Source organism: Chinchilla lanigera, unplaced genomic scaffold, assembly GCF_000276665.1.
Source record: "Chinchilla lanigera isolate Chin_1 unplaced genomic scaffold, ChiLan1.0 scaffold00002, whole genome shotgun sequence".
NCBI classification, from domain to species: domain Eukaryota; kingdom Metazoa; phylum Chordata; class Mammalia; order Rodentia; family Chinchillidae; genus Chinchilla; species Chinchilla lanigera.
Window position 1 is genome coordinate 14,037,737 of NW_004955403.1, and position 144,179 is coordinate 14,181,915.

A 144,179-nucleotide genomic window follows, 5' to 3' on the forward strand; every position below is an offset into this window, starting at 1 on the left:
AAATTAATTATATTACACTAAAATAATGTCTTTTATTGCTCAATAGTTTCACATTTATGAAAGCACTTAAAACATTTAAAATTAAAATCATTCTGCCCGAAGAAACACTGGCCCAAGATGGTCAAATGTTACTTTTGCAAAATCTTTGAATAGTGTACTGTATGTCTGCTCCTTCGATGATTATCTAATTATTCATGGATTAACAATAAGAAAACACTAACAGTATGACAGCGATTTCAAATCACTTCAGAGAAGTTTAAAGTCTATCCACCAACCTGAATATCCTTAATGTCTATTAATTCTGCCTAACGTGTTTATCGTGTTTGTTTGAATATTAGACTAAATGTTTTTCATCTTTGGCACATAAACCACCTCATTCCAAGGGGCAAGTTTCCTTGCCATGGAAATTAACATTGGTTGGGGCTGGGGATTTAGCTCAGTGACACAGCGCCTGCCTGGCAAGTGCAAGGTCTTGAGTTCAATTCCTGGTACCAGAAGAAGAACAAAAACAAACAAAAACAAACAAAGAAATTAACATTTGTACTTTAAAATGTACATGGAAAACAAAAAAAAAAGACACACTGTCAAGGCTATTTTGACATGAAAAATGATCAAGGAGAGATTTTCTCTACCATATATCAAGATGTATAATATTGTTTTATTAACTAAGATATAATAATTAATCGAGGGTCCTATTGGAAAAGAGTCCAGAAGTAGTCCTACAGATATTTGGCAATGAGTATGTGACAGAATTGTAAATCTTCATAGTCACTCCATTCTTAATTCCCAGACATAAAAGTATTTTCTTTCTCCAAACAGCTCTTTGCATAATAAGGGATACAATAATAGTAGCAGTAAATAATTACTAAGCCAAAATTAACAGTTGCATGCTAAGTGCTTTAAATGCATTATTTCATTGAATCATAACATTGTGAAGTAGGCACTATTATTAGCTATATTTTAGAAATGCCGAAAAATGAGACATCAAAAAAATTCTGAATATTTCAACATCACAGAAATGTAAAGTTTTTGTTCATATGGTTCAATGAAAAGTGACATAAAGGGGCTGGGGATTTAGCTCAGCGGCACGGCGCCTGCCTGGCAAGCGGAAGGTCGTGAGTTCAGTTCCCGGTACTGGAGAAAAGCCAAAAAAAAAAAAAAGTGACGTAAGTCCAGTCTTCACTTAGAGTGAAATAAGCCATGCTCAAAAGTCAAATATCACATTTTCTCTCATATGTGGAATCTAAAAAGCTAAAGAAATTAATTTTAAAAGATAACATGAAAATACAAAATAGATTTTTTTTTAATCTTTTTTGTTTTTTTTTTCCCGTACCGGGAATTGAACTCACAACCTTGCGTTTGCCAGGCAGGCACTGTGCCGCTGAGCTAAATCCCCAGCCCCAAAATAGATTATTAAAATGGGGGATCAGAGAAGAAAGGACGGAGGGGAATTAATGAGAGGGTGAAAATGATCAATTTATGTTATATTGCCAAGGGCCATTCTATATAATTTTGGGGGAAATCATTCCATAATTAAATTGTGATTAGGCCTTGTCTGACACCTATATCTTGCTGTGCAAGTCAGCTATGGTATGCAGAAACGTAACTCCGTGTGTGTGGTCACAGCTGAGGTCTTAAGCGTCCCTGATGCTGTGTTGCCCCAGGGCAAGATTGCACCTGCTGAGGACATCATGGATCCTTGAGAACTGAGTAGTAATAATAAAAGATTTCACCCTGGAGGAAAAGACAAACTTCTTATTAACCTGCCATCTCTCCCTACTATCCCCATCCACATAAAGATCCTCATTAGCTTAAGATCGCTGCTCTCTGAGTCATCCGATAACCCCTCACCATTTTCCTCAGTGTAAATGTGATCAATAAATACCGAGGTCCTGGCTGCCTCATGGCCTTTTGTTCCCCATGAACAACTGGCCATCCCAGATCCCTGCTGCATTACAATTTGTCTCTTGCTCTTTCTTTTCATCGTGTGCTGTAACATCTTGTACGAAACTGGGGACTCACTACAGGGGCCCCTAACACTATGTTCGAGTAAGAATATGGCAAAGTGAAACCTCTATCCTGCATAATCAATATATACTCCTAAAAAGAGAAGTGTGTAGCTATGACTCAGACTCTAAGGAAGCAATACTTGCAATGCATGTATTCATCAAGGGATTAATATCTAGAATACATAAATACCTCCTACAAGGCAATTTTTAAAAAGACATTTAAATAGACATGTGAGCAAAATATATTAGTATTTAGTACATGGTAATGAAGACCAAAATATGAAAAGAACTCTCAACTTCACTAGTAATAACAAAAATGGAAATGAAAAATATTAGATTCCATTGCATACCTATTAACTTAGGGAAAACATAAAAGTCTGACAAAATTTAAAAGTGTCATTTGCTGATGTGAGAAGGCAAGTTTATAATACAACTTTGAAAGTGAACTGGCACTACCGTCTGTGGGTTCCACCAACTATAGATCAAAATATTTGAAAATTGAGTCTCTACTGAACACGTACATTTTTCCTATTATTATTCCCTAAATAATACAGTAGAACCACTATTTATGTAGAATTTACACTTCATTAGATATTACCAGTAATCTAAAAATGATTTTATATATATATGAGGATGTCTATAGTTAGATGAAAATACTGTACCATTCCATATAAGGGACTACAACACCCATGAATTTTCCTATCCAAATGGGGTCCTAGAACCAACAGCAACTGAGGAAGGTGTGTATATAGTTGGACTGAACTTGTCTGTGCCAGATGACACCACAATTATCCTAGAAATAGTTCTCTGAAGAAATTTCATTTATGCACAAAATAAGACATGTTACATGAATATTCATAAAACATTTTTGACATAGTAAATAGTCATCAATAGATAAACATAAATAAGTTGAGAAACACTTCTGATACATTTTAAAACAATGAAAATAAACTTGCATCACTTTAAAGCACTGAAAATAAACCTGTCATCCTGGATGAATCTCATACCGTTGACTAAAACAGCATTTTACAAAACACTTATGCTATACAATATTTTGATACAAATTTGTCACATTTGATTACTCTCTCCCTAGTTCAATACATATTACATTGGGTTTTCTAATCACAATCTCCTAGGTGTTCTTCTACATCACTGGCAAGTTCTTAGTTTCTTTTCTCATTCCATTTTATTTCAAGATTTGTTAATGCTGGAAGGTCAAAAGAATATTCCATAAGACATTTTTGTCTTATCATTCCCACTATTTCTTTTTTATATTTATTTTAAAAATAAAAGGAGAAAAACATATTAACAAACAGACATCCCTTTACAAAATAGCATAAGAACAATACAGGCAATACAGAGTTACAGACAAAGTTGTAAGAAATTAACAATGGTAGTTGTATTATGTATTGAAATCTTCAAAGTGGTTTCTCAGGAAAACAAATAGAGACATGCAATATTCATTAAACAAGTAATCATTAACTGTTCTTTTCAGTAAGGCAGTAGAAGACAGTAGTACAACTATGTTAGCTATCCTGTATATACATACTTACATAATTTCCCCTTCTTTCCCTTCTCTTTTCCCACACCCCAGTTGCCCTTTTCTTTTGAGCATTTTCCTTTCATTTCACAATGTCTATCATACCTCTTAGTGTTTATTCACTCTTTCAGGTGTTACACTAGCGAGACAATATGTTGCTTACACATGCAGGTCTGATTTATTTCACTTATGAGTATGGTCTCTAGTTGTGACCATTTACCTATAAAAGCTTCGAGCTTATCTTTCTTTATAGCTGAGTAATATTCCATTATATAAAAGTACCACAACTTTTTTTATCCAATCCTCAGTGGATGGACATTTGCATTACTTCCACAATTTAGCAATTACAAATTGTGCTGCTATGAACATGGGTGCACATATATAGCTGTGATATGATGCTTTCAGATCTTCTGGGAAAATACCTAGAAGGGGAATAGCTGGCTTGAATGGGACCTCTAGACCTAGTTTGCTGAGAAATCTCCAAACTGATTTCCACAGTGGTTTCACCAGTCTGCATTCCCACCAGCAGTGGAGAAGGGTTCCTATTTCTCCACAGCCTCGCCAGCATTTTTTATTCATTGATTTCTTAATGCTAGCCATTCTTACTAGGGTGAGATGAAATCTCAACGTTGTTTTAATTTGCATTTCTCAAATGACTAATGATGTTGAACATTTTCTCATGCATTTATTTGCCATTTGTATTTCTTTACCTGAGAAATGTGTATTTCTTTTTTATCTTGCCTCTTTTCATGGGCTCACATACCACCCACACACTAATGACTACTAGATGATCTTCAGCCTGTTCTCTAAATTCCAAATCAAACTTCTAATAGGACTTCTCCACTTGGACTTCTAATAGGTTCCCAAACAACACCTCCAGACACTCCCCGCCAGCTGCCCTTGCAAACTAGATCTGTCCTCAGTATTCCTCAGTGCAATTAATGGCGCCTGAATTTTCTTGATGTCATACTTGAACAGATAGAACTACTTGTCCTAACATTTCCTGAATTTTTCAGTGTTATTTAGTTTGTTTCTCTAGTCCCTGGATTTCCAGTGAATTCTATGAACCTGGTCAGATTCAAATCATGGTAAAACTGAATGATGGTGAGTTAAATTAATGACAACCTGATCTTTGCACTGTCTACCTGTACAAAGTGGGCTGTCTGGTGTACCTATAGGATTGTATCGGTCTTCCATTGTAGTTAATAAATTATCATATACTCAGTGGCTTAAAATAACACAAATTTATTATCTTGTGAAAGTAGCGCTCAGAAGTCTCAAATGGATGGGGAGGGTTAGGGTTCCGGGGGAGAATCCATGTCATGCTTTTTCCTGCTTTCAGGGGCTGTTCGTATTGCTTAGCTCAGTAACCTGCAGCACTTTGACCTTTGCTTTTATCAGGTCTTTCATCCTGTGACCTGCCTGCCTTTCTCTTCTTTTTTTTTGCTTTAAAGAGAATTTAAAGACACAATAAAAATGATACAGAATTTCAAAACAAGGTGATAGGAAATTAAAAATGGTTAGTATATTGCATATTGTTATCTTAAAGTAGTTGCTCAGATCGCCAGATATATGCATGCAAAATTGATCAAACAATATAAGCACTAACTGTTCCTTTCAATGAACTAATAGAAATTAGTAGTACAATTATCTTGGCTATCTTGTGTATACGTACATATCTTTTTTCCCCTTCTTTCTTTTCTCTTTTCCCTATCCCAGTTTTTCTTTCCTTTTGAGCAGTTTCTTCCCCTTTCACAATTTCTATTTTACCTTTTGGACCTTATTTACTCTTTCAGTTCCTTTTGCCTTCCTTTTATAATCTCTTTTGGCTCAATCACATCTGCAAACTTCCTCCTGTTATAGAAGATGTCATAGTCACAGATGTCAGAGCCAGAGTGTGACAATCCTCAGGGTGAGAGAGGACATTTTTCTGCCTGCCATAAGCATCATTGAAGCATTTGTCTCCCAACAGTCACTTACCCAATGGTCTTAACACCAGTACTAATCTTTGGAAGGACAGCAAAATGATAATTTGCTAAAGTACAGCAAGACCTTTTGTTAAATCTGAGGTTCAGGTACCACAACAAAAGTGTGAAAGCACACTTAGATCCTCCCTTTTTATTTCCATTTTTCAAAGTGAAAAGCTGGTTTAATAACAGTTTCAAATTATGACAAATGAATTTCAATGCTTCTTTCTCTTTTGGTCTCAATGATCTGTGCTGAATAAATGCAATTTCATCAATTGTAATAATCATTCTTTTTTATGAATATTGTCACAATTTTGGCCATTGGGAGTTTCTCTGAGTTGGCTCCTGGGTTCTTTGACATGACTCCATTAATCTTTGAAGCCTCCTTGATTTTAGGCATAATTAGATGTCTCAGGACCACCTTGTACTGTCCTTGACCCACATTTCCAGTCAGTCATTTCTCCACGAAAAATAGTATTAGAGGACACAACCCTAGTTCTATGGATAATTATGGTTACTAGGGTGAAATTGTTTCTAAGTAATTTCAGTGAACAGAGCTATATACTTAAAATTCATGACTTTATCCTGATATTTGCCAGGCAATTTCCACCTTATATTTTCCCCTATTTTATTCTATTCTTTTATACATTCTAACTTATACTAAAATATAGCTGTACTGTGTTATAATAACATAGTCATTATTTTATTCAATAATGAAAAGAGAACATAACATTAACAATACAGTATTACTTTTTAAATGTTAAACTACTGCCAGCAAAGTTTTTTTTTAGATATAGCCACAACTATTCAAAAATTTATTGTAGAAATGAACAGGACCTAGACTGACTGCAATAATTTTGAGAAAGAAGAATGAAGTGGGAAGAATCACTCTGCTCAAAGTCAAGTCTTACCATGCAGCCACAGTAATTAAGACAGCATGGTATACGCAAAGGAATAGACACACAGATCAATGAAACAGAATAGAAAGCCAGAAATAGAACCACACAAATATACCCAACTGAGTTCTGATAAAAGTAATTCAATGGAGGAAGGACGGACTTCTAACAATGGTATAGGTACAAATGGACGTTCTGAGGTTAAAAAAAAGAAAGAAACTCAACATAAACTTCACACATTATACAAAAATTAAGTTGAAATGGATCTCAGATTTGTGAGTGAAATATAAAATTACAAAACATTTTAAAAATAAGAAATCATTAGTCTCTAGAGCTAGAACAAAAGGCCTTACATTTAACATGGAAAGTATCATCCATGATATAAAAAATGACAGATTAGATTACATCAAAATTAAGCTATGTACTGACAAAGGACTGATATCTAAGACATGTAAAGAAATTTCAAAACTCAACAATAAATAACAAAAATAAAAACAAGAAAAATCCAGCTAGAAAGTGTACCAAAGACATGAAAAGCTATTTATTGGAGGATGGATATACGGTAAATAAACACACAAAAAGATGCTCAGCATCGGCCATGAGGAAAATGCAAATCAAACCACAATGAGATACTACTATACATCTATACAAATGGCTAAAATAAAAACAGTGATTAATATGGAATAAGGAAAACTATGAGGAACTAGATGACCCAAACACTATGAGTGGGTTTATAAAAATGGTATATTCAGCTCTGAAAAGAGTATAACAGTTTCTTGCAAACATACAAACTCTTCCTTTTTTTTCTTTTTTCTTCTTCTTTTTTTTTTTTTTTTTTTTTTGTCGTTTTGAGACAGAGTCTTGCTATACAGTTCAGGCTGGCCTTGAGCCCACTTTGTAGCCAGGTTGGTCTCAAACTCACAACAATCCTCCTGCCTCAGCCTCTCAACTGCTGGGATTACAGGCATGTGCCACCATGCCTGGTACAAACTTCTTTCTTAAATATGTATTTACCAAATTACTCAGAAATTATATTTCTGACACTTATCCCAGAGAAATAAAAGTGTATTTCACAAAAACTTATACATTATGTTTTATTATCTGTATTTATGATAGTCAAAAACTGAAAATAACCCAGTTGTCTTTAAACAGACAAATGATTTGACAAACTGTCATACAACCAAAGTTTCTAATATTACTCAGTAAAGAAAGGTATGAACTACTGATAATATGAGACTACTTGGATGAATCCTAAGGGAGGTATGTTGAGTTAAAAAATCAATTTCAAGCCAGGCATGGTGGTACCCGCCTGTAATCCCAGGACTCAGGATGCTGAAGTAAGAGGATAACCAAAAGCTTCATGCCAGCCTGGGCTACTATATAGTGATTTCACAGCCAGCTGGAAGTACATAGTGAGACCCTGCCTCAAAAATATCAGTCTCCGAAAATTACATTTTACAATTCTATTTATATAACATTTTTGAAAGGACAAAATATTAGAGACAGAGAACAGTTCAGTGGTTTCGTGAAAAAGAGAATACTAACTGTGATCATAAAATATAATTAATCGTTTGATGGAACTCTACTGTATTTTGACTGTGTTGGTGCTTACAGGAATGTACACATGTGATAAAATCACTATAACCAAACCCACTCAGCGGGGCATGGTGGCACACACCTGAAATCCCAGCACTTGGGAGGCTAAGGCAGGAAGACTGTCACGAGTTTGAGGCCAGCCTGGGCTACATATTGAGTTCAAAGTCAGCCTGAATGACATAGTGAGACTTTGTCTCAAAATACCAAACCAAACAAAAACAAAACAAATCCACCCATATGTGCAAAATTGGAGAAACCTGAGTAGATTCTGTCAATATCAATGCCCTGCTTGTGACACTGTACTACAGTTACACGAAAAATTACTATGAAGAAAACTGGGCAAAGAAGCAATTTTTTACAACTGCAAAAGGATCTATAATTATCCTAAAATAAATTTTAAAAGATTAAAATACTGTCTAGTTACTTTCTCATTGCTGGGACAGAATATTTGATACCTATAAGTTAAAGGCGTTTGTTTTGGCTCACAGCTTATAGAAGATTCAGTCTTTAAGCAGCTGGCTCCAAGGCAGGGCAGCATGGCAGAGGAGAAACAGTTCATGGCAGAGCAGGCAGGAAGCAGCGGCCGTCAGGGAAGAGAAGGGATACATATATCCATATCCCTCCAGATCAGCCCCACAGCAACCCACCTCCTCCTACTGGGCTTTGTCACACCCAACTCTAAACTCATCAGTGGGCTAATCCAGCATCACATACCCATGCTCCTGTCACCTCCCAAGTGCCCCAGGTATGAGACCATGAGGCTTTGGGGGATACCTAGATATAAGCCATAACAAATACCAAGTAGAGTTTAAAGTGTCTTTGCAACTCTTGTCTTTGGAATCCACACAGTTAGCAAGACACAGTTAAAATTATGTATCTTCTAAAATAACTTGCAATACATTTTCTATTTCTATTACCAAAATAAGAACCAGTAACATTTGCTTATTTTTTTTCTATGTGCTTTCAATATCAGGAATTTGTAATGAAACTGAAGTGTATGTGTGTGTGTATGTGTGCATGCGTGTGTGCATGTGTGTGTGTGTTACAGGCAACAGTAAATTTACTTGATTCAAGAGTTACAACAAAGTGAAAGGACACCTAGAGAAGTCTTCCCTCCCTTACTGCCTCCCCTATTCTTCTCTGTCATGCCCCTTGTAAGTCAATGTTTTCAGATGCTTTACCCTTCAAGAGTTTGTATGAACAAATAATTTCCTCATTTATCTTACTCAAAAGTCAATAAACAATACAAGTTGTTCTGCATGTACTACATTTTCCCCATTATATTTTGGATAAAGAGTATATCTTCTTATCATAACAGTAATGCAAAGAAAAATATCCCTTTTCTCTTTAAAACCTGTATTATATTCCATTGTATGGATGTGCATACTGAGTTTCCTCCTCAGTTCTCTTTTGCCAAATGCTCAGCTGCCAAATAACACCATAATCAATAACCTGGCCTATATGACATTGTTTATGTATTTTCTTATATCTTTAGTATAGATTTCTAGAAGTATCAACATCAGGTTTAAGGATTAAAGCACTTGTAGTGTTGCTAGATACTATCAAATTCTCTTCCACAAGTGTAATCCCACTCCACTTGTTTCAAATTTCTGTATTTTATGAAAAATTTTATCCTTGCTTCTAAGATTTAAATGACACCTTTATCAGATACTAAATTTCCATGTGTATTTTTCCACGGATATGTTTATATTTATCCATTAATTTTATTTTAATTACTGAAATTTTATATGCTTTTATACATAACAGATCTCATCCATACCCTGTTTAGTTATATTCTTCATGACAGTTCTTTCTAATTTACATGCATTAGAATCAACCTACAAGGACCAGGGTGGAGGAGGGAAGTTGTCATTTTTCTTTTGAATCTCATTAAATTTATAAATAAACTTAGGGAGAATTGACATATTGATGATAAATTTTCATATCCAAAAACATGACACATTTTCCCATAGTAGAGTTTATTTTTGTGTCACATAAAAAGTTTAAAAAACCACACATATAAAATCAAGCTGTTCTTATAACTGTTCTTATTGTTAATACAAAAGATTTTTCTTTTGGTTGTGCTGTCCAGAGCATAGAATATTATATAATACGAGTTTGATAAGTATTTGTTCTATAAATAAATAAAAATGTTCTGTATATTCAATGGACATGTATAAATAAGGTAAAAATATAAAGGAATATCAAAACACCAAATTCTATAACAGTAGTGCCTTCAGATGAGGTTGGATTGGAGAAGATGATTAAGAAATATATGAGAAAAACTTTAGTTATACTTTAAGCCTTTATTTCTTGAGCCAGATTATATGGCCTCTATGTTTCAGATATTTAAATGAATAAAACATCCCATGATGAAGAAAGAAAAAATTAAGGCCCCATGTGCTCCATAAAGTTGTACTTAAGATGAGGATAAACACATTCTTAGGAATGGGATATGTGCATTAGAAATGAACTAAACTTGAATAGAGTATTTATGCATAGCTCTGATGTGACTCCTAATCAGCCATTTCATGACCATGCAGAAGGGCTCCATGCTTGGATTCATGTTTTGCTATTGTTATTTTGGAAGTCTTAATTTTTGAACAAAGAGTTTCACAAATTGTGTAGCCAATCCTAAGGTTCTGAAATACAAACAGTTAGATACTGAAGATTTCAATCTTTTAGAGTCAGTTTCAATAGGAGGCAACCAAAACAAGGCCACTCTTAGATATCACCAAAAGATGACCACCTACTGAGACATTGATAAGAAGATGCGTAAACCAAATCCCGGCTTGCAGGGCTCATCTTTCTTGAATGCTCTTCCCTATCTTGTCCTGTCCTACTGTTCTTACCTTTTAACATCCAGCTAATAGACCACCAATTCTATGAAACCAAGCCCTATCAAGCTTCTACTATACATTCTTCAAAGTTCAAATATTCACAACTTAATTTGCACAAGTACCTTTCTACACAAGTCTCTAGGAAAATTCTAGCGTCAGAATGAGAGTCTTGGCTGGAAGCCCAACCCAATACTTTTCTGAACCTTGATTTTCTTATCTGTAGAATCCAGTTAGTGATACCCACTTCTGAGAGTTGTTTAGAGAATTAAATAATACACACAAATTTCTGAAATCATGTTTTATTCACAGTGTTGATTCCCAGCAGATGTTAATTTTTCTTTCTCTAGGACAAAATTTATGTTGTATTGGCCTTTGTATTTTCAGGGTAGGGAAGAATATCTGTGGGAGTTCAACAAATGCTTATGGAATGCCTGAATGCATGAATGACCCAATCTAATGCACTGTGGATGCACAATGATTTTAGATCCCCAGCTCGATGCTTTCCCAAAAGAAGCTTTACTTTCCCACAAACTTCTTGCTCCCAGATGCAATAAACCATGTTTTACTTGGTTGGCCTCTTAACAACCTCTCACAAAGTGTCCTTAGATCTAATATGGATGTGATGTAATTGTTATTCAGCAATTTCCTTCAGAAGCTTTCCCAGAAGACCAAGAATGGAACACTCTAGATGCCTCTCCTCTCCATCCATCCACCTGCTGAAGCTGGTAGGAGTTCAAGAGCCAAAGTACCATTTGAGGAGAAAAAACCACCAGCTCTGAAGTAAACCACAACTCTGTGTGCAGATGGGAAATGTTATCTTCCTAAACTTTAATCACTTAGCCTCTGATAGCATTTATAAGTTCTTTCAATTACAGTCACAAATTAAACTGCACTTTCAAAGTAACCCAAGGAATATTGAATAAGTAAGTCGAACTTCTGAACTCACTGCTTCCCTCAGGGTAATTGCAGATCTGGGTCACAGCAAGAAAGGACTGGAAGCCAAGGCAAAGTGCTGCATCAGATTACTGTGGGGTAAGAAAACTATCTGACTACAGAAGAACATTTCCATTTATTACAAGATTCTGAAAGCTTCAAAGGGTAACTTATTAGCAAAGTGCATCTCTAGGTTGAACTTGTATGCATGAGTAAGGAGTCCATGGTTAGAAAAAAAAATGAGAAGGAAGCAGAAGATGTGGAGAATTAAAAGGAGGTAGGAAGTAAAGCTTGCCCTGCAAACAATAGCACCAGCATGGCAGCATCATTATTGCATGGAAAATTGAGAACCGGAGTGTGGCACAGGCAGGGTTAGTCCCTGGCTCAGACCTGCTTCGTGCAGTTGTAGCTTAGAAATATCTTTACACCAAAAGGGAAGTGCGGGGGAGGTAAAGGGGGCAGTGACTCAGGTTTTCCCACAGAACAGAGTGTACTTGGGTTCTTCCAGATGTTAGTGAGGTCCATCACCAGAATGGCCACCCATCTGATCAAAGCCAGATGGGTGAAACCCATCCCCAGGAGCCATGCTCCAGCCCCGAGACATACAGAAAAGAGTCAGAAGGGTAGGATGGTAATGCTGCCGATTTCCAGTCTCACTACATTCCTAAATCAGTGATTTAGCAAAGTATTGAAGTCCACATTTTACCAACTGTCTCAATTTTCAGCATGAGCAGAAACTTTTCTACCTGGTAGCAAGTGGATCTGAGTTCACATTATAATTCTTCCACTTGCTGGTTGTGTCACCAAGAGCAAATGGGTCTTAAGGATCTATTACCTATTCTACAAAAAGATAACAATAATGTGATCTGCCATAGCAATGGGAGAGTTAATCCTTGGAAAGGAACAGCTGGTAAATAATAAGCATTTACTCCATGTTTCTTGCCTTAAACATTTTAAAAATTCTTATCTGATAGAAAATCAGCTTTGTCCTCAATGTGAAAATAAATAGAGTCTGAATAGAAAGAAGTTAATATAATGAAGACTAGACTAGCAAGGTAGTTAAACAAAACAAAACAAAACCTGAAGTCCAACAACAGAGAGAGAATACTACAAACAAGAAGTAAATATTTCTTCCGCATCTGTCAGTTCTAGAGTTGGGATTGGGTAAGAATGACAAAACAAAACCTGAAGTCCAACAACAGAGAGAGAATACTACAAACAAGAAGTAAATATTTCTTCCGCATCTGTCAGTTCTAGAGTTGGGATTGGGTAAGAATGACTAAGAATGATATTTTAGATCATTGTAAGACACAACAAAATTTGATGATTCTGAGTAGCCTGAACAGTATTTCAGCATTCTTCTGCACTTAGTTCTCCTTCACATTCATTCAAGAAGGCAGAAAAGGGTGAACAAGGTCTTGAATCCAGGTCAATGAACTTTGATTTAAATGGTAGGAAGCAGAAAGGCAACATACATTTTTCTTTATAGATACACTGTGGGATAAAACAGGAAACATTCATTCACTGAATGCCACTGGGCATGGGCTGTATGAAGTAAAACATAAAATGAATTGAAGGATAGAGGCATAAGGGCTGGGGATTTAGCTCAGCGGCACAGCGCCTGCCCGGCAAACACAAGGTTGTGAGTTCAATCCCAGGTACTGGAAAAAACTTTTAAAAAAATGAAGGATAGAGGCAACTTGGAAGTCATCAAAAGAAAGCAATCTCTTCAGAGTAAAGAGGTTAAAGGTGAAGCAAAGTTCTTAAAGACAGTAAAGATGTTGCACAATCTGGGAAGTTGTGTTACAAAGACCTTATAAGATAGCAATACAGAAATGACAATTGGTGATGAAGAACCCAGTCTGTAGGGCGCCCAACCTGCACAGAGAAGACTTTTACAAGCAACAGTCAACTGATATGCAGCAGATAAATACCATAAGGGTGTTTGTGAAGAGGTAAATATTCACAAGATAGATATATAAACAAAAGTAAGAAATTTTGTAGTAGTTGCAAGGAAAATGTTAAAACTACCTTAATGCCATCTTATAATTATTAATGTTCATGAAAAAAAGAAAAAAATCCTTCCTCTTAAAGTAATATTTTGTATTTATATTTTGTATTGCTATAGGAAGAATATAAAACTGATATGTAATTTTAAGTGAAGTCTTTTATTTAACTAATAACTTTAAGGCATGACGTATATTAGTATACAAAGATTATCTGGATAAAACACAATTAGCAAAGAAGCTAAAGAATCATCACCAAAGAGCTTCCAAGGCTTCTTATGTTTTCCTAAGGCTCACAGAGGATGTAGCAACTATCCTGTGAGGGACTTTGCTTTGGTAGAGTTGGTGAAACACATGTGCCACATGCAGATGTGATGTTCATGGAAGTACTGTGATATGCTACCTTAGAAGGTAAGGTTTAGAGTGCAGGTCACCAGAAGAAGATGAAGGTAATGTTTATTGAAAATCTGCTATGTCCCCGACTCTTCATATATCACCCCTTCTCAGTAGGTATTATTGATCCCATTTTAGAAATGAGGAAACTAAGGTTCAGGGAGGTAAATACAGTACATTGACTGACATCGCTCAGCTCGTAAATAACAAAAGAACTAGAATTATAACACAGGTGTGTCTGTATGAACCCAAATTCCATGTTCTTTCTGTCACACTAGGATACTCAACCAAATAGGAGTATAGTCTTACAACAAAGAGAAATGACGAAAAGAAAACTCTCATTTCTACGGCCATGTAAATGGTCCTGTTGTCCTTTTGACCACTGTTCTTTTCAACACAACGTTGTATTTACAACAAATCCTCAATGTGTTTTCTCCCCTGCCTAGGAGAGAGACAGAGTTGTAACAGATATGGGACTAAAAATAGCATCTTCTCTTTTCATATCTGTGTCTCTTTCATCCTTCTATACATTGTGCCCTAAAGGTGGACCAAGCTGGGCAACAAGCAGGTTTTCTGAGATGTGTTGTCCACTGACTTGTTACCTGCACGATGTTTCTTTTTAAAATAAAAGAAAAGAAGCTTAAATATCAAGGAAATTAGTTGTGAGGTTTTAAAAATAAATTTGTTTTTATGTTGCTAAAATATAAAGGCAATTCAAACACATATGCTTACCTCTATGTAGAATATAAAATTGAGCAAATCAATAAAACTTGCATTTCAGAAATGCAATGTCAAGACAGTTATTTTTGTACAATTACAGCATTTATGCAGAGAACATTAATATGAGCAACCAGTTTACCCAGTGGAATTAAAACTCTCAATAGAGAGAAGTGACTGAACTATTTATGAACAACTACTCTTCCACAAATTTAAAAAGTCTTTTAAAAACTAATTTACATTGTTTACCTTTTTACAGTTCATTTTTTCACTAAATAGGAAAGTTTCAACCGAACATGTTATTTGCAAAGGAAAATAATTAGGCTTGTACAGCAAGCTGAAGTTTTTTAGGATTTTTCATCCTTTTACAGAAAATAACATTTTAATGTTCTTTCAAATTTAGTGCAGAAAAAAAACTATGCTGAAATTTTAAGTACTAAGTCAACCTTAAAGAAGCAAATAATCCTATGAGTTAATAACAGTGATTGTCAATTTATTTGGTCTCTAGTGTTTTTGAAATCTTGGCTTTTTCTTACCTCCATTTTAGTGTCATAGCTACTTATTTTAATAAATCACATTAACTTTGGAAAATACCTAAAAGAGAGACAATATTAAATCTTAATCCTCTGCTTTCAGATATTTGGGTGAAAGTTAGTAACACAGAATGACAAATCTATTCAGGGATCTCTAATAAATGAAATTCTTCTGAATGTTGTCTATACATAATAACAAATACATGCAAGCTGTTGGACATTTGATCCTCTGATATTCTGCTGATGTGATTGTAATATGAAACAACTTTCTAATTCTACTAGCTAGCAATAGCTCTCAAATTTTAAATATGTCTTCCAAGTTGACCTGCAAAGTCTACTCCAAGAAACTTAGCCTATAGAAACACACTTGTAAAAAGAAATGCTTAATGGAACATGCTGTAAGATCACAGTCGGAAATCAATGAACTGAACATCACTTGTGGATTGAATACATTTAGTTAAACAACTAAATGTGGTGAAGTCTTTAGTAGACAGAACTATATACATTGATGTGAATCAAAAGTCTCATCTATTCTTGAGTGCAAGCAGGTTACAAAGAAGCACGTGTATTACAGCCTTACATGTTGTATTATGCAATCTGGAAAATATAAACTTTTTAAAAGTATCCCTGTTTGCCACCTTTGAGTTTAATGTGCAATTTAGTTCAATTTGTATATTTTTAGATTATATGGGTTACAACAGCATATATCACTTTAAATGTTAAAAAAATCATCCCTATCAATTTCAATTACTTTGAAATGAGGCCATCTTATCTTATGTTATATAATCTACAGATGTTGTTAAAGCCCTCAGCTACTTTTTTTAAAAAAATCTCATCATGTGTATGATTCTGTGTTTCCAGTCCCAAAGCCTCCAATATATATCCTTTAGCCAGCCACAACAGATGTTGTTCAGGAGCTAAACAGTTTCCATGGCAATAGCTGTCCTACAAGTCCCCACTGGTTCCTGTTGCTTTCAAATCTTCTCCAACCTCCTCAGAAGTTACCTGTTCCCCCGAAGGTGCTCTGCCACATTCATGTTCTAGTCAGTTTCTGTTTGCTTGCATCTAGAAACCTAATTGTTATGCTTTGTCTTCAGAAGTTCCATGACAGTTTGTAAAAAGATCTATAATTATGCTCATGACTCTATAGAGCCCAAAAAGAAAGGGCCCAACCAGCAAAAATGTTATAATTTATTTTAAAGAGTTTCTTGTGAGATCTTCAATGCTACTGCTGTTCTTCCTACACATCACAATACAGCTAAAAATACTTAGCTGTGGTATCCCACTCTGCTAAAGAATTTTGCCACCACGCCCACCTGCACTTCCACACCAAAACTTTACTGTTGAAGCAACACCTTACGCTCTCTGAAGTCAAGAAAGTAGCAGATTAGAGCAAGAATCCAAGGGCTTAGAGATTATTTTAGACTCTCATTCACTTTGTATGTAGAAAGACAGCAAGCTTCTCCACTAAATTTATCTGTACTTAACCTGTTTCTATTCTTTGATTATATCACAAATTGCTACATCACCATAAAAGCTCCAAATGGCAACCACCATTCAACATTTTTGTTACATTTCTGTCCAAAACACTTTCTTCTTTATGGTTTCTCTTCTAGACTCTGTTATCATTCTTTTTAGATATGGGAGGAAGTGCAACAGATAATAGAAATATAAGAGATAAGTAAATATGTAGCCTTCATTCAGATATTTTTTGAACATCAACCATATCTACATGCCAAACACCCTTCAAGATAGTTAGCAGATATTAGTGAGGAAAAGTAGTTTGTCCCACAGCTTATAAAACAGTTTCAAAACTATTCTGTTTTTCTCTCATTTTGATTCTACCCGAGATCTCAATTTCTAAGATGATACTAAATTAGCTGCTGATATTCAAGACTTACCATTTTTCAGGTGCTTGGTTAACATTTCACAACAAACTAATAATTAAGAAAACTTCATGAAATAAACATATAACTTACTATTCCTATTATAGAGTTGAAGGAAAGAAGAATTAGATTAATTTTCTCAAAGCAATTCCACTACTGATGGAAGAAACTTCTAGTTTAATAGATTATCTTCCAAATAAGTATACCTCTGGAAGCCATGTTTATGAAGATCTTTTTCATGGCCTTAGTACAAATGTTAGAAATTTGTCATAACTGGAATTAATGTACATGTGTTGCAGTGTGATATATGAAACCATGTCTTGGTCTGATTTTTGCTATAACAAAATGCCACAGACTAATTCATAGAGAACCTATATTTATTTCCTAGAGTTATGGAGGCTGGGAAACCCAAAGTTAGGAAGCTTACAACTGGCAAGGGCTTTCTTGCTATGTCATAAGACACTGGAAGGCATCACACGGCAGGACAGAAAGACGCGTCAGGTAGGTCTCTCTTTCTGTCCTGATAAAGCCACCAACCCCAACATGGAGCTCTATCCTAATGATTTCATCTAACCCTAATCACTTCCCAAAGGTCTCACCTCCCAACACCACAACGACTTGAAGATTGAGTTCCTAACACATGAGTTTTTACATGCATATATTTTCAACACTTGAAGCTTCCCATTCAGCACGGCCTCAAAGAAGAAAAGTTATTCATGTTTAAATGATTTTAAAATACTATGAGAATTTCAATGTTGTAAAGAAGAGATCTAATTTCACAATTGATATTTGGGAGTTAGATTTGCCAAATCCTACTGAATGCATGTTTGTTCCCTCCGTGAAATTCATGCATTGAAATTTTAATATGCAAGGTGAAATTTTTAGGAGATTGGCCTTTAGGAGGTAGAACTCTCAGGATTAGGATTTTTGCCTTTATAAAAGAAATCCCAGAGAGCCATCTGGCCCCTTCTACAATGTGAGTATATAGCAAGACATTACCCCATCAACAAGCAAGTGAGCCCTCACCACACCTAATCTTTCTGCCCCCTGACCTTGTTCTCCAGCACTGTGAGACATGAGTTTCTGTTGTATTGAAGCCACCTCATCTGTGGTATTCTGTTACAACAGCAGTCTAAGGTAAGCCGTCCTTTCCCACTTATTGCCTTAAGGTTCCCTCCACCAAAAATAGATGAGAACAACTCAAAAAAGTAGAAGGGAGCAACCTGAAAAATAAGAGTAGACATTGCTCCAAAATATTCCTGTACGTAGACCTGAACTCTGGATGAGGTTGGATGAAGATGGGGTCTACCCTTCCTTAGAAAACCAAGAGAAGAAAGCTGTGTGACTGGGGCTGTATAAGGAAACCTGTCCATACTCCTTTGTTCACACTGCATAAAGAAGAATAGAGAAAAAAGGAACTAACATCAGAAGTACCGAAGTCCTAGGGTCGTGTGCCTACAGCCCAAGAGGAAGTGCTGGGAGTCAGCTTAATCTGATTCATTCGTTTAAAACCAGGTGAGAATACCAACAGAGAAAGCTGACAGACAGAAGCAGCAGTATGGATTGTGACTTCAGTGATACTGATCATTCATACAGGTACCATAATAAAACCATGAACACGTCAGCCAAGGCAGAAATAGTGAACATGAGTGAAGGTCATGGCTAGTCCATTGTACATCTCAGAAAGAAGCAGAGGAGGAGGGAAATCAATCTTCCCTGCTTACATGGCGGCAACATATAATTCCTGGCCCCTAGAAATCAACCCTGAAGTTATCACGCTCACAACAAAAATTTAGAATCATGACAATGATATGTCAGATGTTGCCCTGAGACACCCATTTCCATGATGTTCCCCATGGCTGGTGGCTTCTATTGTCTTCATCATCTCCTTTTCTCTCTGCTACATTCCCTCCAACACAGGAATCTAGACTTCTTGGGCTATATTCTGCATTCCCTGTGTTTTATGCAATATGTAGTTGATAAAATATAGCTTTAAAAGATGGCAAAGGGAGAAACCAAAGTGTGCTTTCTTTGAAAAAGTCAATTTTTTCTCTTCCTATTATATGTTAGTTGTTTGAAAGAACCACTCATAATCCTTCCCAAACCTCACTTACCAGTAAATGCACTGGGCAACCTTCCAGTTCCTACTTCCATGAACATTTGTGTGTTTGCTGGAGGCTGCAACAACCTGGGATTTCAGGGTCACATAGCTTTCTCAGCACATGGCCCAGTCAAGGGGCTCAAGCTACCAAGTCACAATGAAAACCTTCAAAATATTCCTTACACTGTTATTCCAAATAGTGTCGTCATCCACATTATGGGAATGTGTATATAAATCCATAAAGCCACAAATGGTGTTCCGCTTCTTTCCTGTTATTTTTCTTTGATTTACTAATTACCCCGGCACTATCTTTATTCTTCCCAAGTCAGCTTGTTTTCCTCCATAGGGTGCAATTTAACAGCTTGTTTGGTCCTTTTACTCCACCCCACTCATACATCAATGCCTTCTTGTTCCAGTCAGCAAATCTTCTGCCAAGCATGTTCTTTCCACTCGTCATTAGATGCACTGTTTCTTTCTCCAGGAGCATGGGTTTAGTATCATGCGTTGTGGTCCAGGTAACTAAATTCTGTTCTCTGACACTGTCTACAGAGCCAGCTGCTTGCTTCTCAGTTACCTCTTTGTCTTCCAAAGTCATGATCTTCAATTAGAAGAAACTGAGCCACCACCTGGGTCCCTGAGACCTTCAGTTTCTCACCAAGGTTACTAAATATGCCGTATATATTTTCCAGGCTTTTGCTTTTCCTTGATTCATATTTTAATAGTCCTGAGCTACTAAAATGCCTAATTAAAAATTATAGCTTTGTGAAGATTAGAACTGTTACCTAACTCCCTATCAATCCGTATTTTCTTGTCCTATAGTCTTCAGTGGCACTAGTGCATACTGACATCTTCATCCTTGTTTTTTATCTATAATCATTTCTCTTCTAAAGAAAATCATCTCAGCCTTAGCACCAAACATGTGTGGCACTCACTACTGGAATTAAATAATTTCTGTAAAAAATTATTTTGTAATTTTATTCTGGTGTAAGTTCAAAAGAACTAATTCTTCAATGTTTCACAATTTTCTTACATCCAAGACTAAAGCTTTAAAATATTAATCTCCTCTACTCAAAGACTATCTGTTATGTTCACTAATTGTATTCCTTTATTCAAACTATGAAATTCTACACAATTGAGATGAAAGATCCTATTTAAAAAAATTAAGAGGCAACAAGCTTAACTATTATTGAAGTAAGCTAAGAGTGAGGACTGTAAGTTTGCTTTACCTCTTAAGCAATACTAAAGACTTTGTATGACTGAAAGACATATGTATTCAGGGCACAAGATATCATAGGTTTGGAAAAATGCAATTTAAAAGGTCTTTACCTCAATCTGATCAAAGCCATCTACGACAAACCAACAGCCAACAACATACTAAATGGTCAAAAACAAAAAGCTTTCACTTTAAAGCCAGGAACAAGACAAGGATGTCCACTGTCACCACTCCTATTCAACATAGTTCTGGAACCATTAGCCAGCACAATTAGACAAGAGAGAGAAATAAAAGGAATAAAGTTAGGAAAGGAAGAAGTGAAATTATCACTATTTGTAGATGACATGATACTTTGCATGGAAGACCACAAAAACTCCACAACAAGACTCCTTCAATTAATCAACAAATTCAGTAGTGTAGCTAGATACAAAGTCAACACTTAAAAATCAATAGCATTCCTATACACAAACAAACAGACTGAGAGAGAAATTAAGGAAACCATACCTTTCACAATAGCATCCAAGAAAATGAAATATTTAGGAATCAATCTAACAAAAGAAGTAAGAGACCTATTCAGTGAAAACTACAGTACTCTTAAAAAGGAGATTGAAGAAGATTTCAGTAAGCGGAAAAATATTCCTTGCTCATTGATAGGAAGAATCAACATTGTGAAAATGGCCATACTACCAAAACTGTTCTACAGATTCAATGCAATTCCCATTAAAATACCATTAGTATACCTCACAGATCTAGAGAAAACATTCCTAAAATTCATCTGAAATCAGAAGAGACCCAGAATAGCAAAAGCAATCCTGGGCAACAAAGACAAGTCGGGTGGAATCACAATCCCTGACCTGAAATTATACTACAAAGCTACTGTAATAAAATCAACATGGTACTGGTTAAAAAACAGACCAGAGGATCAATGAAACAGACTGGAGGACACAGACACAACCACAAACACACTCAGTCACCTAATCTTTGAAAAAGGGGCCAAACAAGCTCACTGGAAGAAAGATAACCTCTTTAATAAATGGTGCTGGAAAAATTGGCTTGCCACTTGCCAAAGACTGAAAATAGACACATCTATCACCATGCACCAAACTCAAGTCAAAATGGATCACAGATCTCAACATTAAAACAGAAACACTAGGTGTATTGGAAGAGAAAGTAAGCAAAAATCTTGAAGACATAGGGGTAGGCAGAGAGTTCATGAACAAAAACCAATCAGCACGGGAAATACTATAAAGAATCAACAACTGGGATCTCATCCTCATGAAAAGTTTTTGCACATCTAAAGAAATCACCAGCAGAGTTAAAAAAAAAAAACCCCCACTAATTGGGAAAAAATTTTAGCTGGCTGTCCCTCAGACAAGGGTCTTTTATCTAGAACATATAAAGAATTAAAAAACATCAATCCCTCCAAATTCAAAGACCCAATCCTAAAATGGGCATCTCCTGAACTGAGATTAATACACACTTTTCAGATAAAGAAATATAAATGGCAAATAAATGCAAGAGAAAATGTTCAACATCATTAGTCATTCAAGAAATGCAAATTAAAACAACACTGAGATTTCATCTCACCCCAGTAAGAATAGCTAGCATTAAGAAATCAACCAATAACAAATGCTGGTGAGGCTGTGGAGAAATAGGAACTCCTCTCCACTGCTGGTGGGAATGCAGACTTTTGAAACCACTGGAAATCAGTTTGGAGATTCCTCAGAAACTAGGTCTAGTGGTCCCATTCAACCCAGCTATTCCCCTTCTGGGTATTTTCCCAGAAGATCTGAAAGCATCATGTCACAGTGATATATGTGCATGTTTATAGCAGCACAATTTTTAGTAGCTAAATCATAGAAGCAATCCAAATGTCCATCCACTGAGGATTGGATAAAAAAAAAGTGGCATTTTTATATAATGTAATATTACTCAGCTGTAAAGAAAGATAAACTAGATAAACTCGAGGCTTTTATAGGTAAATGATCATAAGTGCAATAAATCAGACCTGCTTGTGTAAGAAACATAAATAAAATAAACTGAGACCTTCCTGTCCTAAATCATACTCATAAGTGCAATAAATCAGACCTGCTTGTGTAAGAAACATATTGTCTCACTAGTGTAAGAACTTGAAAGAGTGAATAAAAATTAGGAGGTATGATAGACATTGTGAAATGAAACTATACTGCTCAAAAGTAAAGAGCAACTGGAATGAGGGAAAAGAGAAAAGAAAGAAGGAGAAAACTATGTATATCTATATACAGGATAGTTAATATAGTTGTACTGCTGACATATCACTTTATTGAAAGGAACAGTTAATGATTAATTATTTGATCAATCTTTCGTGTCTATATTTGTTTTCTTGAGTAACCACTTTGAAGTTATCAATATGTAATACAGCAACCAATGTTAATTTCCTGTCACCTTGTCTGTAATTCAGTATTGCTTGTATTGCTCTTGTGCTATTTTGTAAATGGATGTCTGTTAATATATATTCATTCTTTTATTTTAAAAATAAAAAATAAAAGTAAAAGGAGCCCAACATTATTTTCAACATGTTTTTTTGTATTTTTAGCTCTCGCTTCTTTCTACATAACATGGAACAATGTAATTTACAAATAGGATTTTGAGCTAAACTGTAGCTCAAGACATTTGGAAGGTTTAATGCTTTAAACCAATATTCTCGGTTATTGTTAAATTAGTACTCTCTTATGTACTACTTAGATTAACATACTTCAGAGACAGCACCAACATCCTCCTATCTCTTAATATCTAAATAAACTCAAGCTCTCTACTATCCCTGCCACTTCCCATTAAAATACAGGGAATCAATTAAATTTGAATTATAAGCAAACAATAAATTATATAATATACATATGCCTCAATTGCATGAGATAAAACAATAAAAAGTGTTTGTTCTTTATCTGAAATTTGATCATAACTGGGCACCTTATATTTTATTTGTCAGACCTGGCAACCCCATCTTCTGGTGAACTATGGCAATTATTTCCCTAAATGGAAATGAATGCAATTTTCAACTCTAACCGTAACCCTGCAGTCTTTCCTTCAGGGCCAGGCTCACAGCACTCAAGAATCTAGATAAGGCATTAGCAGTGTGCTTCTTCCACGCTGGTGCTTTGCAAGCATTATAAAGTCTATGGATTTGTAAGGTCAAGGTTGAATCTCAAACCGGAGAGAAGAAGTACTTTTCCCAGAAGGTATGTATCTAACTCCCATCACCCTCAGTGACCTTTTCCCTTTGCAGCACTCAGACAAAGACCTGCTAAAGTTCTGAGGACTCCATCGGACCCCATTTCTATATGAGAATCACCTTAGTATTGAAACATGTGATGCTTAACTTCCTTCTTAGAGCAACTAAATTGTAACTTCTAGGGTCAGTGTACCAACACTGATATTTAATAACCCCTGGTGATTCTAAAGTACATTCAGTGTGGGGAAATGCAATAAATGTCAGGAACAGCAATACTAAAATGTGTCTGTGAGTTAGAGTCACGTGGAGAGCTCTACAGTTCCCATAGTGCAGACTAATTACACCAGAATACTTGAGAGTAAGGAGAAATCATCATCGCTATTATTTATTAAGTCTTCCAGGTAAATCCAGGCAGAGCTTAGAATTGCTGCTTCCAAAGACAGGCAATGATTCCAGTGAATCTTTAGTGTCATTCTCATATCTTCACTCACAGAAAAATCTTTGTTTCTACCCCTTACTAACTTAGATCTCATCACATTTTCTATATCTCCATTTCCTCCATTTTTCCCCCAAACAAGGTCACTAAATTGTGCTATTTCTGTGATTTGTAGAGCATGCTGAAGATTTGAGGCATACAAAGAATTTGTATTTAGAATACAAAGAATTTTCCCCAAATGGGAAAAAACCCTGCACTTTCATATTAGACATCTTTACACCTCCTAGTTTTTGGCCAAGATACCATTTCTCTTACTTAATTTGTTTTCTAACTATAGCTATCCTGACCTGTCAAATCCACTCACAGTTTTACATAGAGAAAACTAGCTCTCTGCCATACTGATGAACATTAGATTCCCAAAATTCTCTGAAGCTGTTTTTTTTCCTTTGTCTCTCTGCAAGTCTGTAAGTATAAAAGAACATTACAAAAAGTCATACAGGTTGCCATCAATATCCTTATCGTCAGCACTACATACACACCTAGCCTGAGGAGGAAGAGATGTTAAAATCAACTTGAACTTTAAGTGACATTTTTTCCCAAACAAGTACATAAATAACTGCTGCATGAATGAATGTAATTACACAATGTGGTAATGAGACAATCCTCAATTGAATTCTCAAAGTAAATTTCAAGACAAACCTTAAATAAAGTTTTACAAACACTTCTTAGAGAGAGTCAAAGGATATACAAACTCAGATTCCCCAAGCAGTAAGGCTTTTATGAAGCAAAAGTTAAAAAACAATCAGTGAAGAAATCTAAATACTAATTGTCATGACCTGTATCTAGATGTCCCTCCAAAGCCTCATGTGGTCATAGGTGGCATTTCTAAGAGGTGGCTGGACCTGGAATGTGTGGTGCTAGAATTAAGTGTGTGATACTAAAATGTATGTGATTACTAAATTAGTCCACTGATGGGTGGGCCATAGTTCTCGGTGTGGATCACGGCCCAACATGAGGGTGAGTGCCATCTGCCCTAAGGTGAATAGCCTGGATAGAATGTAAGAGACAGAAAGAGGGCTGCTGCACATGCTTGCTGCTTGCTGCTTTTGCTGCCTCCTGCCTTCCACACCATGAATTATTTCTCCTCTGCAATGCCCCTCTGCCATGCCACCCTGCTTTGCAGCCAGCCAACTAGGAGTTGAAACCTCTACAAACTGTGAGCTACAGTAAATCTTTCTCCTTTACCTTTTGGCATCTGGTATTTTATCTTAGAAATAAGAAAAGTATCTAAGACATCAGTTGAAAAGATGTTCTCTTCCACAATTTCATTAGTTTATTTTTAAACCATTCAATCTGAGGCTATTAATTATCTTTGGAAGTGCCGTCTGTCCTCTTTAGTTATTATTTGAGGTTTTAATAATGTTTATCCACCTGCTATGTCTTTTCCCATCTAGTAGATTCCCCATTTCTTTCTCATTTGTCCTATTTCCCACTTACTCTGAAATTATTTCCCAATTACTCACTTCTAAATAAACAAACTGTTTTTAAACCTAATGAAGGCTCTATTCATGCAATTTTTGGACAATGAAGCAAAGCTATTATGAATTTTCACATTAATTTTTAAGGAAGTACATTGTTACTAAATGAGATTATGGTAACAGACATGAAGAATACTCAACTATCATTTAGTACTGCCTAGAAACCACACCAAACTTCAATGTTATTACAATAGGGAGAATTACCTTCGTACCTATGTATCAGCTGTGGTTAGGGTGGGTTCACTGAGCTTGGCTCTAGGTTGCAAAATTATCGAGGTATGTCCCATGAGTGCCTGCCCAAGGAACATTCCTCCTGTGATGGACTTCAGGAAGGTCATGCAGTGAACCCAAGGGCACAATCACATCTCAAGCGTTTGCTCATGTCATACCCACTAGCATCCCATTGGCCAGAGTAAGTCACATGATCAAGTCCAAAGTCAAGAAACTGAGCCAAGACTGCTGAGAAGGAGGTTGTGATAGATATTTCATAGTACTGGGGAGACTAATATTGAGATTTACCACAATATCCTAGAAATACCCATTTCTGGGACTTAGGGGGATAGGTTGTTAGTATTTGAATTTTTGAATTTTTAAAATTTTTCTCTCGGGGCTGGGGATTTAGCTCAGGGGCAAAAGCGCCTGCCTGGCAGGCGCAAGGTCGTGAGTTCGGTTCCTGGTACCGGAGAAAAACAAAAAACAAAAAACAAAACAAAACAACAAAAAAATTTTTTTTCTCTCTACTTATTTTCTATCCTCCCTCTTATTTTTCTACCAAGGTAAAGAAAGATCTCAAATATCAGAGGTAATAGAGAATGCTGAGTAGTTCAGGCTCTGAGGTCAGACTCACTGAGTTTTAACCCTTGTTCTACTATTTCCTAGATTTATAACCTCAAGCAACTTTTTCTATGTCTTGGTCTCATCTCTAAAGTAAGGTTTATAATGCTAACTACCTCACATAAGTTATAAAGATTAGATGAAATTTAAAGCTCTTACAGCATGGCTAGTGGGGCTGGGGATATAGCTCAGCAGCACAAGCACCTGCCTGGCAGGTGCAAGGTCCCGAGTTAGACTGTCAGTACTAAAAACAGCACTGCTAGCAAAAGCAAGCAGTCAATAGTTAGCTACTTCATGGAGGGATTATAAACAGACTTAGATCAGAGTTAAATGTTTTTATCTTGTTTCACTGTATCCTTGAACCTCTTGTTTTTCCTAGTGAATATTCACTTTCTTTCTTCCTACATATATACCTTGATGAGACTAGCCAGAAAAAAACAAAGAAAACCCACTGAGAAAGGAACCTGGGTTCTTATGTAGCTGTAGCTCTTTTCCTGAGATGTACACAGGAGTTCTTTGCTGACATGGTCTTTCTCTTAATAGTTGGGATCCTGTGAAAAATATTTTCTGTGTACAATAACAACCGTAGTAATTTGAATGCTTACATTGAGCCAAGAACTGTAAGCAGTTTACATGTTTTATCTTACTGAACCCTCCTAAAGACCCTAGGAGGTGAATAACATTAGTGGCCCTTTTAGGAATGAAGACAATTAAAGGTTAATTAATCAGTCCCAGGACTCAAAGTGAGCAAGCCAAGTTTGCATTGAAATACATCTGAGAGTCTCTTTGAAATAGTAACTTTCACTCTTCAAAATGGAATATAGCTTCTAATTACGTTTTCTGAACATAAGCACAAAATAGGTAGAATGTTGTAGTGTTTCATGTAATCCAAGTATAAGAAGGAAAAAAAAAATCACTTTGACAGTCCAAGAATTTAATTTTATCCTTATTTACCAGGGAAAATCAGGATTAAAGTTTTCTTTCAGGTACTAGAACTTCCCCAAAGGGAACCAAATCAAGGGGTCCAATTGTTTCGCAGCTGAGTTCCTCTGAGCACGGTGGTTTCCCCAGGTCAGAATAAGTGGTTTGCAAACCCCTAATGGAGTCCAAATCCCACATTTTGTACAGAACAGAGAGACCCAGGAATGTGAAAGAACCTGTCTGGTATCACATTGCTAGGAGAAGATCTGGTGTTAATATTTAGATATCATAATTAAAGACCAGGACTCTTTCAATCACAGTGCAATTCATGAGTTTTAAAAGATTACAAGGGAAGAAAACCATATTCATTTATTAAATAATTAGTGCTGGGCACTTTCTAAATTGTCTCAGCTGAGGGTTTCTTCCAATCCTCACTCATGTCCCAACGTATTGCTAAGATTATGTCACTACACCCAGGGCCATCGTGAGTACAAAACAGGTACCCACAACACTTCTGGGGCATGACAGGGAGGACACAAAACACATACAAATTTATTTATTTATTTATTTATTTATTTTTATTATTATTTTTTTTTGTTTTGTTTTTCTCCGGTACCCGGAACCGAAGTCATGACCTTGCGCTTGCCAGGCAGGCGCTTTTGCCGCTGAGCTAAATCCCCAGCCCAACACGTACAAATTTAGCGGCTCCCTCTGTTTTGCAGCACGGTGGTCTGAATCACATTCCGCCCAAATACAAAAACTCGAATCACAGAAAATGAATGTTCTCATACCCTCTCCATTGATTTTATGATGCTTTTACTGTATTTTTAAAAAGGGAGCCTTTTTCCCTGGAGCATTTTTTCAGATTGATTTGCAAACTGTAATAAGCCTCCATAAAGAAATCTGAAAATATCTTGCTACAAAAATTCAGGATATTAGCTTCGCTTCGGTTTTCTTCTTTAGTTGGAGAGCAGGTGCGAGATCTGAGAGTCTGTTACAGGTAATGGCAACTTCGTATTAGTTTTCCTTAGGTATGTATAACATTCATCTCAGTTTCAAAAGACCTCAAAATCTTGTTACTTGCAGGTTTATTCTTTGCATTTTATCTATTTGTAGGGCCTGCCAGCTATATTAAGTGATATTGTAGTCTGTACATGAAATAGAAAGCTATCAGCTTAAAATAGACTATAGTATTGCACTTTTATTAAAAGATGCAAGTGTATTTTCTTCTAGAGGCCGTGACTTACAATAACGACTGTTATCAATATGCAATTACTTCTGTTACCTTGGAATGTGTTGACATTCATTTATTTAAAGATACTGTAACACATTTGTATTCATTGAGATAATCTATGGATGTGATTAAATATGGATGCCCATCTTATACTAAGCAACAAAATGAAAAAAAATTGCATTCAGAGCTTTTGCAGTGCTAAAAATAGATCATATCAAATTGAGAAAATTGCATTATGGCTTATTTCAAACACAATTGCAAGTTATTATAAGGAAACAAAATCACAACTTGGATAACTGCTATGCCAGAGCTTTCGTTCTACCCAATAATGAGACATTAGAACTAGCCTAACAGGGCAAGTGCTTCCATCAGAGAGCATCACTGACTATTCACTAGTGATTACTCATTTATCTCCATTACAGTAGATGGGTACAAAGAGCGGGTCAGGCAACAGCTAAGACATATCACTGAAGTGATCATAATTGGACACGATGCCATGGAACAAACCATATTAATATTAACTAAAGAATATATTTGGTGGAATATTAGAAACACAGCCTAAAGATTAACTTTATGTCAGAATTTTCTTCTTTTAAATGTTCTAATTCATAGAGCTGCTCACTGTTAGGTAATCAATCATTAATTAATTTTCAGAGATTCCTATCTATGAGCAAAAAAGAAGTGGGTATTAAAAGTGTATGGAAATGCAAAAAAAGTCATTTTAATGCAGTTACAACCTTTTTATGCTTTACCAAAAATTATTTTGAGAATATCACCAGAAATCTATTATCATCCATCAAAAATAAGAATTTTCTTATAAGTGGCTCTAATTAATGTCCCTCTTGGAACTTGAGAACAAACCTACTTTTATTCCATGCCACCCCAAATGTTTTCTCTCACCATTATTGGTCTTTACCTTGAGTGCATTAGGGCTCTTTTGTTCCAAAGTTAATGCCAGCTCTTCTAGGTAGGATTTTCTGTAGTAGAAATGATTAAGTAGCATCAGTAGGTCAAAAAAGTCATTTTCAGATAAACGACAAAGTTGCTGGAGAGATGAAAAATTACATTTCATCTGCATTAAATAGTTAAAAAGTATTCCATATGTGACAGACTTTCTTCCATGTTGCTGTTACTCTAGGATAATAATGAAAAGGAAAAATTTACATATTAACATGTAAGTTCATTTTACTTTCATCATCAGAAAACTTACAGGCTCTAAAATGTGCAAAACATTGTCTAATCTAAAACCCATTCATTCAATAAAAGTATGCCCTGATAAGTTTAACTAATATCTAATTCTTATGATTCTTCTTTCCATAGCATTTTGATTAGAAAACCACTATTACTTGGTGAGAGGTACAGAAGTAAAAGTCAGGGCTTATATATGATAACTCATTTCATTCTTCCGCGTTTTTAGTTATGGAGCTTTGATTCAAAGGATCCACCTGAAGCCCCCAGCCTTCAGCCTGCACTTAGGTCAGGGTAGGGGGGAGAGAGTAGAGGTCCAGGCAGCCTCCTGTGCTGAGCCGCTAAGTCATGGGAGCAGGAATTGGCAGCTTACGCCTCCATTCCATCTTCCTTCTAGCTGCAGATGTGAAATCTGCACTTCCCACATCCTCCAACCATGCTCACAGTATAAAGTAGGATGTGTGAGTGGGAAGATGACAGTGACACAGGAGTCCTCTGCCTTCCTCTTCTCTTTCTGGCCAGGAAACAAAGTTCCGGTCTTAAGAATCCCTTCTGCATCCTAGGGGTTTGGAGGTAGCAGAGACACCTACTACTGATTCTGCCTTTCTCTTCTCAGGTCACAGCTACAGGGTGTGTCTTGGCATCATAGAACTGGTGGAGGTCAAGGAGGTAGTAGCTTCATTTTCCTGGGGAGGGAGTCATTTCGGAAATCTACTGTCCACTTTTAGTTGGCATCTGCTCTCCTGTATGAACTCCCATTTTCCTTAAAACACCATTTCATTTCTTCACTGAGTCCTCATCGATATACACAGCCTGTCCTTCCAAGCAAGGAGAGAAGTCATTTCAGAGAAGACTTCACTAGCGGCAAATTCGTTCTTTTCAAATACAAAAATACTTCACAGTTATATCTACCTTCCTATTATTTATAAAACATAGGTATATTTCATTTACTTCACTACATATTTATAAACCATATATAGATGTAGAAATCTATTTAAAATATACTATACACATTATAAATTTTATATATATATATCTTCTACATTAGTAGGAGATTATGCAGAGAAAGCTTTTCTTGATCTTTTCAACAAACAAAGGAAATAGCAAAGAATTTGCACAGTAAAAAGCAAGACATTGTAAGTATCTAGTAAAAAAAAAAACCTCTAAGTTATTACTACAGTACTATTTCAGCCTGTTTTAATCTTTGCGTCTTTCTGAGATTTCTTTGGAATCATTCCTAATTCTGAAGGACGCTTTTTGAAAAGCACAACTTTTATCCAGAATATGAAAATTATGTTTAGTGCAAGCAGCAAAATTTCTTGACTCTTTTCTTTTGTGTATTTTGGCAGTGTGTATTTTAAAAGAGAAAATGCTAGACTATTAAAGTGTAAATTTACAAATAAATGTCAATGTAAATAAAATTCAATATGCTATAAGGGTAATTGGCACACTTACATAAGTATAAAATATAAAAAATTTAGGGCTACATTTGTGTTATTTCAATGGATGCTTTTCCTCATGTAAGAAAAGATGTGCTCATGAATAATTTGTATCCACATTATATTACCATGGCTTTGTTTGCAACCCAGCCAGTTTAATAAAAACTAGACAATAGAAAACAAAACCAAAAATGTTTTGTAGGAAGAACAGTGGCTGTTCTAAAAAGTCTTATCTCTTCTCGGACCCATCTATGGCTTCAGCTGTCCTTTTATTGCTCTATAATTACTTTGATCCACTGAGTTTTATGAAATTACACATTTTTAAACAGGCATGTCATATTCCTTTCAGTTTCATTTCAGCTTACACTGCTAGAATGAAGTCTCCTCTTTTGTCGGGTAGCATTTGCTATGGAACATGCTCAGATTCAACCCAGGAAAGTTAATTGCCAGCCAGCACGGCTGCACTTGAACTTTATCAGTGAAAGAGTCCCGACTAGGTGTCTGGATACCCTGGTCAAGTTTCTATTCTGAATGACCTTGTACGAGCAGTCAGTTCTCAAGTTCTGTATTTCCTCACCTAAAAAACAAAGACCTTGGCTTCAAGTATATAGGACTGCTTCCAGCAACAGAGTCTATTATTCCAGGGCATATTTTGCAAATGTCAGATATAATCTATGAAGTGTAGTCACGCATGCCACGAAGGGGAAAGTAGCTTTTGCAACAAGTACAAGTATCACCCAAATGGGTCAACATTTACAGAAGAAAAGAACCACTGTAACTGATGCCACAAGAGATAATAAATCCCCAGCCTTAGGGAGGGCAAATCAAGTGAATATTTCAAAGTATTAAGTGCATAAAGCAAGGATCCAAAAGACAGATTCTTAAGCACAGGTTACAAGAGGTGAAATGGCATCAAAACTATGAAAGTCAGAGGGAGCTAGTGACAAAGGTTTCCTAGAGGCGACTGTGCTCCAAGGAATCATCAGGAGTAAAGCTTGTGTTCTGAAAGGGAGGTGAGGGCTGAGAGCCGAGGTAGAAGGTGTGAAGGCACAGAAGCATACACAGATATTTAAAATGCAGGAGCAACTGTCAGAGTCAAATGTACCTAGTTTCCACCCTACTGAAAAGATACCTTTCCTCCGTGTGAGGAAACTAGAACTTCAGCTCCTCAGGTTCATTTGCACCAGGACCATCTTGGCCAGAGGGATGATCTCTCTGCAGTATTCTAGCTCTTCTCCGATTCCTGGGATCCCTTCAGTCCTGTGTTTCTACCCTGTGATCTGCCTGTCTGGGTAGTCAGATCCAAGGGTAGTTCTGATCCAAGGGTTCCCAAATGCTTCTACAGAGCTCATCAGAGAGTGGCAAATAGACTGTATATTGCTCTGCCTCAAGTACTGTTTACTTAGTTCATATGTGACTTCCCATAATGTCATTAGCATGAAGTTGAGATGACCAAATGCCTGCTCATGTCAAAAAGTCACTCTTAATGAACCCTCTGCGTTTACAGGAATTCCCATAGCTGCTCTTGACATACCCCCCTTTTGTGGTAGCAAGAATGTAAACCTTCTAACGTTCTAGCAAGATTCTTTATCTGTCTTAACCCCTTTGAGTCATGGAATTAATCCATTCTAATTCGATTCACCACACCTGATATTTTACTCCTCTAATAAAACATACTTTTTACAGTACTGGGGATCAGACCTAAGGCTTTGTGCATGGTAAGCAAGTGCTCTACCACTGAGCTACATCCCTATCCCCACTACTCTTTTGATAGGACTATCCAATAAGGAGATTTGTTCACCATGGAAGACTGAAGAGGAGCAGCAGACATTGTTGTGCATGAATTTGTTTTCGTTACAGATTGATAACAAATCTATGACAAAATCTACATTTCAAGAAACATTTAGTAGCTATCAGTGTTATGGGTGGGTGTTGATAAATCAAGTGTGAAGCCAGTTGGTGGCTATTCTTGGCTTCTACACATAAAATAAAGAGATCCACTGAGGCTGGACTGATGAGATAAAAATAACAAGAAAATGTAAATCCATAGTATATATGTCAATAAATGTTAAAACTACTAATAATGCATTCGACTGCTGAGGAATACTAAGAAGATGTAGAGTTATAATACCAGAGGACTAAAGATGCTCACTCTTACAAGCCAAATGGAGAAACAGCTAAGGATATCAGTGGAAGGAAGGAAGGAAGGAATGCAACATCTGCCCATTCTTTCTAAAATTTTCTGCAAACTGACTAAGTGCAAGGTCTTTCACTAGACCCTAAGAATAGCATAGTTGCTAAGGCAACCCTTCATATAGCTTGCAAACTACCAGCATATGATTTCTTTTTCCGTACGATTGTTAAGTAATCAGTTCTTGTTTAAAAGTACTACATTAGGAAAGTTCAGCTCTTACAGGACAGGGATCTAATCTAGTCTGATATCAAAGACCTAGAAAGTATATATGAAAAAAATTTACTAGGAAGAGCAATGCATTCAAATGAAAGTTATTTTCAGTGAAATGTGAGGTGTTTGTGAGAAACAGAATTATTGTTGAGTGATTTTGCACCAGACTCTTCATGTATACCATCCATTCAGCTAGTATAAGAGCGTTCCCAGTCCATAAATCCAGAAACTGCACTTCGAACACATGATATAGAACATGGCAGCAGGGCAGGTAAGTCCCAAAGTTGCAATTTTCCCTGAGCCTGACAGCCACAAATGCCCTGCTCCTAGCACATTAGGCAAAGGGTTTCCTTTTATTCTGAAAGAATCTACCTCCATCGACACTCCCTTTAACACAAGCTCCACTCTGAGTAAATCCAATTCTTCCTCTTTTTGACAGCTTTTAAAATATTTAAAGGCGCAATTACATTTGCCAACCTAACCTTCAGTCTTACACCACATCGTAAGAATATATATGTTTGCATGTGCAAACATAATCACAAGCACGGCGAGCTCACGCATCTCCTTTGCCTTATTTGTTCCTGTTGGTGAGGCACTAAGTCATATCACGTTGAGATAGGACCTGACTCCAAGTAGGAAACTATGTATTTGTCTCAGAGCTCTGCCCCATCCCCTTGTACAGTCCCCAGTCTCTTTCAATCTCCTCCAACCTACATTTTATCTCCTTCACTTCCCTTACTGTTATGCGCTAGAGCCTTCTGTCATTGGTTATTGATGAGCATTTGTCACAACCTTCACTGCCAGTTCCTTATATCCTTTCGCCCCCATCTTTCACCTCTGTTACCTGACATGTGTAATTCTCTCCCTTGCCTCAACAAGCTTCTCAACTGCCATTGCTTACTCATTAGCTCCCTCAAGGTTCTGCCCCTTTCTTGAGTTAAACTCCTATAAGCTAGGCTGAACTTTCTGTGCCAGAACTATTACATTTATTTCAGTCTATTTACATCCAGGTTCTAATTATAATCTACGAGTAAAATGTGGAGTGAACTTTGAGATAGAAAACATCGGGTGAGTCTGTACTGGAGAAAACCTCTGTTTTAAAGCTTGGCACTCATACATGAACAATCAGACCACTTTCTCCATTTTATTTAAAAAAATATAGATCATACACATTATTGTCCTATGCTTATGAGAAGTAATGATCATTGGTTTGAAACAATAAACCACATAAAATGACAATCTTTGGGGAATATTTAAAATCCTGTCAAATGCCTGTAGAACAAATGGGTGTATGATTTCTAAACATTGATTTTAGAGTCACTTTCATCTTGTAAAGTCAGGGACTTATTCGGTCCCGTTGCATATTGAATCCCATTAACGTTAATATAAAACATAATGAACCTCATGATCTGGAAGGAAGGAATGAAAAGTTAAAATGGGGGAAGCCTAAATTTCTGTTGCCTCTAAATGAACAAATTCTACTAGATGATTCATTACACCAGAAGCAGCCCATTTACGTTACACTGAATATCACCAGTAGCATTTTTTCATATCAAAGTCACTATTAACCAGTGTTAAACATACACCTTGACCATTGTGGGGAGCCAAGGCTGATTTTATGAGTGTTTTCTCACATTTGACACACATGCTTGTTCCACTTCCGAGAAGACAAAGTGCTGGCTTTAGGAAATTCACAAGATACAAGTGGTTCTACTGCTGTGAAATAATTTCCTTATTCTTCTTATTTTTTTATTTTTATTTTTGGTCTTTTTTTAGACAGTTTCTCACTCTGCAGTGCAGGCTGGCCTTGAATTCACTTTGTAGCCCAGGGTGGCCTCGAACTCATAGTGATCCTTTGCCTCAGCTTCTCAAGTGCTGGGATTACATGCGTGCACCACCTCTCCCGGCTGTGACTATAGTTTTCAATAAAAGACCAGACACACAAAGCACATGGGCACTTCACAGACAACTGAATCCATTTCCTCTAAATTGACACTTGGCTTTCTTTTTCTACTTTGTATTTTCTCTCTTTTGAGTGGTAAAACAAGTAAGCCTGAGACTCCCATCCTTGGCAGAACACGATGAGTACAGGAGAACCACTCGTCCCTATATTAGAGTTCCTGACTTGTCACATGAAGAGTTGCTTTGCTTTCAGAAGTATCAAAGAGAGAGCACTTCAGACGTTCCTACTCCACTCACTCCCCCCTCAAAATAGAACTAATAAAAGCAGCACTGGCTCCCTGTAACTGTTAGGGTGCACACTCAGCACTGATTAATCATGACTTTGATATGAAAAATGATGTTTGTTTTAAAATCTCTGACTTTTGCATCACTACTCCTGCTCTATGATCAAATGTATACCAATAAATTAGATATAATGGACAAATTCATAGAAAGACACAAACCACCAAATTTGACTCAAGAAAAAGTAAGGATTTTAATAGGCTAATAAGAATAAATAGATTGTATTCAAGATTTTAAAACTATCCACAAAGAGAAGCCCAGTCCCAAATAGCTTCCTTGATAAACGCTACTAAACATTTAAAAGAAAATTAATACTAGTTTTTCATAAAATTTTCCAAAACATTGAAGAAGAGGAAACACTTTGAAACTCATCTTATGAGGTCAATATTACTTGTTACTAAGACCAGACAAAACATTACAAGAAAATCACAGACCAATATCTCTTATGAGCATACCTTTGAAAATCTTTACCAAAATTCTAGCAAACCAAATTCAACATAAAAAATTTATACGTAAAGATTAAGATTTATTCTAGGAATTTGGGTAGATTTAATATCCAAAAAATAATTAATGTAATACATTATACTTATAGAACAGAGAACATAATTCACGTGACAGCTTTTATTGACTAAGAAAAAAACATTTGGAAACAATTCAACACTTTTATGATAAAACTTTGATAATAAGAAAAGAACTTAACCTGGTAAAAGGTATCTATTCAATCCCTACCAAAGTCACAAAAGTTTTTTTTGCAGAAATTGGCAAGCTGACCCTAGAAACAATACTGAGATGTATGGGACCCAAAAGAAACAAATAATCTTGAAGAACAGAGTTGGAAGATGTATATGTTCCAATTTTAAAACTTACTACACAGCACAGGAAGCTGGCCAGTGTGCTACTGGTTTAAAAATACATGGAGACCAACAGAACAGAATTCAAAGTCCAGAAATAAATCCTTATATTTACAGTCAATTGATTTTTCCCTGTATGTGTCCAAACAATTCAATGAGAAGGAGTACTGTTTTCAACAAATGATGCTGAAAAAATAGCCACATTAATAATAATAACAATGATAACGATAATAATAATAATAATAATAATAAAGTTGGACTCTTTATATCTTAATCCCTTCAAGCTGCTACAACAAAATACAAAAATGTGGGTAGTTTATAAACAAGAGCAATTAATTTCTTACAGTTCTGGAAGCAGGAAGCTGAAGAGTAGGGTTGTCTTGGTTACTTTTCTCTCATTGCTGAGACAAAATACCCAACACCCAAAATGAAGGAAGGAAAGGTTTATTTAGCTTACAGTATGTGGAGGTTTCAGTCCATACTTGGCTGGCTCTGAGGCACAAGGCAGCAAAGCAACAAGAGCACAGGGGAGAATGGCAGCCAAACAGCAAAGCAGCCAGAGCAAAAGGGCAGAATGGCAGCAAGCAGCTTCTTTCCCTGCCTTACTTTGTAAACAGGCTACCCCCACCTAAGGGGTGTGTAGCTTCCACATAATTTCCATGCCCTCCTCTTCCACAGGCTCAGGATGTATACAAAGTAAGCACCCTGGCTTCCTGCTGAGTCACTTAGCCAAACCTCTAGACTCCCCAAGTTGACACAATGTATCAACCATAGCAAGGGTTCTAGCCAAGTTTGGTTCTGCTGAGAGCCTTTGGGGCTTTGCAGATTGTCAACGTTTTGCTATGCCCTCACACAGTGGAAGTGCCAGGTATTCCCCTGGTGCTCCTTCATGAAAGTACTCATCTCATTCATGAGGGATCTGCCTTCAAGACCTAGTCTCATCCCAAAGGCTCTACCTCCTCCACATACCATGACCTTGGAGAATAGGATTTTAACACAGTATTAATTTTAGTAGATTATAAACATCTTTGTATGGAGCAAAGACCTAATTATAGGGGCTAAAACTATGAAATTCCTAAAGAAAATGCAGATAGAAATCTTTATAGCCTTGGGATAATTAATAGATTTTTTAAAATGTGATATTCATACCTAAAATGACTAAAGAAAAAAATTGATATATTGGACTTCATCAAAATTAAATATATTCATGCTTCAAAACACCTTTCAAGATAGTAAAAAGACAACCCACAGAATGGGACAAAATGCTTACAAATCACATCTCTAATACGAAACTCCTGTTCTGGTGTGTCTGAATGATTGATATGTAAGGTATAAATGGAGGAAAACCCACCATTGGTTGGATGGTATCAACCAATAGGATTGTAGCCTGTATGGAATAAAAAAGGAAAGAAGGAAGTCTTCCATTTTTCTTCAGAGGAGCTCTGGTCTTTGCTATTACCTTTTGACATTTGTCTCCAGTTCCTTCAGGTTTGTAGCACAAACACTTCAGTCTTCCAGTGCAGACCTTTCTGCTTTTGAAAACCATCTTTCACCAGACTCTGAAATGAGCTTCAGGCACTTTCACAGCATTACATACTTTCAGGGGCATACTGCCTGGTCTTTCAGGCCTTCTTCTAAAGTCTGGGTAGAACTTCCCTCACCCCACAACTCTTCCATTCTACATGCCTATAAAACCACCACCATGTGAATGATTCCAAGATCTTCCACAAGTTCACACAGTAGCCAGAACCCCTTGAATCATGGTTGCAGAAGCCTCTGAATGATTGCGCACTATAACCCAAATCTGGGGAACCAATTATCTAGGCATTACCTCTTGACCCAGGGGCCCCAGGGCTCTCTTCTGGAAGCAATGTCTTACAGTCTTGCAAACTTGAGTCTTCAAAGGGTGGATCTTGTTAATTCAAATCTTTTTCCTATTTTACTAATCCAAAGTACTTGACTTTATTTTAATTCTAATCTTTTCCTCAACCAAGCTCTTCCCTGGTCCATCTTTGTAGGAACTTTCTTTCTGATAAAACTGAAAAACTTTTAAAATTAGCTTTTTCCTCTTGACTTGCCTTATAAACCTGCCAAAAGCCCTGAACATTATCCATACCACAACCTCAGTGTTGAACCACCCTGAAATTTCCACTACCAGATTAATTATTCAACTACTCTTAATCAAAGGCTCTCACACAGTCTCAGGACATAACCAAAATGTCATAAAATCTTCTGTCAGAGAATTGTACACATGGCCTAGAGTCCAGTTGCCAGTGGAGTCCTTCTTCCCAACTGAAACCTCCTGAGCTTGTTCTTTACTGGCTGTGTTACTATCAGCATTGTGGTCATCTGACCCCTGACTAGAATCTCCCACAAAACTCAGCTTACAACATTTTTAGGGCTGCTTCTCTAGGTAGAATCTCCAAACCTTTCCAAGCTCCTCCAGTGAATCACTTCCAAAAGCTTCTGATCCACATAGGTGGTCACAACAATGACTCCACTTTTCTGATACCAAAATCTTAATCACTTTCTCTTTGCTGAAGCACAATACCTCACACCCACAACTTAAAGGAGTAGAGGTTTATTTGGGTGCACACCTTGTGGAGGTTTCAGCTTTTAATTGGTTGGCTCCAAGGCAGAATGGCATGGCTGACAAGAATGCTCATGGCATGGGGGGAGAGGAAGGAGAGAATGACAGAAGCAGGTTGAGAGGGAGATAAAACCCACCAGGTCATTCCCTCATTGGCCCTCCTCTTCTGATCAGACCCTACCTTCTAGCAACAAGAGAGGTATAAGCCCCATAATCTAGTCAATCACCTTCCAAATGCCCTGCCTATAATTACATGAGGCTCTTGAGGGACACAGAGATATAATCCATAACAGTTATTCTAAGCAAAAGAAACCAATCACAGAAGACCATGTCATATATTTTGATTCTGTTTATATGGAATGTCTAGTATAGGCAAATCTCTAGAGACAGAAATTCAGTTAGTTGCTGCTTGGGATGAAATAGAGGAAAAAATGGGTGTAAGCCTGCTAAGACTATAGAATTTGGGGGGGGTAATAGAAACATGATAAAATTGATGGTGGTGAGATCTGCATAACTGGTGACAATTTTTGCATATAAAAGTTGTCAAATTACACTTTACATAGGTAAATTTTATGCACTGTGTATTATATCTCAACAAAATGGTTTTCCAAAAATATAGAGAAACATCACCACAATCTCTGCTCTTAGGAAATATTCTGCCCTCATTTTCCCTCAAGATTGAGTAAGATGCCATAGGAAGACACAAGAAGTGCACATAACCTTCACTTGGGGATAGGATCTTAGAATTTTCTCGAGAAAATAACAAGTTAGCTAATATGAGTAGAATAAGCAGAAGTTATTGACTAAAGAGAATAAGTAAAGAAAGGAGAATATTTCAAATGAAGGAATTTATATTGCTCAGGGATAAAGCAAAAGCAAGTGTGAAAATTTGAGAGATTAAAATAAATTCTCATAAAAGAGCTTAATATTAGGTAGGGTATGTCTGTCGTGTGTGCCAGGTAAGGCTGGAAAAACTATCATGAACAATCATGCAGATCATAGTAAAAATAAAAATGTGTATTATATCCCAGGAAAAATAGAGAGCTACTGAAGAGTTTTAAAAAGAAGGGAGACAGACATTGATAAGATATGGTTTTATATATGTACCACATTTGGATTTTTTTTACTTACCTAGTAGTTCTTGCATTCCTGTGCATATCCCTAAAAAAAAAAATAAAAGTAGCTCTACAAACATGTAAAAGTTAGAACATGTAACTTTTCCAATTGACAAATTGGAGAAATAATTTTTTTCTTCTTGCAATTATCTCTAAAAGTAAAGCCAAAAGACAATTGCTAAATAGCAACAAGAGCAAAATTAGAACACCTTTGCCAGACTGCAAGAATATTTGCAATTCTCTGTCAGATAAAAATTAATTTTCCTAAACTATAAACACCATATAAATCAATGAAAAAGAACGACTTTCTGTAAGAAAACAAACTCTAATAACAGAAAGCTCAAAGGAGTACAAACCACACAACAACTTGCTCAATTTCACCCTTTGTAGATAGTAGATAAAAGTAACTTATATATGTGTGTGTGTATGTGTGTGTGCATATATATATATTTATATATATATAAAATTTGACTAGCAAAACCCAGACATTAAAAACACTCTACACTGGCAAAGATATGAGTAAAAGGTATTCTTGGGCATTGCTGGTGAAAGTGAAAACTGGTACAAGTTCCACAGAAGGCAATTTAGCAAAAGTTATCAAATCAAATGCATTTTGATGTGGCAATTCAATTTCAGAATATTTATCCTATGAGCAACTCGCAGACATGCCAAAGACCTACTTATGAGACAGATTTTTAATTTAAAGTTATTTTTAATATGTAGAAACATAAAAATTGTACATATTTATGGGGCTCCATATGATATTTTGATACCTGTGTACACTGTCTAATGCTTAAATCAAGATAAGCATATCTATTTCCTCAAATACTCATCATTTCCTTATGGGGAAATATTCAAACTCCCTTCTTCTAGATTTTTAAAATTGTAGTACATTATCATCTATAGTCATCGTACTATTCAATAGCACAGCAGAATCTGTTGCTCATAAAATTGTAACAACATGCATGTATCACACGCTCACATCCCTACCTCTTCCCCTTCCCCTCACCCTCTGGTGACCTCTGCTCTACTCTTAACTCTATGATACCAGCTTTTTTGTAACCTATGTATGAGTCAGTTCATGTGGTACTTATCTCTCCATGTTTGGATTGTCACTTAACATAACAGTCTCCAGTTTCATCCAGGTTGTCACAAATGACAAAATTTCAATCTTTTGTAGCCGAACACTGTTCCATGGTGTGCATATATATTTTTGTTATCAGTTCACCAGCTGATGGACACTTGAGTTGTTTCTACTTCATGGTGAGTGTGCATAGTGCTGCCATGATCCTGGAAAGAAATATATATATATATGAGCAGAATTTCTGGGTTATGTGGTGGATCCCTTTTTACTATTTTGAGAAACCCTCGTACTGTTTTCCGTAATGGCTATACTAATTTACATTCCCATTAACAGTATGCAAAGATTCCTTTTCTCCACATCCTTGCCAGTATTTATTATGATTTTCCTTTTTAATAATAGTCACTCTTACTGGGATAAAGTGGGGTTTTTTTTAACTACAGTGTGCATTGTTGTTTTATTTGTACTTCCTTGATAATTGCCTATTTTGAAGTGAGTTATTTGGGGGGGTTTTCTATTGTTTTTGAAGACCTTATATATTCTGGCTATCACTCCTTTATGAGATGCATAGTTTGCAAATATTTTTCTTCCATTTTGTAGATTGCCTCTTAACTCTGTTAATTATTTCCTTTACTATGCAGAAGATTTTTATGTAATCACACCTATCTATTTTGATTTTTGTTTCCTATACTTTCTTGTCCAAAAAAAATCTTTGTCTATTCCAGGGTCTGAAAGGATTCTCCTATGTTGTGCTAGTATTGTTGTTTCAGTTTTAAATTCAACTCTTTAATTCATTTTCAGTTGATTTTTATAACTAGTAAGACTAGTCTCATTCTCCTACACATGCCTATATTGTTTTTAAAAACATTCTGCTTAAATAATCAAAGGGAGTTCTGTAGCATCTGACCACACTGATGAATACAGGAGGCATAGTATTTAATACAAAGAAGATATGTGGGCCACATTTTCCAGTAAACAATCTCCAAAGCAATTAAATTGCTACATTTTTTGTGTAATACACAATCTGGGATTAGGAAAGAGTCTTGGGAAGGTTTTTTTTGTTTTTTCTTTTGTTTTTTTTTTTTAAATCCAAGTGAAAAGGAAAGAAGACATCTGCAAAACAAACTATAATAGGAAGTTGTTTCCCCACTCCAAAAATGTCATGATAGATAGCTGTACCCTTTACTAGATTGAAGAAAGAGGAATAAAAATAGTAGTAATAATAAATCCTACATGCTTTACATATGATATAATATTTAAACCATAAAACATCCCACATAAAGTCTTAATTTTATATATGATGAAACAAAAATAAGAAAGCTTTACTTTACAGTAACTACTAGCTTTGAACCTGGCCAGTCAAGTTCTTTTCTTTTTTTTATTTTAAAAGAAAAAATAAATAAACATTAAAAACAATGGTAAAAAATTTCAAAACATGGTTGTAGGAGAGTAACATGGTTAGTACATTATGTATTGTTATCTTCAAAGTAGTTGCTCAAATTACATGACAGAGGCATGAAAAACTGCTCAAACAAAACAGGCATAAATATTTCTCTGTTACCGTAGCTATACTGCTAATTGCTATTAGTTCATTGAATTCTTTTCTTAATCAGTACATTGCATAACGTCTCTTAGTTTAAAAAGAAACCCTTAAACACAAAGTCAATCATTTAAAGTCATTTAACTGTCTACCAATTGTAGCTATGTTCATGAATGGAAATTGTATCCTTCTGACCTAAAGGACCACCTAGGGACTAGCAATGATACACAGCTTCTATTAAAGACAAAATGTGTGCCTTGGATGCCCTTTTAGCTTCTTACCATCACCATTAATGTCCTTGCAACACATCCAGAGAGTACGGGAGGCACATTACTACTAATTACCCCACTGTACCAAAGGACTCCCCGTGTACTCTCTACCTTTGCATCCATTAAGTTCAGGTGATTATTTTTGCCTGCATCAGTTAGTGCTGTTTCTTTCATTTGTAAATTCCTTTCTTAAAAACTATGTAAGGTTTAGATGTAGAAGGACTTAAGCTAAGGATGATAAAAGCAAAAAGCAGCCAGTCTATAAGAAGAAAATAATTCATCAAGAGTCTGCCACTCACACTTGTGTGTTTTCCAGTCCACTGGAAAACATCTTTAAAACAGTACCATCTTTAAAATGTATGTCCTAGGAGCCTGTAATAGATACTTTCCAAGGTGGTATGAAAAATGCAGGAATAGCTGGCTAATACATTGCTTATGCTGTCACAAAACCGGCAACCTAGTAGAAAAGATAGAACATGTTCAAAACTAAATATAATTCAAGTAGAAAATACATACCATGAAAAGGTATAAATGTATCATTTTTGACTAAGAATGGAAGCAGATAAAATGTTCCAGAGAAGTGCAAATCAGACGCGCAGAGCTGTACAGTGAGGGCATTCCAGATGGAAGGAGCACGGCACCGATAAACAAAGAGGAATAAAAACCTTTGAGAATGTGCCTAGGACAGGAAAGGCTGGTTTCACCATAAAAGATAGGAAGGATTCAGCGCAAATACAGTTTGATTTGTGAAAACATCCAGTGCCTGACTCTGGAGTCGGAATTTAATCATAGGAGCCACACTGATCTCAACCAGATGCGGATACACTGCATTCTGACTGTGTTCTGGCCCTAGCTGGTGCTCACTCAGCATTGCCAACTGCATCATTACTTATTATGACATATCTTTATACATTAGTAGAATTAGCGAAGTGGGCAAAGGAAATGGTCCATCAGTAAACAGATACGTTTAAATTTCAGTCCTTATATCTTATATTTATTCACCCTGACATGTGGAGTTTTAAGAATTATGTGACATGCATAATGCCTCTCAAAATATTCTCTTGATAGGTAACAAAGTTAAATGAGTCCAAGTGCTCAAAATAAAGAGCTAGATGTCCTCAATGCACACTTACATAAACATAAATCTGGGCTTTTTTTCATTTCTGTGCCCAGCATGAGGCTATTAGAACAGAGTTGTTTTATACATCATTAAATAATAATATTTATCCTGCAGAGTTAAACCATATTAATTGCATTTCTCATTTTTTGTATTGAAAGCAAAATGAAACAATGCAAAAAATGATAATCATTTTAAAGTTGTTGACTGTTCTATCCAAAATTCAATTTTTCTTCCTGAGTTATATTAACAATCTACATCCACTAAACAATAAAGTTTTAGACACTTGTTAGTTTAATCCAATACCTCTTGTAGAATGCATTAGAGGATCCTTAGTTCCCTAAGATTTGGAAGAAGATGTTTTTAATTACTATTTAAATTGTATGAGAAATTAATTTTGAAATTTAGTTTTTCTTTTCTAACGTGTCTTCTACCTGATGACTTTTCTTGAAAGAATTATTTTCCAGATGAAAAGTTACACCCAAAAAAAATGCTAATCATTTCTCACTTAGGAAAATGGAGGACATACATTGTTTGTGCTTTTTGTAATAAAAAATGGTTCTTGGATAAACACTAAGCTCAAAAATTTGTCACGTGATACACAATTTATATGCAGATTTTTCTTATTAAATTATTCAGTATAATTGAAAGATTATGACAGACAATTGTAAATTTTCCTTCTATACCTCTTGCTCTGAATAAATTAAGGTCCAAAAGTAGGATTCAAGTCAAAGTTCAAATGTACCTGTGCAAGAAACTAACTATGCCTTTATAACTAGTTGGGTGGAGCTGGGACACATTTAAAATAGTCATGGTAGCCTCCATCCTTCTGCTCCAAAAGTGAGTGAAACAATTCATGAACCCCAAGGCTGAAGGGCAGACAGAGCTTTCTTCCTATTTAGCCATCTAAACATCTTCCCAAGTCTGGTTCTCCTCTGTGAAATGATAGTGACACTAAAGGTAATTAGTTCTAGCTACAATGCTGTATCATTGGATAAAGCATTTATATGGTAAGCTTGTACATATGCTAGAACAAATAGTACCCATCATGAACCTATGGGTGTAGGTATAATATAATGTGAAATGCAAGAGGCTTGCAGCAAATGCATTCATTTCAGCAAAAATAGCTCCAAGGAAGCCTAACAATGTTTGCCAAGCAGCCTGGCATGGCCTAATTAAAATTACCATGGTCCAGGGTCTGGACCCCAGATTTAGGAGTTTCACAACTCTCATTTACTGACAGCAATAATCAGTGCATCATTACTTCTAAAAAAAAAAGCACCCTTGGTTGAAGATGTCACAGTTTAGTAATTTACTCCACGATCTAAATGGAAATAGGTAAAGAAAACAAAGAAGCTGCTATTGATCATAATGAGCAGAGCGATGCAAATTTGGCAGGACAAATCAAATTTGGTTGTAAAATGAAAACACTTTACAAGCCTGGTAGAGAGGTTGCCGTTGTTTGTGTGCGCAATGTCACTCTCATTAGCAAAGGTTATCTTGCAGCTCCAGTCTGTAGTATCTTATTAACAAAATGGAAAGTGAATATACATACTAAATTAAACATTTCACCTCTTCAGGGCCGTATCTGACAACTGTGTTTATCCATGCATTCACTCAGTTCAACAGTCATTTATTAAGCCTCTGCTGTATGGAAGGCAGCTTCATTTTGGGGAACACACAAAAAGTCAATACTTTCAGAAGCAGTTTAAATTTTTTATTGAATCATAAAAATGTAGATTACCAAGAAGATATACAATAGTGCTGCTATCTCTGGCTGAACTAGAATGCTCTTCATTCAGAACTGGTCTGTGTGCTGTGTTGTACACTCTGTCTCCATGCCCCAGCACCTCCACAGCCAGGGTGGGGGGCTCACCTTCCCAAGCCTCTACAGCTGCATTGTCTCTGTCCCAGAAAGAGACCCCTTCCCCTTTCACCAAAAACTGGTGTTTGCAGCTATTGCAGGAAGGAGGTTTGTTCTGAGGACTATATTAAGGTTCTGAATCAAAGTAAAGCAGCCAAGCCACCATTATCATAAAATAATATGATGAAATGAGTAATTTTATAGAATTTATAAAAATTGCCAGATAGCTGTGTCTTTCTCTTTACCTCTACTTATTTGTTTGCTGCCAATTGTTCAAGAGCAATTTAGAGCCCACTTCTTGCACAAAGAGCCTTCGTGTTCCTCAGCCAAAATCAAGTCATTTTGTAATATTCCTCATCCTGAGAAGGGTTGTGTTAAAGCTTTCTTCTCATAAAAGATACAGTGAAATGGTGTAGGCTTAATGTTAACAATCTCAGATATATTCTATCCAAGCTTAAAGGTAGTCTCTGGAAGAATTAAAAATAAAGTATAATAGAGATTATGAAAGTAAAAGTGATACTACCAGAATTCATAAACTAAGTATACAACAAAATCATAAAGTGAAGCATATCTGTTATAACAGTAAATATAAGTGGCTTAAATTCTCTCTGTATATTTTTCTGTATTTTTAAAATTAATTCTCAGATTAATTTATAAAATGAATGCCAACTGTTATGTTTTGAGTCTAGATGCCCTCTGGAAGCCTTATGCAGTAATGCTGGAATTAAGGGTGTGTGACTACTAAATCAGTACTGATTGGTTTGGTACCACCCTAACCCCAGTGGCTTGCATACAATATAAGGGAAAAAAAGAGGCTTGTCTGCTCTCTTGCTTGCTTACTTGCTTTTGCTGCCTTTTCTCTGTCATGAACTGTTTCTCCTCTGCCACCTGCCTTGGAGGCAGCCAACTATGGACTTAAACACTTTACAAACTGAGCTAAAATAAACCTTTCTCCCTTTAACTGTGGGCATCGGGTATTTTGTCTCAGCAAGAGAAAAGCAACTAAGACACAAACTATGTAACTTACAAAATACACACTGAAAACAAAGCAATACTAAAAGATACTAAGAAGGAAAGATTAATCACAAATTCAATCCTCCTTCCCAGGGACACCAAGGTGGTTTTTTACTTCAGCCAGAACTCTCCATTGTACTGATAGAATTTACTAGCCCCCCCCCAAAAAAATTTTAAGGCTCTTCTTATGTTTCTTATGTACTTATTTCTTAAGAATCTCTCTGGCAGATACATCTGGTCTGAAGGAATTGTTGAATTTTTAATCTATATAGTTTCTAAGACCCCCAGCTTGAAGCAGTCCAAATGCTCATCAACCGGTAAGTGGATAAACAAAATGTAGCAGTCACACAATGGACTATTATTCAGCACCATAAAGGAACAAACTCCTGATGCCTGCTACTATGCGGGGAAACCTTAAAAACATTTTGCTGAGTGCAAGAAGCCAGACACAAAAGACTGCATATGTTGCATGACCCTATTTACATGATATTTCTGCAAAAGGCAAACCTGTAGTGATAGAAATCAGATTATTAGCCACCTCCAGCTGCAAATGAGAACAAGACTGATGGCAAACTGGAAGAGAATCTTTTAGGTTGATGTGACAGCTGTGAAATATCATGATGATGCTTGCATAATAGCACAAACCCACTAAAACTAATGAATTGTACAAAATTGTACTGTATGTAAATTATATCCCCCAAACTGCTAGATTTAATAAGAATAACGCTTACCTGTTTTGAAGTTGCTCTTTGGTTTTACTTTGTCTTTTTGTTTGTATCTATTTGCAATGTGTAATACTGACAGTCATCTTGGGGAATTGCTGAGTATACCCACTGCACCTTAATCATCTTACCTCCTGTCCCCCTCACTGTTCTCTCTTCTTCCATCCCCGGATCTCCTTCTGCTCTCCACAAAGTCCATCCCCCTGTTTCTATCATCTCGCCTCTATTTCACTCTTTAAATTATTCAGATTTTGGGTTTCGTGTGCAACAGAAACTATGCACTATTTAACCTTCTGTGTCTGGTTTATTTCACTTAGCATCTTAAGACCCTTCACTAAGTGAAGCTGTTCGGAATGGTAAATGCAAAACCAAATCAGGATTTTCAGCCACTTAACCGCTACACTCATAAGCCTGGTCTCATACAAGATGGAATATAAGAACAGTCTTAGCTGTAAGTAAATTTGAGAAAGTTGAAGAAAACTTCTGTTCTTTACATGGGGAAAAATGCTTCAGTAATTTTTTAGAAGTACTAAAAATAATTTTTTCAACTCTTTGTGTGTCCCATGGTCACTATTGTTAGAAAATCCTTCATAATTTTACTCCTAATGCTGTACAACATTTAAGGAAATAAATATTCTATGACTCTATTATTAATCATTGATGTCAAATACTGAAACAGTATAATCATGACTCTACATAGCCATTTAAAAACAAATAAAACCTTACCTCTGTCCGATACCATCCTAAAGAGATAAAACCCCTAGCAGTTCATCAAAAAACAGTCTGTCAACATAAGTTAAGAAATCATCACCTTTTCTTCTTTTATGTAAGATATACAAGAACATATTTTATATTTAAAGTTACATACAATGTTAAAATAATTGTTCCGAAGAGTAGCTTTGCTCCTGCAGTTATAGTAATGCTTAGCATAGATACAACACATTCCAGTTTCAAGGTATTTTCATATGTAATCTTGGCTGGTATTGAAGAAAGGCAAAGCACTTTATCTCCAATTTCATGAAGAAATTGAAACTTGAAGATTCTTACGTATCTTTCCCAACTCACAGAGTTGGAGCCAAAGCATACACCTAAGGCTTCTCATTCTCAAATCCTTGCTTCTCCCAACTACGGCATCATGTTTGCCAGTGAAGTGTCATTGTCTTCCATGCTGTGATGTGTAGCCTGACTCGTCAGAAAGATTGGATTTTGAACTTTTACCATTATTTGTTCATTTTAATTAATGGACATTTATTGCCTACAATTAAGATTAATTCTACAAGCTAGAAGCCAATATGTCAAAAAATTAAAACATATCTCTACTCTTTGAGATTTGAAAGTAAGTAGATGAAGAGTCTGATAGGGCTACATCTCCTCTGAGAAAAATTAAGCAAAGACAAATTCCATGCCATCTCTGTTTTCCTTAGCCCATAGCAAAAGACTTCCAAAACTGAAAGAAAACTGCCAGGCCTTTAGACTTTAATATTTGTAATGTAAAATGATTAATCCTCCTAATAACATAAACCCATGGTAAACTTCTGAGATTTTCATATATTGGATGAATGTATGCATAATGAATTAATTATAATCAGAGATGGACAGCCTCACTTTAGCATACCGTTAGCATATTTATCTAAATGGAGAGAAGATAGAATAACTTGAACAGTGACATTATTTTCAAATCATTCCAACCAAATAATTCTAACTCCAAAACCTCTGATCATGTAGAACCCTGCTAAAAGGCTGAATTGTAATCAGCCTAAGATTCATTGTGTTGCAAAGCTGTGGTACCAGTGCATAACAGAATCTGAGTTTCCATTAATTCATTGCTTTCTCAAAGTGCAAACACTCCATATGCTTAATAGCCTCCAAAAAGAATGTTCTCACTTTTTAAGATTGCCCATTTGTGAGTATTTTATTTAAAAACACGCACACATACAAAAGTGACTCTCAAAGCTGTTTTCTGAAAGCTGAACCTATATGCTAAAACAAGAATAGTAACCTGTTAGAAAGTATCAGTTCAATTGTATATTTTAGCAAAAACTCAGCAACATATGCTGTGTTTACAGTGACTTCTGAACTCATTTAATGTGTTATTTCCTTCACAAGTCTGGGTTTGGAGGCAAGATACAAGAAAAATGAGCTTTAGAGAAGCAGAATTAGATGTGTGAGGGAATCTCTACCTACTACAATAAGAATCCCAAAGCAAGAAAATCCTACTGGAAATGAACACCTTTCTGTACACATTAATCCAGGAATAAGAATAGGAGTCCTGGGACAGAAATACTGCCTCACATCCTCAGAGCTGTGCTGTCCAAACCACAGTAACTAGCCACATTTAGCTCTTTAAATTTTTTAATTAAAATGAAATAATATTAAAAATACAATTCCTCAATTAACCCTGTTTCAAGTGCTGAAAATCCACACGTGCTTTGTGCCTACAGTACTGAAAAGCGCAGAGAAATTCCATAGCACTGCTAGTCTACATAAAATAGGACCAAACCACCACAGCCTTGAAGATCCACTACTTCATCTAAAGGTGCAATTTCTGCGACAGAATGGTTGACCTGGAAGGTGGCTCCCAAGAGCAGTAAGGAAATGCTCCTTAACAGGTCCCGGTTAAACACTGTCGGTAATTGATGTGCCTTGTCTCTTTTGTTTACTATAGATATTCGAGTCTTCACTGCTCAAGTTGGGTGCTGCGCTGTGATTCCAACTATTAATCACTAGAATACACAAAGTAATCTTTTTACCTCATGTCTTCGTTACTTTTCTCATTGCTGAGACAAAATACCCAACACCCAAATCTAAAAGAGGAAAGGTTTATTGTAGCTCAACTTGTAGAGATTCAGTTCAGAGTGGGCTAGCTCCAAGACAGGGTGGCGAGGCTGAGGGACATTGCAGAGGAGAAAGAGTTCATGGTAGGCAGAAGGGAGAAAAGCTGCAAAGTAGCAAAGCAGCAGCAAGTGACCAGTGACACTCTTTCTGCCCCTTATCTCCTATCCAAGCTCCCCCCACCCACTTAGGGTGGGTAACTCTCACCTTCAGGTTGGGACAGCCTTAATCCTAGCATCACACCATGAATCAATCCCAGCATCACATACCCTGCATCCACCTCGGAAAGCCCCACCTACGACTGCGTGAGGCTATGGGGAAACATCTAGATATGAGCCATAACACTTCAAGTGTTTGTTTTTTTAAAAAAAAAGTTGGAAGTGACTGAACTTTCACAATAAAGGAGCCTATAATCAGGTATTTACATTATGCAATTATGCATTAATAATAGGATGCAGAGTGCATTGGTAGCAGATTCTAATTCTCCTCTGGAGGAAATTCTGAAACTCTTAAGCAAATGTGATTAAGATAACTGTCCGTGTTTGGGTTTGCTCTGGATTTCTCCACTGGATGTTTCTATGTTCTTCTGTGTAACTTGACAGAAACAGAGATGTCTATGTTTTTGCATAATTCTACTATTTGCATAATTCTTCAGATTTAGCGAACAATTGCACTGTTACCTTTAAATACCTAACATAGTAAAACTCTTGGATGGCAAGTAACTTATTCTACAAGTGCTCTACAAGATGAGCAGATATTTCTAATAAATTTTAGCTGGATAAACAAGCAATGTCTCATAACACAATTAGTACATGATGCCGAATGTCACATGATCACAACTAAGCCAGTGGCTCCTCCCTCACTCTCTCTCTCTCTCTCTCTCTGTGGGTTTGTGGGTGATCATATCCCAAGAGCAAGAGGGTATGAGGAAATCTCACCTGTTAAGGAAGAGAACAAAAGGCAAAGCAATCTCTTACTTTAAATGAGATGTGTAAAATGTAGAAAACAGTACAAAATTTTGTAGAAAAGCAACACCCAAATAAGCCTGTAGAAGTGCAAGCAAGGAATCTATTCAACAGCAGTGCAATGCCACATTTCCTCACAATCCTCAAAACGAGGCAAAACCAAGTGTCACTGAATAGGCCCCTTGTTAAAGTTGTACAAATAGACTCCATTGAGCCAATAGACAACAATGACTCCACTGGTGACAGTGAAAGTCATCCTACACAATAACCCTCATCTCTTTTGAATCCCTACACCAGCAATGAAGCTTTTCAAAGGTAAGTATAGATAAATTTGTTTATTGTTCTCTATATTTTGTATATTCTTTATTATTTTATATTATATTACAGTACTGTAATTTTTATGAATATTTTTGGGTTCTGGAACAAATGATCTGAGCTTCCATTTTATGGGAAATTTGCTTTGATATAAAAATGCTCTAGATAATCAGCATGTTTCTGGAACAAATTATACTCAGAAACCAAGGTTTTACTGTATGTTTCAACAGTTACTCGTGGAAATATTCCCTGAAAACTCTCTCATTCCTTTCATATGTTTTGATCAGAGTTCTCTTCCTTTTAAATTAAATGCTCTATAATATCTAAATTTTGTTTCTTTTGATCTATAAAAGCAGTATATGACACTGATGAATAAGATTCATTCAATAGAAACATGGCGGGGCTGGGGATTTAGCTCAGGGGCAAAGCACCTGCCTGGCAAGCGCAAGGTCATGAGTTCGATTCCCGGTACCGGGGGAAAAAAAAAAAAAGCATCAATAGAAACATGGGAGACAGCCCACTATTTCCTTTGTAACCCTGTCCCCAGGATTGTAACCCACAGCACTCCACGTCTCTCACACCGCCTGTCAAGAGCAGGAAGAAGCTGGCTAGGGGAGATAAGTGTCAGTCAGTGGTCAGGAAAGACTAACAAAATAGGCTGAACTACTACCCATCAGCAACTGTCGCCATTTTGAGAGATTTTCATCAGTAGTTTCTGAAATAACTGATTCTATGTGCTTTTCTGCACGTGGGTGCAGGTGAGCACCTACACATGCGCACAAACACATACGCACACCCAGCTATTGATTGTGAGTTTGGGAAATATAAAAAGGACACCAACCTCACCTCCTATTCTTTACTTACATATTTAATAAACTATATATAGAAGAGACTAAATATTTCCTCATAAGGAGTTCTTACATCTAATTCCATTGTCACAATTCTGACTTCTCAAGCACTGAATATAACTATTTTCCATATAGCTATTTTAATATAATAAATACACATATTAACACACATACTTTTTTTTCAGACTCTGCTGTATTATTAAAACTGTTAACATAAAATTCCAGGCAAAAGATTCCTTAAAAGTAAGTATATGGACCAAAAATAAGAAGTCAAAATCTAGGAAGAAAAAGACTATCCAGTAAAAAAAAAAAAAAAAAAAAATCCTCCTGTTTTACATCTAGCAAGTATCTAAATAAAGTAAAAAATATTTAAAGGCCAGGATTTGCTGGGTTACTATTCCCTTTTCTGTCCAGAATCAGCAGCTAGGACAGACTAGAATAGTGGCTAGATGTGGTTATCAGGAAAGGTGAAGGGTTATCACTCTTCATGGTGGGAAGTTCCAGCTTATCTTCATAGTTCGCTTGGAGCAAAAATCATTAAAACAACTTAATCTCCCTCGGGGATCTTCACCCTCTGCCTCAGCCAGAACACACCAGTTTTTACAGCATCATTTGTTTCTCCGGCGTCTCAATTTTCCTCTCCATGGACTCATGAGATTTAATCACACGTGTAGCAAAAGCCTTATGTTCCATTTCCTCCTTTCAAGGGCTACAATTTCACATCTGTGCGGACTGCCCACACCACTACAGATTTAATTTACTTGTCTAACTCATCAAGATGTCAGACATGTTTCCCTGCTTCTTTCTCGATGATCTTCTCCCTTCCTTCTCTCCTTCCAGACAACCAGAGCTGACCACAGATCTGGGCCTCAGGCTCACAGAGTCAACTGTCCACCTCACCCTGGGCACTCTCTCTTCATTTCTTCTTGTTTGGAGAATATTGTTTCTCTACATAGTAGCATTTACAGCCTGAATTGTTAATAGTTATTTTCAAAATCATAAAGTTATCACCCTGCATTAATGTCAACTCCCTAATTGAACAGTGGTCTGTCCATGATCTAACTTTAATTCATGTCAGATTTCAAAATATGATGCACTTCTTACTATAAGAAAGGGGGGCCTGGGCTGGGGATATAACTCAGTGGCACAGTGCCTGCCTGGCAAGTGCAAGGTCCTGAGTTTGATTTCTGGTACCAAAAAGGGGGGCATATTGCCATTGAGTCCAAAGTATCCTTGCACTTGGGTTTACACATGTTCAGATCATGCTAGAAAATCAAGCTTGGGATTACCACAGATGAAAGTACTATTCTCTTTTTTCATCATAATCTTCCTAGGAAAATTCCATCAAAGGAATATTTATATAACCAATAGAAAAGCATCTAAGTGAAGCAAAAATTCCAGTTTGCCAGAACTGAAAAAAATGGATTCATACATTCAGTGTTTCAAAGACACATCATTGTACCGTGGAATGTCCCTCTCGTATGGCTGTAATTCTATCGCCTCTACAGTACGTTCCCTCCAGTATCAAGGAAGCATACTGGGATTACTGTCTGAAGTCCTGCCCAGCCTACCACAGGGCCAAGAAGAAGTTTTCAAAGATAAAAGAGTCAGAGGGGCTGTAAGAAATGGCACCTTTACTCAGCAATGCCAATTCCATCATGTTTCCTTTTTTTGGCAAGACTACTTTATCACTTTAAGAAAAATAGCTAAAAACAAGTGCATATGTAGATCAGGTCTCAGTTGCTGAGCCTCTTGACATGTTAGAATATGTATGATAGGGACTCAGGCTTCGAGACAGTTGTAATGAGTGCTTCCATGTGCATCAGAAAGATATTATAACTACATAATCCAAGAAGAAATCAGAGAAAGTCATTTTCCCCTATGTAGCTAGTAACTCACCTGAATTTGTAATGGTTCTGCTGTTTTCAAAAGCCAGTGATATCGTGGAGTACGTTAAGAATTCTCCAGAGGTTGTTACTTTACACTGACACTCTTCTCCTTTGTGTAAGATACTATAAATTCCCTCAGAGATTTGAGAGAGAAAGCCTTTTTTGACTCCTTCGCAAAATCCCCATTGATCCATTGTCTTTCACTCCAGCCAACCCTTTCCCAAAAACTGAGACAAAGCAAGCTGTGAGAGCCCTTGAAAAAACAGATTGAAAAATACAACCTGCTTAGTATTTGCGAATTGTACATGTTCTTGATTGGGAGTTTCAGTAAAAGACAAGAATCATTTTTTGAAAGGTAGTTTCACAGTTCTTTAAAAATACCTAAATTATCTGAAAGACTTGTTAAATTTCTGCAGTAAATGTGTTTCAGCCAAAGCTGAATATAAATAGGGACTTCCTTCAACTCAAGCATTTTTCAGTGACCAAAGTCAAGACAGTAGAAGGCAAAAACAAGCCAGCCTTCTGGTCCAGACTACCTCCAGAAACAAATTCTTCACAAAATTAAAGGCCAGGATCTCAGCAGAGACATGTGCATGCATATTTTAAGTTTTCTCATGAATTAGAATTGATAATTTTCAGTAAATCAGTATGCAAACTGATGTGATGATCTTATGCTATGAGTATACTAAAACTGCATTTAGGTTCTTGGATAATAAGGTTTTGCACAGGGTAATAATATTACAGACAGTTAAGTTAGGTAGAAATATTATAAGCAGTAAGACAGGGATAGGCCCTCAAGGGAGTCAGGGCAGAAGATGGGAACACTTTATAGCTGTGGGTGGAGGCACATTTGTTAGAAGGCTAGTCCTCAAAATAAAGTTGGAATGACCAAGCCTACATGTCTTCCAAAGGGATAAGCAATAAATTGAAGATTATATATAACTGACATCACCTAGTCCAATGAAGTCTACATAAATATCAGTCACCTAGGTGGGTAACCAGGACCTCCCAACCCATCCCAAAGACATCCCAAAGATGTCTTTGTTTTCTTCCTTGTACCCTTGCTACATGACCTGATGACCCACTGGATCAGTATTACCTAAATGGCTACCCTTGTAATTTTACTGGTTAATTATAGTTTTGAGCCACATTGTAACCACCTTGTGATTTTGTATCCATCTCATGATTTTGCTCTATAAAACTTTCTATAGAAGTGGGAGCCATGGTAACCCACTTCCAAAGGATCCCCTCCTATCTCTCAAGAGCTTTCTCCTTCTCAATAAATTTTTCCTACTCCTAGCCTATGTTGTTCCTCAGAATCCATTCTTCAACTTAAGGGAACATGAACTAAGTGTATCTGACATCCAGCAGGTTAAATTCACTTCATAGAGTATCTTTCAAATACTCTGATGTTTTGCTGTCCATTTACCTGCTCCATAAGTCTTTTTCACTAAAAATGAATATAGACTTTTACCTTTCTTTTATCAAGTAAAAGATAAATACTACAGACTGTGTTAGTTATTGTTGCATAACCTGTTACCATAACACTTAGCAACTTAAAGCAATGCACATTTAATATCTAACAATTTCTGTGGGTGAGGGAGTCCTTTCTCTCAGGGTCCCTCAAGAAATAGTCATTAGTGTCAGCTCAGGGTCCCTCATGGAGCTGCAACCGGAAGTTCCCAGGTCACAGTCTTCTCAGTGCTCAGTGGAATCAGGATCCATGTCCAAGCTCACTGGATGGTGGCTGGGTTGATTCAGTTTCTCACAAGCTACAGAACTGAGGACATCACCTCCATATGGGCTCTTCACCAGGGCTGCCCAGGAAGCCTGCTCCATTACAGCAAGCACAAGAGACAAACAAGGGACAAAGGACACCAGCAAGACAAACCTGTCTTTTGTAACCTCAGTATAGAAATGAAAACCCAGTATTTTTGCTATGATCTATTCATGGGAGCCAAATCACTAAGTCCAGCCATGCCCAAGGGGAAGAAACTCACACAGACCATAAGTGCTAAGAAGTAGGGACCCCTGGAAACAATATCAGAAGACACATATTGCAACCATATCTACATTTTTACATAGTCTTCTTCCAAGTTTTTCATATGGGAATAATTGCATTAGTTGCTTGCTGTGAGTTTATAAAAGGCTTTTTCAAATGAGTACATAATACTGTTATGTGTTATACTATAATTAACCAATTTTTATAGCTGGGAATATAGATTACTTTCCCATATTTTATTCTTATAAATAGTGACACACAGCAGAATAGATAGAACAGAAGGACCCTGTTAAGTGAAATAAGCCAACTGGGAAACACAAGACAAATACTACATGTTTCCTAACATATGTGGAAACTGAAAAATATAAAGCCCAGTCACACATAGAATAGTAACTGTAGGAGGCTATGAGGAGTGGAGAAAGAGAAGCTGTATTGGATTAGTGCACTGTCTTGGTTACTTTTCTCTCGTTGCTGGGACAAAATACCTGACACTCAAAATTAAGGAAGGAAAGGGTTATTTCGCTTACAGTTCGTGGAGGTTTCAGTTCATACTTGGCAGATTATAAGGCAGAGTGGCACATGGCAGAGGGCTACAGCTCATGGCGGCAGAACACAGCAAAAGCAACAAGCATACACCAGGGCAGAATGGGGGAGGAATGGCCTCAAGCAGCTTCTTCCTCTCCCTTACATATGCAAACTATCCACCCCAGGGTGCATTTAGCTCTCACACCCATCAAACTCTAAAAGCCTGCCCCATGGCTGCTCGAGGCTTTGTGGGGACACACAGATTCAAACCATAACATGCACCTATCCACATATGCTGAAATGTCACAGTGAACACCATTAAAATACACAATTTATACAAGTTAATCAAAAATAAATTACTTTAAAAGAGTGACACAATAACTCTGTATATTTATTATTTTGTATTCATGTAAAAATACCTTCAAGATAAATACTACAATTGATCCCCATATATTTAATTTTATTAAGTATCACCAAATTTTGTTCCAGAAATTGTAACACTTTGCCCCTACGAAAAACATGAGAGGGTCTCTTTCCTCACAGCCTCATCAATGAATTATATTGTGAAGCTTTTACATTTTGTCAATCTGAAAGGTACAAAATGTACTTTTGGTTTTCTTACATATTTAAAGGTCCTTAGATATCTTTCCCTGTAAATTACTTACGTCTTTTGGCTATTTTAAATCAAGTTTTGTCCTTTAATTTCCCCTTACCTGCTAAGGGCGCCTTCTTCACTAAGTAAATTGGCATTTTTTTCTTTTGACAATTTGTCTTTTGACCTTGCTAATGGTTTTCCCATGCAAATGCTCTATATAGTCAAGTTTTAACAATCTTTTCCTTTACTACTTCTGAATTTTGAGTGCCACTCAAAAAGCTTTCCCATTTAAAATTATGAAGGAATTCGTGGATGCCCCACTTCTGTACTTGAATGATTTCATTTCTGTTTTGTTTTGTTTTTTGTTTTTTTTTGTTTTTCTCTGGTACCGGGAACCGAACTCACGACCTTGCGCTTGCCAGGCAGGCGCTTTTGCCGCTGAGCTAAATTCCCAGCCCCTGATTTCATTTCTTACATTTAAATCTCTGATCCATTTGCAGCTTATTCTAGTGTTTTATGTAAAGATACAATTTTATGTTTTTTGAAATGGCCATTTTTCTCAACACCATTTATTTTAAAAGCCCATCTTTTCCACAGGGAATTTAGATACCATCTTTATTAGATACTAAATTTCAAGCTGTAATTGGATCTGTTCATGGAGTTCCAGTTCTTTTCTACTAGACTATCTGATCAGCCACTAACTCCACACTGGTTTAATTACTGAGGCTTTATAGTATATTTTAATATCTCCCTTATTGCTGTTCCTTTATTGGGATTCCCTCATTCCTTTTTCATTTTTCCCTATCAAACTTTATAACTGAATAACAGTAATCTCTGGAGTAGTCTAATTCCTTCTTGGAGAGACTGACATCTGTATAATATGGAGTTGTCTTATCTAAGGACAAAGAAATCATTTCTTTTTTTCAAGTGCTCAGTTTTTTCTCATATAATTCTTTATTGTTAATATTATTCTTATTTTATATTTTATGCTGCCATGATACACAAGTTTTCTCTTTCACCAAATCTCCTAACTAAAATGCATAGGCTATTCATTTTTGTATCTTAACTTTCTATCAATACATTCAAAAACCTACAGGCACAATATCACATCTCTATAATTTCAGCAAAGAAGAAACTGAAAAATTTCACATTCAGCCAAAATTTATAGCTAACCTAAATGTCAAATTTCTAACACTTTTAAAAGTTCTGGTTCAATAATTCATTACTGTTAGTTGTAAGGTGAAGAAAATTTGATGAACAGGGCACGTCTTGAAGTGCTCTAATTAAATTATAAGCGGATTAAAAAAAACCTTTTATTATACATCCCTGATCAGTTTTCACTAAGATTGACTTGATATTTTGTTTTTCTCCAGTACCAGGAATCGAACTCACAACCTCGTGCTTGCCAGGCAGACGCTGTGCCACTGAGCTACATCCTCAGTCCTGACTTGATATTTTGAATGACTAAATACTTTTAAAACAAAATAGCAGAATAGATATTATCATTTTGGGTACTATATTGAAAGGAATAAAGTTTATGCATAAGAGTGAACAGATGGATCATACTCATCGGCACGTGGCCATTTATCCATTACAGTAATGAATGCCACCTCATACTCATTTGGTCAGGAAGAAAAATCTAAGCAGTTTCTGTCCACAAACATCAATATTTCACGCTGATAGATGAAATCAAGTCATGAAAGCGGGCAACTTTTATTGATGTTTTTCCCCCCAAACTACTAAATCTGCTTTCTGACAAGCAATGAAATAATAACAAATAATATTGGAATCAAATTTCATAATCACCAACAGGAACTCTGAAGCATAAACGAAGATGAAGACCCAAGCTTGCGGTATACTTGAAACCTTACATGGTAAAATGAGATCACCTCAGTTATTTTCAGCCCAAACACGTGAGCCAAACAGTGCAATACACAAATCAATTAAGTTGTCAGAGACTCTCTTCCACTCTGTCCCTATAATGTGAAAGCTATATTCTGCAAAATTGCCGAGGTTAAAATTACAGCACTGCTTTAGAAAGAATGTAGTTTTTAATGCACATTAAAAGCAGAAGTTGAGTTGACGTGAACGTCCCTGAGATCTTTATGTAAACAAGGCCTGGATGTGGTAATGACAAAAAGTCCACTGGCTCCACATGAATAGAATTATAGCTCATTTTCCTAACAGAGCAAAATCAAATTATAAAGATGCTTTCTTTCCCCTTTACCTAATTCCTTACGCACCTTCCACATTTACATTTAACAGTCAACCCCAAGGCACTTCAGTCTATCTTCCTAGACGTTCTTTAATGCCAACATATTTATTTATTCTCCTCAGTGATAATTCCCTACCTGGAGTGAATAATTTTATTTCACTTTTATTTCCTTGAGAATACTTTGGGAAATAACAACAGATAAAGCTTGTGACATTTGACAAATTTGGCCATGGCTTTACTGAACTATATTAAATTCATTTTTACATAGGGCTAAATAGCATAACACAACTCTAAAACTAATTCTTATAGCTTCTCACATTTTACAGGTCCAGGTGGGTTGAAGTGTGGCTTTTAGAACAGGCCAGCCCCAGAAAGGAGAAGTTATGGGAAAATTTAAAAGGATGGTACCAAACCTGCAAAGAAACTAAACTTTAAAAACTATTAAGCCCATATGATGCTTGGAAGATAGGGAGAAACTGGTAGCTGTAGTTCGGGACGGAGCTCTCCCATCTGTTCTCGTTTGCAGTCAGACTCACCTATTTCCATTATAAGAGATGCGTCATTCCAAAATTTTAAATGGGCCTTTTTTTCCCGTAATCAGAAGCCTGCACAATCATCAAAAACATATCTGACAAAATAAGCCTCTTGTCATTTATTGCTGTTTACTCTTGAGTGCCTTTCACAGCTTGAATAAGTCTTTGTTTTACCAACTCGAGCCCACGAAAAGCTCACTTGTCAACCCACATATAAAATAACTCCAATTGCCTCTTTACAGCCCGAGATTATAGAGTGGTGGCAGCCCTTTCATCCAGAGCACCTTAGCAAATTCATTTCTGACTTTTACACGTTAAAGCATCCAAATCAGATGATTGGGTAACTCTCAATAAAAATTCCTCGCAAGCATTAAAAAAATAAAAATAAAAAATGCTCTTTTTTAGCACCAAGGTCATACAGAAAACTGTAGGAGTAACCGACTCCTCAATGAGTGAGTGCATTTACATTAAAGGTTAATATATTCAGTCTTGCAGTTCGAGAATAAACCATCTGGTTTCAAATGCAGACTTGGAGTGAGTCTATAAAAGGTAAGAAGTCTTGAAAACAGATAGCTCAGAAATATACACCAGCAATTTCAAATATATCACCGTTTCTTTGTGCAGGAAGAAAACTTTATAATTTATATCCAAACCTACAAGTGAACACCTGCCCTCTCCTCATCGTTCACTGACACACAGTAAATAAGGTGTTGCTATCTCTAGATTTCATTTTACCCACAGTCATTGTGGTTTTAATGTGGCAATAGAGCAGTCAGTTATCCCTCTCCTAGCCCTAAGGTAGAATTACATTTCTTTTTTTTGTTTGTTTGTTTTTGTTTTTCTCCGGTACCGGAAACCGAACTCATGACCTTGCGCTTGCCAGGCAGGTGCTTTTGCCGCTGAGCTAAATCCCCAGCCCCTAGAATTACATTTCTGAGCCACTCATGAACGCCCCGCTTCTCAGCAAGCCATCTTGTGGGCATAGGGTCAGAGACCTGCGACAAAATAGGTAGAACCTATGGCCTCACCTCCTTAACACTGCTGAAAAGCTCTATAGGAGTTCATGTGTGCCTTAGGGTACTGACTGAGTCACTCATGTAGCTATGGGGTGCTGGGTGTTAGCTGAGCTGGGTTAGACATTTCAAGATCTCACTCAGGACTCCAGTCTTGGTCAACTGCCTTCCTCAGTTTCTCCTTATGTGGCCTCTCTTTCAGCATGCCTGTCTACCCACAGGATAACCTAGACTTAATTTTTTCAGCTCTAGGGATTGAGCCCATGGCCTTAGTATTAAGATGCCTCCCAGCCCTTTTTATTTTTTATGTTCAGTCAAGGTCTCATGAAGTTGCTAAGTGACCCCGGCTGGGCTTACACTTGTACTCCTCCTTCCTCGACTTCCCAGAGTGCTGAGGTTACAGTTGAGAGCCACAATACCCATCTAATGTCCCTTTTTTAACCTATACTCTATCAGTCAAGGAAAATTACAGGCCAGACCAAATAAAGGAAAAGGGGTGCACTGGAGGATATGTCCAGCTCTTGATGGGTGGTGTGGAATACACATACAGGAAATGAAAGATTTGTTGGTCATGATCTACCCCAACCTAAACACAAATCAGATGATAATAAAAAAAAAACAAGTTTCTTCGTATAATAGGATAGCAAATATTTGTTACCTTTTTTCTCCTATAAAAAACAGATATTAAGATAGAAAGAAGAAATGGCAAGGAATCTACTTTTATATAATACTATGCTATTTAGAAATTGATACAGTTTACAAAATGCTTCCTTTATTCTTAGTACAGATTAAGATTACTAACAATTATTATAAATGCTACTGATTACAATACTAGTGAATGTGAGATATCAGACCTTGCCCTGCTTGGCTTGCTTTCCATGTCAATCAGCCACATCCTACCCCACAGCAATTAGGACAGGAGGGAGTCAGAACACCATCCCAAGAGCCACGAATCACTTCAGAGTGTCTATTGCTCTATTGCTAGCTACATTAACATTTAAATAATATACTACTACCTTTACCTCAAAATTATCTAACTTTTCTCAGAGTGCAGACATATTTGGAAAGAAGATGATACCATAATATCAACTCTGAATTTTACACCATTTCAAATGCACAAGCAAAGGATGCAACTACCATTCTCCCTATAACCTCTTTGCTATCAGGAAGTCAAAGGAAAGGTAGACAGACACATTTCAAAGCTCCCCAGAAATGAATAAGAAGAGATAGACGTCAATGATACACTTCTTATACATTACAATCCTGATTGTCTCTGACAGTCTTTCTCTTTAAAAGAAACAACAGTGATGAGACTATGGCGGAACAACTTTTCCAAGGATAAGCAAGCCCATCGTACCAAGCAATGAACACACTGGCACCATTACTCCGGGACGCATTCACCCACTCATTCAGTGCTCTGACATTTATTGGTATCTACCATGTGCCAGAGCGGCACCTTGGGGTAACAATGAGCAAAACTGGCAAAGGCCCCTGCACACACTTACAATCCAACAGTTAGAGACAAAAAGATCACAAATATGGTAAGTAAATTATACAGTGAATGAGAAGGTAATAAATACTACTGGCAAAAAAAATAGAGGAAAATAAAGGAAATGTGCAGTTGGGTGATGAAGTGTGGAAGGGAGGATGCTGCCTTAAAGAGACTGCTTAAGAAACATACGCCTCCTGGGAGCCCATCATTTGGGAAAAGATGCTAGGAAGTTCAAGGAATTAGATGAGGAAACGTAGGGAGAGTGTTCTGCACAGGAAAAGGCTGGAACATGCTTGTGCATTGAGAAAAAGAGCGCCATAAAGGAGAAATAATAGAAGCAGGAGTAGCTAGAGGTAAAATCAGAGAAGTGACAGATAAGATCCTGAAGCACATTCAAGGCACTGAATTATTTTTACTTTCTCTGAGTAGAAAAATAAATCATGTCAGGGTCTTGAGCAAAGAGCAGCATGATCTGATGCACTTTTTTAAAAGATTGTTCTGACTGCTTGGCCCACACGAAACCACCAAGGAGGGATGGATGTGGAGGACAATGGTCAGAAGAGAAAGACAAAGTTGTTAGAAGGCTGTTCGAGTCATGTAGGCAAAAGCTCCGATGATTTGGAACTGGACTGGTAGAAAAGAGGTGGGAAAGAGTGTGTCCAGCTGCATGGGTTTTCAAACTCCAGCTGACAGGATTTCAAAGTGGATGGAGACGATGCTGGAGCAAAGGGCAGATCCTCAATTTTGGGTTTAGCAACTGGCATAATGAAAGTGCCATCAAATGAAGCAGAGAAGACTTCAGATGGAATGGGCTCAGGAGGAAAGAGTTTTGGACAGATCTAGTGTGAGTGGTCATGAAGACTCCAAGTAGAGAAGTCATGTCAGCTGGGAGACGCACCCGTGGTCCAGGCTAGAGCTCTGGGATGGACCTGGGATTATTGGCACGCACTTGGTATGTAAACAATGAGAGTGGATGCCGTCACAAAAAGGCTCAGTGTCTTAGCCACATTCCTGTTTCTAGAACAAAATAGCTGACACCTGCAGCTGAAAGAAGGAGTGCTTTATTTTGAGGAGAGGTTTCAGTCCATGGTCAGCTGGTTTCAAGGCAGAAACAGAACCACAGAAGAGCATGGAGGAGGAAAATGTGCTCAATTCATGGAAGCTAGGAAGCAGAGAGAGAAGGGAGGAGCAGCATGATCTGATGCACTTTTTTAAAAGATTGTTCTGACTGCTTGGCCCACACGAAACCACCAAGGAGGGATGGATGTGGAGGACAATGGTCAGAAGAGAAAGACAAAGTTGTTAGAAGGCTGTTCGAGTCATGTAGGCAAAAGCTCCGATGATTTGGAACTGGACTGGTAGAAAAGAGGTGGGAAAGAGTGTGTCCAGCTGCATGGGTTTTCAAACTCCAGCTGACAGGATTTCAAAGTGGATGGAGACGATGCTGGAGCCAGGAACAAGAATACAGCTTTCCAGGTTACACCTCCAATGACACAACTCCAGCCAGGCCTTGCCTCCTAACAGCACATCTAGGTACTGAACTCATCAACGGATGAGTGCACTGGGGAGTATGGTGGCCCTGACGACCCAATCATCCTCCACTCACATGAGGTTTGGGGGGAACGTTTTAGATCTAGACCATAACAGTCAGTGTGCTGAGATGCCCCAACAGAGGACAGGGACAAAGGAGGGTGCATCTGTTAGTGAGACTGAGAACCAGCCAATCCCATAGGATGAAAATCACAGATGGAAAAGGTCCCAGAAACCAGGTAAGGAAAGGGTATCAAGGACAAAATGGGTACAGCTGTGTCACATTCTTTGCAAGGTAAATAAAATGAAGACTGAGACTTGGCTATTGAAAAACAAATCCCAAAAAGTGCATTATTTTGCAACCCAGTGCCAAACTGCCCCGTGAGACAGTGCCTAATCATGCTCTAATAGACATATATATACCAGTTTTCTACTCTCATCTTCTTCCAATTAAGGTTAAGGACAAAATAATTAAGGAAACTTATTTTCCGTCAGACACAAGTAAAAATGTTATTTTTTGATTCCCAAAATCAACATGGCATGACCATGATGCCTTATGCTTAGTTACCTCAATAACAACATTTCCTGCCATGTAGGATGAGGCCGCCGTGCTAAGATCAGACCCAAGGCTCCAGGGCTCATCTGTCAGACTTCCTGATTACAGAAATGGCTCTGAGTAAAAGGTAAAAGAGAGAGATAATAGAAGTCGAAAGCTAACCATATATTGTTAGAGTAGCAAACTAAAGACAAAATAAAAATCTACTGAAAAAATAATTGAAATACTGTCTTGATTCTTCACTTTTCCTCAAAATCATGTAATGTGATGCAAAAGTTTACTTGCAAAAGGAATAACATAAAACTCTGCAAAAAAATTTTATTCACTGTGTGACACCCATTTGTGTAAGGCAAATAAATAACACACTTCCACAGACCTCACTGTTATTTTCCCAAAGCTGTAAGGATGGACACTTGGAATTCTGTAGAAACTTATTTTCCCAGAAAGAAAATAAAAAGTTTAAAAATAGTGAATTCTAAGGGCTGGGGATTTAGCTCAGTGGTACAACACCTGCGTGGCAAGCACAAGGTTGTGAGTTCGATTCCCAGTACAGGAAGAAAAACAAACAAAAAATAATGAACTCTCTAGCATTTTATCATATTTCCCTTGCTGTCATGATTTCCTACAAACTAGTTATGCTATTATCTTTGCACTTATCTTCTAGCGCAAAGCTGAAGAAGTGTTCATTACCTACACGTGATATATATATATATATATATATATATATATTTCTAAAGAAGCTCATTGTATAAATACAACTTTATTTTCCCTATGATCAAAGGTATGAGTTCAGAGTTCTGCTCACACTGAAGCACATCTTTTTACATTTCCTTTCAAAATGGAAAAGAAATACCAACCAATAACAAAATATGCACTGAACAGCAAGGTATGTCAGAGAGCTCTGCAGGTGCCTTGAATTAAAACTGTGGTTCCGGCTTAGAAGGAGTATGATCTCTGCGAGGTGATGAAATATCTAGACATAAGCAGAAACAGCAGAAAAAGACCCAGTAGAAAGCTGACTAAGATTATTTCAGTAAAGTAATATAGGAAATACCTCTTCTGGAGCCTCAAGGATACCAAAGATGACTCCCAAGAGATGTGGTCTAGACAGCTTCCAAATGCTGACGTGTCTTCTTCAAACCCTTACAGAAATACTAGGAATTAAACCCAGAAAGTAGGGACAGGATATAGCAGAAACAAAGGCACAGGGATAGGGTAGTTCTGGTCTAGTAGGGATAAAACCAGCTGAAATTGAAAATTCAAACTTGAAGGTGTTGTTCAAAAGGAGAAAAAAACTAGTAGCTATACGGCAAGGACAATACCGGTACTTTTTTTTTCCTCCCTCTCTCTTGTTCTCCTCCCATCTCACCTCCAATCCTTCCAGAACCTTAAATTAACCACAGCTTTGGGAGTCAGAGACACTTAAATCTTAACTTTGCAGTTCAGTGTCTATATAAGGAAGTTATTTAATTATGTAAGCCTCAGTTTCTTTACTTATAAATGGTGACAATTATATCTACAAAATTATATTTTCCAATTCCATATTGCCTTAGCAATATGTAGTATTATATTGGCCACACTCGGATTACTTGTATGTTCTGAATCCTTACTGCTAACATTGACAGGCATATGATTATTTTCTTTGAACAGATGAGAAAGCTAATAATTAGGTTGAATTACTTTCCCCAAGTCAGACAGACAATAGTAGCACAGTCAGGATGGGCCAGAGATTTTACCAGTCCCCAAGTCTTCATCTTAGCCATCCCGATACACTAGAGATAATCACTGTAAAACTTGAGCATAATGCTTAGAGACGTAGTTGTTAGTGGGTGAGAAAACTAAAACCCAGTGATTTTATATAATTTGCTCTACAAGATTCAATAGAACAAAAATAGAAGTGAAGCTGATAAACAAGTTTCTTAAACTTCTTGTTCAGAAATGGAAATTACTGTACTAATGGAGCATCTTTGCATCATTTTGGATGTAAGAATCGAAGGATAGATGTGTAATTTTAAGAAGATTAACCAATTTCTTCAATATCTTAATATTCTCCTAAGAATCAAAAATTTTCATTGTGGGCCTATTTTATAGCCCACAAATACCTGTAACACTACGTACACATGGACATATTTTCTCTCTCTCATCTAGACTGTGAGCTCCTTAAAAATAGAGTCATTTCCTATTTATCTTTGCACTTTAGCATTTAGCTAAAGCACACCAAATTTAGTGTCTGCTCGAAAGCTTCTGATGGATAAATGGACAGACAAATGAGATAGATATGACAAATTCAAACAGAAGTACTTTTAGGAGTCCACAGGTCAGCCTTAGGGAATTATAAAGCCCACTGAAGTTTGTATGAAATGTAGTCTGTGTGAACTGAAGTGCATTTCCAAAGACGGGGTTCCATAATTTTTCATCAGATTCTCAGAAAAGTGCTGGACTCCATAAATGTTAAGAGCCATTAGGCAAGCTCTAGATAGGGAGACCAGTGAAAAGTAATTGAGTTTGTACAGAAACACAGTTACAAGTACTAAAATATGCTATGGTAATAGATATGAAAAGAATAACACAGAAGAAAACAGCATTCCACAAATAAGACTGTGGAGCTTGACCCTGAAACCCAGTGATCATTAAGACTATTACTATATTGAATATTTAATACTATACAGTATCATTTTATGGTTAATTTCATTAAGATGTGACTATTCTCATAATCAATTTTTTTCATGACAATAAAAACCTTTTTCCAGTTTTATTCAACAAATGTTTATTGGATTCTAATGCAAGTGAAAAACTAGATATTAGAAATATAGAGAAAGGGGTGAAGATTTTCCAACGGAGAAATTTTACCTTTCAAGAAGAAAAAAGCACCAGATTCTTTCCCACAGCTTGTATGTTTAACATATATTTTATTAGTGTATATTAATTTCATAAAATATTGGGCGTCCTTGTGGCATTTTTATGCATGCATATAACATATTTTGATCGTATCTACATCTTCTATTATCCTTGCTTATATCTTCTCCCCATTCTTTATTCTTCTTTTCCAATATTCTCCCTTCTATTTTCATGTCTTTGTTTTTCTTTTCTCTTTTTAATTTCCATATAGGGGAAACATACAATTATATACAATATTTGTCTTTCTGAGCCCGGTTTATTTCACTCAACATGATTATCTCTAGTTCCACCTATTTTCCTGCAAGTGACATAATTTCATTTTTTATGGTCCAATAACAATCTATTTTATATATACTGTATTTCCTTTACCCACTTGTCAATTTACAGGCACCTAGGTTGATTCCACATCTAAGCTTTTGTGAACCAGACTGTAGTAAACAAGGGTGTGCAAGTATCCCTGTGGTCTGATGACTGTAAGCCCTCAGTGTATACTAAGGAGTGGTACAGCTAAATTCTATGGTAGTTCTGCTCATAGTTTTTTAAGAAACCCCCACACTGATTTCCATAGTAGCTTAACTAATGTACATTCCCACAAGCAGTGTGTAAGGGCTGTTTTATCCCTATATCTTTACCAGCATTATTTTTTGTATTCTTGATTTTTTTTTGGTTTTTTTGGTTTTTTTTTTTTTTTGGTTTTTCTCCGGTACCGGGAACCGAACTCATGACCTTGCACTTGCCAGGCAGGTGCTTTGCCGCTGAGCTAAATCCCCAGCCCCATTTTTTGTATTCTTGATAGCCATTACTATTGTGGTGAGATGTAGTTTTGATCTGCATTTCCCTAATAATGGCAGAGATGTTTAAAGTTTATTTAGTAAATCATAATGAGATGAGGATTGAATTATATACAATGGCTTATAGTAAGATTAAAGTTATCTGTGCATTGTGAAGTTACAATAAGTTATACTAAGCTGTTCATTTATATACATCCTCCTCTAATATTTTATAGCATTATGTTAATTTATGAGGAATATCCCATGAAAGCCCAAAGAAAGTCTCCAAAAAGGAAACCAGAGAAAAGTGTTAAGAAAAAATAAGAGCAGCTGATCATGCTGCTAGTTGGAGGTCTACAGTTATAGATTCATATGAATGCCAAGCTTTAGAGTTTCTATGAGTAGACAGATATTTTTTCATTGTTTTCCCTCTGGATTATTACTAATACAACTGTATACCTTCTGCCTTGCTTGAGATCTGGTTGTAAATTAATGTAAGCATTCTAAAGAGATCATTTATGTTGAATAAATGAGAAGGAAATACTTTTTACCCTGGAAGTTTTCAAAACTCTCCAATACTTCAGTGTACTACAAAAGAAAAAAGGGGGCTGAATCTTGGGACAGAGGCAAAGGCCTATAGCTAGCCATGCTCAGATGTTACTGAAAATCAGACACTAACTAAAGAAGCCTCCAGACTAGCAACAAAGTCAACTATAATCAATGTGCAAACTTCAGCACACACACATGTACACACACGCACACACACACACACACACACACACATGAAATATAAGGTGACAAAAAATGCCTCCAAAAACAACTCCTCCAAACCTGATCTCTGTGTCACTAAAGGGGAGGAAACAAAAAGTCATATAACTGAATTGTTCAAAGTTATAAGATGGGGCCAGGGATATAGCTCAGCGGCACAAGTGCCTGCCTGGCAAGCACAAGGTCCTGAGTTCAATTTCTGGTACCCAAAATAATAATAATTGATAATAATAATAATAAAGTTATAAGATGAAAGACAAAACAAAAAAGGTTCTCAGTGAGCTCAAAAAGATATAACTAAACAGATAATGGACATAACGAAATAATCAGTGAGTTTACAGAAGACACTAACATAAAGCTAACTGATGTAAACAAATGCTGCAAAACATGATTGACCAGTTTACTAAAAGATTAACAACCATGAAAAGACACCAAACACAAATCCAGATTTAAAATTCTATTGAAAGTACGGGCAGAAAAAGTGACCACAACAAAGACTGAGTGCCAGAACTAGAACATAGGGAAGAGGTCAGTAACTCTTCAGAAATACTTTAAAAGCAGCAAAAAAAAAAAACATGAAAAACGTATCCAATAGCTGTTAGATGATGCAAAGAATAATCTACAGTTAACTGTAATTAGTGAAAAATCATAACACAACTAACATTAAAAAGTCCTGTTTATAGAAATAACAGAAATTTTTTCAAATACGGGAAAAGAATTTAACATACAGATAAGTGAAGCATATAGAACCCTAAGTAGCCACAAACAGAAATGAATCTCTCTATAATACCTCATAGTCAAAATTTCAAAAGTCCAACACAAAGCACAAAATCTTAAAAGCTGTTCGAGAAAAGTAATGAATCATTTATAAAGAAAAATGTACTTGAACTACAGCAGACTTCTCACCACAAACCTTAAAGGCTGGAAGAGCTTGGACTGAAGTATTTCAGGCCTTAAAAGAAAACAACTTCCAACTCAAACTGATATATTCTGGAAAACTATCCTTTAAAATTGATGAAGAAATAAGTTATTTCCATGAAGAAAAACATCTTAAGAAACTTACGACCTCCAAACCAGCACTTCAAATAATTTTCAAGTATATCCTAGAGGCAGTGAAAATAACAATGCCAAAAAGTCCGACAGAATGCCTACGCCAGGCCAAGTGGGCAGATAAGCAGAAGGGGAAAAATAAAAGGCTATCAGCAGGAGGATAGTAGTGCAATCGTAGGAATCAGTCAATACCTTTCAGTAATAACTGTCAGTGTGAATGGTCTCAATTCCCCAAACAAAAGATACACATTGGCAGAATTGATCAAGAAAAAAAATCTAACAGTATAGTGTATTTAATCCAAAAAGAAATCCATACACTAAATATCAAAGGATGGAAAACAATATACTATGCAACAAGAACTTGAAAATAAGCCTAAGTAGTTATTCTATCTTTAGGCAAAATATACTTCAGCCAAAATTGATCAAAAAGGCAAAGAAGGTCATTATATATTGGTTAAAGGAAAAATTCAACAGGAAAAGCTAACAACTATGAACATATATGCACCAAACACCAGCATACCCAACTTAATAAAACAAACACTACTGGACATAAAATACCAGATAAATATCCATATTTATAGGGGAAGACCGCAACACCCCACTGTCACAAATAGACAGGAGAACTAAAGTACCAATGAAGAAATATCACAGTCAAACAAAATATTCAAATGGACTTAAAGACAGCTATAGAGTGTCTCACTCAACAATAGAACACACATTCCTCTCAGAAGCACATGAAACTTTCTACAAAACAGACCACTTACTGGCTAAGGCAGCATACCTCAGTAAATACAAAAGAACTGAAATTTTACCATGCATATTATCAGATGACAGCACAGCAAAACTAGAGATCAATAGCAAAAGAAAACATAGAAATTATTTTAAAATATGCAAATTAAACAAAACACTCTTGAATAATCAGTAGGTCACAGAAGAAATCGAGAATGAAATCAGATAATTCCTAGAATCAACTGGTTGTGCCAGCGCATACCACAATCTATGAGACACAACGAAAACATTCTGAAAAGGGAAGTTTATAGCTACAAATGCCCACATCAGAAAACCAGATCAATTCCAAATAAGTAACCTAGTGTTCCCCTCAAAGTCTTAGAGAAACAAGGACAACACAAATCCAAAGCTGACCCAAGGAAGAAAATTACAAAGATCATAGCAGAAATTAATGAAATTGAGACTTAAAATAATGCCAAGAATCAATGAAGTGAAGAGATGCTTTGAAACAATAAACATAATAATCACTTAGCCAATCTTATCATAAAAAGGAAAATAATACCCAAATCAGTGCAACTAGAAATGAAAAAATGGTGACATCACAACTGATACCATTGAATTCCAGAAGATTATTAATAACTATTTTGAAAACATGTACTCTGAAAAATTAGAAAATTCAGAAGAAATGGGTAGATTCCAAGATGCATATGAATCACCAAAACTGAGCCCAGAAAATTCAAAATCCTTGAGTAACCTAATAACAGGCAATGAAGTTGAAGCAGTAATAAAACACCTACCAATTAAGAAAAGCCTGACCTTCTACAAGAACTTCAGGGAAGATCTAACACCAATCTTCTTCAAACTCTTTAAAGAAATTGAAAGGGAGGGAGTTCTCCCGAATTCATTCCTGAAAGATGGCATTACCATGTTTGTAAAACTTGATGAGGATTCAAATTAAAATGGGAACTACAGTCCAATCTCTCTAATAAACACAGATGCAGAAAAACTCAACAAGATATTGGCAAATAGAATGCAACAAATCATCACAAAGGTCATACATCATGTCTAGGTAGGCTTCATCCCAGGGATGCAAGGATGGCTCAATATACACAAATGAGTACATTACATACACAGAAGCAAGAACAAAAACCACATGATCATTTCAATAAATGCAGAAAAAAGCCTTGACAAAATACAACATCAACTCAAGATAAAACTCTGAAGAAGTAAGAATACAAGGACCTCATCTCAATTTGATAAAAACCATTTAGGACAAATCTACTGCCAGAGACATATAAGAAGGGAAAAAAGGAAAACTTTCCTTCTAAAATCAGTAACAAGACAAGAATGTCCACAGTCACCACTCCTGTATAATACAGTACTCAAATATTAGCCAGAGCAATCAGGCCAAAGAAAATTTATGGATATGTATAGGAAAAAAAGAAGTTAAATTGTCATTAATTTTAGATGACTTGATTCTTATATTGAAGACCCAAAATATACCAACAAAATGTTCCTAGAGTTAATAACCAAAGTCAGTAGTACAGTACAGTACAAAATCAACACGCAAAAATCAATAGCATTCTTGTACACCAATAATGAACTGTCCAAGAAGGAAATTTTTAAAAAACAATGCCATTCAGAGCAGCATCAAAAATTAAATAGTTAAAAATTAACCTAACCAAGAAAATGAAAGACCTCTACAATGAAAACTACAGTACTTTGAAAAGGGAGATTGAGTAGAATACTGTATCAGAAAATAGAAAGATATCCCATCTCTGGGTGAGCAGAGCCAATATAGTCAAAATGGTCATATTTTCAAAAGTGATACACAGATTTAACTCAAACACAAAAAAAATACCAATAGCATTCCTCATAGAACTAGAGAAAATAATCTTAAAATTCATGTAGAACCAAGTGAGTCCCAAACTATCAAAAAGCAATCCTGGGTAACAAGAGAAAGCAGAAAGCATCATAATCCCAGACTTCCATTTATGTTATAAAGCTACAGTGCTAAAAATAGCCCAGTGCTGACACTGAAACAGGCAAATGGATCAGTGGAACAGACTAGAGCATACAGAAATCTCCCCAGAAATTTGCCTGTTTGATCTTTGACTCTATGAAAAATGGGTTTTTAAATAAGTGGTTCTAGGTAAACTGGGTATCTACCTGTGGAAGACTGACTCTACATCCCTGTCTCTCACTATGTACTAAACTAAAAGCACAGTGGATCCAAGATCCACTGTGTAGTAGATGAAGTGTACCCTTATTGAGATATACAGCAAAGTCAGACTCATTGAAATTGGGAGTCTTGTAAACCCCCATAACTTGTTTCTTTTTTTAACTTATTAGTACACATATGCATGACACGATGCTCACCTTCCCTGTGTGGAGCTGGTATATGCACATACCACATCTTAATTCCTTTTTCCATCCCCTTTCCCTCCTCTCCTTCCCTTTCCACCCATCCTTGATCTATTTCTTTTTTGGTTTCTGGGGTTTTCCCCCTTTAGTACATGTTTGTAGCACATAATGTTTACATTCCTTGTTGGTGCTGGAGTGCTACTCTCCCACAAAAAAAGGAACACTTGAGTCATTTGTAGGAAAATGGTTGTACCTTGAGAACATAATGTTAAGTGAAATAAATCAGATACACAAGCTTAGGTATCACATTGTTTCTCTTAAACTCATCAAAATAAAAAGCAAAATAAAAGGTAGATAATAGGAAATAGAGAGATAGATCTTTCTCAAAGGGGTGGAGATCTAGAGATGGTGGTAAGGGATGAAAAAATAATTGGGATGTGTTATGTACATGCAGCAACTTGTTCTTAAAGACAGTTCAGCTATATGAGACACTCTAGAAATAAAGAGTAGAGAAGAAGGGAACAGAACAGTCTCATCAGAGTAGACACTAACCTTTCTAGGATCAGTGGCAGATCTCCGACAAAACTCCAGGACAGAGATCACCAGCTTCATTGTAAGGTTTGCATCTGGCTGGCAGTAGACTTTGTTGAATAATGTAATAGTAGTGAAGCAAGAAAAAATAACATGAAAATCCCCCACAAAAAGATGACTTTGCCAAGCAAAATTCCAGAAACCCATAACCATGTCTGAAATGTCAAAAAAAAAAAAAACAAATCCAAAGATTCAGCCATTCACTCAAGTAAGCTTAGTTTCCTGAGCTAATGTGGCAAATGGCAAAGACTTTTGTATAAATATGTTTAGATTGCTCAGGGAGATGTACTAAAGAATACTTTACACAGAAATGACAAAGAAGTATGAAGTAAAAAATACAAGAGGAACTATAGCAGATATGTACAAATGCAAAGTAGAATCCTTATAAATGAAAAAATTGATTTTTCAAGTTTCTAATTCAATTGATTGGATAACCCAAACTAAACAAAGAGATTATATTTTTAACAGAAAGAACAGTTAAGAAATATAGTAGAGGCTCCAACAAACACATAATAAAAGTTCCAGAGGAAAGAAAGTTAGGTTATATGAGTAGAAATATTGAGGAAGCAATGGCGAACAAATTTCCAAATGTAAAGTGCATGTACCCTCAGGTCATAAATGTACTCTTAGTACCAAGCAGAATAAATAAATTCACACCTTGTTGCATCACTGCTAAAGTAAATAACACAAAGAGTAAAATCTAGCATGACAAAATATTTAGATGTTTTACGTATTTTATTATATGTTTAGTCTCTCACCTAATAGTTGACTATTTCATTCCTCTCTATTATTTTGTCCTATAATTCAATCTTACTAACTTTTGAAGATGAATATATCATTGGGACAAATGTTATCCCACTAATCATGTTAAATCCATGAGAACAGAGACAAGGAAGTCATTCACAATTGTGAAGAGTGTCTAGAAATGTCTGGTACACAGCTCTAGTGCTCAGTAATACGTGATAAATGAAAGGGCAAATATGCTAAGAGGTTGAGCGACTTTCCCAAGTTTAACTGCTATTAAATGATCCAGCTGCACAGCTGACTACAGTCAAGTCTGCAGGCACTCTTTCTGCATAGCCTGCTCCTCCACCAGTTCCCCTTTTCCCAGTTTTTGGCCAATGGCTCCTTTTAGATCAATGTTCTATTTAACCTTGCTTTTATTTAAAAGTCTACCTACCTTTCTGGTTACTTATTTTGTCATTCAATATATTATTATCAATCACAGTCATAACACGACCCTCAGATTTGTCATACATACCTTCATATTTGTATATAAGTTACCAAAACAAGTATCTTTCAGAGTGATGGGGAAACGGTCAAAAAAAGATGAGTCTCAAGAGGTAAATGCAATGCAACAAATATTTTTAAAGCTGCATGTGCAAAGCACCATGCTAGGGTTAGCCCTCAAAGAGATTAGCGATGTGTGCGAATATTAGGGAAAAATTGGGAGAGGCATGGCCGAAGACGATGGGGCAAAATAACATGCTGTAGCACTCTCGGAAGGAAAGATGATTTATCTCTTTGAGGAGAAGGGGGAAGACAGGATAACTTAATGGAGCAGGTGACTATTAAGAAAGCCATAAAAGGTGGTAGCATTTTGACAAAAGAGTAACCAGATAGGTAGAATTCTGCCCCAAGACACAAAAATAAGCAAAGGAATGAAAGCAGAAAGGATGAGCACATTTAGAATGTCACTGTCTTTTTTTTTTTTCTAGTACCAGGAATCGAACTCATGACCTTGCGCTTGCCAGGCAGGCGCTGTGCCACTGAGCTAAATCCCCAGCCCCTTAAAATGCCACAGTCTCTTAAGCTGGTCTTCGCGATGTGTTGAAAAACAGAATGAAAAAGAAAAGACTGGAGCTATGGCTGGAGGATACATCATGTAAGACCTTGAACATCATGCTGGAGACCTTGTGTGTAATTTACTGGGCAATGAGGAACCATTAAAGATTTTTTTAAAAAAGGAACTGCATCATATCAAAGCTGTACTTTTGAAATTTTAGTAACCAGAATAGAGTTTGAATTTATACCTAGAGTTTAAGGCTTGGCAGACCTGGAAGGAAGTGCTCAGTTTAAAATAAAAGATGCCACCGAGGAGTTGAGGCTGGAGATGATGATGAACATCTCGGAAATGAATAGGAACAAAAGACAAATGTAAGACCCATTAGGCAGCTGTTCGAAGATCCAGCCGATGGGCTTGGGATGGGCAACAATGATGCGTGCTTCATTGAGTCAGAAAGAAATAAGATTTAGTAGCAGATCCTAGATTTGGCCTCTGGAAGATATTCTTCAATGCTAAAGACCAGAGCCCTCAATGAGCAGAAGCCTGGCTGGGAGGAATAATAAATGAAGCGGTTTCTTCATTCATTTGGGCCGTTCTGACAAAGTACTCTAAACCGCAGGGCTTACACACAGACATTATTTCTCACAGTGCTGGAGCTCACGGATGGTACACTGTCCCTGTGTCCTCACGGGGCAGAATAGGCCACTGGCTCTCCAGAGTCTCTTTCTTTTTCATTTTTTTTTTTTTTTTCCGGTACCGGGAATCAAACTCACGACCTCATGCTTCCCAGGTAGGCGCTGTGCCGCTAAGCTAAATCCCCAACCCCCAGAGTCTCTTTTATAAGCCCACAAATTCCAAACATGAAGGCTTCACACACATAACCTACTCACTTCCCAAACGCCTTATCTCTTAACACCATCATTTTGAGGGTTAAGATTCAACACTTGAATTTTGAGGGGAAACAAATATTAAGATCATTGCAATCAATCAGACAGAAGAGAAAGCCAAGGCCCATGTAAATCTTTGGTTTAAAAAAAAATTAAAAAGATAGCTGGGAACAGTGGTACATGCCTATAATCCCCCACTCAAGAGGCTGAGGCAGGAGGATCATCATGGATTCAAGGCCAGGCTGGGCTACATAGTGAGTTCAAGCCCAACTTGAACTTTAGATAGCAAGACCCTATCTAAAAAATAAAACATAAAAAAACACAGAAATAAATATATAAAAATTTTTAAAAAGATAAACAGTAGTGGACTTGAGTAGGAGTTACTCAGAATAAGGAAGTCCTGAGCATTTTTTTGACATAATGGGAAGAATTAAGTCTTCTCCCCTTGTGTTAGTGTCCCAAAGTCTCCAAGTACGCACTCCTTCATTTTTAAGTGCCTGTTTGCTTCTAATTCTTCCACACTAGACTGAAAACCTTAAGGACAGAATCTATATCTCATTCATGATTTTTCCCAAGCAACTAACCCAGTGCCTACTACAGAAGACACTTGACATAAATATATTAAGATTCAACAAAAAAGTTTAAAGATGGCATGAAAATGCAGTTGGTAAGGCAAAGTCCTGAATGAATTATGAAGGATTAGGATCAAGCAAGAAGGTGAAGAACTGACCTTCAATGGAGAGAGTGCTTTATTATCTAATTGCCCCATCAGCTGAGTTGAAGGATTCAAATAATTCTATTTATAAAGATTATTGATATAGAAAAGCAAGTCCTAATCACACACAGACAGAATATATTCCTTTGAAAGTAGAATCTAGGTGCTCTGAGAGTTGAATCACACCAGAGTCTCCTAGGATTGCTTTCACTTTTAAAACACTCATTCAAAATAAATGGTGTGACACTAAATAATATTTTAATGTAAATAATAAGCTTAAGAGTTAAGGAGAGAAAAAGAATGAGGGCTCAAAGGAAATAACCTGGGGAAAGAAGAGAAATGACCAACAAGGACAAAGACGCCAAGTGGCCCTTACGGTGGGAGACTTAGCACCTCTCCACCAGCTTCACTGCTCTGCACTTTTAGGGTTGCCCAGAAGTGCATATACAGGAGCCAGGACATGGGTTTCCGTACCGTAAATCTGCAGGAGTGTCCAGGTGACAGCGGGAAGCTCCATTTCCATGCTACCAAGGGGAAGCTCTATTTTTAGAATATGAGAAAAAGGATCAAAGGCCTCACCATGCCAAGAGTTGGGTTCAGTCCAAAAGTAACCATGCACTAAAAGCCAGCCCCAGGAGGGCCTGGCCCTGATGCACCTTGGCATCCAGGGTCGCGTGAGGTAGGAATGGCTGAATGGGAGGATGATTTCCAGCCCTAATTAGCAACGTAAGTAGACTTCAGCTAATCGTTTGTATACAGGGTTTCCGCAAGGCTCAGTTCCTATCATTTCAAGTGTGAATGAAGTGGGAGGGAGTGATGGCAATGAACAAAGAAAGCTACAAGGAAACAGTGGTGTCTGTCCTGAGTTCCCAATTTTGGAAAGGGAAAACCGGAACTGGGGAAGGGAAAAGGCAGGGATGGGGTAGAAGGGCGATCAAAAATGATCAAGATGATCTACACATGTGCATTCCCCAAAATGAATTATTACATACCATATAATAATGAAATTAAAATTTAAACAGAAACAGAGTCCATGTCAGAAGAGCAAAATATACCCACAGGTATGCTATCATGCTCTGCACTTACGCAGCAGGAACCCTGGATCCCAGTCAGTTGGGAACCTCAGGAGACGGTTTGCCTATGCAGATGCCTGTGTGAGCTAATCACTGGGCCAGGAGCAGAATTTATAGTCTTGAATTTTCAGTCTGTTTCTGTGTCTTAAGCCATTAAGCCATATTACTTTATTCTCTAATTTTAGAGATACTTTGATTGTACTTCTATTGTGTGTCTTTTAGTATTTCTCTTTCCACCCAAGCAGTCTCTCTTCTAAAGCCCCACTGGTCTTCGTAATTATCCCCGCTTCTCAGTGTGATGCTTTCCTCTCCCAGCCCTCCCAGTGGGCCAGGTGAGTCATAGCTCTGTAGGGATTGTTCAGGTTTTGAAGAGGGAGCTGATTTCTTGTGGAAACACAAACCATTACATTGGTTTCCTACATCCCTGGAGCACTAATCACTTTAGAGTTCTGGTCCCAGAAGAATAGATGTATTTCTCCAATGCTTAGCAACAAAATTACTCTTTGGTAGCCTTTAATGTTGCTAAGGACATAAAGCACATCAGGACAAAGCATCATAAATCAAATGACCAGACAAGACATTGATATGTAATCCAGTCCAGCCACTAACTTCCAGCAACAAGAAACTCAAATTACCTTAGGTAGAAGAGGTGGGTTTTTTTTTTTAATTACTGCTAAAAACATAGGCTCTTTCTTATATTTAACAATACAGGGATTTAAATAATAAGTAAACAATAAAACCTTTATATCTATTCTAAATCTCTTAGGGTACAACATTTCAAAGCATTAGGGTTTTTTATTTCAAACCACGTTGCTAATTTTTTAATGATATATTTGATGACTCTGGTGGTGAAAGAAAAATTACATATGTACAATTTACATGACTCACAATTTATGTAGCCTTATATTTCCAGATATGTAATCCTGCCTCTTAAAACTTACAGCTCATCGATTAAGGTGATATAAACAAACAGCATGAACCAAGCTTCCCCCAGGACATGCTGCTGTTCTATAAAACTTAGAGGAAGTTATTCTGAAAGCAACTTTGTATCATAAAAATATTTACACTTAGCAATAGAAGTGAAATCTGAATTAATTTGAATAAAAGATTGAACTGAGCAATGACTAAATTATGTGATTTTTTTTCTCCATCATATATAGTTTGGATAAAATTCTCTTTTAAAGAGATTCTGAAGGTGAATTATAGTCAATTTCTAAAAGTATTTCATTTTTATGGAGAACGATTTCACAGAGACTATAACTATAGTAGGCACTATTTAAATACTTTTTCTTTACATTAAATCTCCTTTGGTTTGTGTCACCTGATATTTACAGTTGATAGACCCAGATTTGCACCTTCCAGAGAGAGCATTATTTTTCTGAAATCACTGATCACTTTCTTGTTACAACAGTGGAAACGGGGGCTGGGGATTTAGCTCAGCGGCACAGCGCCTGCCTGGCAAGAGCAAGGTCGTGAGTTCGGTTCCCGGTACCGAAAACAACCACCCCCCCCCAAAAAAAAAACCCAGTGGAAACGGTGTGCCTTTCATTAAAATTCCTTGCCCGTGCCTGTGCCCCTCTGTCCAATGTGACTCCGGTCAGGGGACGCAGAGAAGTGACAAAGCCGATGATGGAGGTCAGGAATCCCCAGGAAGAGACCATGCAAGGCTTCAGAGGACCGCAGCATCCCTGCAAGCTGTCCTCGCATAGCACCGAAAAGCATGATTCCTTGGGTCATTGACACATGGGCTATTTAGTGGCCCTCTCTACATTATGGCCTAGAATTTTACGTGCAATCTTCACTACAGGGGACAGATCCCAAACCAGACTGTGGTTAGCATTCAAAGGACCAGTGAGTGCAGATTAGAAAACTGTTCATTTTTATTGTCAGTGACCTCTAACTGAAATTTAACATTTCCTGAAATTAACATAGACAACAAACTACAAGGGTATTAATGTCCCCAGGACTTTTTCACCAACAGCCATCCTAGATATTTCCATGTCACATTATTGTTCTTATAGATCTCCCAAAATATAACCTTCAGTTATGTTCATCTCTACCTGAAAGCATGATAGTTACTTTTCTTTTATTTTTTTATTTTAAAGATAAAAAAAAAACTAACAAAATAACAACAATGAAGACAAAATCAAAACAACACGAAGACAACAAAAATGATACATGACCTCAAAACAAAATGACAGGAATTAACAATGGCTGCTACACTACATGCTGTTATCTTCAATGGCACGCTTGAATCTGGTAATCAGAACGACTGATCTGAAAACAACAACATGCAGTATAAGAACCATTGTTGAACTCCTACCATCTTGTATGGTGAAGCTCAGCATCATTTCCAATGGTTTTTTTATTATTATTATTATTACTTGTTACTGTCTTTGATTGTTTGATCAATCTTACATCCTTATGTCTGGTGGGTAGTTACTTTTTGACAGTCATGAATTTTAAATTGAGTCTAGGGGACTCCAAAGCTCGCTCTTGTCCTGCCCTTGAGCAAGCTTGGAACTGAGAAACCCCCTGCTCTTTCCTGTTCACACCGGGAAGCCATAGGGGTAACAACTGCTGAGGTGCTCACGGGGCAAGGTGAGACACACTGGAGAAAATAAGGCTTCTGGGAAAGCTAGTTTCCTTATTGCCCACCTGTCTCATCCTTGTCCCTGTCCTTGGGAGAATACTTTGCTCTTCTTCCTAGCACCTTGGTCTGTCATTACTGCTCCCAGAAACACCCCCTGCCCCTCACCCATTGTCCTTGACTCAGATGTAAAGAATAAACACCAATGTTCTGGGTGCCTTGTGGCCTTTTGTTACCCAAGAACAACTGGTCATCCCAGATCCCAGTCTCCACCCCTATTTTGTCTCTTGCTTTTTCTTCCCACTGTGCATTATAACACTTGGCAGGAGACTGGAGGCTCAGTGCTAGGGTCCCCAATAACTGCCACTGGGGAAATGGTCTCCATTAGTTACTAGAAACACAGTCAGATGTAGCTATTTAAGACATTAAGTACTTCTATGTGTCAGGATGCTTCAATGTTTGGATAACTACATTTAAAGTGGTTGTTTTGTAGTGCTATGTGTTTTATTCTATATACATAAATATTTAATCTTAAGAAACTGACTCCTGACATTATAGAACAAAGACCTTCATTAACTTACTCCCCAATAAAACCAGCAAAAATTATTTTTAGAAAGAACGTAAGGGGCCACAATACATGATGTTTTCATTTGCTGGGGGAATTGGAGTGTATATAACACATGCTGCTCATTTTCCATCCTGTTTCACCTCTCCTCTCACCCCTTCCACTGACCCCCTTCCCCATATCCAAAAAAAGCTGCCTCTATTTTACTCTGTAATTTACTTACACTTTGAGTTTCTCATGTAAGAGAAACCGTACAATATAAAAACAACTTTACAAAGACTTTAACAAACACAGTACCTATCACTTCAAAAAGCTGGGGATTTAGCTCAGTGGCAAAACACCTGACTGGCAAGCCCAAGATCATGAGTCTAATTCCAGGTACCGGAAAAGAACCAAAAAAAAAAAAAAAAAAAAAAAAAAACCAAAAAACAAAAGAAAGAATCTGCAGCATTTAAACTAAGACTTCTCCCTTCCTTCCCTCTCTTACAGTAGCAAGGTGAAAGCAGACTCCAGAATAAACACAAGAATCCCTTTCTCCTCAGCATCCAGCAAGAGAACTATCCAGCCTTCTCTCAACTCTGTGTTGCTGAGACTAAAGTCCAGGGAGTGCTGTGGAGAGACCAGAGTTCCCTTCTCCCATCCAAACCCCACTGGCAAAATGGAGGCTCTGCCTTGGGCACAGTGCCCAGAAAGGACTGGGGTCCCAACACCCCTTTCCCAGCTCTGGGGGTCGTGGTTTTGTATCAGAAAGACCTAAGCCTGAAGGAAGACTCCTGTCCATTGAGCACTTAGCTCCTAGAGCAGGGATGTCACTCAGAGAGAAGCTTGTCATTGTCCCAACCCCACCTCTGAACGAGAGTATGCCCAGACAGGTGAAATTGATTCTAGCAGTGACCATGTTGCAGAGAACATCAATAAAGAGATCAACACTATTTAAGAAGAACCAAATGGAAATATGAAAGTGAAAAGTACAATAACTGAAATTTTGAAATTTACTAAGAGCGCAACAGTAAATCTGAACTGGCAGAGGGAGAATTAACAAATTTGAAGACAGATCAGTAGACAGTAAGCAAGATAAAGAAGAGGACATAAAGAATGGAAAGAACAGAACTCCAAAGAGACAAGGACACCATTAAATACTCTCATATGTGGGAATAAACCTGGTGTTTCTGGAAGTACCAGAAAAAAAGAGAAAGACCAAACAAGAAAAAATATTCAAAGGAAGACTGGCTTACCTCTTTTAAAATTTACTGAAAAATAATGGCTATAATAATAGCACCCACATCTAGGGAGCTAAAGAAATTCAAAGCAGACTAAAGACAGCTTCACAAACACAACAGAGGAAAAATACTCAAAGTCAAAGATCAGGAGAAAAATCTCAATATAAGCAAGAGAAAAAAATTACCTGAGCAGAGATTTTGGCACCAGATTTCCACAAGATCATTGCTTGGAATAAGCTCAAGAACTTCCAGTATCACTATTGAGACTAAAATATCTAGAAGACACCTGGTGCCCGTATCCAATACGCTTTTATCAAAATGATACAAAAGAAAACTTGTAATGTTTAAAGTGGGGAAGGTGCTAGGTTAAACAAAACTCAAAAGGTTTTGTTACTGCAAGACTTGTTGTAAGTTTCAGAATGCTAACTGTGAATTTTCAGATGTGGGTAATCATCACAGTATTTCCCAACTAGAATGACCATGAAGGCTGTGGTGGAGTACATCTAAAGGCTCAAGGTTTGAAAAGTACTTTGGAAATACTGACCGGAAACTAAAAAAAAAAAGTGCAGGATGCTGGTCACTGCTACAGTTAATTGGCATCTTTGTTTCCTGTACATCTATATCAAGCACGACTCTCTTGGAGGCACAAATGATAGAAAACCATCCATATTTTCAAGGACATTCTAGGTCAGAGGCCATCTGAGGTCCCTGATGATGCTGCTTGCCAAGGCAAGAATTTGAGTCACCCGGAGGGTGGCTATGCCCTAGCCTGTCTTTTTTGATTTTTGGATCACATTCGGTTAGAAATCTTTAGACTGTACATTAATGAATGCAGAAAAGGACAACCACTGCTAACGGGCTTCTATGCATGGAAAATTCCTTCCTCTTGCTGTTTCTAGTCTTAGGTGCTGGTTTATAATAACAGCCTATCAAAATGTTGCATGCAGCTCCAATAAACATAGTCATCATCTGAGAGCTATACTTAAAATGCCAAGGCAGATTTATCAGCCTCTGAGGCCTGGAGCACAGCCAGATCACAGCTCCGAAGCCTGCTCAATGCGGCTCCCCATTGCAGGGTGTATATTAGAAGAGTGTGGACTCGAGCCAGATGTCAAGAAGCTATGGCTCAGCAACTTGAACCAGGGGGACAGCAAACAAGGAGGACCGAAGGGGCCACGGAAATGCACACAGAGACAACCTCAAGAAACATAACCTTGCTGCTGCCTGTCAGAAAATACCAACAGCAGCAGATAGACCAACCAACTTTAGTGCGCCATTCGGGGACAAAGCAGCTATTACTCTTTATGAAAATGCTTACAGCCTGGCACAGAAAGCAGTGACTCATAAGAGAACTAAACTCTTCCTGAGATACAGATAAATAGATGAATAGTCATTGTGGAAATGCCCTAAGACCTAACAAGGATACTGTCATTGACAAATACTCTGTAGACAACAAGGGTCCTATATATTTTATGTGGCTATTGATATCCCCTCTTCTAATTCCTCTAACAGTTGTGTAAGCCTGTAAATCTCTGAATTGTCTTATCCTGCCCAAAATCTTTAGAATGCTGTCTGTCTTCCTGACCAACATTACCACATTGCATGATTCCTAGTCAGAGAGCTTTGGACAATCAACTGAGTGGTGATAGAGGGAGACACTGTACTTTCCTGAAAACTCTGCTCAAGTTAACAAATGTTAAATTGATAGATTAATGAAAGGATCAAGTCAATGTCTCCTCTCGTGCCAGTAGCCTACTTGAAAGCAGCCCACTTTCTGACTAGAGAAAGAAACAAATGACAGGAAAATCTAATGCATTATAAGAAACTGACAGACAAATAACTGCTCCAGCAAGAAAATCAAAAAGATCCCGAGGAGCCAGAGAAAGTTTGCATAAAGTATAGTTGTAAGAAGAAGAATAAGCATCATAGGTTTTTTTAAAATCTTGAGCCAACAAAAATATATTTGAAGGTCCCAAGGTCCATAGCCAGAAGAGGGCCAATGGACAATCAGAAGCTCTAGGACTGCATCAAGAATCTTTATGGAGCCATATGGAAAAGGATCATCCATCAAATTGAAAGCTTAAAAAGCAGATAACCATCTTGCAAATTCATAAATACAACCACTTCTGATGGCAGGAGTGCAAGTTGCTACACTGATTTAGGGTATAAATTTGATTATATTTTTAAACGTTTAAAAATGTTCAGATTCTTTAACTGTAATTTTTTTTTTTTTTACTTCCAGAAATTTTCTCTACCAAAACCCCAATTTTGTTTAAAGAAAAAGAGTGCAGGAGTGATTTAAGGGTGAGTGGAAAAACTGGGTCTCCCAAGTAATCAACAGTGGTTCTATTTATGTTGAAGTGGCATGGTAACATTTTACTTTCTGTTTTTCTCTCCTCTTTTTCTTTGGAATCTTCTTTGGTAAATAGATACTAATTGGAAGGAAGGTGGAAATCATGAAAGTACATTATGTGCATTTACACATCTGCAAAAATGAAACCATTCATCTCTCTATAATCAATAGACAAGTGAAAAAAATACATGAAATTCTAAATAGTATAACTGGTGTTCCAAATATATAAATACATGGGGGGAAAAGATGCTGTCTATAATATATAAAATGCTCCATAGAATTAAAAAAGCAATCAAGTGAAAATGCACACAATAGTTATAAAAATCTGATCTTAGGTTTATGTCATTTCTAATGTATTCTATTGCTCCAGGGAAGGGAGAGTTAATTTTGGAAGGATTACTTCAGGTCTCACAGTTAGAAACTGATAAAAGGAGAAACATAAGCAAAGTGAGGAAGCAGAGATTAAGCAGCAGCAATTTCTACTGAAAATAAAAAACATTCCAAATAATAATTCCAGTAGTCTCCATCCTGAAACAAACACAACCTCCATCTGTGTCTCTCCCTATGAAATACTATATTGGGGAACTCAAATACAGGTGGACACTCATGTGCTGCAGAGCAGGAATTGGATGGAAATCATCGCTTGCAAAATCTTGCATCTCTCTAAAACTCTTTCACCTTTAATGTTAAACCTTTTGAGCAAAACCAAGCAAGTATTTGTTATGGTTGATACACTGTGTCAGCTTGGGGAGCCTAGAGGTTTGGCTGAGTGACTCAGCAGTTCTGCATCTTGAGGTAAAAAGGACACACCCTTACTCTTCTGGGATGTTGTTTATTGTGTTAATTAGAGAAGTTTAGAAGGTGAACTAAGTGACCCAGCAGGGAGCCAGGGTGCTTACTTTGTATTCATCCTGAGCCGTGCCAGAGGAAGGCATGCAGAGGGTGTGGGAATAGAGGACCACATCCCTCCCAGAGGGGGTAGACTGCATAAAAAAAGGAATTGAGGAAGGACTGGCTGCTGGTTCTTCGGAGGAGCTCCAGTCTTTGCCCTCAGCTTGGACATATCCTGGCTTCTGGTGCAGACTGTTGGGCTTCCGTCTGGACTCTTCAGCCTTCTGGTGTTGGCTCTCTGGCCTTCATCTTAGATTCTTCAACATTCCGTCGCAGACCCATCAGCCCTTTAACACAGTGAGCTCCAGGCCCGGGGCTGGGCTCCTCAGTCTCCAGCGTGCAGACACCCTCTGCACGCCTTCTCATCACTGGGCTTTGTAAGCCAAACATAATTTCTTATACATTTGTATATCTTGTGTTATATCTGTTTCTCTAGTAAACCCTGACTGATACGGTATTCTTAGAGAATGAATAAAAAGGCAAATTTCCAAAACAGAATAATATTAATTTTTGTTCATCCAATTAAATTCTGTTTCCCAATAGTCTGTAAGGCCCAAGAGAATAGGAGGCCAAGTCTTAGTTGTCAATGTATTTTAGTGCTTATTGTAGCAGATCCTCAACCACAGTTTGATGGATGAATGAATGACAATTGGAGTCCACTTCAACAGAACTCTAAAACCATCCATTTTAATCTGAAGAGGACCAGTAACTAGTCAGATGCCTTTGGAGTAATATACAAATATACAAGATTAATTTCTTAAAATGCTCATGCTTCATTCTTATTCATATTCATGTTCAATTTACATTCTACCCTCATTCATCAGGTTCCTAATGTAGTTATCATAAAAATGCCAGTTGCCACACTTCTCTGGGTATTTCTGGGCCTTATGTTTTATGATCGGATCGGAACATTTAGGTAGTTGACCCACGGTGAATTTAACAAGGGCTTGACACACATCAGCGCTATCACACACAGATGAAACTGGTGCTGACTTGGTGACAGCGTGTATTATAGGACAGTAAGAGGCTCGAGGGCCTTTCAAGTGAGTGGGAAGGACAGCACTTCAGAAAAGCCCAGTACGAATTCTGTGACAGGCTTTACAGTCACGTACAGAAGCACTCTTGCTGCTGTCGTGCATCATCGCCTCTTAAACATGTCAAACCTGTACTACACTGCGTTAAAAAAAACACAAAGAAATTCTACTTGCAGTTACATGTGAGATGATAAATTAAAAATGATTTCAATGTCAAATCCAGATCATGAAAAAAGAAAAACCAGTGACCTCTCTTGTTCTCATGCTAGGCCTTTAAGATATGATAGGATTCTTTTATTACTAAATATATTATTTTGAATTTCATCATTCTAATTATTTAATTGTTAAATATTTTGCAGCACCAATGAATTTACAGGAATGGTAGTGGTTATTCCCAGGAAGGTTGTTGGTCAGATTCATTCACACTGAGTGAATTTAGTCTTCTCGTTTCAAGGCTCTTGCCTTCATTTTTTGTTTATGACCTCCCATGTGGTCATAAAATGCTCTTAATATTGTCTTCAGATTTTTCTGCAGTCTACTCTACCCACCTGGACTCTGTAGAGCACCTCCTACTAGATCTTCTTAGCACTGTGCTCTATCCACCCATCTTTTGGAGCACTTACTGTTACCTCTTCAGCCAGAGTTAAAGCTCTCACTACTGAATGTAAGTGTAGTCTAGTCAGTTCACAGACATTTACATACATCCACTATAGTCCTCACCCCCGCCCCCAAAGGACAGCTGTCATTGCTTCACTCACCAAAACACCGAGGCTGAGAAGGCTGAGCAATTTGTCCTGGGAGGTGATGCATAGGAAAGGCACACAACCCTGGAACGGAGCAAATCTGAGTCCTACTATGAACTGGAATATGATGTTGAACACATTCACTCCACCTCTCAAGCCTCCATTTTCTCAGGAGTAAAACAGGAATGAGAGTGTGTAATGGATGTGCGGACACATGTGCTGCTATGGAACTGACCCTCAGGATGCCATGCCTATGAGGTATAAATGAACAATACAGTATATATATTTAAAAGCTTAATTACAGTAAAATCCTTACCCTCACTCTTCCTCAAAATCTGCCCTCCCCCCAACTTTGAAAACACTTATTCCATCATTCTTGCCAGTTTCTGAAGCAGTTCTGGAAGTCCTCTGTCTTGAGCATCATTAGTTGAACTGTCATGGCTGCCTTGCAGTCCTGAATCAATTCAAAATGTTTACCTTTCATAGTTGTTTTGACTTGGGGGAGGAGCCAGAAGTCACACATTGCCAGATCGAGTGAATACAGTGGATGAGGACACACAATAATGCTTTTTACAAGCCCGGCATTCCATCAACAGCACAGGGCTGCAATTTCAACATATCTTTGGTCACACCTCATGGAGACAGAAAGGAGAACTGCAGAACTGCTTCAGAAAGCGGCAAGAACAATGGGATAAGTGGGTTTGAAGGTATAAGGGTGGATTTTGATTGTGATTGATGGTAATACATCTTTTACAATAATAAATGGTTTCACATTTAAATACATACTGTATTTTTCTATCACACCTTGTGCATTGATTTTTCTTTCCTGCTAAGGGAAGAGAAAATGTTATCAAATTGCTGATTGCAATACCAAAGAAGTGTTGCCTACAATGGCCACTGCATTCTTTCCTAAAAGATTCTTATGGTTCCTCCAGAAGGAATGAGTAACATTCTATAAACCCCACCCCCTGATTCAGGCATACTTTAACCTATGACATACCACTTGTCACAAGTTACTCAAGCAAAATTTTTAAGACATTGAACTGTTCCCTTATTTGAAAAACAAAGTATTACTAAACCTTAGAGGATCTCCAGGTTTCTCTGCCCTGTCTGGACCCCAGAAAAGTTGTAACAAGCAGCTGGAGCAGGAGAGTCCAGAAACTCAATAATCCAGCAGTAAATTTTTGCACTGTCCACTAATTTTCCACTGCAAACATTAGCATTTGTCATTAGCTCAGCATAGCATCTTCACACACTTGAAATCTTTCCCTTCCTGCAGAAAGCTGAAAATAAGCTTTGAGAGCTGCATTTAAAATAAGAAGTAGAAGACCACATGGAACTTTTTGATCAGCTTTTGTGTGAGCATCCATTTCTTTGCAATTAAAAGAATCAGAGTTTGGGTCAAGGGTAGCAGCACATGGCTGTAATCACAGCTACTTGGAAGGCTGAGGCAGAAGTATCACAGACTGGAGCCCAGCCTCGAAAATTTGGTGAGACCCTATCTAAAATAATGAAACAGGAAGGCTGGGGAATAGCTCAGTGTGAAGGCCCTGCCTGGGCTCAATGCCAAGTACCCCTAAAAAAGAAGTAGAGTTTAGCCCAAAGAAGACAGTCACCCAAAATTTTTGACCTTCCTAAGGCATCAGATCAAACCAAAATAACAAAATCTTGGTCATGAAGATGGAAAATACAGAAGCATGTGATTCTGCTTATAGAACCTAAGTCAGCTGTAACACTGGTAGATTCAGAGAAAACCACATGAGCTTTCATTTATCCAGAGGCCCCTCTAGTCCAGAAAGGAGCGATACTGCCCGGAATTACCAAACTCCTCTGCTTATGATCTTTCACTCTCCCAAGTTTCCTGGCATCCAAGCCCAAGAAGAAAACAGAACTCTCAGATTTGTGCAGTGCTATCTTTAGAGCAATATACATACTACATATCAAAATATACAAAAGTCTAGGTGCATATAAGTAGACAGATATGACAGGATTGCGTGTGTATATGTACGCATTTGTGTGCGTGAAAGAGTTGTGTTGTGGGGACTACAACTCTGTAAAGAGTACTAAGACATGATCTGTGTGGGAAATATTGATAAAGTATAAATTATTCCTGCTGCAAATCATTTAAGATATAAATATACACTAGTTTGCTTTACTTTCTAATTATACCACTTCTCTCTATCTTCTTTCCTCTAAAAGTATAAAATGGTGTCATTTCTGGTGTTCGAAAAGTATTACACTCCAAGCTTCTCTCCATGGTAATGATTTGTAAGCAGTTTATATTATTAAAAGCACTTCTAACAACTTCTACCCCTGAAAACAACACATAGATTTTTGTGGGTCTTTGACAATAATGTCTATCCTACGAGACTGTTGAAAAATTACTGACATATTTATAAATTAGTTAGCATTCGACAAATCATTACCATTATTTACCTAACTCTCTATCACTTACAAAATAATAAATACAAGCTTAGGCTCTTTCATTTCAATTATCACTTTGGCAAATTAACTGATTTTTTGATACTCAAGTCTCTTTGCTTAGAAAAAGAGATAAAATATAGTATCTAGCTCCCAGGGTTGTTACAAAGATTAAAAAGAAATTAATGTATGAAAAACATTCAGCCATGTGCCTAGAATATGCTAAAGCTTATGTATTAGATCCCATTTTCATTATTTTTACTATTAAAGGCAAGATTTTAAAAAGTGTGGCTTCTAGGCATATTCCTGTAATCCCAGCACATTGGAGGCTGAGGCAGGAGGATTGCTGTGAGTTTGAGGCCAACCTGGGATACAAAGTGAGTTCAAAGCCAGTCTGAACCGCATAACAAAACCCCATCTAAAGAAAAAATAAATGTGTCTTTAAAACCTGCTAACTTCCCACCTTACTGTTTATCAATTACCTGCTGCTCAGAGCATCAGAAAGTGCCTTCTTTACTGGTCCTGTCTGTTAGCGTCTCAGCTTGGGGTCAGACTCCCTCCAGACTTACTGAGACTCAGTAAGAGACTCTTACTCAGACTCCCTCTGCTTACTGAGCCTTGATTATAGCAACATCTGAGAATGTTTTGTGGCATGTTCTAAGGTTGCCAGATAAAATATAGGAGAGCCAGTCACATGTCAATGTGAGATTTTAGTACGAATGTACCCGAAGTGTTGCATGGAACATGCTTATACTCTAAACTTATTTACCGTTTATCTGAAATTCAAATTTAACTTGGCATCCTGCACTTTTATTTGCTAGACTGACACCCTACCATAATCTACATCAAGTTCTTACATGCTAAGTTAGTGGAATAACTAACCCTTGTATTTCAACATCCCACTAACGTTGCTGCTGTTGTTTGTTGTTGTCTTTGTTGTTGTCATTGTTGTTGTTGTTGTTGCTGTTGTTGTTGCAGGCTGATCCAGTTTTAGGATGAAGGACTGAGAGGGTGAGTAGAACAAAGATATATCACAGTATTGCTCATCACTGTTCCAATCTTATAGCAGCTCATTGTCCTGTACATCTAAGGTTGTTCTACATTCCCCTCATATATTCCAAACAGCTCTCAACATATAAATATAACAGATACAGCTATCATATTCTCTATTTTAGCATCATTATATTTTTAAAGGTCACTGTGGTGCTAATAATAGAGCCAAATTAGAATTAGAATGCCTCAAAAGACAGAAATCACGTACAACTATGTGTTTTGGAACTAGCAGCACACATGCCTTTCAAGAGCAACACCAGCTAGGGAGGACTGCAGATGCACCATTAGAGTGGAAGAGAACGTGAGGAATTGAAACACGCTCTCTTCCACTGACAGGGGCAATGGACTCTTCATGGCCATGTCTGCTGAGTTTTTTTGTTTTTCAAGATGTTATGGTTTGTGTCTCAATGTCCCCCCCAAAGTCTCATGCAGTCATGGGGCAGGCTTCTAGAGTTTTTGATTGATTCATGATTCATTGTTGGAATTATGGATGTAAGTGCTACATCCGCTCTGGGCAGATAGCTTGCATACAGTGTAAGGGAGGGAAAGAGACTGCTTGCCTCTACTGCTCCTCCCTTTTGCTCTTGTTGTTTTTGCTGTCTTCCGCAGCCAAGAACTGTTGCCCTCTGCCATGTGCCACTCTACCTTGGAGCCAGCCGAGTATGGACTGAAACCTCCACACACTGTGAGCTAAATAAACCTTTCCTTCCTTAATTTTGCGTGTCAGGTATTTTGTCTCAGCAATGAGAAAAAAGTAACCAAAACACAAGCGAAGTCAATATCCTGAATTTTGTGATTTTCTCCCATAGAGTTTTAATTTAGAAAACACAAGGCAGGCCAATCACAACACACCTGCCTTCCACTAGCCTTGCAAGACCTGCACCAGCTTCCAAAAGTCAGGCTCCTTGAACTCTCTCCATCAATTTCATCTGGAGGAGTGCTGTAGGCAACTAAGTAATAATTGAATTCTAAATTACTGATTAATGTAGTAATTCATTGTGAGTCAGCCTCCCTCCCCAGGAAACAGTTATCCTATTCAAAGTAAACTTTCATTCAGCATCTTGGTCAAAGCCAGCTCTGTTTCTCTGAAGCTCAGTTCCTGGAAACCACGGGTCTGTGTATTTTTCTCCTACCAACCCACAGACAGTTAACAACAATGGGTATTAAGCTGACTCTGAACTATGTAAAAATGAACACTTTTAAGCAAAGATTTCTTCATAGTTTTCTTTTTTGCTAAATTAATTAAATATTGTACTCAGTAAAATATTTTTAAATTGTAAATGTAGGACCCAACAGTGTCATTCTATTCTATAAACTATTGAATGCCTTCCAGTTAAAAATATCTTGGCTGGAATCCTTTCTCTTTATGTTTCCTGCAAAGTCATCTGAAATGCATTCTCCAGGACGGGTAAATCATCCTTTCGTATCTCCGGTAGTTGTCATGTGATTCATATGGTTTTAGACTACGTGGATCAGAAATCATTGAAAGTGCTGAGAATTGGTGAATGTAACATGGAAATCCAACATGGGAATTCCGGCTGCTGCTTTGATTGCTTGGGTCTCTGATTAATTGCTCACATAAATAGATAGATACGCAATTACTCTGAAGAAAGGCAACAGAAAAAATCCTTTCTATCATCTGATTGGGAACAATGAGTTATATCCTCAGAAACCTGCTGTTACTCATGGCCAATGCCTGCAAATTAAGAACCTCTTTTTCCCTTAAATGAAATGTCATTGGTGAAGATGAGTTTTTAAGTGTTTTATCAATTTTACAAAAAAAAAAACAAAAAGAAACTAAATGGAAGCTTTAAAGGCACTTCAAGCTAATGCTAAAATAATTCATTTGTATTCCAATATTTTTATAGTAAAGAGAGATGATTATATGGTTTGGGATAAATCAGATGTGGATTCCAACCTGTTTTTTAGAAGTCCTTGGGCGATGTCCATTAATGACTCTAAGCTTCAGTTTCTTCATTCATAAAATACAAGTAAAAATGCTTACCTGCAAATACTCTTATGAGGATTATTTATCTCTACTTACATATTTACCAGGTATCTCTTTCTGTGAAATAAATGCAGCTAGAAAACAGGATCCTCACAAATGCAGTTTGTAAATTTAATAAAACTTCTTGGCAGATAATTGCCACCCCATTTGATATCCGTGCTTACTACCATCTGCCACGTGCCTGAGAGCACGGGTGTATTCTGAACGTTCACCATCCAAAGCCTAAGGCGCATCAGCCTGATAAAAGGCCAGGGAATGTCAGGAGACAGGAAAGAGGAGTCAGCAAGCTCGTGTCCTAAAGATCTTAGGAGACACAGCACCTAAGCCATATGGGCTCGTACCTTTCCAGAAAGCAAGGGGCAAGCCTGGAGGCTACAAGTCAGGATGGAGGTGCAGTTGCGCCTCAGCTCTCCAAAAGGAGGCTTAGCTGGTGTTCTATGCCTCACACAGGAGAAACCAAGCATGCAGTATACATGCAATTCAATGCCTATGATAGCTAGGGCACCTTTGCAGTGCAAAAAGACTGCATGTTAAGGAGAGCTGGGCACTGTTTAAATTGTGACAGTGCTACAGTTCTTTGGGGACCGGCTGTCCAGGAGAAAGCAGAAAGAGCTTGACATTCACTGAATGGATAATGGCCGCCTGTCAGACGCATGTTCACAGCACACACTGACTGCCTGCGTCCAGCGGCATCAAGAGATGGAGCGCATTGATACCCAGCTCAGGGAGGAAAGCCTGAATGACAAGAATTTCATTTGTTTCTGGTCAGTCTTTTTGACTGCAAGAAACTCAAGTTGCAGGGGAAGAAAATCAGGGGATGAGGACAGGCAGATTCAAAACTATATAAACAGAAATTGCAATTGGATCAGAGTCCAAAGTAGAGCCAGCGCAGGGATCTGATGGCTCAGCCATGTCCTGAGGTCACATGAGCTCTGGTTCCGAGTCCAGGAAAATGCGCTACATTATAATTTCTGCTTTCCATAAATGCTCAGAGCCTCAGCCTAAGATGTAGTTCCCTTCTTTGCATCTTCTGTGTCCTTTTAGCCTTATCCTCCATTTCCAATTGCAGGTTTTCCCATGCAAAGTAGTGGGAGAATCTGATGCCTCGTGAGTTGCCCTTGCCAGCTCCATGAGTTTGCCTTGCAAAGACTACGATCCAGATCGGCTGATCTTGCGCCAGTGTGACCGGTTTTGTCAGTTAGTTGAGAGACAGTGGCTGGGAAGAAAAGGATCAGCAACCCACACCAACCCTTAAGGAACAGTTTTACTGGCAAAGCACCTGGCTGCTTTCTCTAGAGGTCTCTGAAAGGTAAAGCAGAAAAAAAGGACAGGACCTCCTGGCTTACCAACTCTACCTGATACTGTGAACAACGTGAAGTGCTGAAAGGTACACATAGATCCAGCTGACAGTGTTCAGAATCTTCTTTCCTAAGTTGCAGTGGAAATTTTTTTTTTTTTTTTTTATCTTTTTCAGACAGGGTCCCGCTATACAGTTCAGGCTGGCCTTGAGCTCACTTTGTAGCCCAGGTAGGTCTGGAATTACCAATCCTCCTGCCTCAGCCTCCCAAGTGCTGGGATTACTGGCGTGTGTCAGCAGTGGGAATTTTAGACTCACACATAAATGCATTATCCGAAGTTCAAAAGAAATACCTAAAATTCAAGGAAAACTAAAATTAATGCCCAGTACAGATCCACGGGATTGCAGATGAAAAGCTGGAACATGGTTTCCTTTTTAGTTAGAAAATATTAATTACTAAAGGTGTGAATCAAAACACTACATAGAATGGAGTTCACAAGCTCTTATCAAGGTCTTTTTCTCATTTTCTAAGGGAAGCTAGAAGTTTCCCAAGCCAGGTAAATGGAATGCTAGCCACATAGCTACTCATTAACCTCACATCTATTTTGACTACTTGTTAACACATCTATTTTAATGGTCTTTAAAGGATAAGGAAAAGCGAATCAATAAAAATAATACATGTTACTTCCAACTACAGGGACGGTAAATACACAAATGAGATAGCTGGACAGAGGGTAAGGTAATGTGATGTGAGACTTCACTGCTTTACTTTGCCCACAGAAGGGGTGAGTTTAATGCCAAAGGTTTACCTAGGAAGAAAAAGGATCTCAAAAAAAATTCACATCAATTCACAATAAGAAACGGAGGGCTTATACTGAATAAGGTATTTTAGCTATATTGCTGGGGAGCTCTAAAACAGTGAAATATGGGGTCAAGTTTTAATCAGCAATTCCTTAAAGGTCAGGAGAAAGCAGGCTGTGAATAAGAGCTGCTGCTGAACGGTTTAAAATTACAAGAGCATTCCCAACATACCACATTGGGATGGGAAAGAATAGTTCACCTGCTTTTTGACTTTATGATTTCTAAACCACCACTTAGGCTTGTGCGTTGGGCTGTGGATGGAGCTCAGTGGTGCAGCACGTGCTCTGAGAGCCTAAGGATGCAGGCTCAATCCCCGACAACAACAACAACAACAACAAAAATCCCTTTGTGGTGTTTACCTTACAATACTATATGTACTTTATTTCCTGCTCCCTTTGTCCTGGCACCAATATTTAGCATCCCTCTCCAGATGTCACAATAGAATATAACATCTTGATTTTCAAGATTAGTTCTAAATTTCTGCGTTCTCATTGTAATCTAAAATACACACCAATTATCTTAGTTTCAATCCAACCTCTCATTCCCCATAGGTGGTAGGCTGCCAAACAAATTCATTTTCACTTTCTTCCTTTCAATTTGAAACCAAGATTTCATTATTCGTATTTGTGTCTAAATGCGGTAAATGCCCTTTATCTTGAGGGTACTACAAGAGTGACCACAACAGGCCCCTTAGAGTAGTCCTAATAATACCCAGTGCTCATGGCAAACACTATTTATTCTCCATAACACTGTCTGATACATACATCTTTCATGCAAAATCACTTTCTGTTACAAGTTGCCTTTTGCCTCCTGAAATGTTATCTTCCTTCACCATCATTACTCAGAGCAGTCAGCCACTAATTTTCAGGATCCTGGGTTTCATTCTTTTTCTGTGCCTGGAAATGAAATACACATAAATATATATCAATAAAACGGGAATGAAGTTTGAAAGATCAAAAGATGAGCACTGTTTTATTTATGTTGATAGTAAATAACCTAGACAGTATAAGAAGAGAAATGTCAACAACAGCAGCACAACCGATAACAAAGGGAACCACAGATTTTCACTGGCTTTCCTTTTAATGTCTGTAATTTTCTCCCTGGCTAGATACTATGTATTTGATAAGATGTACTTACTTATTAGGTAATGTTCATTAGATACCAGTATTATATACATGGCCATTTTCAGAGAACAATATATAAAACAGATAAATTGCTGAACATGTACACATCACTTAAGATTCATATCTGGTGGACTGAGCAACTTCATTGAAGATAACCGTATGTAGTGTAACAACCATTGTTAATTCCTATCATTTTGTTTTGAGGTCTTGTATCATTTTTGTTGTTTTTGTATTGTTTTGTTTTTGTCTTGATTGTTGTTATTTTGTTAGTTTATTTTCTCTTTAAAATAAAAAAAAGATTCAGAGCAGGAACACCCTAGGAAGAGGGACAATGGTGCACAAAAACATTTCAGGTGAGAAAAGGTTCACCCCTTTCTTCTCCCATCATAAGGGTCATGGATGGCACCTGTATAACAAAAGGCCAGTTAACCAAAGAAGAACACAATACATTTATGTAATCAAAATTTTATGGGCACTGGAGTCCTCAGAATGATGACCCAAAGACCCAGGGTAAACCATATCTATTTTGTGCTTAGGTACTATTACACAGGGACAGACATGTAGAAATGTGATTGAATACAAAGGGTATGACCCAATGTTAATAGACTACATGAGAAAACCTAGCAAGACCTGTCTGGTCAAATTCTTCATGGCATCTTTGTGCAGTACTTCTTCCTCGCAGATACAGCAAGCACAGAATCCATTCTGAAATGCGGGCTTTATGGTCTACTATCAGATAAGCTAAACCAGAGACTTTCTGGCCAATTCCAAGACAGAAAGGTAGAAGATTAGAGTAATATTTTTAGGTTTTATAAAGGCTGATTTTGAGAAAAGGAGTTCTAGTATCCATGACTTCTTTGCAGATGAGAAATTCAGGTTTGCATGTGTGTCAGTCACTCTCCCATCTCTAAGTCAAAATACTTGACACATACATTGTATAGGAAGTGAGGTACACTTTGGCTCACGGTTTCAGGGGCTACAGTCCTTTGTTGGCTAGCTCCAAGGCAAAAATAACATGGCAGAAAAGCATTAGGGATAAATTCACCACATGGCAGCTGGGAAGCAAACAGAGAGTAGAAAACAACAAGAACACACTGTTCCAGGTTACATCCCCAAAGACCCACCTCCTACCAGGCCCACATTCTAACAGCATATTCAGCTACCAAACCCAAAATGAATGAATTTCTGATGAGTATAATGTCTTCATGAGCCAAGCAACTTTCAAACTTATGAGACTTTGAAGGAAATTCTAGATCTAAACACTATGGCTTCCCTCTGGGGCTGGGGGTTGGGAAAAAAGAACAGAACACAGGAGAACAGGAGTTCAGACATTGTTTTGTAAGGCCTGCTTCTCAATTCTAAAGCACCACACTGGAAGGTATTGTTTTCTGAACCTCAACAACACTGACACATGCTGTGGTGGGGGACAAAGCAGGAGTTGAAGGACATTCGATGCAGCTATAGGAGGCAAGATATGCATAGGAAGTAAAGAGAAGGTTAAGAAAGAAAGATGACAAGTTAGGACATTTGTATTTAATTCTGTGGAGGACTGGTTAGCAAACTTTTCACAAATGCCAATAGTGTAAGTTTTAGGCATTTGGGGTCAACTAAGGCATTGTTTGAGGGTTTTTTTGTTTTGTTTTGTTTTGTTTTTTTTTTTGTATAATCCTTTCAAGGAGCAAAAATCTTCCTTAGCTTGCAACAGTACAATAACAAGCCAAGGGCTAGATTGGTCATCTGACCCCAGTTTGCCAACCGCTCCTTTATGAATTCTTCCTCTTGTTATATTTCTAGAAACTCCAGGCCTTGAGAGAAAGAGAACCCGGGAGAGCTATCTCAAAGGAAACAGCAGGAGAGTAAAGAAAAAATTTGGAGACCCTAAAAACAAGCCACCTGTTACCCAGATGGGATGTAATGGTATCACAATCTGCTCACCCCGTGGTTCATTTTAGTTTTTGAACACTGAGGTGATCACATGAAAACAAAACTGTACATTTGGAACAATAATACATGTCTACAGAGATTTGATTTTCTTATTTTGATAAGTACTATTTTGAAATTTAGAATTCCAAAATAATTATTCAGTAGGTATCAAAAAAAAGCTTTGCAGCTGAAGCCAGTTCATCACACATCTAACATTATGTATAGTCTCCTTTGAAAAAGCTCCTGAGTAGAAACCATACCTGAGCAATATTTTATTCTTCTTGTTTACTGTATCTATCCCACAAAATGAAGTCTCAGACGTATAAATAACAGGCTTAGTTATTGAGATTTTCAGGAATGTTCATCTAATCTAAATAAATTCACAACACAAGTCAGCAGCCAAAGGGGACACATCTCCCCATTAAAAGAAAATACCTACGTGGCAGATTCTCTAGAAAGAAGAGAAAGAGATCAGTCTGTGCTATTTAAGGACAAAATTACAAGAAATTTAGTTTAAGGATCTTGTTGACTTTAGTGATGCTAGACTCTGACCACACTTGATTCCATAAAATAGAGTGTTCTGGGGGGCATGACAGAATAGTCGGTTACTGTAAGACAGGAACACGGAGACAGAACTATAAAAAAGTGTAGGTTAGTTAACATCAGGCTACTACTGGCCCCTTCTCTCCTAAGGGCTAAAACATGGGAGATATCATTACGTTGACTCATATAGCTTTATGGAGCAGCATTTATAGCTTAGAAGTTTTGTCTTTTGCTATTTACATATCAGTATCCAGAGACATGGGCATTAGGTGGACTTGTCAGTCCTTTTGTGGCAACAACCCTAGCATGACACTGTGGGGTGAGAAAGCCCACTCTTAGGGACTCCCGGGCTTCAAAAGTAAGAGTTATATTCAACACGGACATCAGAAGCTCCAGGCTCCAATATGATGGTTCCACCCAAAGTGTCAACTAATCATTTCACCAGCCCATTTCCCTGTTCAGTGTAACGATCTGATTCTTCAGAAACTGATCTTTTTATGTGCATGTAACTGGATAACCAATGGTAGTTTAGGGTGTTTATTCTACTTTTTGAGAAGACTGTGAACTTCAACACATCAAACCTTTCATCTGACCATTTTCCAGTTGCCATTTTCCTTGCTGACCTCTCTAAATGCAGTTGACAAACACAACGGGAATCTTAAAATATACAAATAGATTATCTTTCTCAATAACTCAAAATGATGCTATTTTCTTGCCATTTGCTACAATATTTGTTTTCATGCTGATTATTTTGCATCTGAATCTAATTGTGAGTAATTAAAATTTCCAACTAACCTAGAATATTAACCATTACACATTTCTATTCTAATTCTAAAAATATCCAGAAAGAGGAGTCCAGGGAGAAGAGAAAAGAAAGAAAATCTCAAAGAAACATTTAAGGAGAATTTTTCAAAGAGTTTTTCAAAAACTTAGAAATGAGCCCCAATTAAGGGAACTAATAATTAAAATTATGAAAGATAATTGCAAAATTCTCCTTAGAAGATTTCATAGTTATACCCAACTGCCAATCACCACAAACCATACAACTCAGAAATGTGAAGTCTGTGCATGTTAAAGGGGGCCTGTGAGAAATGGCACTATATATTCTAAAGCTTACATTCTTTATTCAAAAAATTTTTATAAAAGATTTATTATGCCAAGTACCAAGCTAGACATGGTGATACAAAGATGAAAATGGGATGTCTTGTACTCTAATGTCACAGGCCCCTGGGGGAGAAAATGCTTAAGAAAGTGATAAAATGGAGTATATACTAACCTAAAAGAAAGAAAAAAATAAAGCCTTCACAGAGGTGACCTTAGAACTGTCTCATGTGAAAAAAACGTTTTAGGTTATGGTTTACTACTCAAATAAAATTTCCCATTCCTGCATTTATGAGAAATGTGCATTCTTACCCCAGTGAAGTAAGCAGTAGATGTTTCCTTGCCTCACCTCAAGTCCTCTCCCTCCAGTTGGAAGCTGTCTGTGTTGAACCTCTGGATCCCTCAGGATCATCAGAGTAAACAGAATTTGAGACAGCAAAGCTGAGTCTTGCCTGGGCAAGAGGCAAAACATATGCATAATGAATCTTCAAAGTGCTGAGCATTTCAGAAGTCAAGTGAAAGAAATCTAAGGAAGATAAGCTCCCTCAAAAAAGTAATTGTAATAACTGAAAGAAAATTCCTGAAACCCGAAAGGCCTTCAAAACAGATAGAGGGGGCTGGGATACAGCTCAGCAGCACAGTGCCTGCCTGGCAAGTGTGAGGCCCCGAGTTTGATTCCTGGTACAAAAAAAAACATAAAAAAATAAAGGATTTGATAAATGAGAGCATCGGTTCAAAAGAATAAATCCCAATAGTGGTACAGAAATCATTTTCCTAAAACTATGACTTCTGGGAAAATTTTTTCTCCAGTCCTCTCCAAAATAATTTTCTTCAGACCCATAGGTCAAGCTCTAAAAGAAAACAACTTTCAACCCAGACTAATATTTCCTGAAAAACTACCCTCAAAATTGATGGAGAAATATGGACACTCCATGACAAAAGAAAAACAAAACAAAACAAAAGAAACACCTTAAGAAATCCATGACCAGCAAACCAATACTCCAAAAAATTCTCAAGGACATCCTACAGAAAGATATGATGTCAAAAATGTCAAACAGTCTGCTGAAATTAACATGCCAAGCAGGATGAACAGTTAAACAAAAGGGAAAAATAAAAGAAGCAACAACAGAAAAATAATGCAGCAATAAAAATAAGTCAATGTCTTCCAGTGATAATACTCAGCTCTCAAAGAAATGGCCTCAACTCCCCAGTAAAAAGATACAGATTAAAAAAAAAAAAAAAATTCAAACATATGCTGCATAGAAGAGGGGAGGAATGTTCCCAGGACCCTCGGAGGGGAGCAAAGGCCTCAGCATTGGAGGCATGGGAGTTGGAGGGTGTACCCCTGGATTTGAGTGATGAACTACAGGAGGCTGGGGGTGCACCCCAGGAGCTGCAGGATGGACCCCAGGAGGCTAGGCGTGGACCCTAGGAGCCTGCGGGTGAACCTAATTCCAAAAGAAATTTATAGACAAAATCAAAGGTGAAAAACAGTATTTTAGGCAACAGGACCCCAAAACAAGAAAGAGTATTATCTTATTTTCAGAAAAATTGAACTTGCAGGCAAAAATGATGACAAGAGACAAAGAAGGTCACTACAGATCAGTCAAGCAAACAACTCAACAGGAAGAGATAACAATTGCAAATATTTGTGGACCATATGCCAGTGTACCCAACTTCATAAAACAAATACTACTGGACATAAAAGATCAAATAAACATCAACACAACCGTAATGGGGGATCTCAATACCCACTTTCACAAATAGATTAACTAGACCAAAAGCATTCAACAAAGAAATACAGTGAAATCACACCTTCAAGCAAATGGACTTAATAGATATCTACAGATTATTATACCCTACAACAGGTTGCTCATCCCTCTCGGCAACACCTGGAACTGTCTCCAAACCAGACCACCCACCAGCCCACAAAGCTTCGTATACAAATGCAAAAGCATTGAAATTATCTCACATGTCTTATCACATATTGTCCATTAGTATTTTCAACTTCTCTTCTCCTTTCATGAGAAATTGTTCTCTGTTCCCACCTTCAAACACAGTTTCAAATGAAAATAATAACAAACCATCTTCCTTTCAAACGTTATTAATCCAATCAACTGTATTCTTTAAAAATTTTTCCTTTATGGATACAAAGCAAGGATGGAGTCATCTTTAAAAAACAGGAAGGAGCTGGGCATGGTGGTGCACTCCCAGCACTCGGGAGGCAGAGGCAAGAGGATCGTCATGAGCTCAAGGCCAGACTAGGGTACATAGTGAGAACCTGTCTCAAGAAACAAAACAGAACAAAACAGGAAGGCATAAATTCATGATAGATTTTCATTTTTACTTATTACATGTTGACATTTTGGCAAAAATAATTCAATATTTGACACAATAGGGCAATGATTTTGCCTTCACCATGGCTCCATGTAGGAAAATCAATAATGATACTAAGGAAGCTCTATGCTAGGCACTGTCATCTCCTCATAATCATCCAAGAAATTATTACACATGGCGCAGTTTTTAGTCCCTGGTAAGCACATCCCATAGTGTGTTGCCTGTTCAGCTTTTTAAGCCAGTGGAAAAACAATTGTTAAATTATGCTCACTCACATAGGACAGAGCCTAACACATCCTGGACTCGCCCTGTGGAACTGATTTTTATCCAGCTTGGTTAGTCAGCATATTGCACCAGTTGTTCAATATTTTATATCATCCCTGCAGCCATGTGATCAACCAAGGCAAGTCCTGCTCTTAACAGTTTCATGAGCAAAAGTTTGGTGATATTTCCCATCAAAATTGATATGGGGTACCCTACCCCCTAATGATAAATATTCAATACTGAAGATACCCTCATTTCTTCTAAGAGGAAATATTTTTATTTTATTATTTCAGTTTCTTTCCATTCTTTTAGTGAATAATTAATATCTACATACCTCAAAGTGAAAATAAATTTCAAAAGGTGTGAGCACCCCGTGGAAACTCCCACAGATGAAGTTGACATAGTTGCAGCTTCTAATCAGCTTCTAATTAAAGATCAGTGATGAGCATACCAGCATAGTTTTTTTAAATAAATTAATTTCTTATAAGATATCATTCAGGGCAGGAATCATACTCTAAGTCCAAAACAAGCCTTTGAACTGAATTTTAAAATAATACCTAAATTTTCTATGCAACTATATTTTATTAGTTGCTCAAATTCTCTTCCTGCTATAACTCCTGTATTTGTGCTCGGTCACTCTCCCAGCTCCGTTCATGCTGATTTTCAAGGTTATAGTGCAACTTCCACTCTTTCCTTGGCTCAGCACTCTCACTTATAATTAATCCTTGCTTGGCAACTATGCACATCCTCCTGATTTCTCCTCCCCTCAGGTGACTGTGCTTCCACTCTCAGGATCCTATCAAATAAATTGCACCTGGGTCTATTCCAGCTGGATCATCCCATTTGAAATTTCCAGAATGTAGTCACATCTGTGAGGATTTATCTTTTTTTTTTTTTTTTTTTTTTTTGGTCTGTACCTTAGTTATCTCTTTAAAAACATTAGGGATGAGAATAAAAAATGCATTTAGGTATCTAAAGTTTCACAAACTTTCTTGACACATGCAACTTTTATTATTGTTGGAATGAAAACAGCTTGCTTTTCTATGCATCATAAATAACTTTTCCTTGGTGTTCATTAAAATGATAGACTATCTCTAATCTCTGCCTGTCTGCCATTTAAATGAAGAACTAAGTTATGTGGATCATAACTGCCATCACCTACAATTCTTAGACTCGATCAGTTTGGCATTTTGAATTATAAGTATGGCAGCCAGGAAAATGGTAATGACTCACTTCTTTTTTATGTGGTTGTCAGATATTTCTATAGAGAGCAAATATATACATATATCTCTGGGTGTATTCATTCCACTAACCTTCTTGTTGGACCCTGTCATTTGCAAATGCTACTAATCTTAGCGCTTGACAGTGCAATAAAGGAAAAAGTTTCCATCACATTCTACTTCCTTTTCTTCTACAGAAAAATAAATAGCAAGGTAACAGCAAAATGTAATAATGACTCTCTGGTACCAGAGGAGCGCTTAAGTCTCTACATACAAACTAGTATGTCACTGAGTACAGCTCATCTTCAAAGCTTACCAGATTTTTTAAAATACCATGTGCAAATGTCAAGATTTGAAAATTACTATGGTTGTACTTAACTGATGTTTCATCTTGTCTGACATAGGAACCAAAAACTTAAAAAAAAAGATGAATACTTTCTTCCAGTAGCAATTGTCTAAGGGCATTAAAGTTTATAAGACATCTGACTTAAATCCTGTTTTGAGAAAAGTTCCATTAGGAAGTCAGATAAAATGCTAAGCAGGAGCTGGAAGATCTTGTTAATGACCCTGTAATGGAATTTTATGTGTTGTTGTCACACTCCATATTGACAGATTTTGACAGCTTAATAATATCCTTGATGAATCAGAATCAATTTATGCTTAAAACCTATGACTCTCTTATGTAACTAATGAAGTAATTACTGCTCTTTCCTTTGCCAGGGAAAGTCTTGACAGGGTTCTGCAGGATAATATAACATTTTACACCATGACCCACAAAAGCATCTAGAAAAATCTCTTGCTGAAGTTTCAATGAAAAAGATAAAGCTATTTACAAGGTATGTGTTGCCAAAGCATAGAAAACAATTGCTCATAAGCTAACATGTGCTATTTCTGAATTACTTACTTCCTTCATGAATAAGATGGTGACATGATATTACTGGTGTAAAGTTCTTTCCATGGAACTTTAAGGATACTGATTTCATACCTTGACCTCTGAAAGTTAACTTAGCAGTAACTTCAACTCTAGAAATAGTCTTAAAGTCACAGGTAGCTGCAATATCTAACTAGAAATTATATCAGGTGGGGTCAACCCCAGGATCAAATTTTAAGAAAGAGAGAGAGAGAAAGAATATCAGAATTCACCATTCAACTTTCTTTATGAAAATACTACTTAGACTAGCTTTGATCTGCAACCACTTGTGAGATTTGTTCTCAGTAGAAAAAGAAAACATCTGAAAATATTTCCTTAGAAATGTTCGTCCAATCAGACATATGAAACTAGTTTACATTAAAATATGGCAACCAGAAATTCAGAGAACAGTTACTCTAATCATGCTACTTGTAGAAATGAATATATTGATTAGTGCTGTGGTTCACACTGTCCTGGAACAATGTACATCATTTGCTAATGTGAATGAACCCTTTAAGCACCATCCCAAGAAGAAAGTAATACAGAGAAAGATCTTTCTCATCATGTCATATGCTGCTCGTGTGCCTTTTAGTTAACTGTTGAGGTCTCTCAAACCTAAAATTGTCTTCTAAAACACTGGGTAGGGACTTTGCAAAAAAACAAAAAAAAAAAAAACAAAGACCTACTGTTATAATCACCACAATCACATAGAGCACATCTTGGGTCTAGAATAAATTACAGAAAAACAGAAAGGAAAAAAATGGTCAACTTCAGCCCTGATTAATGTCATATACCTCGGCTCAAAAATAACTGCAAGAGGGGCTGGGGATTTAGCTCAGCGGCACAGCGCCTGCCTGGCAAGTGCAAGGTCGTGAGTTCGATTCCTGGTACTGGAAGGAAAACAAACAAACAAAAAATAACTGCAAGAAAGCTCATGTTGGAGCAACTATTTGCTGCACAAGGGGGTGTGAGGAAGGGAGTTGGATTAAGGAAAACGCTAACATACTAAAGCTAAAAGGGGAACTGAAGGGCAAAGGAAGTCTCATTTATTTAGTAAATACTATATGTCAGGTCTATACTAGCACTGTCTTAATCCATAAAAAGCCTTCTTAATCAATGTCTGCAATAACCTTGTGAGAAAAGACTAACCTTAGTGTTGATGAGATGAGATGAGAAAACAAAGTTATTGCCCAAGTGTGCAGCTACAAAGGACAGATCTAAGGCAGAAGTTCAGCCATATGAATCCCAGTGACCACTATATTTTCACAATCTACAGTGGGAGAATTTTCCCTATACAGAGAGAGTACAATTTCATGTCCTAATTGTACCCCCTAATATCCACTCAAAGTTTTTAAAAACTCATGAGTTTTTAATATATTTGGTAACTTCCCTGAGCCTTGAATTTCTAGAAAGAACAATTAATTAATAAGTTGTCTTTTCATCATTCAATAATTGCTTATGCTATTGTTAAATGCTTTTTTTTTTTTTTTTTCTTTTGTGGTACTGGGAATCAAACTCACAACCTCATGCTTGCCAGGCAGGCACTCATGCCACTGAGCTATATCCCCACCCCCCTGTTAAACTTTTTTTTTTTTTTTTTTAGTTTTTTTTCTGGTACCTAGAATCAAACTCATGACCTTGAGCTTGCCAGGCAGGTGCCGTGCCGCTGACCTAAATCCTTTGAGACATTTCTCTTGTACAAATGGCTGCTTTACACCCAAATGTTATCTACTACTAATGATGCTATCAAGTCAAGAACAAATTTAAAGGCTTTCTCTCTTATAATTACAAGCATAAAAGTGAAACCATTCATATTTGCTATTAACGAAAAAAAGCTCTATCTTCAAGTTGCAATGGTGTGTTAGGTTCCAGTTGCTGTGACAAAATACAAATAATAATATCTTGAGAAAAGGTACATATATTTTGGCTGACGGTTTTAGGGGTTTCAGTCCATGGTCAGAGGGCACCATTGTTTTTAAGGCTGTGGCAAAACATGAACATCATAGAGGAAAGGGAATGTACAGCCAAGCTTCTCCCTTTGCAGAGGCCAAGAAGGAAAGAAGGAGAAGGAGAAAGAAGGAAAGGAGAGGAGAGTAAGGCAGAGGACAGCAGAGGAGAGGGCAGTGGGGCCAGGAACAGTAAACCCTGTCAGGACACGCTCCCAGTGACCTACTTCCTGTAATTGGATCCCATCTTCCAGTTTACATGACCTCCCAGAAATGCCATCTGTATGGATCCGTCAATGGATTAATCAATGATGAAACCAAAGCCCTCATTATCCAATTATTTCCCAAAAGCCCTACCACAAACATTTCTCTTTTGATGGCTAAATCTTTAATACATGAGCCTTTGGGGGATAGTCTCAAATCATGACAGCTTTCCTATAGCGTAAGGCTTATGAATGTGGCATTAGCTAGAAATAATCACAGTTGTTTGAAGAAGAATTTAACAGACATATATGTCATTTGAAATGTTATGAGGCTAAATATCAATTCAATAAACAGGCTACTCAAAATCCTAGCACATTATGTCTACCCATTTTAAGGATGATAAGTGCCATTTTTCAATATTTAAATATTTGATTAAATATCAAAATAATAACTACTTATATTTTCTTTTTAATGTAAGGTATATCATTCTACTCTTTCTCTTTCTAAATTTTATTGAGTGATTCATATTGCAAAGCACACAATATACAGATAGCCATAACTTTAATGCTCCCAAAGTAACTTTTTATTTGTTAAAGATTTTCTCTTAGCCCAGCCAACGAAAGGAAGTAATAACATTTGATATCGTTTTGGGTCCATGGCTAAATCTATTAAGCCCTGAAACTCCTCTCTAATGCCAAATCCAGAATGTTAAACCACAGATCTTGCCAGCATATAACTCTTTTAAAATAAGACTGGGCAGATCAACAACTTTGAATGTCTCTCTTTCCCCTTGACATTTCATCCCAATCACATCTCAGTATCCAATTAAGGGCTTTCACTTAGCATTAGATGGACTGATTATTGCCAGCCTTTGCAATAGTGCTTACGGTGCTTACAGTCACCTGACAGACCAGCACCAGTTAATCCTAGGAAGGTCCACTTCAATTTGTCATTGTCCTAAAGGTTTGATATTTGGATATCAATTCAAGACAGGAGTGCTTAACGCAGTCAGATGGCTTAGCTCTAACCCTGAGACAGCTGGCCTATGGATGTATTAATGCACAATCACTTAGAACCTGCTGTTCGAGTGGACAGATAAATTGTTGCTTCTTGTGTCAAATCCTCAGGCACACACCAACACAGCCTTCTCATGGTTGCTTTTAGCGTCGACATGCTCTTGTCTCTTTCAGAGGCTGCCATGACACTGACACTTAGCCATTCCAGGATCCTTAGCCAGGTGGTTTTAAGCACTGAGGAAAAAGTTCTGGGATCACACAGCATCACTCAGGAAAGTAAAGCATTATGACCAAGGCGGCAACAGTACTCCTTTATGTTCACGATGACATTTTCTTTCACAGCATTTTGCAAATATGATAACATCTGTGCACAACCTGTCCACAAGGAATGCCAGTGGAAAGACAATTATCCAGATTGTATACATCGATAATGGCAAAAAAAAAAGCCACCAGAGAGAGAGAGTAGGGTTATAGTCTTAGTCCCTGGACAGTTAGGAAAATATTTCAAGTCTTTTGAGACTCAGGAAATTTTGCTTTGTGGTAGATAGTGAGATAACCGTGCTACTTGTTAAAGAGCTTGTTGTAAGGCGATGCTTCCTTAAAAGCCCATTAAATGCTTTTATATCAATTTGGAAGATTTGAATCAGATATAAAGGAAGGCTGTTAGAGAGTACACACTGGGTCTGTAGCATGAGAAAGGGTCTGTAGTCTCCCTGTCATATCTAGAATGTGCTTAGCTTTTACATCCTCTAAGACTAGAGCCTTCTGCAGGGCTTGGAATCAACAAATTAAGTCAGATTGCTGCATCTGTTCTTTCAAATTGGAGTCATGATATTGAAATCTTCCATGAACAGAGATTCAACAATAGTCAATCATTCACGGAGTCAGCACTACTTAAGTATCATATGGCACTCAAAATGTAATAAATCCTCCACCAAGCTTTTAAAACTTAGAACATACCATTTAATACAAACACTTGGGCCAAAGGGTGAGAAAATCATGTCCACCTATCCTACCATGCCATTTCAGCCTTTTTTGTAACTAATCATGTAACTTCATATATGGATTATTTTCCAGAATTTATTTTTTGCCCTTTGGAGGATATATTGTCAAAGAAAGCCACAGATAGAGACATTGGCTGTATCTCTGATTAAATTTTCCAGCTGACAGAAAAAAAACCCACACCAAAATTAAAAGACCTACAGGGAAATTTCTTTCTGATGGTCTTTCTTTTTCCAGTTAAAAACTTTCCTTGCCTAAATCTTGTGACTTTTCATGTATGCCTCAAAGCCATATGAAAATAAAGAAAAGGTTGTGGCGAGCATTTATAGAACGTGGAGCGGTCCCAATGCCATGTTCAACCTCTCCTGGCAAACTTTTTCAAACACCTACGTGCACTTCCATCAGGGCTGAACATGGCCAGGGCCGTCCAGCAAACAGCCACGCCATGTGCCTGCACACGCACCTCTCCACCCTCCTCTCCTCTGCCACCACATCTGCGAACTGTGCCTGTGAAATCTGTCCTGCTTTCTCTCTTTGCTCTAGGGCTGCTTCTTGTCTCAGCCAATGTTATTTTCACTGTGGCGGGAAGGCTGCAAAATTGTTCAACTGGAGTCTCCTGACTCCGGTCTTATTTCCTTCAAATCTGTGATTTCCCTAAAGTAGAAATGTGATCCTACTCCTCTGATTAAAATCTTTCAATATTCCCCATACCTTTCTGGAGGATAAGGCTGAAGCTCCTTACGGAAGAATCGCAGCCTTTATTAACCGACCCGCTGTCTGCTCCAGCCCCGTCTGCCCAAGCTCTGCTTGCAGCAGTCACCGGTTCCTTCTCCTCTTCTCTGTTACACCCACTCTCCGACCAACATGGCGGCTTTGGCTTTACAAACATCCCTCCATTCGGGACTGTTATTCATCCCTGAAGACAGTTCAATTTTTTTTTATTTTTATTTTCTACTAGTAGCTGTTTGAAGTACGTAATGATTACCCTCCTCCGTCCATCTCTTGACCCCCTCCCCATTTGAAATCAACTCAATTTAAATCCCTCGTGAAAACTTCTCCATCCCTGACACCATCTTACTTGAACTTTTCCCACTATATTAAAATTATTTACACATTTCGTTCATTCAAATATTTATTGAGTTCCTTCTCTGTTCTCTGAATCTGAGCTCTGAGCATAGATACACGAAAAGCAAACATAGAACCAAATCTCGTGGGATGTACAGGTTAGAGAGAGACAGACTTTAATCAAATAAATGCAAAAGTATATCATCACAAACTAGTGCTATGAAAGAACGGTAAGTAGACCTCCATGAACCTGAGGAGGGAGTCTGATCTAGTCTTGAAAGAGAGAGGCAACCTCCCAGAGGAGACTGTATTTGAATAATTGTGAATGGAAGGCACAAAGGTAAGAGGGAGAAATTAAATTAAAAAGGAGGGATAAAAGGGAAGAAAAGAATGGAGAAAGGAAGAGAGGGTGAAATCCAGTCAGGCAGGAGGATATTCCTAGCAGAGAAAAGAGTGTGGCTAAAAATTCTGAATCATGATGTAATCAGTATATGTAAACAGAAAGTCTTGTTTACGTAATAGTGCATGCTTATGCTTTATCAAATCTTGATGTGGAGAAAATCATCAACTTCCTCCGTATAAGGACTTTCTTATTCCAATAAAAATTATCCTCAAGTTGCATATATGCAATCTTATGAATTTGAAAAAATCAAATTTTTGTCTTAAATATCATAAATCATGCAATTCTTAATTTTGTTACATAAATCTGTTTTATCTAGATATACAGCATAAAATCCAGGTCTAGAAATCTGACCAGTTGCTCACAACCATCCTTCCAGAAGAGGTCAACTTAGCTTCAAATCTTTGTGGTACACACCAGTCAACTAATTCAATAAATTTTAGAAAAACCTGTGTCAGTTGTGATCTATTTTGCTTTTTCTATCTGGTTCTCAAAGTTGAACTGTGTAATTATTAGTGAGATTTTTGTCATGGCAATTTTCCAAATAAAGTTCTACTTGTACTTTCCCTAATAAATCTTCCTAATTCCAAATAAAACCATATTTGTATTTTCCCTAACAAACCACCTTACAATTGCTGGAAAATGGACAGTATTGATTTTTTCCAAAGAACTAAGATGATTCAAGAACACCATAGGCTTGAGAATAAGCATTAAGCTACACCAATATCTCTCTGTTGATAAGAGGATGGATTTTTCTTTGCTCACAAAGTAACAGCAAGGAGGCCCTCTGCTCCCTTTACCTCTTCCTCTAATAAGCAAACTCTAAATAAAGGTAACACAGTTCAAGCTATATTGCTAGAGTTGTCTGGTTCCCCATCAGGATAAGACCGATAGGAGCCGACTCCTGGAGAAGCCATGCTCCGCTTCTGCCAAATACAGAAGTGCTTTTCCAACTATACTAGGAACTTCAAAGCTACTGGGATGCAGACTTAGCCACAAGTTGACCAGGGAGGTGGCACCACACTGTTTGAAAAGGTTAAGACAGAGACTTGCCTGCTCTCAGTGCTACCTTAAAATAAAAATCAGAACTGACTCACCGGCATGATAATACTGCTACACTTTTGTTCTATCTTAGCTTTGCCTTGAGAGGACTTCAGAAGTGCATCATTTTTCTTCCTCCTTCCCATGGCCATGCCCTACTCCAGATCATTCTTTATGCTACAATCTATACTACCTTTAAAATCACAAAACGTTTCATGTACCTCTCCATTTAAAAACTTTTAGTGGCTCCCTTTACTGTCAGTGTGAGAGTTAAACTCTTTCGTAAAGTTGAGCATGCTACCCTTTCTATAACGTGTTTATCTGGCTTCCTTTCCCTCCAGCCTCCCCTTGCTCTGGATGCGTGCAATACCGAATCACCTGCGGTTCCCCAGAGGCTATTCTCTTACTTCTAGACTTTGGCCAAGTTCTTTCCTCTCAAGGAGATTGTGCCACCCTTTCTAGATCATCTGGGCATCTCCAGCTCCTCTCTTTGGATCAGTCTCTGCTGTGGAGGCTTCTTATATCTCTCTATATTCAGCTTCTGTGCATTCTGCTCTTTCTCCATCACAGGACCTATGCTCTACTGTAACTGATTATGTCTGGCCTGTGTTCTCCACTATACTGAAAGTCATGGGGCAGGAACAATATGTATCTTGCTCATCAGCAAATACCAGATCCTAGCATAACGTCAGGTGCATAAAATATGACATGGAAATCACCAAGTTCTCCAAATTTCAGATGCCAAACTTTTCTTCAGTGAAAAATGTAAGTCTGATTTTCTAACCCTTGTAACTATGGAAGACACAGTATCTACCTGGGTCTTTTCCTTGAGTGTTGTTACGAGTCTCTGTGGAAATATTCTACAAACCTGGTAAAGTTACCATCTCTCCCATCAGTCTGTCCTCCTCCTCCAGACCACTACTCCTCATCCTTGGTGGCTTCATATCTGCTCCTGGAAGCTGCTGCTCTCCCGTGCCATTGTCTCTACTGCTGTATCAGCCTCTTTTGCCACGTAACAAATGACTATAAGCTTGAGGACCATAATTGACCTCCATTGATTATCTCAGCTTTCATGGATTCGGATTCTTAATAGATATTGCTTAGGTCCTTAGCTCAGTCATTCCAGGCATCATCAAGCCTCATCTGCGGTTGTCAAAGATCACCAGTTCTTGGTCTTGCAACTGCTCTTCCTGTTTTCTTGCTAGCTCTTGGCAAGAGGCTGCTCTCAACTCTTCAGAGCTGCCCTCAGGTCCCTTCTCTCACAACCTGGCAGCTCGTTTCTGTAAAATCAACAGGAGAATGTCTGCTGCTGTGGCTTCTCTCTTCTAAGGGTTCCCCCTACTAGGTCAGGACCGTCCAAGCAACACCGCTTTTCACCACCTCAAAGTCAACTGATTGGGGAACTTCATCTACATCTGCAAAATTCTTTTGCCTTATGAAATAACATAATTATGAGAATACATGGGTTGACAAGAAGTAATGTCCTTAAATTAAAATAATAATAAAAGGCATATTTCCATTAACCCCCCTCAGACTATGCCCCCTCACTTTGCACACATGTATGCATGTCATTGTTCTCACAACCCTAGAAGTCCTCCATCATGAGTGTCTTCACAAGGTATAATAAAAAAAAAAATGTAGTGAATGTTCCAGCCAAGTGCCATCCAAAAGAAAACCAGGCTCATTAAAATTCTAGTGTGTCTTCATCCACCTTTTTCACTGAATCTGAAATTGTGGGGCTTCTGAATCTTTCCCAAAGTTAAAATGACCATGGAAGGTAAATGTTTTGAATGAATTCACACGTCAAGGTAACCACTACAGCACAGCAAAAGATACTGGCATACCATCATAGTCACAGCATTTACACAGTTGGCAAAGATTTCTTAATTATAAGAAAAACAACCCATTTTTTAAAATGATACATTGAACTTCATTGAAAATGATAACTTCTGTTCTTTGAAACATTCTGTTAAAAATACAAAGTCAAGCTACAGAAGATGTAATTCCAAAACATACATCTAACAGCTAATAAAGCACTTACATCCAAAACATATAAAGAACCATCACAATACTCAATAACCAGGTGGAGGAAGTACTAAAAGTAGGCAAAGGATTTGAATAGACAGTTCATCAAAGGAAAATACATATGACAAATAAATTCATGAAAAGATGTTCAAAGTCATTTGTTGTTGGGGAAATGAAAAGTGAAACTGGTTGAAATGCTAAATTATATTAGAACTGTTAGAACAGAAAAGACAGACAGTATCAAACATTGTCAAAGAGGGGAGGAACTGGAGTTCTCACACAAATGGTGGAAATCTATCATCGTGTTACCACTAAGAAAACAGCTTATTTCTTTAAAACTTGGACGTACCTACCATAAGACTCAGCCAACTCCACTCCTAGGAATCTACCCAAAAGAAAAGAAAACAAATTCATAGAAAGATTTGCACATATGTGTTCATAGCAACTTTATTTGTAAGAACCAGAAGCTGAGAACAACTCAAATGTCAAGCAATAAGTGAATGAATAAAGGAACTCTGCTCTATCTATATGCAGTAGGGCACAAAGAAAGAAACATTTGATTGATACTGCAGTGAGGGTGGGCTCCAAAATAACTACACTTGAGTGGAAAAAAATCAGATAAAAGAAAATGTATAGTGTATGATTCTAATTATGTGAAATTCAAAAAGTCTGAACTAATCTATCTGAAAGAAAACAAATTAGATTTGTATGGAGACAGAGGAGTGAAGGCAGGACCAGAAAGAGAGAGATTATAAAGAGATAACAGGAAACTCTGGGGGCTGTTATCTGCATTATCTTAATTGTTATAATTATTGCATGGATATATATGTATTGGAGTATATGTAAATGTGGACAGAAAGATAGATAGATGATAGATAGATAGATAGATAGATAGATAGACAGATTTTAAATGTGAACATCCAATTGATTGCCAAGCAAAATAAAGGAACACACAAAAATGAATGAGTAACTGCTAAACTAGAATTCAGTTTTGATCAAATATTCTTCAAATTTTAGGAGATATATAAAATACTTTCAGACAAAAGCTAACAACCCATCATCAACAGAGCTAGACTAATAGAAATTTCTAAAATGAAATAAAAAAAAACTCAGAGAGAAGCTCAGCAAACATAGAAAGAATGAAAATTCACAAAAAGTGTAAAAGCATAGGTAAACGCAAATGAACCGTGAATGTAAAACAAAACAACAACAACCCGTAGCCACTCTCAATCTGTAGATCTAGGAAATAAAAGGTCAAGTTCACTGATTGTGTCAAAGACAGATAAGATAATGCAATGATAAATATATCACCCCCGTGGTCCAATCACCTTCTAAAACCCTGCCTCTAAACACGTGAGACTTTTGGGAGATGTTCCACTTCTAAACCGTAACATGTTCCATCTGTCAAAGAAATCAAGTTCACATGACCAAGTCAAAAGTCAGAAAGCAGAAAGTATATTACTGTACACTCATCAGCAGGTCATGACAAGCATGCAGTTGTACAACAGCTACAAAAGAGTGAAGTAAGAGGGTCAGTGACTTAATCTTCCAAAAGGAACCTACTTTATTGCACAATACACAGAAAATCAGGTTTCGCTTCAACTAACTCTCCATCAAGACTGTTATACAGGAATGAATTGGTTCCCAGACCACAGTCACTTGAATAGAAACACAAAAAGATTTTCATTTGCAAAAATGATTATTAAATTTTAACAAATATTTAAGATCCATAAATAAGATCCTTAAAGTACTTGTTAACAGTTCAACTTTATTGAGAAAGAATAAACCTAATAGTTAAAAGGAAGGAGCACTTAATGTCAAGAAATAATACACATACTGAAACCAATTTATGTGCAGATGGATTTTAGTTACTTTGATGCTCATTATAAGCTGACATCATAATGAGCCTTCCAAAAACCTAGTGGAGGCAGGCTGCATTTATGCAGCAAGAGTATCCAACTCAAGAGATTTGTTGCTATTCTTTTGACTATACAAACCACATATTATAAAATATGCTCCATTCTGAGAGCAACATTTTTAAAGGAAAGCTGATAAAATGGAATTCGTGTGGAAATGAAAGGTCTTGAAATAATACTAGATGATAAACATTTAAAGAAATTTGGAAAGTTCTTCCTAGAAAAAAGGAAGATAACAGGAAAGAAACAAGAAATACCTTGAAATTTTTTTCACTCTGTTATTGTGAGTAGGGAATAGATCTATATACTGTTGCTCTGGATCAAGGGTTAGCTAAATTCTTCAGCAAGAGGCCAGCTAGGAAGTAAATACTTCATGCCTTGGAGACTGTACGGTCTGTGTTACAATTCTCTATTCCCCTACCATGACAGGAAAACAGGCCTAGGTAGCATATGAATGGGCATGAATAAAATCTTTTATGTGAACATGGAAATTTCTTTTAAATTTTCTATCGTTTACACATGGCACAAATACTGTTTTTCCATTCCTTTCACAGTTTAAAATTTTTCCAAACATATTTTTCCTCACAAAAAGTAGGCCAAATTCAGTCCATGTACCAAGTTAGTAAACCTGTGCTACAAATGACAAGACTTCAGGTCCTACTTACAAGAAGGCAAGCGTCCGCTCAAAAATAAGTTTAGCAGCTGAAACACAAAACGAGATGCTGTGCAGGGTCTACTGGTAGCCTGCTTCACACCCTCTTGACCCTGCACTGAGTTCTGTGGTCAGTTTCTCTGGAAGCTGACGACCGCCATTTCATCACCCTCCGCTCTGCCACTCTGCCTGAGGGCTCTCCCGGCATGGCAGGGATAGCACAGCCCTGCTGCAGGGAGACCTGGGAGTGCTGGAGGTGGGACTCTACCTGAGCTAGCTCAGTCAGTGAGGGATGGGGAATCAAAAAGCACCTCAGCTTCCTCCTCAGCTCCAACGTAGGGTCTCTGTTATTCACCAGGGAATCCCCATAGGGACAGAGTTCAGTGCCTACAACGAGAAGCTCCTGATTCATGCACACGAAATTGGCTTCCCCCATTCTTTCACTTGCTCCAGTCTCTCCTTGTACTTCCAAGATCTCTTCTCAAATAAACTACTGGCCTCAAGTCCTTATCATAAGTTCTGTATCCTCAGGACTCAATTTTAAACAGCTGCATCTATTCTGAGTTAATAAACATAGACTTAGGGACCTAATGATCACTTACTACTGAATCCATAGAAGGAATTTCTATATTAGAACAGAGGTTCTTAACTGATTTTGCCCTCTAGGGGACAGTTGGTCTGGAAACATTTTGAGTTGGAGGACCTGCTCCCAACCTTACCCCAGCATCCAGTGAATGGAAGCAGGCAGGGATTGCACAGCTATCTAGAGTAAACATTTCACTCTATGGGGTGCAGCACACAGGGTGAAGGATTCCCTTTGCAATTGTCCATAGTGCGGAGTTGGAAAAACCCTGAGTTACAGAGGAGATTCGTCAAGTTGTCTCTGCTGCCCTGCCCTACAATCTAAGGCTCTGTGATTTTAGGAAAGCACACCGAGATTCTTAATCTAGACAAGTTTCATAATAACTTGGAAACTAGCACAGAATTTTGTTGTTGTTGTTGTCCATTTTCACATATTTCTGATGCGTCCACCGCATTTATAACTTTCTCTAAGGGATCTGTTCCCATAAAGCTTAAGAACCAAACTCTGTAATAAATAATTTTAACAAGTTTATCCTACATTAAATCTTAAATCACTTTTTTTCTTATTCCATAGTATTAAGGAATGCAAGGATTCACTTCTCCAGTTAAGCAGCACTTCTTCCTAAGGCTGCGTAATTCTGATCAGTGTAAGAAGCAGGCAAACAAGAGACTGAATTTAGTTAATTATGATATACATGAAGAGGACACAAACTTCTGGCAATCAATCTGGCACTTTCCTCAAGTACCAATAAAACTATTTTTAATTCCTGATTAATATAGCTCAGCAAATATCACTGCATATTGCAGAAGGAGCTGAGCATGTGAAAATTGTGTAGAGAGAATAGTCTTTGTACATTTTTTATCCCACATCTTTTTGAACACAAAACCACTGCCAAAAAAGTGCCCAAGATAAAGAATTGGTATAGACCTTCCCTTCTGTAGATTTCCTAAACTGGGGCCATATAAATCAAATAAGATTACTTTATCTACAGCCAAGAATTCTGTAGAGACATATTGAACCTATAAGAGATAGCAGAATCTGGCCAAGTTCTCTCTTTTAGATAATAAATTTTACTACCATTCTGACTATGCTTTCAGAGTTTTTTCCATTTTTATTTTAGGGCAAGATATGTAGATTTGTCTGCCATATTAGAAGGATTTTTATTTTTGCAAGGATCCAAAATTTGCAGTCTTACATTAATTACAACTGTTCATGACTTATGCCATTGAGCACATGTAAAAGAGTGAGGAAAGGAATATAAACTACGAACCATGCATCCTATAAAATTCAATATAAAGCACAAATCAGACACTAAAATAATAATAATTCAGCATGCAACTTTTTAATGAGATCTATGATATTATGAGAATTCAATGCCAGACATGACAGATTCCAGTAGAATGAAAGAATAAGCTAGAATGTAGATCAATATATAGATACATTTAAAACTCACAATTATCCGAGCTAGAAAACCAGGCTTCAATAAAATATTACTTTGTGAGTCAATTATGAAAACCTGAGATTTGAATTTCTGCATTGGGAATATCTGAGTTACAAGTGAAAATTTCGGAAAACAGCTACCTGACATGAAAAGTTTTAACCTTTGAATAAATTTATGCTGTCACAGTCCTCTTTGCAGATGGATTCAGGGTTTTAGGTGTTCATCACCAAAAAATGTGAGTACCATGTGAGAGACACAAAGAAATATTTAGGCTTTGAAAGAAAGAGTAGGAGCTGGTTTCTGTCATATGTGTGAGTCCAAATCTATCAAAGGTATCTGTGAGCAAGAAATTATTTACCACTCAGAGATGAAGACAGAATCAAGAACCTAGTGTATAAGAGAAGATCCTAACTTCCACCCGGTCTTGAAATTATCTCTGAAATCAATTTAGGGTAACAGAATATTACAGAGAAATCAAGGCAAGGGTAAGAGTGAGACTTTTAATTCTTGAAGCCATTGTGGAGAAGTAACTGAACGTTGCCTATAAAGGGTATTTACTGCGGAGGACACAGGGGGAGTGACAGAAAAATGCTTCTGTACCTGTATGGGTAAAGACATTTTTAGTTTTAAATCAAAGTGAAAGATTAGTTTAACTTAATATTTTAAGAATATATACATATAACTGAAAATGCCTGGAAAAAAATCTACCCTCAGTTATAGGATCGAGGAGATAAGAGGTTTCTAGCGAATGTCCTCCCAAACTCAATTCTGATTGTGTAGATTTTTTTTGTAACAAACAGGAAGTCGCTTCTCAGTCCTAGAAGGTTATACCCTCAAAGAAAAAAAAAAACTCATATCCTGATTGTTCTGCCAACAGTCAGGAGCTTGCCTGATTTGGATTAGGTGACCATCCCTGAACACAGTGTGACTCAATGGAGTAGGCTGGCCCAACCTTCCGTCCTCCCCTGCTCCTCTTTTAGAAAGGAGTGCTGAAATCAAGGCCTTCAAGCTACACGGACACGGCATTGGTGTTAGTTCCCTATAGAAAGGTATGGTGGGCAGAAATACATAACAGAAATTGAGCATCAAAGACTGCAATAGGGTTGGTTTGCCGGTACAGCCTGGAGCCAGAAGTATACAAGTGTGCGTGCGGCAGCAGGCGTGGGGAGCCACACACTTCAAGCAGTTAAACATTTGCTGAATATCTACTACCATATTTCACTGACTCTGAGAATCATTTCTCACATTGTAACAACTCAACTGTGAGAATGCTTCCTACAATGAATGACATCCTACAATCCCTGTCGGCCAGCGCGCAGCTTTGATATTGTTTTCAAAGTCTGCACAGAACTCAGTCAGATATCTTCATAGTTTCATCTCTTCAGCTGAGTTATGTGCATTGCTAATGCTACATTTCTATTTTAATTGTTGTTTAAAATACCTTCATAGATATTTGAGGTTTAAATGCCATGTTTAAAAATCATAGCTGACAAAGATGAAACTATGATGCATTGTTGAAACAAAATATTACATGTGCAGAAAAGGAATCTGTGTAAGAGCGCATACATTTAATATTAACGAAGCACATATTCTTGGTTGGGAGGATTACTGCAATACTATATTTTTTCCAGGTAACACCAAGTACATTTTGATACTAGGAAATAATGACACCCACAAGTAGATAAAGCCATATTACTTTTTTTAACCAATGAATGCGAAAAGTATTGTTTTTTTGCTAAGAAATTCCACTAACAGTAAATGATAAATAATTGTGTCTAAATAGTCTAAAATAACTCTTTCAATAAATATCAAGGGACTGACAGATGGCTCAGTGGTAGAACATATCCTTAGCATCCATAAGGCCTAGGGTTCAAACCAAAGCACCACAAAATTATAGATTTATTTAAGCAATAATACATTTATTAAAACATTTTTTGTTTTACATTTCCATTTTTTTATATTTGTTACTGTTTTATAGTAGTAATAAATCACTTAAATGAGTGGTAACATGTGTTAGTAATATTTCAACTTAAAATCAGTAATAATAGATTTGATGAAATAAGATAGCAGACAGCCCCCGTGGTAGGTTGCAAAACTGCAAAAAGAAATCACTTGAGGTCCTTATATTTGAGGGGTAAGGCAGTGTGATAGGAAAGAGTTCTCAGAACACCTTCAATAAGCCAGACTCACCTCACCTCTCTCATATCCTTTATATTCTGGCTCTGTCTCTACTTCAGAAGAATTGAGGGGGAAACATTTACGAGAATGTTTTCAGATTATAAATGAATAGATTTACTGATTGTAAAATACTTAATTGTCTCAGAAATTCCAATACTCCCGATACATATGCCAAAATCCTAAGACTTATTGATTCCTTTCAATCTCTCATACTTGTCTAATTCAGGAGACACTGTTGTTGATCTTTAGCTTCAAAACATATCCACAGAATCTGACTACTCTGCTACCACCGTAATCCCACTGCCCATCGCCTGCTGCCCAAAGGACTGCAGGAGCCCCTGACGGGTCTTCCTCTTGCTGTCCTCACCTTCCTACCAACCACCGCGGTCTATGCCCAATGTAAAGCCACAGTGACCGGCTCAGCATACTTTTGATGATGACAGTCTGTGGCCCTAATCCAAAATGGCCTCCTGTTTTGCACAGCATAGCAGCCAAGGTCCCTCCGAAGGTCTTCAAGCCCCTGCATAATTAGGCTCTGGCTACCTCTCTGATCTGTACTGTCACTGTCCCTTCCAGTTGCTTCTGTCCAAACTCCTGGCCTTGCTGGTCTTTGAACACACCAGGGAGGCTCTTGTTTCTGCCTTTGCTCTTCTCTTTGCTTTTCTGCTGAATGTCCTTCTACATGAGGGTTTTTGGCCAATCTCTGGCCTCCTTCTGATCTTTCCTTCCACAACACCTTATCAGTGAGGACTTCTCTTAATCACTCCATTTATTGCTGTAACTGTCCCCTTTCCTCTCCACTTCTAACCCCTTTACCTGGATAGTTTCTCCTCTTACTCTACCAGTTATCTTCTTCTAACATGCTATATAATTTATTTTTATGTTGATCGTTTATGGCCTGACTCCCCCACTTCCTTCCCGCTCCTGCATCTGGGCTCCAGGAGAGCTGTCCTCTACTGCTACATTCCAGCATCCAGAACGGTGATGGACACACAGGCGGAAGTTCCATAAACATTTGCTGGATGGATAGATGGATAGTTTGCACTAACCCAATATGTGTATGACCACACATCTGGGCTGGGGTTATAGTTCAGTGGCATAAGTGCCTGGCAAGCAGAAGGTCCTGAGTTCAATTCCCGGTACCAAAAAAAAAAAAAAAAAGATGGACCATACATCTGTGTCTGTAAAACTGCTTGGGATGAGCAAAGAGGACATAATCTAAAATATTATGATGTCAAAAGTATATCGTGTCTTGAAAAGTGCTCAGAGGAGAATTAGGAACCTTTAGCATGAAGATCAGATGAGAGGGGAGACAGAAAAAATTTCTACCTTAAGTGACAGGTGGGTCTGCTGGGTGGGCTGGTTCAAGGTCTTGGCACTGACGCCTCTACGGTGTACTCATTTGCATGGATAAAAAATTCTGATAACGCTCCCTAAAAGTGAGCTTCCCTGGAGACTCTTAGGTTCCCCTCCATAGAAAAGTGATTTAAGAAAAGCCCTGCAAGATGTTCATCTTCCAAAACAGAACTCAGACTTGTGTGTCTGAGACCCTCACTCTGTCAAGGGAAGCCCACAGGTTTCTTGCTGGTGCACATCTCAGCCTACGCGAGCCAGCGGCAACCAAGTCCTATGCGTGCACTCTGCTTTCTCCCTCCTCCTGCATGTTCCACGCGCTGCTGAGAGGGTGAAAGGAAAAGAGACAATAACAAAACTACTTGGAGGAGCATTAAACCTCCTTTGCTTTTCATTTCATCTTTACCTATCTTAAGGGTAAAACTTGTCCACGGAAATAAGTTCTGAAATAATATTTCAAAACCCCGTGAAACCCCATGCCATGGAAAGCTACATACCTGCAAGGTCACACAGTTTCACTTTCAGAATCTCAAAAAAAAAAATTTTTTTTTACCAAGTTGCCTTATCTCATCTTTTTCTACTCTTGCTTAAATTGGGATGACTTGCTACAAAATAAATCACAACACCCTCACCCAGCGTGTTACCCCAGCAGTCTTGCTGGAGAAATCCCACCCAACCTTCAATGCTAGCTCCAACTCCAAATCTCTGGTGAAGACTCGGGCTTGGCTTGTTGCCTTCTCCTGGAATGGTCTTCATCCCCTTTCCTTTTCAATGCACTCTGGGGGTACTGGATACAGTTCCCACAGCAGGAGCAAGTCCTTCCCTTCTCTGTGCATCCCAGAAGGATTCATGAATCATGGCCCTAACTGGAGGGCTGTCATGGCCACAACCATAAAGGAAGCACGCTTAAATGCATACAAAAAATGGTTCCAAGAAGATTAAAAGCACTTTCTAATGCCTACTTTTAGATCACACTGATATCCTTTCCCATTTAGGACCCAGTAGGTTTCTATTCAAAAATTTAAAAAGTAAAACTGTGTCATTATTATTTGGTTCTATCATAGTAGCCCAGAAGGGAAAAGGCCGCATTTTATTTTTTTAAACTAGAGATATCCAGCTATCTTTTTTAAGGAACTTGGGAAAGTGAGTAGACTCAGTTTGCCTCCGAGCTGCACGCCCCCGAAGAGACATACAAGGAGGGATATAAAACAGTTGTCAATAGCTAAGACTCAGCCCTGCCAGGAATGAACACACCTCAACACAAAGGGAAGAAGCACTTCAGGGGAATAGGAGCAAAGTTAGCAGACAACTCTATGATTTACTGCCCAAGCCAGGTCACATATGAAAGTCAAAGAGACACTATTAACAATTACGCCATGCAGCCAATATTAACTAACTGTCACAGGCAAACTGGAGCCTACGCCAATTCTACAAAAACCCCAGTGAACCTAAAGCCTCAGGCACAGTGGGAGAAAGATCATGGTACAGTAGCTCCAAAGCACTGCTAGGTAGCTTAGAATAAATTCCCTAGCAAAGCTGCCTTTTGAAAAAGTCATTCAGCATTCTACCATCTCTAGAAGGCTCAGCAGGAAAAGAGAAAGTGCTGAAAGTGTTCTGGGGAACAATGCAATCACCATGGAATCAGAGGAGTGGGAGTTGCTAGAAGCCTTTCCATCTATCAACATCCACCTCCCACAGCTGTCATCAAGCCAGCAAATAACCTGCCAGGCTGGAGAGACCTATTACCAGGGGCCTAACTCCCCTGCCACGTTGGCGGAGGAAACAACAGAGAGAAGGAGGAAGGTCTCGTTATCTAGCACAGCCAAATGAAGCACAGAATCAAAGACACACAAAAGGTGGACACTGGCAGGGGCGTAGAAGCCACCTAATCCAACTTCCAAATTGATGCATGAGGTAACAAACTTCAACAAGATAAATAAAATGCTATATATTGCTACAGGGGCAAAACCTATGATTGAGTTCACTTACTCCTTCACTGAATAGACATTTATTGAGTCCTTCCAACGGGTCAAGCGCTAGGATAAGCACTGGAGGATAAAAAGATAAGATAAAAACCTTATATGAGGATTTGTTTATTTATAATTTAAAGGTTTTACCACTTATTTTAAAAACATGATTTCAAATACGCAGTGAGGCTATTGTGTTAATATTACTTGAGAGTTGTAGCCAAGTGCAAAAATGAAAGAACCCTTGTTAATAAGGAGAATGTTGGCAAATATTGCTGCTGTATAGTAACACTGCTAAGAATTCTTGCAATTAAAAAACGCTCACTAATAAACATTTCCTTACACTTGGTTTTAGCTGAAGGCCAAGAAGTAATAATAAACCCTCTTCTATTTGTCTTCTTTTTCTATCTTTGCTATCTTCCACTGCCATGAATGGGGTTGTCCTCTGCCATGTGCCACTCTGCCTCGGAGCCAGCCAAGTATGGACTGAAACCTCCACAGACTGTGAGCTAAATAAACATTTCCTTCCTTAATTCTGGATAAGGTATTTTGTCTCAGCAATGAGCAAAAAGTAACCAAGACACAAGTATTCTTTTCCTGGTGCATATATTTGGCATACTCTGTATATAGTGTATATAGTGTATATATAAGCTATTAAGATATATATATGATAAATATATAAGGTATATAAAAAATTAAAAATATATAAGCTGTATGTTAGATAAATATCTAATAATTAGGTATATATTATTATCTAATCTATAGTTATATTATTATCTAATCTATAGATATCTTAATATATTATAATATATATAATATATAATATATAGATTAGATATATACTAGTTAAATATATAAGAAATACATAAGATATATATATATTTGTACAAATAATTCAAGAAGAATATTACAAGGAGTTGTCAAAAATAATCAGTCTTGAGGCTGGGGATTTAGCTCAGCGGCACAGTACCTGCCTGGCAAGCGCAAGGTTGTGAGTTCAACTCCTGGTACTGAAAACAAACAAACAAACAAACAAAAAATCAGTCTTAAATACTGATTCATAGACTTTTTTTAAAAAGTAATTAGTGGGGCTGGGGATTTAGTTCAGTGGCACAGTGCCTGCCTGGCAAGCGCAAGGTCATGAGTTCGATTCCTGATACCTGAAAAAAAACAAAAAAAACAAAACAAAACAAAAAATAAAAATAAAAATGAAAAAGTAATTGGTTAAATTTGAGTCATTTGTAGGAAAGTGAACACCCCTTGAAACCATAATGTAAAGTGAAATAAATCAGACATGCAACTTTCAATATCACCTGCTTTCTTTAGATATGAGAAACTCAAAATATAAAGAGAAAAATAAAAGACAGATGGTAAGAAATAGGGAGATAGAATTTTTTCAAATGGGAAGGGGATCAAGCGATCGAGTTGGGAGAAGGGAGGGAAAGAGGATCAAAGTATGAATCGAGATGTGTTACATACACATACCAACTCCCCACAAGGAATGTAATCATTACATAAAGCAAACATACTAATAAAAACTGAAAAAAAGTACTTGGCATGTTAATTGTTAGGACATATTGAGTGATACAACAAACATGTAGGTTTCTACTACATGGCAGACATGGCTTAGGCCACTGGTGAAAAACTATGACCCAAAGATGACATAGTGCTATGAAAACTACCAGTAAAAATACATTATGGAGGTAATAGTAGTAGATATATCTTAGTATTGAGAAAGTCAAAGCAACCTTGAGAATACAACTGTAATGAGATTTAAAAGAAAGAAAAATTAAACTGCAGAAAGAGAGAGGTCAGAGATAGCATGGATATAGCACCCTAAGCTGGGCAAACAGCACACCTATAGCCTTAAGATTACCCATTAGACAAATAGAAAGAAAATCACTGACCAAAACTCAGAAAGGAAAGAAAATACAATTTTTAATGTCTAATGAATGAAGTATATGTACACATATGTTTTTAATGCATATTGTGTGTGACTTCATACATGTGTGATATGTAATTTTATGTGTGTAATATAATTATATATTATGTGTGTGATGTAATTTAAAAGAACATATTATCACAAAAGCGTCTTTGCCATTAATTTTTATATGCATGACACATCTAGTATACAATTTTAGATTTTTACCAATTTCTCTATGGATTGCTACAATAATAAATACTTTCTCTACCAGAATAATTGTATAGGAAAACTATAAGAATTTACATATACCTATACGCATAAAGTTTAAATTGATCCACTCACAAGTTTTTCAGCCATATGTCTGTTTTAACTGAAAAGACAAATGTGAGTTATCTAACTTCCACATTAGTGAAATTACTCTTTACTTTAAAGTTCTTACTGTTTTTTTCACTCCTGTCCTTTGTTTTTCAAAACATCAAATGCTCTTGTAAACTTTGTTTCTGAATGGCTCACTTATAAGAACAGTATTCTTTCAATAGCACTTTGGACTTATTAATAAATGCCAATGTTAATTATCAATTAAGTGAATCAATTTTTAAATGGAATAGGGTAGAGTAGAGTCTATCAAAAATTAGTCTGTATTATACATAATAATGGGAAGTGCTGTTTCTGAAGCTTCATACATGCTCTCACACACACGCATTCACACACACACATATTATTGTCCAGTAAAGAAAATGAATTGTCACAGACCAAATTATTGCCACAGACAAAAGTGTATGAGAAACACTATCCTAGAAGCTGCTACACTAGACAAGTACTACTGTCAAAAGAGCATTGTTCCAAAATATGTTTGGCTGACCTTGTTTACAATAAAAACATTTTCAGCAACATTATTAAGCACAACATCAAATAAGATGTAGTAAATTCCTATGCAGCTTAGGATTCAGACAGATCTGAGCTTTGTTAAGACAGAAATCTGCAAGGTGCAGCTTTCATTGTTGTACTTGCTTCAGACATCTGGTTTGGACTAGAACAGGTAGGTAGAGTTCACCAAATACTTCAGGAAGTTAGCCAACTTACTATAGAACTGCAAAAGCTGACTCATATTCAGTGATATTCAATGACCTTTAATATATTTATATAAATTGAAGTGTACAACAATTCTACATCAAACTCCTATTATGAACCACAAGCATGACCTCTACTGTGTATGGTATATGAAAGATTCCTGATTAATTTTCAATCCTCCTATCCATATCCTACATCGAGAAGTTTCTGAGGTGGTAGGACTAACTAATAGGCAACACCAGTCATTGAACAACTACTGTACATTTCATGGGAAGGATATTTCATGGGCTAATGATAATGTACCAGGGAGCATGAGTAATGCAAGTCTGTGTGTCTGAAGATTAAAAAGAAAACAGACATCAACCTTGCTTCACACTTCAATGGGCTTAACAATTACTAAAAATTAGTGAAGAAAGAGAATATTTCAGTACTATGGAAAGTTGATCACTAGGAAATAGGTCAAGGTGAGATGGATAAGAAGGTAAAATATTCAAGCTTTCCAGAATAGGGAAATTTTTTCCTAAAAGTCTATATCAGCAAATATTTAATTTGTCTTTCTAGAATTGTTTTTATTGGATGTCTATACTGTTAGCACCTTAAAAGTGGTGGTGCTTTTTTTGAAACAATAGTTATTTAAATAAATCAGAGTCTAAATCAGAAGACCATCAGAGGAAAAATTACTACCTAAGAAGCGGACTGAGTAGGTTTTGAAAACTCATAGTCATCCCTTTAGAAAGACACAAGGTAATTTAACTGGAAAGCATGCTGGCTGAGGGGGAGATCAATATGTAATTTTAGCTAGATTGCTTCCCTGTTGTCCTTTGGGCCAGTGCCAAGGAAACACTCTACCTGGTTTGGGACAATGGGTCAGAGCAGAAACATTACTTTGGACCTGCAAGAGAAAATGAAAGTGAGACGGACAGTATGCTGAGATAGTCTGGGATTGCATTAGGCCGTCCGTCATGAATAAGGTGGGATGCAATTGCCGGGGCTGTGAGACACTTTCACCACCACGAAGTCTCTCTGGGCAACTTTTCTGATGCATTTATGATGAAACTTCTCATTTCTGTTATGTTTTCTCTCTTGAACCTTAAAGTAAATTCATCTTTCATCAGTTCCACACTTCATTGAGTGTCGTGATTTGGAAGAGACAATAAAATAGTGGCTGTTACTGCCCCTAGAGAGGACACAGAACCTGCTTTCATTTCAGAATACTGTGCTCGTGGGAGTTGATTTACCTGATAAGACCATTGTCTGTAAAGAAAAGAACAGTCTGGAAGCAAAGCAGAGCCAGAAAGTTAGGAGCCATTGCCTCAACTCAGAGACTGCCCTTTGAGACTTGGAGATAATTTGGATGTCATCAAAATCAGGGAAGTATAAATTAATAATTATTATCAATTCATCCTTAAATTTCATTCTATTTTTTTTATTTCATTTTAAAACATATCTTCCTTGTTGATGTTGCCCTCTCTGTCTTGGCAACACCCTTCACATCTTTAAAATTCCCTTGACCTTTTTGGAGAGAAAAATAATATTTAAAAATAAAAGTATCATCAAGTCACGGTGACTATTACTTGAAAGTGTACGTGTATGGGGGGGGAGTGTATACAGGGGTCATTATCTAAGCCCTTAGCTGCCAAATTAATGGTACTTTTGACTTCAGCACATACATTTAAACCCAAAACTTTTAACTCTGGAACTGCAGTGATTATACTCTTATTAAACCGTTACCCCCAAAAATACGATTTCTTTCACATTGAGAAAAGTTGTCCATATTAACATATTTTTATTGACAATGAATGAGCTTTTCTGTATTTGTACATCCATTAGATGTGAGTATCATGAAAAGTATGGAAAGACTTAGGCAAAACTGTGCAGATTAAGTTGGAGACATTCAACCCATTGGGCCTACACATAATATAACATTTTTATGAAGTCAATTATCTTCTTAGACTCTACCACAGAGGTACAGTTATTATGGGACCATTTTCTAATTCATTTTTACTCTACATTGATTGTTTTTCTTTTTGTTTTTTGGTTTTTTGGGTTTTTCTCCGGTACCAGGAATCAAACTCACGACATCATGCTTGCCAGGCAGGCACTGTGCCGCTGAGTCTCCAGCCCCTCATTTTTACTTAACATTGAAATCTGCTAAATATCATGACTGTCTCCGAATGCAGATCCAAAGATGCTTTTATCATCAATAAATGAACGTTAAATTATAAAGTAATGAAAAGGGTCCACTTCATTTTAGTAACTTGTTTAGACAATATTTTCCCTTTTCTAATTTGGAGTATCTATCGCTTTAGGCCATATAGCTAATAGCCATCCAGGGAAACTGATCACCCTAACCAGTTTCAAGAGTAGCTGTGATAGGTCTAACATAATCCAGTTACCTTGACAGGACCAGGTTAGGAAACCAAGCCTAAGCCAATCCACCTATAGCATTTCTTTAACCACAGGTTATGACTAAATGAGGAGGTCAGGGAGGTGTGATGATAATTTGCTGAACAAAATGCCAAGAAAATTACTCTACTTTAAGAGAAAAAACAGCATATGTATGTTGTTACTTATAGATGTAAGACAGGTACTGCCACACCCAACTTGTGACAAGATTGGCATGAAGTCTACACAAAAAAGAAAATAACAAGAATATCTGAGGCTATTGAACCATATTCTAGTTAAAGTAGGTCTTGCTGCCACCCTACTTAGGGATGTTTTCAGTTTCTAGTGGACAGTGTGAGTCTGAATTTCTATTACTTTTGACTTAAAATGTTGTTACACTTATAAATTAATAGAGTCTCTTTCATAATTATAATACTCATATAACTAGTCACATTTTTTTGTTTCCACTGCTTAAAATTTAGAGTCAAATATGAAACTCATGCACAAAAATTTTGTAAACCTTTGTAGCCTGCATTTTTTTAGTCTCATGTTGACAAAGCCCAGCCTTGTCACTTACATGTCTATTTCTTCTGGCCATGCTAATTTATATGGTCATGCTTTCATTTATATTTACACATACCAACTTGTTCATTCTATTTTCTGTTGTAAACCACTACAGATTACTTGGTATAAATTAACAAATAAACATCCCCCTCAAAAACAAATTAACATGAAGTAAGTAAAACTGTCTCAGAAGGCTCAAAGCACAAAGACAAGCAAAAGAAATTGAAGAAATAAGTGAAGGTATTTTACAAAGCAACAAATTTATATTACAGAAAATGATGTTACCTTCATTTTCCAAATAAATGGAAGGCATTCTTTCATTTTTATATAATCAACCAAAAGAAATAGGAACTGGTTTTATATGATTTTTAATGATATAAAGAGAATTCAAATTACAAAATAACAGAATTGATAACCTAAGAATCACTGCAAAGCACCTCATGTTATGCAGCTCATTCTATTTTTTCTGACTCAGGCCATTTCATCTCACTAATCTAATTCATTTGTGCTAAAATATGTCACCCCTGTTGCATTAAATTTTACATTAAAATTGTTTGACTGCTTGCCAAAAGATATTTTTCTCCAGAATTGGTTATGTGAAATAAATGCACATTGCCTCATGCATGCTTTCACCATATTGATGGGCATTTTCTTTTGCTTTTAAAACTATCCATAGCATGAAGATCATGGTGCATTTCACACCAAAAGACACATACTAAATATTTGATGAGAGTCCTACAAGTACAAATACTACAAATACAAGCAAGCATGCTGGAAAACTGTCCTCCAACTTCATTGCACATTATTTTCATCTCTCAGGTTCCTAGGATGATCACTCAATTTTCAGTTCCCTTACTACTATGAAAGCAAGTTTTAGCAAGGGAAGCAGGAAAGGGCTGGATAGAAGAATGGAAACACCATAGCTTCACCTATTTTCTTATTCAGCCCACACCAAGGTGTACATGCATGGTGAGAGCTGGTTAATTCATCCATCTAAGTCCTTCACCTGTGCCAACAATTGACCAAGTGGACTCCAGAGCCTCTGGGAAGCCTTATCAACCCGTCACTGTGCTAATAGATGGTTCACTGTCTATTATGTTTTTATATAGTTGTATAAAATCATTTGTAAATCAAAATCCATGAATATTTTCTCCTATAATAATTCAGCAATATGCGCCAACTATGAACACACAATCAAATATAAATAATTTTAAAATCTGCAACACGTATCAAAACATGTCTAGAAATCATTTTTGCATTTCATGACAATCAGGTATTTGCATAAATACCTTTGTTATGTGACAGTTCTCCTTAATGCAAACTGGCACACATTGAATAGAATCCCAGGAGAAACTCAGAAATTGGCTGTGCCCTGGCAATCGCTTACGAGGTTCTGGGCCCTTGTGAGCTTGCGGATGGTCTCACTCTTGTTTTCCATCATCAGGAAGTTCATTAGTAACTTTGTGTACGGAGACTCGGAGGGAGCTGGCTCGAAGGCCATCACTGCATGTCTGGGTGAGAGTAAATCACACCTGTGTGTATCTTCTAAGGAGGCAGAAAAGCAAAGCTCTCTTTCAACAGAATGCTTTTCAAGTTCAGTGACTTCAATGATGAGAGACTCTAGGAGCAGGGCAAACCTGAGAGTCTGAGGCTTTTATGGTTGATACATTGTGTCAACCTGGGGAGTCTAGAGGTTTGGCTAAGTGACTCAGCAGGAAGCCAGAGTGCTTACTTTGTATACATCCTGAGGCTGTGGAAGAGGAGGGCATGGAGATTATGTGAGAGCTACACGGCCCTTAGGTGGGGATAGCCTGTTTACAAAGTAAGGCAGGGAAGGAGGCTGCTTGCTGCCATTCCTCCCTTTTGCTCTGGCTGCTTTGCTGTTCCGCCGTCATTCCCCCCTTTGCTCTTGTTGCTCTGCTATCTTCTGCCTCGGAGCCAGCCAAGTATGGACTGAAACCTCCACAAACTGTAAGCTAAATAAACCTCTCCTTCCTTCATTTTGGGCATTGGGTATTTTGTCTCAGCAACAAGAGAAAAGTAACCAAGACAGAGGTGTCCGTACTTTAGACCAAAAGCCTCAAATAAACTTCCTTAAGGAAATAATAAGAAAGTAGAGAAAGCTCTTCTCCATCTAGCCCTGTACCCCAAGCAGGATTCCCTTCCCCCATGTTCTGAAGGAGCCACACAAGAAGTAGTTACTCAGAATGAGTTTGCAGTTTGTAGATTGTGGGAAACTTTTTCATTATTATGATATTTACATAGAGCAGTTGTGCAACTGTTACATTGCTCCCAGTTTTCAGTGTTGGATTTATTGCAATAGCTATCCATTATTTAATAAAATAAATAAGAAGGGGGGCTGGGGATTTAGCTCAGCGGCAAAAGCGCCTGCCTGGCATGCGCAAGGTCGTGAGTTCGGTTCCCGGTACCGGAGAAAAACCAAAAAAAATAAATAAATAAATAAATAAGAAGATTTCAAATGGATAATAACTTCAAAATTCCAGAAGAGCAAAGACTATGCTTTAATGACTGGCTGTCATTTCATGTATATGGGTATTCTTGAGAAATAGTAATCACAGTTGTTCTTTTCAGTGTCTCTACACTTCCACAGGGGTAGCTGAGGATAAAAAATGCTCCACAGGAGCTGTAAGATGTGGGAGTTAATGTCTACATCATTCTTCTTTTCAATTCCTTCCAATCTCGCCTGAAATCCCCAACAATGCCTTTAAAATCTTTCAAGGGTAACACAAGAATATTGAAAACTTTCTGAAACGCTATCTGCACAGTGCACGCTATTGACCATTCATCCCCCACTTATATGTAGGTATAATCCCAGAATGCTGCAGAAGGCAGAACTGCCTTTCAATTCCAACAGCCCTGGATTAGTATTCTAGCACAGAGTTCTTACTGTGTTCTACAGCCGCCCTGAGCCTCAGCCACCTCATCCATGCAATGGAGGTAACAGCAGTATTTCCTTGTAGGGTAACTGGCACTGTCATGGGAGAAGCACAGGTGTAATAACAATGTCTGGAACAGTCAGTGCCCAGTAAATGCTACCGCTGTCCTCCATACCCCTGCTGCAATCCCTGGACTATTGTGGACCAACACTACATATTATGAGACACAATCCCTCATGTAGATGGTATTTGTCAATGTTGCCATATTTTATTATCAAGTGTGTCAATTAAACCCTGAACTCCTGCATGGCCACCATATTGAATGCTTCACATAATTCCAGTCATCACCAGTGAGCTTTCCGCTTCTGTGCCAGCTGAATGCACTTTCTCAGGTGAAAGTGGGGCACTGATTATTTCTTAGGAATGAACTTTATCCTATCTCTTGTCAATTTTTTCTCCAACGTAGTAGGGAATTTTTGCCCTCTTCTCCGGATCCTTAAATGGTGGGTACTGTCCTACTCTGAATGAACAGATCCCCTGAACTTCCTCTCAGAGCAATTTTACTGTCAAGGACCTCTTATCTTAATCACCACAAGGGTTGCATGGTTAACATGGGAGATAACCTTTCTCCAGAAATAGCATAACTTAGAAACAACATCTAGTAAAATACACCATAAAAATCATAATAATTTTCGTATGTAACTATACTATTGGAATTCATGGAAAGCCAAGCTGTGCTCCACTAAAATTTGTTATGTTCCAAAAAGCCATGTGTAAACAAGTTATTTGGAATTCAAAGTGCAATTTTTCCATAAAATGTTCTGTACCGCACTTAGTACTTTACTGTATCATATATAAGCCAGCATAATGTCCCAGGTACCTGAGAGACACTGCCAAATGCACTAATTTGCACAATGAGTCCTCGTTTATATAGCCCACGTCCTCACAGGTCTCACCAGTCTTCACGTCAAAATTTATTCATTTGTCCAACACATCAGCTCTGTGCGCTGCAAAAGCCAGACGCTATTCTAGGTACTTCAGACACGGTGACAAGATGACACTTTTGGTCTCAGGCTTACAGACTAGTAGAAGGAGGAGGAAAAAGCCAGAAAAGCATTTTATAACCTCAGATATGGAGAAAGGTGATAAAAGACTAAAAAGCAACAAAAGGGAAAGTGATTGAGAGGGGGCTTTTAGGAGAGTCTTTCTGTGGCGGTGACATTTGAGCAGGGACCTTTTTCGTAATTAGGGTAGCACAGTGAACACACTGAGGGGAGCGTTCCAATCAGACAGAAAGGCAGTGCACGGGCCCTTACTGCACCGGGCTTCATAGGAAACGCAAGAAGTCTCAGCCATCAGGAAGCCAGCGAGGCTGAGCTTGGAAAATGGGGTCCACGGAAGGCCTGCTCACGAAGGCCTTGGAAGCCCTTGAGATTATTTTCGATTTTACTCTGAACATGTTGGGAAATCATTGGCAAGTTCAGAGTGAAAGAGGAACACACTGAAAGGGTATTTCTAGAAGACCACCGTGGCTTTCGAAGGAAAATAAACTGCAAAGGTGCAAGGGAGGAAGTGGGGAGACCAGGAAGCAGGCCGTCCCGGCAGCGCACACAGAGAGGATGGGGGTCTGGACTGGGGGAGGAGCGGAGGGTGTGTACGTTTCTTTGCAAGTTCTTACGAATTTATCAGAGTTTTGCAATAGAAAGTTAAGAAAAAATGATATGCAAAATTGAAGTGTCTCCAGAGGGTGCCCAAAATAGCAAAAAGCTGAAGGCATGTAGTCTTGGAAAACAAAGCAGAAGAGAGGCTACTAAAGACTTTGTTGAAAGAATGTCATCTAGAAGTGAGACAAGATTTACACTGGAGAGCTCCAAACTTTACAACTCAAAACAAAGTACAGAACTTCAAAAGAGATTTCAGTTCAATGGAAGGGAAGGTTTCAAGCAATTAGAGTTTTGTGATGAAAATGCAGCCTTAAAACAATAAACTTACTTTCACTGAATATGGTCAGTAAAACTTGGACAACTAGTCATAAAAACCAGGATATTGGAAGGTGGATTTTTCTAAGATATTTTGCTACAAAAAGTCTCCACACCTACCTTCTCTGGCTAAACCATTTGTTTATGTATATTCTATCCACCTCTACCTATCAGCCCTGATTCACTTGTTAAAAAAAAAAAAAAAAGAATTACTGTAACAGACCAAATGTCATTTTCCAGCATTATCCACAGAATTTTCAGAGGACAACACACTTATGTTAAAGTGAATGGAAAACAGCAAAGTATTTTCTAAAATAGAGCTGTTTGATCAAAACAAAAAACATGATGGAATTTAGAAAAAAGAAATAATATTGTAGTAGTGCAAAATAAAACTGTTAACACATATAAATTTGAACCAGATTTCAAAATGTAACAGTAAAAAAAAAGTAAATCACTCAAGGTGTCGGAAAATCATTTTCTATTTTTTTTAGAATCATTTTCTAGCTCCAAACATATATGCCCAAATTTGTTTGAAAATTGTTTGTTAAAAATTGCAGCTGTAGTGTGTCATGTGTACAGCAGAATCACAGAATGTGTAGGGCAGAAGGGTTCACTGGATCCATCTAGCTGAACTGACAGGCAAGTTGCCTAACTTCAGCCGGAATTTCCAGGCCAGCAATTTTTCCACGATACGTTGCTTGATCTAAATTAAATATTCCCTTACAACAGTTATGCTGCAGAGAACAGAGAAAGGCGAACCACATTCTGTCAGCCTGTAGAAAAGCTAGAAATATGAAGTCAGACAAGGATCACGCACTAACAACATGCTCGGCTGTCCGTGCAGGCTGTCTCTGAAGGTACACTGATTGAGAAATGTTCACCCTTTTAGTTCATTTGCATTTTTGCTTCAGTTTTTAAGGGACACACAAAGATCAAAATGAGCAAATGTTTCACCCTTATGCTCTGGCGTGAGGGTCACCTCTGAAGGAGAAAAGCCTACGTATAACTACTTGGATGGAAAACAGGCCCAGCTAACCAGGACCCAGGTGACAACGATACACTGGAGGAAGAAGCAAAAAAGACAAATAATCAGCAACTTAGGGCTGAGAAGAGGAGCAAAATTAAAGGAGCCACAAGCTCTGCACTGGCTCTGAGGAAGTGGGCTTCTCGCCTGAGAGTTCCCTAGCAATAGACTGGTAGCATTCGTAAAAACCATTATTGCAAGGAAAACGAATATGTTTAAGTACTGATTTCTACAAATATTCCCTAAAATAAATAACTTGTTTGATACAGCATTCATATAGATTATAACTTAGTAACTATTTAGTTCACCCATACATTCATCCCGTACCACACTGGAGGTCACGCGACTGCATATATCAATTAATTTACTTGTTCAACATGCGTTTGCACATGCTTGTTATGTGCCTGGTGCTTCCTTTTTTTTTTTTTTTTCTGTCTTTTTCAGACAGGCTTTCACTCTGCAGTTCAGGCTGACCTTGACTCACTTTGTAGCCCAGGCTGGCTTCAAATCCAAAGCGACCCTCCTGCCTCAGCCTCCCAAGTGCTGGGATTACAGGGATGAGCCACCCCGCCTGGCCTATGGCTGGTGCTTTCTTGAACACTAGAGATACAAAACTAATTTTTTTAACCTCCCGACCAATATAGGATTGTTTTTTAAAATGCCCCTGAAAAAACAGTCTCTGCTTGATCAGATTCAGTGACTAAAAACTTAAGAATTCCCTAAACGTCTAATTCCAGTTTGGGGACTGACATCATTATTTAAAAATTTCATTTGAGGTAGTGCGAGCTGTTCCAAAATGCAGAGGGCACAAATAAGTGCTATAGTCCTGAAATCAGAATCAAAATCAAATTAAAACAGAGTCACCAAGTTTGGTAGGAAAGTCACTATCAAATATTTTATGAGAAAATATATTCCTACTCAAACACCAGTAGATGATACAGACTCACATACATGCATAGATACACACATGCACAGGAATGTGCACACACACAACTGATCTGGACGTGAAAACCAAACATGATATCTCAGCCGTCTCCCTTTCCCCTTCACTGTGTATCCAGTGCAGCGGCCCTGTGTGTGTGAATGAGCCCACACAATTGTGATTCCATTGAGGGTCGGCAGCTCAGCAGACCAAGGCAGAAGCACACAATCAGCACCAAGCGCTCTGAACCTCGCACAAGTTACAGTCCTCAAGGCCCTGCCTCTTCAAGCTAATGAAAGCTCTGGAATCCCAGTGTACTGGGAAATATGCAGCCCTCTCCCTTCCAGGGGGTCTCCAGGCCAACACTTTAAGTCTAAGTTTATATCCCTTCCCCTTTTGAACATTTGATTCTGTTTCCCAGAGTCTAAACTGGTTAATTCTTCCTTGACAGTAAAAAAAAATTTGGATTTCAAAAAACGTTCTTGCTACTTCTTTGCGGGAAGAAAGGGAAAAATCACTTTCATTTATTTAAGGATGAGTATAGAATTCATAAAACAAGACATGGTTAATAGCTCCACAAGTGGTCTTGCATAATAAATTTTTAACAACTCATCTGCTAAGACAAGGCCTCCTGCTCTGTAAGTTATTCCAAGCAGTCCTAATCTTGCCTCTTGTCAACACCCACTGTCAGAAGAGCAAAAGCAGTGTTATTTGAAGGCAACTCTCAAGGCCACTGAAGTCTCTTCCGATCTAAATATATGCACAAGTACCCAGAAGCACTTCATTATGTTAACCCTGAAAATCTCTACGGCTGATTATGAATTATTTTTTAAAAAACAATAGAGGAACGACATGCCAGAATAATGGATGACAAAAGCACTTGATTTTGTATCCCGGAGTCAGTCCCAGTGATGAGTGCTTTTAAGTTTTAACTTTGGCCAGCATTAACCCAAAATCTCAGCAGTTCTTGACATCTCTTTTCTTATCTCTTCATTCTCCTCACCAGCTGATAAAATTGTCTCATTGGCAGTTCCATCACCAATGTGAAGCTTAATCCATCAGTCTATCTCACAGACTTATGGCTATAGTCAAGATCATCCAACGACTCTGTGCTTTTTATTACTCTTTTTTTTTAATAAATCACCATGACTTGTACAAAGAAGAAGAAAAAATATGAATGAACCTACACAAAAGTCTATTCAGTGGCCAAATAAAGAATGAAAGGTCAATTTAATGAGGGAAAATTGATGAGAATTAAACTAATAAATGCAACAAGGAAGAGGAAAAATTTGAAATATAACACTGTTAGCTGAGCAGGGATAGAAAAGAGGCCTTGTAGAAAGAGAATTTCAGAACTGAAGCCAATCAGGTACTAAACAGGCAGAAGTACAAGAGCTCTGACTGAACGAAGTCATTAGTGCAACTCAGCTAACCCAGGGTTCATGGATAGAATTTTGTCTTTTTTCTGTGGCAAAGCCCTTCCCTTTTTTCAGAAGGTCTAAATCCTTGCCTTACTTTGTTGTACTTCTGTTCTGCAAGGTTTAGGTCTCTAAACTTCCCTTTTCAGCTCCTAAGAAGAGGAATATTTCTAGACCTGGGTCTTAACTGGGTTTCCAACGGCCTAGAGGCGGCCTGCCTAGACTTCCACAAAATGTCTGAATTCTTCTGCTTACCAAAATACAGAAATGTTCGTACATTTGGGATTCTTTCACTTAGAGATTTTTGGTAATTTTGTTTGTTTGTTTGTTTGTTTTTCTTCTGGTACCAGGAATCGAACTCATGACCTTGCACTTACCAGGCAGGTGCTGTGCCGCTGAGCTAAATCCCCAGCCCCGATTTTTGGTAATTTTTATGAAGACTTCTTGCTAGTGGGTCAATCTGGTCTTTGGATTCTAGACTTTCCCTTTCTACCCACACACCAAGTGGTAATCATAATTCGAACTGTAAAATGTCTACTTCACTAATGAAAAAAAAAAACTGTGTGTAATTTTTCACATAAATCAAAAATAAAATTGTAGATTTACAATATTATGTATAAAATGATTTACAGTAAAGCAAAGTAATAACAGAACACAGCAATACATACTGCAAAACAAACAAGAGAAATAATGGAAAGGCTTACAAGTCAATTAAATGTTTAAATTTTGAACTAAAATAGCTGCCCAGAATTACTGTCTATTGAATTTATCTCTGAACCACCCAGTAACTGATATGCCACCAATAACATTTTTATACGATTTTAAGTGATGATGATGATAAATGACCAGACAACTCTGGATGGTCATTTACAAGTTAAATAAAACTTTCAACCAAATAGGACAGAGAACTAAAGTTACTACAAAAAATTCAGAGAGCCAGATTTAAAAAGTGTTTATAGTAATCAGAGATCTGATGAAGCAATTTGGACAATGGAAGTTGACAGTCCGAAGAAAGGCTATCCCAGAAACGCGAGGTAATGATCTGAAGTTGCTTTTTCCTGTGCGCATTTGCTGACTCTCAAGCAAAAGGCTGAGAAACTACCACAGAATAGCGGACCAAGAGTTAGGGTGACAAAATTAGAGAGTTAAGAGATCTCAAACCATGGCCACCAACTCCCTGGAGACTTTGACAATTTCTGAAAAAAGCACAGAGGGCTAGAAGCAGAAAGCTCTGAAAAGAAGAATATTTTGCAGTCTTTCAAAGCTTTGAACACTACAGATCAGCACGAAAGACTTGCCAGAGGAAAGGTTCCCGGTGCATACGCTAAACTCTGCATTCAAAGCCCTACAGATATATACCTTAAGATCAGGAGCACAAACAGTGGCTACAGACTTTAAAAAGTGTTTTAAATCCAATTCAGCATTAGCACAGCTCAGACCCTGTTATGGCTTATGTTTAGATGTCCCCTCAAAGCCTCATGCATTGTAGGTAGGGCTTTTTCAAAGATGGTTGGATCTAGAGAGTGCATTGATTCGTGGTTCAATGCTAAGCCCATGGGCTCTAGGATTAAGGGTGCGAGCGCTGCCACCCTAAGTAGCCTGGATAAGATAAAAGGGACAAAAAAAATGCTGCTAAGGCCCCGTCTGCCCACCATGAACTGTTCCTCCCCTGTGATTCCACCCTGCTTTGGAGCCAGCCAATTATAGACTGAAACCTCTACAAACTGTGAGCTAAATAAACCTATCCTCCTTTAACTTTGGGTATTTGGGTATTTCGTCTCAGCAACACAAAAAGTAACTAAGACAAGCAGATCAACATGCTCAACCTCCACTCTGTTTTCTCATTAGAAAAACTTGAGCACTCTCTGATGGGAAACATCAGCTGGGTAAGCCACATTTTCACAAGCAATGTTTGAGACTAAGTGAAAATCGGTATGAATGGTAGGAGATGCTACCATAAGAATGAATGCAAAGAGAAAATGGGCAATAAGAGCAGATTGCAAGTGACTCACATACGGCTTTAGCACACATGGGATTTAAAAGAACTATGCTTAACAGGCTCAAGAAAAGATGGAAAATCCACACTTCAATAAATAATTTCTCCACAAATTGGGAACGCATAAAATAATCAAATGGAAATTCTGGAATTCAGTAGCCTGATGTTAAAATTGCAACAAATAGGTTAACAACAGATTAGAAAGGGAAGAAAACACCAATCACTGATCACCTGGAAGACAGACTAATTCTGAACAGAAACGCATAAGGAAAAGAGAATGAAAACGCTGAGAAAAATTATTAGGGACATGTGAGATATAAGGAAAAAGCCTCACACCATATGCAATTGGAGCCCAGAAGAGGATAAAAGTAGCAGGCAGTAAAAGAATTTGAAAAGATAATGCTCAGAGTTTTCCATTAATGAAAGACATCAATTTAGATTTCAGAAATCCACTTAATCATAAATTGGGTAAATCCAAATAAAACCATACTTAGACTAAGATTTTCTCACATCTGACATATAGTCACTTTTCAGTCAATACTCTCAACAAAGTACTTCTGGAAATATTATACCTCAATTTTAAAGAAAATATTGTAGCAACATTTTCCTTGGAAATATCCAGGAGCCAGGGTGTAGCTCAGCCACATAGCACCTGCCTGGCAAGCACGAGGATGTGAGTTCGATTCCAGGTAGCAAAAAAAAGTGAAAAAGAGAAAAACCCAGTATTAGTTTCCTAGCAATGCTGTAGCAAATCACAAACAAAGTGGCTTAGAACTACAAGAATGTATTGTCTGAGTTCTGGAGACTTGAAAGTCCCAAGTCAAGGCATCAGAATGCCACTGTCCCGCTGAACCCTGTAGAGGAAGTCCTTTCTTGTGTCCCCTCACTTCCGAGGGCTGCGTAGCATCTCTGACTTCCTTGGCTTGTAGATGTATCACTGCAGCCTCTGCTACTGTAATCACCGCTTTCTTCTCCATCTTTCTTTCTTCTCACGAATACAGCAGTAATACTGCATTCTTACTGAATTCCACTCTGGTAATTAATAACTAATAATTACCTAATTATGTCCACAAGCACCCTGCTTCCAAATAAGGTCGTATTGAGCAGTTCCATGGTTAGAACTTCAGTATATCTTTTCAGAGGTTACAATGTAGCACCATAACACACACTAAGTGATTACGTGATAAATGATATTTCAACCTGATTTCATACAGACACACCCAGCTGTCCAGCAAAATAGCTTGTCAGACAATATCATATATAATAAATACAAACTACACATCTTGTTTAGATGAGCTCCAAATGCATTGTTTTATGCATTTACATCAGCTGAGAATGATGGACAAAGCAGAATTTTCAACAATTCCTCAGAAACAGGATCTCCCACAACCTTTCAATGTTGTGTTATGGGGGGCTGGGGATTTAGCTCAGCAGCAAAAGCACCTGCCTGGCAAGCGCAAGGTCATGAGTTTGGTTCCTGGTTCCAGAGAAAAACCAAAAAAACCAAAAAAAAAAACAAAAACAAAACAAAACAAAAATCAATGTTGTGTTATGTGCCACTCTGCTGTGCAGTGAAGTTTTCTCATGTCTCATGTTAATTTACCCTTAAAGGTATTTTTGTGGCTACACTTTTTCATTAAGTATATTTTGCATGTTAGTCAACAAAGAGTCTCCAAAAGGTTAAAGAAAATTAAAGAAAATGGTGCAGATGACTTGCACCCTGCCTTCACCAACCTCTGCCACTAGCCAGTCTGCCATCATATCTTTAGTAAGTACAATAAACTTCCATTTATTTGATTTATTTGTGGAATTTGCTTATCTTTATTTGGTTTATCACTATATAAAACGTTTTTGTGTTCAGTCCTAACTATTTGGGGTATTTGGGGCTGCAATGGGTCATTTCATAACATTTTTTACTAAAACTAGTATTTTTTCAACTGTCTTCACATAATGTCAGGAATTTCCAGAAGAATTAAAGGCGCTAAATGTATGGTAGATGTAAAGTCAAAGGAATAATAATAAAGCTGAAAAAAGCTTCTCAGTAAAAATGATAGATGCCAAAGACAAGGAAAATAAAATAACTGCTAAACTTTAGTTCTACATGAAAACCCCTTCAAAAATAAGGACAAAATAGAGGTAATATTCAGATAAGTAAAAACTGACTAATCAAACCTTCCATAAAAAATTATAAAAGGATATCTTCAGGAGAAAAGAGCTGTATCACCAAACTGTTAGAAAGGTAAGAAATAAAAAACAGTGGGTAAACGAGTGAGTAGATACTTGTGTTAAGTCTAAATTAATATTCATTTTACAATAATAGTAAGGTCTTCTTAACTTGAAAGTGCACATATAATTTAAATCTATAGCAGCAATAACATAAAAGAAGTATGGATGTAAATACACCATCATAAGACTTCAGTATTATCTGAAAAGTGGTCCAATTGCTAAGAGCCTATAATATATGAAAGATGCATGTTATAATCTCTCATGTCACAACCAGTAAAAAGAACTTGAAAGAATGTAGAATTATCCAGTTAGTAAAGGAAAAACATATGCAGGTGCTGCACATAGTAAGTATTCATTGTTGTTATTCAATAAATAATAATTTTAATCACAGTTTATGGCATCTAATAAATAATATGAACCAAAAAACCTTATGCTACAGTTACAAGCCTCTCCACAGGTACTGGAATGTCAGAGAACACGTACTAAACTAGTATTCGTACTTAGCACTTACTAAAGTCGCACCTCTTGGACTATGTAGTCCCACAATGCACTGCACTTTGCTTTCTCATGAGCTGTTTGGTCCAATAGAGCTAAAAAGGAAATTCTGGAGAAGCTTCACTGTGTTGGTCGAATGTCCATCTCTCCCACAAGAGTGCAGAGTAGGGAGTGACGGGAAATAGCTAGGAGGGTGGAGATGCACAAGTTTCCATGAAAGTCTCATCAAGTAAATATCTATGTCCATAGCTGGTGAAATCATAATATTTCTCTCTATAACCACCCCAATCACAAACTCTACTGATGGTTAACTGGCAGCCAGAGATCACATCCCACTGTGACACGCCGGTGGTACCCACAATTCTGTTGAGTTGGCTACAACTCTATTATACAGGCAGCATCTGAAAACTAAATGTTAGACTGACTTTCAAGTAGCTGTTAAATAACAAAATGTGGGTACAGCTACAAGCACAGAGTAAGTAATACTGAGGAAGAACGGGCGCACCTGTCGGTGGAGCAGCAGCAGAGATAGCTCAGTGAGATACCATCAGAAAAGAGTTACTCCTGGAGCAAAACCCAGAAGCCAAACTCTGGTAAAATTCTATAAACAACTGACTCTTCAAATAATTTCTTTGTCCTGAAAGACTTGCTTTCAGGTGCCAAATTTAGATTTATGGATGGAATGTTACTGACAATGAATATGTTCTAATTCCACTTACCAGGGGTCCTGCAATTAGAGATCACTGAAAGTTCCTGATACGGATAACAAATTTGCATTTTGATTATCAGTTTTTTTGTTTCTATGCATAGGTCTCATTTATCAATAGAACAGATTTAGGACACTATGA

At 37.5% G+C, this 144,179-nt stretch overlaps 1 long non-coding RNA gene across 2 annotated transcripts; it reads right to left on the bottom strand.

The window, feature by feature from the left end:
- Window positions 1-1,470: 1,470 nt before the first annotated feature.
- Window positions 1,471-97,106, bottom strand: LOC102015166. Of its 2 annotated transcripts, XR_259172.2 has the most exons (5): window positions 96,984-97,106; window positions 40,652-41,925; window positions 30,583-30,810; window positions 29,721-29,938; window positions 1,471-1,734 (listed from the first exon to the last, which is right to left on the bottom strand). It is a non-coding gene; the product is annotated as an uncharacterized LOC102015166 (long non-coding RNA). The 2 variants fall into 2 exon arrangements; XR_259173.2 differs by lacking the exon at window positions 1,471-1,734 and having other exon boundaries at window positions 29,608-29,938; window positions 30,583-30,805.
- Between the last annotated feature and the right edge of the window lie 47,073 nt (window positions 97,107-144,179).